The sequence below is a fragment of the Diadema setosum genome, chromosome 13, assembly GCF_964275005.1.
Source record: "Diadema setosum chromosome 13, eeDiaSeto1, whole genome shotgun sequence".
Lineage (NCBI taxonomy): Eukaryota > Metazoa > Echinodermata > Echinoidea > Diadematoida > Diadematidae > Diadema > Diadema setosum.
Window position 1 is genome coordinate 1,051,712 of NC_092697.1, and position 138,969 is coordinate 1,190,680.

Here is a 138,969-nt window from a genome sequence, read left to right on the forward strand (position 1 = left end):
TGTGTTAGGGGCCAGGCCGGGCACTTCAAAGTTCAACTTCAATTACCTTATTGTTACACAGAATGCCATTCAATCGACAAGACCTAGTCTAGGTCTAACGTTAGGTCCTAGATCTTATAGATCTAGACTAACCAGAAAGTAGAAGAACTTTATAAGCTGGTGGTGGTAACAATTCTCCTCCTATGGTCATGTGACATGTGCAGTTACTGCTTTTTTCCATGGGAAACTACCCAGAATCAAGGGTGAGTCACCGCAGTAACTACATTTTCCTAAATAACATTTAAAAAATAACGGAAACATAATTTTTTCCTAGGTAATTTTAGACAACTAGGTATGGTGCGTAATCATACCACAAAATTATTTTTGAATGTTTCTGTGTTTTTAAAGAATCTGCAAAAAACACAAAATCGCATTTATCTCAGCTCAGCAGCTATGCAGTTACTGCTTTCTTCCGTGGGGGGGGGGGGGGGGCAGAAAAAAGGCTGGCTCAACTTGGATATATCCAAGAATTCCTGTAACAAATTGTGTACAGCTTCATCACTGATCCTCTGTGTAAGTACACACATGGCTAAAGAATAGTGACTGGAGTCAACTGTCAATGATGAACATACACTTCAATGCACATAATCACTTACTGGTGCTAGGAAGTTTTCAAATATACCCCGATGTGCAGCGATTGAATTAGGCCACCCATGAATCCCTACACTACCAAGTTATTAAACTATTTCCCTGAATTGTTTTAGATATCAAACTTTTCTCTGTGAAATTGTTTCTCCATCTAGAAATGCTCTGTCTCCTTCATCATACCAGGTGGATCCTTCAGGAAATCCCTTGCAAACGCTGTGATCTCCTCTCTCCCAACAGTCCTACCCACTAACTTTGACGTCACTGAGAAGTCGTCTGCAGATGGGTAGAAGGCGGCATGCCGGTGATCATCGGCCTGAACGATGCAGAGCCGAGGGTAGACCATGAGAGATGGGCGGTACTCCTCCGTTATCTCATCTTCGTGTTCTGTGAAGATTGTTCAGGGCAAGAGTGTTAAGGAGAGGTGAAAACCTTAGTCAGTATGAGAGGAAATCACAAAATTCAAGACAAAAATGCAGATTGCATATTTTCTGAAGTTCTGTGTAGTCCATAGCAACTGACAGATGGCTTCCATTCAGTTGTTCCTATGTAATCGGTTACTGGTCCCCAATTAGTTCATTTTCTGCATGTGTAAAAGCTCTCTCCCTCTCTCTCTCTCTCTCTCTCTCTCTCTCTCTCTCTCTCTCTATATATATATATATATATATATATATATCATATATATATATAGCATATATATATATATATTATATATATAGCATATATATATATATATATATATATATATATATATATTTACCTATCTATCTAACCATCCATCTACCTATTCATCTATCTATCCATCTATTCTATTTATTTATCTATCAATTAATCTATCTATCTATCTATCTATCTATCTATCTATCTATCTATCTATCTATCTATCAGTCTATCTATCTCTTCCACCCTGTTTGTGCAAGTATGAGTCTGAGCTTTGAGTTACTGGCTGTGTTTAACTTTATATCCACGGTATACTCACCCAGGACAAATCTGGAGTAATGGACAGGGACGAATCTTGCCACCCAGCGTGGAAACTCCTCCACATCCACCCAGGTGAACACAAGGTCCTGGTAGAGATCATAGGCTGCTGATGTCAGCGCCTTGAGTGGGAGACAATGGTGTGGATTGATAGAATACATGGTAAGTATGAGATGCACATTATCCTCAGTGACATACCATAGGGCCTTAGGATCATGATATGGTCTAACTTACAGGAGTACACTGTGTCAGTACCAGCATTGCTCTCACAAGCAGACCCTATCAGAATTATACCCCCAACATAGACAGGTAGCCATCTTTAACACTTAAGTGAGTACACACATGGTAGGTAAAGCTGAATTCAAACTTTAGATCTTCTATTTCAAGGGGAGTTTCCCCTCCCCCAACCCCCATGCACACACATTATGTGGATTCAGGAAATGCACAAAAGATCAGAAAAACACTCAGTGAAAGTATGAGGGTAAAATAAGACACTCCACTCAAAAGTTATGAAAGTTTTGATTTATTCCATATGCTGCCCACTCCAGATGGGAACTCTACAATAATGCAGGTTATAATTTCTAAAAGAGAAATTCACATTTCATTTTTCTTAGATATCCAAAGAACACTTGGCCTGGCTTCTCCTGAAGGCAGGGATAATGATACTTGCCTTTTCTATCAGGTCAAGATAATGTAAACTTTATGTACAGAAAGGAAGATTTAGAACATGATTTGTAGATTTTCTTCAATTGTGTTACTAACAAAATGTGATGTGGGGAAGCTACACATAATAAAATTGGATTACACACTGCACATCTTGGGCTATATAACCTCTCTCAATCAAATGGTGTAAGTTGTGATTCATCCAGGTAACGATCAATAAAGGAACCAAAATTAAATCAATTCATGTGGACTTACTGTTTTACTTCCGAGAACGGTTTCACATCCGATCCTGGACGCTTCATCAGCTCGTCTGATTTGATGGCAGGAAAGCCCGCTGCTAATCGGCGCAGACGCACTATCGACGTTATTGTTCGAAGTCAGTCGCCGAGGAATTCTCCGGATGACAGAGCTGTACACCCGGGAGAGGTTGTGTCGCAGTCCCCCACCCTTGTTGAGGGAGGGATTTTCGGAGTTGACGTAGACGGCTTCCCGGACCCCCCTCTCAAACCACCGAGGCTCCTTATCTAAGATACGCACATCTTTGTCCTTGAAGTTATGTTTGAAGGTCTTCAGGTGGGAGAAGACGGCCGAATCGTTGCCCAATGTACCTGGTCTTCTATGTTGATATAAGCGCTTATGTAGCGGCTGCTTGGTTTCGCCAATATAGTTCTCTTGGCAACCCTCTCCTTGACACTGTATGGCATAGACCACGTTGCTTCTCTTTTCCTTCGGAACCTTATCTTTTGGATGGACCAGTTTCTGTTTTAGTGTGTGAGCCGGTTTGAAGTAGACAGGAATCCGGTAGCCTGAGAGAATCCGTTGGATTTTTTCAGAGAGTCCACTGACGTAGGGCACCGAGACACCTATCCCCCGGCGCTGTTCTGTTGGACGTGTTTCCGTATCACGATGTTGACGTTTGCGTGGGTGGATCGCTTTCTCGATGCTCCAACCGTGGTAACCACACGCTCGAAGTGCTTCCCGGAGATGTTCTTGTTCTTTCTCCTCGGCCTCGTCAGTGGAAGAAATGTAGGACGCCCTATGAAAGTCCCTCAACAAGGGTGGGGGACTGCGACACAACCTCTCCCGGGTGTACAGCTCTGTCATCCGGAGAATTCCTCGGCGACTGACTTCGAACAATAACGTCGGTAGTGCGTCTGCGCGGATTAGCAACGACGCCTTCCTGCCATCAAATCAGACGAGCTGATGAAGCGTCCAGGATCGGACGTGAAACCATTCTCGGAAGTAAAACAGTAAGTCCAGATGAATTGATTTAATTTTGGTTCCTTTATTAACCTCTCTCAATAACAATACAAACCCTTTGGATTAATAAGTATTCTGTATTCTCTCTCCCATATACCAGTCATAGATAAAATGACACAGGGTCAAAGGTCAAGAAATGATGTAGGAGCGGTTGGTATAACCTACCTGCTGAAATGGTGAGCCATCCTCCATTTGGTCTCTGTGAGCCAGGGCTATGAGGACAGGCAGGCCAGTCTTAAAGATAGAGTTCTTGTGCTTGGTGTCAAACCCCACACTTGAAGGAATAAAGCAAGGGAAGGACCATCACATCACTACAACAAATCTACATGATAGTCTGATAAAGATTGATTAATAAGAGGTTTGGAAGAACTTTGATTAATTTGAGGAGCAAGTCAGTCAAATTTATGGCAAAATTTGAAAAAAAAAGTTGACATATTTAATTTGATATGGCATCTAGACTTAGATATTAATCAGTCTTGTTGGTTGACGTGACTTCAACATCTCTTCCACAGTATTTGTCACTTACAAAAATGCATTTTCTCAAATTGAAGGAAGGCGCCAACTTCCTCTGAATTGCAGGATTGAGATTTCAATAATGAAAATTCACATATTACTGCAGTATGTCCACTCGACTCACCTGGAGTAGGCATGGAATGATGTCACAGTGAGATGAGTGACGGGAAGCCGACTGTGGTCCTCGACGAACTCTGTGATGAGGTCGGTACAAGCAGCGTGGTCATCTTCACATTTCTGACCTGACCTTAGTTTGTACCTGGGGGGGAGACGGGTGAGGGAGGGTCAATACCATCATATCATCATACTGTTTGCACTCATAATATTGTCTGTGTCACTACCCTGCGTGCATTAAATGAAAAGTTCACACATTCTGAACACATATTTTGACTGCTGAATTTCATGTCTTTAACATAAACATATCACATTATCTAAATCAACATTGGCCAATAAAGATATAACACAAAACAGGTCTGCAGAGCTGCCAACTCTCACACAATTCACGGAATTCTAAGGGGCCCTCCTTCGACACCATCGTATTGGATATATCCCCCTCCACCTTCCCTTGCAGTGTCTCACTCCAAGCCCTGACTCAGGGCTGGAAGCCCTTGGTTTGATGTTTCTGCAAATTTTCGAGAAGGAGCAAGTAAAGCACTATTTGAATAGGACTGTATCAGGGCAATTACCCCCCCCCCCCCACCCCCCGGCTAAATACTTGTCAATTCGTTAATGATACATTAGAGTAAAGATTAGGGTTAGGGTTAGGTTTTAGGGTTAGAGTTTGGGTTAGGGTAAGGATTAGGTTCAGGATAGGATTAGGGTTAGGGTCAGGGGAACGGTCTGGGTAATTGCCCTAGACCCAGCCATTGCTTTAACCCAGGTACACTTACTTATGAGGGGTGTGGAATTTGTGTATCTGAGAATCAGCCTCATCTTGCAGGGCAGCAATCAGGCTCCGCCCACTGGTGATGACCTTTGACACCACCCCATCTCGCCGCTGCATCTCGATTTTGCTGATGATCAGCGCTGTTCCTTCACTAATCCTCTGCCTGTCGGCCTGCTTGATGTTTTCTGCGTAGGCAGCGAAGCAGCGAGCCTTGCCGTAGAGACGTTCACAGGCTACCTGGAAACAGTCCAGTGGGTACCAACTCTTAGCTCCACCCACTGATCTCAGGTACTGTCCGGCTATGGTGATTGGGTAGACTGTGGCTTGAAGGATTACGTCTGTTGTCTGTGAAGATTACACAGATAGTCATGCACATATTGGCAAAGAGATTCCAAGACGTGCATGCTGACATGGTTTGTAAACAATGCTTAAATAGTTTTCACTCAACTGATGACCATCAAATGAACAGTCTAATGTCAATACATTAAATGTGACTCAATCCCAATCATAAGGTCTGTGTCAAAATGCTTATCCCATAATGTGCCAACCCGGATTCAAGGCTTTGAATAAGAGTATATCAGATTCAGAAAAATTAGGATATCAGATTCAGAAAAATTAGGAGTATTCAAATGATGTCACAGCTAGTAGCTAAACTAGGTGCAAGCTTTTAGTTCGAATGAAGTCAGACCAAAGTTTTCAATGTCAAAAGAGCCTTGATTTCATTTGTTTATTGACACTACATGCACAATTATACTGCTCAACTTCTAACCTTTCAATGTGAAAGTTTCCTTGGTTTTTTTTTCTGCCTATCATGATTGAAGTGTCAATGATATCTAGGAGGCTCCTCAAACCTTGTTCCTCTCTAACCTTTGCTATTTCTTGATGTTTTCACCATTTAAATATATTTATATAATATTGACTGGCCTCGAGGGAGATACCAGAAAATATTGCCCAAACTGAAAGAATAGTCTTTCAGTGTGGGCAATATTTATCTGGTATCTCCCTCAAGGCCAGTCAATATCATAATCATTACCTATCCCCTAGGTAAATTAAGAAAATATGTGAATACGGCTATACACTATGATATAGATCAAGCCACATTTGACTACCACATTTAACATGTTGAATAATTGAAAAATTGTTCATCAATGTATATCATTCAACTCCAACTTCAAAGATACATATGTAGTTGTAACAGGCGAACCTCAAACATCTGAATGCTTTTACACTTTATTTTTACTTCTGTTTAAATTTGGAGAGTTGTAAAACTGATGGTCACTGTGCAATTATTGAGCACAAATGGACTAGTCATTTACCCCTTTCCCGCTGCCCGTCTTGGTGAACCACCGAGAGGTTCCCCGGTGAATTCACCGGGGAACCTCTCGGTGAAAGTTTCAGTGCCGTCGTTTCACACTGATCTCGGTGAAACTTTCCCCTAGACGGGTTTTCTGCTCGCAACGTGGGTGATCTTATGTACTTGAGTTTGTTGTGCATCTGCAATTTGGTTTTTTCGATCCCATGTTCAGCAAGTTTTCGGAGGAGGGACTCGTACGCGGTGCCAGCGTCAGCCGACGTCCCGCTCAGTTCTTCGTTCACTGCTACCTCGCTACGTAATTGAAGTAACAATCTCTCTTCGTCTTTGGTCCACGCTCCAGCCATTTGCGAAATTCCCTCAAATTTCAACAGTACAAAACGTCAACGGATTTCTCCTGCACACTGTAAATCCAACACTTGACGAGAAAAGCACAAAATACGAAAAAATCAAGCAAGAGGCGGACTGTATCACTATCAGACTTTACTGGAAGAGTTAAGAGCTAGACACTAGAGGAAGACGAAGAAGGAGGAAGCATCAAAGCGATCAAGTACATTGTAAACCTATATCAGCTTTGTATACACGGCGTGCTAATTAAACAACACAATGCACAGCACGATGGAAAACAATGCTGTCGCACTGTGAACGCCACATTGCACACGAAACGACATACTATGTAGTGTCGTGTGTATGTTTACAAACACGAATTACTAGTGCCCTGTACGTGTGGATTTGGGAGGTCGAGTGCGCGCTAGCTAGCTGAAAACGTGTGCATGACCAGAAACAAGACATGACCTTTGACATAATCTGCATATTTTCCCCGGTGTTTCACCGAGACAACCTTTCACGCTGGGCGCTCTCGGTGAACCACCGGGTGATTTCCCGTTGAACTATCGATGTCTACCCAGGACGCTTCTCGGGTAAAAATTGCCCAAAATTTCATCGGTGTTTCACCTAGGCTTCCCCTAGGTTTCAACCGAGTTACCTTTCACACTGCGGGGTTCCCCGGGTGTCCCCGGGTGCCCCGGGGAAGATTTCCTCCAGCGGGAAAGGGGTAATTGTTTGACGCGTAGTGCTGCTGTAAGTGGTCAACCTTGTTTGAGTTGATTTATCAGCGTTCTTCTGCGGTGCGTGTAACCGACACCCAGCGACATCCTGGAATGTTTTCTTTTCGTGGTCGATCAGAATGTTTACATTTAAAGCAGCAAGGAGGTGGGGAGAGAGATTCCACTCTTTCTCTTCCCACCTCCCTGTGTAAAGTGAATGGCGAAAACCGGAAGATTGCACTGTTTGCACACATTGTTTTGTGTACGGTGCGGTGTGTGTAACCGACACGCAGTGACGTGGCGAAACGAATATTGACTGCTGACCTTTGACCCTCCAAAATAACAACTGCTGACCTTTAACCCTGCAAAATAACAACTGGAATTGCCTCGCAAAACTACCTCGTATAGGTAATAATCTATGATGCGTCGAGGGTAACTGTAAAGGCTCCTTGTGTTTATATTTTTTTTACCTTTTGCTCTTTCTGGATGTCTTTGTGAGATTGAATCTGGACCCTGGGCACCGCAATCTCTGCAAACCACTCCATGATCTCATGTTCCTGTCAATGGATAATACCAAGAGCAAACTGATTGTAAAATGCATTTCTTTATCATTCCACTTCCCTGTGCTCTTCCTCTTCATCCTGTTATTACTACAATTTACTACTCACAATGGGACTGCATTCTACAAGCTTGGCTCTTTAGCAGTCCCCTCCATTTCCGACTTTTTCTTTGATATGATTCAGTCACATTTTGTCCATGTATTTCTCCATCTAAAGTATGCTTATTGTCTCAATATAAACAAATGATGTGCATTCAAATCTCATTTGGATATGCAAAAGTTACATTGTACTTTACTTTGTTTATATGCAATTGTCATATTGTATACTTTCGTCGGAAATGAAATGAAATGAAAAAGAAAATATATAAATGTTTGAAGGAAAGGCTACACAAGGGGCGAAACACTTGATGATTCCCAGAGACCCGACATACCAGCAAGACTCCGTGGTAGTCCATGCGCAGTGTGTGCTGATGGTGGTCAGGGGACAGGCATCGCTCACTGCTGTGCTGACCAAACGTCCGGAAGGCTATCAGGGTGGGGAATCCCCGCACGTTGAGCCTAGCACACGTCAGCGAATCGGACGTGCAGTTGAGGATGTAGGCAGATCCACCCTCTGAGAATGATTTCAGTTGGATGTGATCATAAAATTGTGTCAGTAGGATTATGAAATGTCATGATTATAATCTACTTATGCATTTGGATTCATTAACCCAATGAGGATGAGTCCCGAGTATACTCAGGCAAGTGTCTACCGGAAATGCGTGTTGTAGCAAAATCAGTCCGTCCTCAACGGGTTAAAGGCATTGTTTTTCCCAACATGACAACCTGTTCAACAGATATTTGACCCCATATCAAACAGTACTGACATTGTCTGAACAGTTTGTAGAGTGCCAGATTTTGATGGTACATGAAAAAGGGTCTCACAACTCCAGAGTTTATTCTCTTTATTTTGTTTCAAATTCATTGCATTAATGTTTTGAATAGATTTACGAAATATAAATTCACAAATACAAGATACTTGAAATAGTAGTATATGACATCTGTTCAAATGACAGACAAAAAAAAAAAAAAAAATTGAACACTGGGAGGACTGTTTTTTTTCCTCACAAGCATAGATATATCATTCAAAACAATGAGCCACAGTTCGTTGGTATGATGCATGTTCTTTCTAATATAACACAGCAGTCTTCTGAGTACCTACCTACAGACTCAACTCCCTTGGCCACTCTCTCAAACATTGCTTGTTGCCGTCGGCAACTCCCGCATCCATCCTGGATGAAGAAGACTAGATTGGTCTTGGGTTTGTCTCTCCTCCTGGAGTTTTTCTGGGCGCTGATGAGTGCCTGCAGCTCCTCTGCCCTCATGTCACCATGAGAAAGTTCAATGACGTGTGGCCAGCTTGAGTCAGTGACTTGGGTGATGCTGCCAATTTGGGGATTGGATCGGGATGCCTGACAAAATCATACAACATGTGTGCACGCAGTCAAAACCAGCATCTTGCATTTTAAAGCTATAACCATATGTACATGAATGTGTGCAAAGGCATGTACTAAGTCTAAACAGAGATGTGAAGATCAAATTGTCAAAATTATGTTGTTTAATATATAATACTGTCTGGAGCTTTCAATAAAACATTATTTTTTTCTGGCTGAGAAGATTCCTAGCATTTGTTGCAGTCCTTGTTTCAAAATCATTCACTTAAATTCTACCTTGGATTACAATTCATCTCATGTTAAATGAAGATGAGTGCCTGCTCTCAGTACCAATCACAGATGTGCTTGATGATCTTTAATGTAGTTGCCACTCATTAACAGTACATCATGATCACGGCAGACTCTGCCTCATAGTAGTAAAGAATAACAAGATTTTGGTCAAAATATATAAAGGGCATATCAAAAAAACAAAACATGTTTACAGTGTGACATCTGAAGGAAAAGTTGGATTCCTGTATAATAAGGGGACTGGGAGATGCCGTCAGTGGTTAGAGACAGAGTAAGAGAAAGAATTCAGGCACATTTAATAAAAAATGTATCATCACTCTTCAACCTGCTAGCATTTTCTTCAAAAAAAAAATCAGAAACATGTTGTTCTACTACAAGTGTCTACTCAAGATAGAATTTGGTAATTCATTATCTTAAAAAAATCAGAAACATGTTGTTCTACTACAAGTGTCTACTTAAGATAGAATCTGGTAATTCATTATTTTTTCATTTACTCATTTTTGTGGTAAAATATATAGTTTTTATCTAGTCTTTGAAATAGACAATAACATTAACCAGTATGCTTACAAAGAGGTCTCCAGTCTGTAGCTGACTTGTACTCCTGGTGTCACTGTCAACTCCTTGATGTGCAGAAACATTCTTTCCAATACCACCACTCTTTTTCCTAGAGGATCGAGGCTTGAAAGTGGGTGGTCCCTCACTCCAATGATCTGCCCTCCCCTCGATGGAAGTGTTGACTGATGTGATACACACAGGCATCACCAGGCTGGACTCTCCCAATGAAACCTATAAAGGGGTGAATAATATCAAATGATACTTTGACTTACTTATGTTTCATGGTCATGAATTGTTGTTTTTGTTTTTGTTTTGTTTTTTCTTTTATTAATCTACATTACATTTGAAAATGTCAGATATCGAAAAAGCTTTTAGTCAGTGTGTGACAGACATTGTTCTAGACATTATCATTTACTTCTGTCATATAAGGGCAAATTCTGATTTGATGTGATGAAAAGATAGCATTACACAGTAAGTCATACATATTTGACTCTTGTTTTATTAGCCTAATTTTATCTAAATGGGAATTTAGTTTTCAGTAAACACAATGGTAATATCAAGTTTCATCACTGTAAATGCTGAAAGTACAAAAAGCTAATTTAAATTAGTCAATCTGTGAAATACAAGCTTTTTGACAAAAGCACAGACTGACTCCTGTATTTCTTACCTCCATGTCATATGAAGTACCCTGCATAGCAAAATGGAATGGTCCTCCATTTCTGTCTGTTAATGTGATGTTATTGTTTGTCAGGAACATTCCAACTGCTAGTGGGGTTGGCATCCCTTGAGGCATTGCTATTTGCTGTATGCCCTTCCCTGAAATAAATACAAGGAAAGAAATATATGAACATACAGAGCAAGAAACAAAAGCAAACTTAAAAACACTGATATTGCCATAATGTGGTCCTCCACTGGATGGCTGTGCAATGATCTCGTGAATAGAATGGTTGCTATGAGGTTGCTATATAACGGAACCAACTACCTCATGTGTGCTATACAAAACATGATGATAGTACTGTGTATCAATAATAAAATTGTTTAATATGCATGGATTTAAATCCAGAGTCAAGTGACAAATCAGGTTTAAGAATATTTTCATATCATCTTTACCAAGTTGTGCAAGTGAAATTAATGCATACTACGACAATTCACACAGACAGTGGATAAAAGCATGCAATTTGAAATATCCTGCGACAAATGTTTACAATGTACTGGTGAAAGCTGCACGGCAATTATGTTGAAACCACAATATATACTGGTACCTAACATGGACTGGTAAATATACCTATCAAAAGTTAAATTACCCATGTAAGTAAACCATATTATGAACTACATTGTAGTTTAAAGTTTTTGTATACAAAACTAACATTTGATTCACTAGCACATCTCTCATTCAGTGTCTCCATGAAAGAGAAGCTAGACCTCAAGGGTTGACAGACAATCACCCTTTGGGCTGATTTGACTGTTTGTATTTAACACAGAAAAAATCACTCACCTCTCCCTCTCTCCTGGTTTCTCCAGAAGAGGGCTGTGAAAGGCAGTCCTTTGACTTCAGGAATTCTCACCCACCTCGGAACAACTATTGGAAGAGAGAAAGTATCATCATGTTAACACATGTCAAGCAAGGTGCATGAATCAACAGGGAAAGGAAAGTTGCAATGTGATTTGAATGGCTTTGGATAATAAAGAACAAGCCATCAGAAATGTCTTTATGAATTACGTGTATTGAGTGTGAAACTTACATTACATTTCTGGCTACAGAAAACATTCTGTTTCTCAGCTGACAGCTTTTCTTTTGCAAAACTACAGCTCTGATTTTTTCTTTATTTTGCCATTTGCATTTGCTTTTTTTTTCTACCCTTATGTCATATTGTAGATCAAGAAGCTCTATGAACCTCATATTGCAATGCAACTATTTTCATCTTAAATGATGGCATCTGCTACTACTCCAACAACAACAATAATATCCCTAGTTGTAGTTGCATAGAAGCTGTTACCAAGGTGAATGCAATTATCTTAAGATGCCATTCAAGTAAAATACTTCATAAAACTGGAATTTGGCTATTCAACAAGTTCTTCAATTCCTTCTATTGGACTGCTGTGATGAAGGCATCATCTATTCCCTTCAAATTAGCTGTGTCACATTTCTCATGTCAATCACACATAGCAACTAAAGATTAAATGTAGGAAAGTGCCTTTGAGACAGTTACTGTATAAGCTGATATTTTCACGAGGGTTTAATTTTCGCGAATTTCGCGAATCACAGTTGGATCACGAATTTAACAACACGCGAAAATATCTCCATGCGCCCTGTTAATAGTGCATTAACGTAAGCGTTGGTGTCAGTTCGCCAACACAACATCTTGCGAAAATGTCTATGGCCTCGTCATTTGCGAAAATATCTGTACGCGAAAATAACAGCGTATACAGTATATAACTGTTCAAAGAGGCTACAATGCGACTTGCCCTTGAGCAAAACATACAATTGAGGATTTAAACCCCAGCAGCTAAACCAGGTGTACCATCAAGGTGGAACCCAAACTTACTGTCCTGCTCCAGCTCCACATCCACCGTGCCAAACCTGAGCATGACACCCTCCTCTTGCAAAGCCCTCATGGTGCCAAGGAACGTCTCTAGGTAGAGGACAGCATCACTGGCCCAGTGGGCATAGAAACAGATGAGGATGGGGGCACTCTCCTGATCAAATACTTCTCTTTGAAAGTTGTGCTGTGGGGGGGGGGGGAGGAGGAAGAACAAAGCCAATTTGTAAAGATGCCATATTGTTTTATCTATTATCTTATTATTATCTTATCATTTTATCATTATTTTTGTCTTATCTATATCTGTCTTATCTATTCCACCAGTATATATCAAAGTATATATCAAAGACAAATTGAGCACTACACATAAAGCTTAACAACAGTCATAGGGCATGACAGGCAGTTACCATGACATCACAGTTACCATGACATCACAGTTACCATGACATCACAGTAACCATGACATCACATGTAACATTGTTAGCATTTCCTTTGACTCCTTACGGTTGTGAAAATTAAATACTCACCACAGTCAAAGACTTGGCCTTTGATGTCTGGGCGAGTACAAAAGGCTCTACGTACTGTATCGATGCTTGGAAGTCCTCAAACCTTTGCCAGACACGCAGACGTTGATCTGAAGCAGACGGAAAAAGATTCATGAATCTTAGATGGATTATTACAGGCCTAGAAGATGCATACACAAAACTGAGGAATACAACTTCAAATGGTTGTGCAGATGTATGCTTAATATATTTTTTGACAGGGGGAAATTTTCCCGGACTGTTTTGCAGTGACTCCTGAGATATGAAGATGATTAGGAGAAAACTCTCACATCAACTTATAGTTGAGAGACACAAATTAAGATAGAACAAATCAGAAGAAAGAGGCACACACAGATACACATGGAATGTATTGATGAAAGAGTGACAAGGAGATACAAGTTATTCACATCTACAGTGGTTTACTTCTCTCTGATACTAGCCATCTTGGATCGATCTTGACTTTCATTTCATTTCATTTCATTTCATTTCATTTCATTTATTTCATTTCCAACAACATTTTCATACACAAAATAACACAACATCAATGCAATGTAGTAACAAAGAAAAATATGTGAAGTTGACAATACTACGCATCACAAAAGCAAAGTAAATAATGAAAATTGAATTGAAACTAAAGTTGCAGGAAATGGAGGAGACATGCTAAAAAGCTAAGCTTGTATTTTGCAGTCTCCTCGTGGACAAAAAGACTAAATAACATCAAAAAGCAATTGGCTAGACATAATATAAAAGGTGTACAACACATAAAGACCTATACATATAAACAAACAAACAGACGGACAAACAAACACAAGCAACCTCTCTTGTAAAGAGAAAGATAGAGAGAGATAAAGAGAAAGATAGAGAGAGAGACTTTCTTCACAAGCTCTTTCGAAATCCTTTATCTCTATTCCAATACCTGAAACAGCCTTCTGGTTATGAGTGTCTGTGGTTAGCATTTGTCTCTTTCTGTAACGGTGCCTTGTTTGACCCCTTGTATCCTCTGAGTGGAGATTGACACAGAGCAACCCATAGCATTGTACACTGTTTAAAACCCTGGCATAGAAAGGGTTAAAGGTATGCTTACAAACACATAATTATGAGCAAATCACTGAGTCATACACAATGACATCACAACATGAACCCTAGAACAACTTGACAGAAGAATTTCATGAATTTGAACATGAATCCCACCTCCTTTCCTGAGCACCAGGACTGCAGGCTCCACTCTGACACTAAACCTGTGCTTGAGGGACTCCTCCTCCTTGGATCCTGGATGCACAATAAACGGCTCAAGGTCCTCTAGATAGGTCGCCTTCAACTGAAAGTACATCATGAGCAACGAAGAAAATGAAAAAAGAAATAAATCTGGACCATGAATAAGAAATTTGATAATCGCCAGTGAATGGAAAGGTTTGCCTTGGTCAAGGAACTGTGACACTGTTTGAGCACTCCTTTTCATTTGCATATCATCCTGTGGATTAGAATCATATCTGCAGCAGTTGTAGGTCATAATGCATTAAAGGGGACAAAAATGGGATGAAATTGTGGCAGTTTCTGAGTAGACATGCACATATGACTAATGAGATCATAACTTTTGTTTAATTTGTCTCAGTTTGGTATACATTTCAGAATTTTGTCGCTTTCAACATTTCTGTTTTCATTCTACAGTGCACTCCCATTATAATGAACACGGTTATAACGAAATTTCTATATAACGAAAGAAAGCTGCTGGTCCCGAGGACTTCGTTAGAATGGGAGTCTACTGTACTACATGTTTTCATGGGGGGGGGGGGGGGGAGGAGGGCAGGGAATTCCCCTCTGTGAGTGAGATGACACACCCACCTCCAATAGCATCCACTCCACCTCATAGTGATGGGTCTCTCCAGGGAAGGCTACCACAGTCAGTCGCCTCTCATCTACAGCAGCGTCTCTGAGTTCATCGACACTGGCCTCCCGCAGTCTGTTCTGGTGCTTCTGAGCCTGTACACATCCCCATGAGCACAAGGGAAGGATAACTGCATATCAATCAATACCTGAGTGGTGCAGAGTTCAAGCAGAAACTCTGCTCAGCATGGTATTTTTGAGGTCTCATCACAATCAATATTTATGTACAATCACCATTTATACTGGATGATTTTTTTTTCAGTTTTTATTTTATGCTGACCAAAAATGTATATCACTGGACAGAAATGTACAATAATCAGATGTGAATAGCCTTCACTTCTAAGGCAAAAGAGCATTTCTAAATCATGAAATTGTTACATTATTTTGATTTTCACAAGTATGGTCACTATAGAATATATTATAGGAATATGTGTTAATGGTTACAAAATGACATTTTAAACAATGTAGTATTTTAGAAAGAAAATTTGCATAAGCATTTCTCTTCTCAGTCACAGTCTAGCAAAGCACAGATAACTCTACAATTCAGTGAGTTTTTCTACCTCCTCTGGTACAAGCTATGAGCCATCATAATTTTTAGCATCTTACCAATTGTTTGAACCAGTGCAAGAGTTTCTTCAGTTTGGGAGAACCAGTGTAGTCTTCGGGAACAGCTGTTCCTATGTAACATCTCAAAGTTGGGAGGATCTTGGGAATTTCAAAATCTCCTAAAGGCTGCTATGTGAATTGTGAAAGAACAATAAATGACTTCATAAAAGGTTGCTTAAATACATTGCAAGTCTCTAATCCTTCTATATAACTATGGCATATTGATACTACTCACACACACACTTGCTCCTTCTCCCCACCCCCACCCCCACAAACACACACACTCACACTAAAAATTGATGTCGGGCCACCAGATTTACAAAGAGTTTATCTTTTGGTGGCCTGATCAGGCACTTGAAATTCAAACTGGATTGTTATGTTTCCTTTTAATTTCAGGCCACTAAATTTCTTTTTTTGGGTCACCAAAATTTTTGGTTTCAAAGACTTTAGTGAGCCGGACAGGCCACCAGAGAAAAATATCAGCATCAAGCCCTGAATATACGTGTAGATACCTTTACTAAATATACATTAATATCTATACTTCATTTGTATACCTCTCAACATAAATGTCTCTCCCTTATCCAATATGCTATCGCAAACTCAAACAAACTCTTCAAAGAAATACTTCTAAGAATTCAGAGTGAAGACATAGTACATTTAGCAATCAATGATTTGTTTCACTGTAATTGATGCTTCCTATTTTCTATTTCATGAAAAAGCAAAAGCAAAACAACAAACAAGAACATGAGTAACTCACACTCATATTACTTTGAATATTGTACTTTGTGACCAATCATGCAAACAGAACCCTTATTTTTTAAACATAAACACAAAACATAATTCAATTAAATGTAAAATTGGTGGCTGCCAGCATCATAAATTTCATACCCACCCCATATTTTGTCAGGTAGTGGCCAAGTTTCCAAGCTCTGAATGGTTTATAGGTTGATAGCTTGCTCCAAAGCTGTGACACTTTCTCCTCCAAGACAGAATCTACAAAATACAACACAGACCAGGAGAGAGAGAGAAAAAAAAGAATGAATGAATGTAGACACAAACATACGTATGTTGTACAAGTATTATGTTTGCTGACATTCATAAACAAAATTTTTCATTGCTAACTTCATTTATTAGTATGCATGCTTTGTCTCATTAAAGATATCATATGCTCTGAAAAATTTCCAAAAAGTAAAAAGTCCAAGGACAAACTATCACTGCATAAGATGCATTGTTTCATGAGATTAGAACAACTTGATGCAGATGATGCACAAACTTCTTCTAATGACTGAATTATAAATAATTTCTTCAAGCAAACCAATGTTTAGAGTTCATCTATACTTTTTTTTTTTTGGACTGCAAAGGTAATAAAGTGTACACTTCACCTTCATTTGATCATTGCTGTTCAACATTATAAAGGTGATAGGCTCATGTCACAACTGATACCTGTACAACACCAAACTTACATCAATCTATATGGAGGTATCAAATACGTTTGTCTATTTGAGGAGCAGCATATTGTAGTCTACATCACCTGCTTCTGAAAAGACTACACAGACTGGTGAGTGTATGCTTTTCTGAAGATAATCTTGCAGTGTGTCTGATGGAAACTGTTGGAGAGAGGGTTGGGGCCCAGTCTTCTGATGGTCCTTTTGGCTGACAATGACATCTTCTTTGTGACCAGGCAATGCAGATGATGTGCTTGTCTGGTTCAAATGGGTAACTGGGCTTGAATCCAAGTCTTTCTGTGTCAGATGAGCATCTACAACCACTGAAGATGAATCCTCACAAAGGGAAACTACACACAATATACAATATAAATAATCACTCAATTTGACAGTTGATAGATTAAAAATTAATTTATATCAAATGTACAAAATGATAAATTTGAGTTTGACAAGAGACTGAATGCTCGACATGCCAACATGGCAACAATCAGTTGATGTCCCCTCTTCTTTAACAAGGGAACATCACTCATCTTTTAGCTAAAATCTAAACAGCTCACAACAGTGCAGTTTAAATACTTCATGTCAAGAGTTTTTTTTTTCATAAATTTATAGAATCTAAAGTAAAGAAATGTTGTTTTTTAGTGCGTGTGTTTTTGTTTGTTTGTTTTTTGTTTTTTTTTTAAGAACAAAATCACAGGATTCTATTATGGATGGGTGCATTCAAAACTAGTATTAAATGTGATAACCTATTTGGGATGGAAAAAAATACACAATCAATAATTCAAAAATGGTTCTGGAGAACAACTTCACTTGAATTTGAGGCAATCATGGCACGCATGCACTTTACGGCCCTATAATGTATCGGTGTGGTGCGAATGAGTAACTATACACAGCCCAGTCGCTGTACATGGTACGTCGCGACAGGGCTGTACGCGCGCGACCACCAATCACTAGGAGAGCGACGTAATCGTATCACGATAGCTTTGACTTTTGATACTTACGATCATTTTTGTCACCTCAAACTCATCGAGTATACTCTTCAATATTTACTCTACATCTGATGCTATATATATTCAAATGTACGTAATGAAACTTACCGAAATTGATCATCATATCCAGCATGTCCACACCGTACACAATCTTTCACGCCAGGCCAAGCTTAGATATCGGGTGGTCACGTGATGTGAATGCCCTTTCAAAAGGTCGCGCTGTCGACCGTGCTGCTACACTCAAGCAGCGTACGCACGGTTACTAGTATATAGCTATAAACTGTACTGGGCTTGGCGGCGGCTGGCGTCTGGTCGGGCGAGGAACATTGAGCTCCATACCACGGTTATTGTGTAGCAGACGCCAAGGTTTGTTCGACACTTTCAACGCACATGCGCTCGCTCTGGAGCACATCCGGTCACGCATGCGCATAAGTCAAGGCGCCATTTTGAATGCTGCAACGACGAAGCCCAACGGTCAGGAATTGCGCCAGAAAGTGTCATTTATTTGTTCCACGGACTTATCGCAAGTGGTCTCCATGGACCCAGTGTGGCGAACTATTCTTCTGTAATAGAAACATGCATTTAACGTGAGTAAAGTATTCTGTTTAAAGGAGAAAAGTATACATGTTCCTAAGTTTTGTAGTTGTGTTGAGGTTCCTCACTTCGAGGCTGCATGCCGTGCTCGTCAGACGCTGTTTTCGCATAGCGTAACAGTGTCTGGTCGGGCTAGCGAATGAGGTACCGAATGAGGGCCGTAAAGTGCATGATTGCCAAACTCTAATTCATAAGATCCGAAATAGACTAAGTTCTTCTAACGTATACAGGATGATCTGAGCCTGTATAGGCTACAGTGTGATGCATATGTGAGGTTCTATAAACAACACACGTTGCGTTACTAGTAAAATTAATAGTTATGACTAGACCCTATAATATGTCATGACACCAAATAGTACGAGTGGGATTAAAGTACTAAGTATCTCTAGCCTGTGTCGCAGGTATTCACGACTTTCTCCGTCACTGAAACTCTCCTTTCATACTGTGTTATCATTTCTGATCACTATGAGAGAAAGAGCTTGACTTGTTTTGATGCGACTTACCCTTTGAACAGAATAACAAGACAATCACCATGGAAACGGTTACGGAGATTTTGTAACTTCCTGTAGCAACAGACGCCATCATGATCCACAGTAGTGCTAGTAATCGATGACAATCGCATGCAACATCGATCATCATCGATCGTTTCAACGCACGCGAGAAGAAGCGAGGAACAGAGCTGAGAGACCTACGCACTGCAGAAACTGGGATTTGCTGAGAAATCAGAGAAAGATGTTCCAAACGCAAGGTGATTATAACGCATTATAACTTCATGGCATTACTCTATGTCGATTCACATGTGGATAGAGACTGGTAATTTAAACAAAAACGCTGACACTGTTTCTTCTTGCTTGTGGCAGGCATGTTTTATTAAGTCCCACGTGCTTGATACGGTGCTGCTCAGTTTAATGCGATATGTAGAAAGGCCAGGCGAAAGGAAACACAATTCATCATGTTCAATGCATGTTCAATGCATGTCAGGAACGACCGAAAGTCTCGACAGGACTAACTACTACTACTAGTAACTACTTCCGTACACTGATGATGATGATGATGTGGTAATTGTCTTGTATCAGCTTGTATCAGCTTGTTTGCGTTTGATAAGGTTAACCTCAATCATTCATTGTCAATTAATTGGTGCATGCCATAGACAATAGATAGGGCTCAGGGCCCTAAACCCCACAAAAATAAAACAAAAGTTTATTTCAGACGAGAGAGTTTTCACATCGATTCGGATTAGATCTATGTTTTAGACCTCCTACATAGAAATACAGATATGGTATTACCATATAAATTACCAGACAGCATGGTATGGTAATTCCAGACATGCACATCTCTGCTGCATTATGCACTTGTCAATGTTATGACGCACCCCACTACCCCCGGACATGGGTGCGTCATGGTCATTTTTTGACTGACCACACAGGGTTTTTGACGGACACCACAGTCACTTTTTTGACGGACAAAACGCTGCAAGTGACGAACACCACAGTCACTTTTTTGACGGACAACACGTTGAAAGTGACGCACACCTCGGTCACTTTTTTAACGGACATCCTCAGTACATTTGACGCACCCCCGTAAATACTGAAACGATTTTTGCATACGTTTTACTCAAGCAATTTCATTTTCTTTTGGTTCGTAAACATAATTTGTAAAAGTTTCGGCAAGTTTCCCTTACCATGGCCCTGTAAGCACCGTACCGTCATTCACCGTACATCACGCTGCTGCTACGATATTCCGTACAGTAGTATGTATTCTGTGCATGCAATCCATCACAATCACATGTGTGCAGATGCGCTGTGTGTGCGCGGCCATTGCTAGTCCGGTGGATGCATACTACTGCAGCGCAGGTACACACCACGCCACTGGCCACGGCATTCCCGCGAGTGAACTACATACAGCCCAGTCACTGTACGTAGAGATTCGCACAGCTAACAGCGTCGCGCGTCTGCTGGTCGGGCTATCCCGCGAGCAGAAAATGGCATGCGACAGGCAATTTCTTCTGCTGCCGCTTCTTTTACTGTCGAAAATTTGCCTTTGTTACCACAGAACATCATTTTGACGCACATTGTATGGGAATGTAAACGAACTTTCTTCGATAGCTATGTGTGTTGGTGTTGCATCGCAATATGCAATAGGCACCAAGTGTTCGACAGTGAAGGTTGAACTAAGTTGTTACATCGCTGAACAGTCCCTGGTTTGAGATTGAGTATGCATGATTTCATGGGTTTGTTGGAGGGAAAATGTAAGGAGAAAGGATGGCTTTTAAATTATTTGCTTGCCAGATTCTGGCAAGCATTTTTCCCTCTTATTCCAAAAGGCTTCCCGACTTTGATTTTCACTTGCCGCGGGAAAGCGCTCACTGTAATTTCACTCGCGGTACGTGTATCCGGTACTGGTAGCGTGCAAAACTGCGTGCAGTCTTCCATAGCCAAGTGACGCACCATGACGCACCCCTCGGTTCAAAATAGTGCATGTTATTTTCCATAGCCAAGTGACGTACCATGACGCACCCCTCGGTCAAAATTTTGACCGACAATGATGGGATTTTGACGCACCCCTCGGTCAAAAATTTGACGAACAAAGCTGGTAAAATGATGAACACCTGGGTCACAAATTTGACGGACCAAACGAGGAAATGACGCACCCATGTCCGGGGGTAGTGGAGTGAGTCATTACATTGACAAGTGCATTACTGTAAAAGTGGTTTCTTTCGCGTACAGATACTTTCGCGGTTTCCATCGTTGCCAAATTTTTCGCGTGTGTTTAAATTCGCGGTCGGCAAAAACTGTTTTATTTTGCACATGAAAACCAAAACTATAATCCAATTATTCTTTTATTTATTAAATAGAAATTAAAACTCAACTATATATGTCATTCACCCCCGTGAGTATGAGTATACAAGAGCAGTCATGTATTTTGGAACTTGAACAATGTATTAGGGATCTTTGTGTGTGGATGTTAGGCAGCAGGCTGAAACTCAATGAGGGCAAAACTGAACTTCTTTTTATTGGAACACCTAGGCAAGTGTCAAAACTGAGTCTGAATTCAATTACGATTGGAAACACTGAAGTCAAGAGTTCTATGGTTGCAAAAAACCTACAAATTGTAGGTGTCTGGTTTGACTCTCAGCTGAGCATGGAGACACACATATCCAAGACCTGCAAAGCAGCATTCTACTATCTATATAATCTTCGTCATATTCGTAAATATCTCAGTTGTACATGTATGGAAACATTGGTCCATGCCTTCATCACATGTAAACTTGATTACTGTAATGGACTGCTGTATGGGTTACCTGAATCTCAGATAAGTAAGTTACAACGTGTATAAAATGCGTGTGCCAGACTCATTTGCAACTCTTCTAAATTTTCACATGTTAGTCCACTACTTTATGAACTGCACTGGCTCCCAGTACGCCAGAGAATTAAGTTTAAGCTTCTTCTTATTACATTCAAAATTATTCATGGCTTGGCTCCCTCCTATGTCAGCGAACTTCTCACAATAAAAACAACCCAGTTTTACAGACTTCGTAGTTCAAAAGACACCATGCTCCTCAGTCATCCAGGGTGCAAGACGAAAATTACCTCAGGTGACCGTGCTTTTGTTAGTGCTACACCAAAACTCTGGAATAACCTCCCTTCCTCAATCAGACATACATCATCAATCAACAGTTTCAAAAATCTCCTTAAAACACATCTATTTCATGAAAGTTTCCCATAGTTACAGTTTAGTACATTTAATACACATAGGACTTCATAGACTAGCCTCACAGAGCGTTGTATGGGCCGAAATCGCCAAAAAAAAAGCAACAGACAAAAATGTAGAAATGCTAAACAATTCACATTTCACCTCAGATGTAAAAAAAAATGATTTTTTTATATATCACAAGTTTTTATCGCGTAAATTGTTTTGAATTGTCATGCTAGACCTTTTACTGTACAATAGGAAATTTGAGCCTCTTTTGCTGATTTTCTCTTTATCCGCTGGTAAGTTGTGTTACTGCACAGTGCAGTACGGTATCGAACCACTTTTGTCCATGGGCTTGTCTGTTTCAAATTGCAAGCATTCATAGATTTTTGTTTTGTTTTGTTTTGATGTTTACCAATAAATACAATGTGTCCTTCCCATGAAGCAAAACTGAGGTCATGTACATGTATGCTATGCCATAAGGCATATTTGCAGTAAATGAATTTAAGCCCAAAGCAAATGCTGTGATTTTACATGTCTGTTTAATATAATGTTACACCTGTATGAAGCAAGACACAATTCGACACACATCCTCCTATTCCTTTATTCCCAGTAGGCCTTCTAAATCCAAGCAAGGAGAACTCTCGTGTTGCCTGCAGGAAATGCGGCTACTCAGGTCACCTGACCTTTCAGTGCCGCAACTTTGTGCGCGTTGACCCCGAGAGGGATGTGACCCTTGACATCAGCAGTACCAGCAGTGAGGAGAGTGAGGATGATGCGACAATGCCAGCATTGCCTCCAAAGCCCAAAGGTAAAGATTCAGAGGTCAGAATGAAGAGAAAGAATAACTTTGCAGTGACTCTTGAGTCTTTTTGTTATTACTTGACCTCTGCTCCTTTTAACAAGTTCATTTACCTTGATTTACCTTGATGTTGGGCATAAAGTATACTGGACTTATTTGCCCCTCTGCATCCTCTTGAGTCTTGCTGCAAGTGTTATTTGCATTACTATTCGCATGCGTAGGGCAGGAGCATCATGGGAATTTAATATCCGGGTCATAGCAGTTGAATTTATGTTTCCATGACTTCTCAAGATTTGATTTGAAGGTGTTGATACTGCTGCTATTGATGACTTCAGGTGTTAGGCTGTTCCATAGATTAACTACTTGGTGTGAGAAATTCCTTGGCCTTACATTTGAGTTTGCGTAGGGTTTTCTGAGCTTTAAGTATGTGACCTCTTGTCCTGGAATATGTATATTGCTGGAAGAAATCTGAGCTATGCAAATCATCTAGGCCATTCAGGATTTTATACGTCTGGATCATGTCTGCTCTGTGTCTCCTAAATGACAATGTTGGGAGACCCAGTTTCCTCAGTCGTTCTGTGTAGCTCAGGTTTCTCAGGCCAGGTAGCAGCTTTGTTGCTCTTCACTGTACATTCTCCAGTTTAACAATGTCCTTCTTTAGGCATGGGAGCCAAACACTGCTGCAATATTCCAGGGATGGTTGAATGATTGATATGTATAGTTGTACTAAGCCTCTTCCATCCAGGACAGAAAAGGATCTCCTGATTAATCCCAGCAGTTGATTTGCCTTGGCATATACTCTGTCGTATTACTGTCATTGATTGCAAAACTTTCCCGTTTAAATTTCCTAGCTGAAAAGGGCTTACTTTTTTTTGAGCAAAGCTAATGCACACTTTAAGAGTACAACTTCAGCAGCCTTGTTTATACTCTCTGACTTTGTAGAGGTATGGATTGGATGAAAATAATGGCCATCAATTGTTATTTGGTGAAACTTGACTCACCAAGACTACACAAATCTATTTCCAGGAATGTGTGTGCATGGAGTTCATGTTGGGCAAGAGCCCCGAAAGTGACAGCTGTCTCCATCAGTTGTGAGCATCACACCCAATTTGTGTCTTGATGATGATGTTATCATAAAGCCAATTCACTTATTATATTTGTCCCCGCCGAACGAGTTCGAGCAGGGGACTATGAAACGGGCTCCGTACGTGTGTGTGTCCGTGTGTCCGTCCGTCCGTCCGTCCGTCCGTCCGTGTGTCCGTGTGTGCGTCCGTGTGTGATCAAAATGTTCAAAATGCTACTCCTTCGCCATTTCTAACCCGATTTTGATTCTGTTTGCTTTATATGATAGCACTACATGGGAGCTTTGAAACTTCTATACAGAATTTCAGTTGTGACCTTTGACCTTGACCTTTGACCTATATTGTACATTTTGCTTCAAAATGCTACTCCTTCGCCATTTCTAACCCGATTTCGATTCCGTTTGCTTTATGTGATGGCACTAGTTGAGGGCTTCAAAACTTCTACACAGAATTTTGACCTTTGACTTCTTTGACCTTTGACCTTGATTTTTGACCTGTATTGTACATTTTGCTACAAAATGCTACTCCTTCGCCATTTGTAACCCGATTTTGATTCCGTTTGCTTTATGTGATGGCACTAGGTGAGGGCTTCAAAACTTCTACACAGAATTTTGACCTTTGACTTCTTTGACCTTTGACCTTGATTTTTGACCTGTATTGTACATTTTCCTACCAAATGCTACTCCCTCGCCATTTCTAACCCGATTTCGATTCCGTTTGCTTTATGTGATGGCACTAGGTGAGGGCTTCAAAACTTCTACATAGAATTTTGACCTTTGACCTCTTTGACCTTTGACCTTCATCTTTTTACCTATATTGTACATTTTGCTACTGAATGCTACTTCCGGCGGGGACATATATTACGCACCGCGTAATTTCTACTTTTCCTTGTTTATGATGTAAACATTCCTTGACAGAGTCAGAGACACCTGATGTGAAGAGAAAAGACAGGGAAGAGAGGAGAAAGCATCAGAAGAAGAAGAAAAAAAGACACAAGAAGAGGTAAGGCAGATATCCATTAATCAGCAATTAAAGCAAAGCTCAAGACACAAGGCGAGTTTCCTGCACGAGAGTAATGTGGTGTGTTCAGAGTAATCTATCATCAGTTCTATGCCTTTGCTTTGTCATTCGCTGCACGTGCTGAAGTAATGGCACCAAGTGCAGAATCACAATACACCAAACATCAATGCTGGAGCAAACATGTACAGTCTGTATTTTCAAATTTTGTTACAGCTTGTCAAATTCCAGCTGAATCTGATTGTGGTTAGAATCAGTATGAGCCTGATGTTGGCACCTGCACCATCTGGATTATCAATGTGTATTGACCAGAGAAAATGGAGCTGGCTTAGTACAGAGCAGCTAGTCCATGGTTGTGCATCATCTGATGTTAGTGTCTCACATTAAACAGCCTGACTCATGCAAAGACAGCTTGGGGTGTAATGTTGCTTGTTTTGTTTTCTTGTTTTGTTTTGTTTTCAGACGAGACCGTTCCAGGTCACCACTCTCTTCGTCAGATGATGATGATGATGATGACGACAGTGGAAACTCATCTGAAGACTCTCAACACAAAAATAGGCGCAGCAAGCATCGCAAGAAGCGGAGGGAGCCCGCCGATTCTTCAGATGAAGAGAGGAGTCGTCGCCGCTACAGGCAGAAGGAAAAGAAGGCATCCCGGCGGCGCAGCAGATCAAGGGATGAAGACGCATCATCCTCGTCAGAATCTGCCGAGGAGGAACGCAGCAGCAAGCGCAAGAAGGATTCACGGCACCAGAAGAAGCACCGCAAGGAGAAGAGGAGGCACAAAGACTCAAGGAAGGCAAAGAAGAAGAGGAAAAGTAGAAAACATTCCCGGAGCAGTGACGATTCCAGCTCAGATTCTTCCAGCTGACATACTTCAAAGTAGCACTTTTCAGAATCAAACTTTACCCACGGATGAGGTCCCATTTCACCTACTGGCAGAATCTCAAGTTAAGGTTCAAGGTGCAGCTATTGGAAATTGACAGTTTGTGTGTACACTAAGTCATAATCCTTCCTGTTTTTCAACTTTGCCAGCTTACATTCACTTCATTTTCGAATATCAGGCAACGCTTGCCATGTGTCACGGTCAACAAAGTCTTTTTACAAGATGTTGCATAATCTACACATTCTCATGAATTACAATATTTCAGCCATTTATATTTGTATATGAAATAATTCTTGAGTCCATCTGTTCCTTGTAAATGCTTTTAAGTAATCTTATTACATGTACTCATTTATTTCTAGAGATTTAATGTCCTTTCAAACAGAGAAAAGGAGCAGTGGATAAAAAGATGATTAAATTTGTGTAATCTGTGAGCACATATGCCAAAGTTATCTTAGCATTTTGATTCAGTCAGAGTTCAGTGGCCTGGAGGGGGGGGGGGGGGGGGTTGTTTCATCAAGCATTTTGTCAAATATTTCTTTTTTAAGACAAATTTACCTTCAGCCAGTCAGATACAAGGATTTCCGTATCTCACAACAGTTTCATCAAGCGTTTTGTCAAATATATATTTTTTTTTTAAAGACAAATTTACCTTCAGCCAATCAATACAGTGAAACCCCGTTATAACGAGTTCGGTTATAACAAGGAACCGCTTATAACGAGGTGATCGCGTCGGTCCCGTTTTCCTTTGCGTGTAAACCTATGGCAGAACGAATCAGTTATAACGAGTTCGGTTATAACGAGATTCCGGTTATAATGAGGACAATTTCGGTGCATCATGACAAAGAAAAACATAAGCAATTTGATCGGATATAACGAGGTTCCATTTCTTGACTAAATTGCCGCTTTCAAACACGCGACAAACGAAACATTGAAAACTGAATTCACGTAATCCACGTCTTTTTCCAGTTTTGCAGAGAACCGTTCTCTCCATGTTTTCTTCTAAACCTTGCGATAAGACACAGGAATGCCTTCCGATGTTCCTACTAAATTATTAACACAATCATTCGCTTTTCTTTTTCGCGAGATACGCGTGCGTGATATCAGGTCAGATCACAGCGCATCGAGAGAAAAAAAAAAAAGATAACGCATCCAAAAACTTTCCATGTAGCGACACTTGTGGCCAAAAGTTTACAATTGGAATGCGTGTGCAACTCAGCATTATATCCTTTCCATTTGTAGTTCCGACTTCCAGTTCTTTTGCTAGTTAGCAAATATGAGTGTGGATGATTAAAGCCGAAATAATTAATGAAGTCATCGCGATCCCGCCGGCTGACAGTAGCAAAAAATAGTTGAATAACGCATGATGTTAACGTAATTAATCGGTGTTCAGAAAAAGAAACAAACGCATTTATTACTTTGAGTAGATCTGGATTTGTTTATCATAATTAAACAAATGATAAAATAAATATGAGTGTGTGTGATTAAAGCCAAAATAATTCATGAAATCATCGTGATCTCGCCAGGTGACAGTAGCGTAAAAATACTTGAATAACGCATGTTAACCTATACTTAAAGGGGAAGGCTAGTAACTGATCAGTGGGAATCAGTGGAAATGCTGGGAGATGATTGTTCCAATCCTTATGGGATTCATTCAAGAGTTCATTGTATATCTATTGTTGTGTGAAAATGATTTGCTTCAGAACGGTCTCATATTCAAGTAATGTGCAGATTAATGCTCCGTCACTGACCAGGGACGCTAACCTGGAAGCATTAAACTGCACATTACTTGAATATGAGACCATTCTGAAGCAAATCATTTTCACACAACAATAGATATACAATGAACTCTTGAATGAATCCCATAAGGATTGAAACAATCATCTCCCAGCATTTCCACTGATTCCCACTGATCAGTTACTAGCCTTCCCCTTTAATCGGTGTTCAGAAAAAGAAACAAACGTATCTATTAATCTGGATTTGTTCATTATCATTTAACAAATGATAATTTAAATACTGAAGAGTATGAGTGTGTATGATTAAAGCCGAAATAATTAATGAAATCATCGCGATCTCGCCGGGTGACAATAGCGTAATGATAGATGAATAACGCTTGTTAACCTGCGTAATCGGTGTTCGGAAAAAGAACGGATTTACAAAATGCGAAGAGATTTTCGGAAGAAAATAAAGAACGCATTTTAATCCCTTCGGGCGCAACGATAATACATTTTATAAAATTACAGCCGAAATGATTCATGAAATTATCGAATTCCCGCGGGCACCAACAGCGTAAAATACCTCGCAAGTTCACTGTAAACAACGCATGTTACTCTGAAATCATTGCGATCTCGCCAGGTGACAGTAGCGTAAAAATAGCTGAATGACGCATGTTAACCTAAATCAGAAAAAGAATCAAATACATTTATTACAATATGTAGTTTGAATAAATCTAGGTTTGTTCATTATCACAATTTTAACACTGCATTTCACAATGAAGATTTTTATTGCTTTCAGAATGGTCTGCCAGGTACAGATTTGCGTAAAAAGGATCCCAACCTTCCACATTCAATCTTGTCGCATATTTTTCAAGAACGGATGAACAAAACGCGAAGACATTTTCAGGAGAAAATATAGAACGCATTTTTAATCCCTTCGGGCGCAGCGATCACACATTCTACAAGATTACAGCCGAAATGATTCATGAAATCATCGCATTCCCTCTGTGCACCAACAGCGTAAAAATACCTCGCAAGTTATACGGTAAACAACGCCTGTATGTTACTCTATTTGCGCTGGTGCTAATAGAAAAACTTAACAAACAAGAATTACAATAAAGAAATAACTCATTTCAACCCCTACGTTTTCTTCTAATTCACAATTAATTTCCCTTTATTCTCTCAATAATAATGATCCATAATAGTGTAATAATAACGCAAAGGATGTTCTTAAGTTTCATTGATGGGTATATGATGTCGTGCTTATGTTTTTCTTCATTTTTGATGCGTACGGTTATAACGAGGTACCGGTTATAACAAGGTAATATCGCCGGTCCCAAGGACCTCGTTATAACGGGGTTTCACTGTACAAGGATTTCCGTGTCTCACAACAGTTTGTCAGAAAAGAAAGTATCAGACACAATGCTTGATGAAATGCCCCCAGGTCACTCCTCTATATCAAGTGCTTGTCAATCTGTTGTTGCAATGAAAGTTCACAATCTGAGAATATAACTTTGATATTCTTATGCAAGAGAGTGCCTGTTCCCTTTTTCTCATGACCAAAATTGTTAATTACTTGTATGTCTACATTGTGAATTGCAAGAGCTCCTGCTTTTGCCAGGACAAGTGGGAAAAGAAAAGACTGAATAAATGTACATACTGGGAGCATGCATGTCACATTCCTCATAATTTTCCAGTGACAATGAGATGGAAAGGGAATGAAAGATGGAGGAGTGGAGATGAAATATGATTGCCTGATAAATCAATATGAGATAGAGAGAGTATAAGAGAGGGGAAGAGGAAAATAAAAGAAATACAGTAAACTTTACTTCAGTCAACATGCCATGTACAGTAAGTCAACAAATAGCATAGGTTAACACAATGAAGGAGTCCTGATGTTTTTTTTTTTTAAGTGCCAACTTCAGCAAGATGTTGCCTGTAAGTAAATCTATTTAGCAAATTCCTCAATTCCATTTCATTACTTTTCTCTATGACTGCCAGCAACAGTAATAATAGCATAAAACAAGTTTGTTCTAAAAGTGGGAATTTTTACAGTGTGAAAATTTTCATGCATTTCGTGCAATATGTAACTTGCACAAAAAAAGCACACTATTTTATGTCGTGATTCTGTGGAATAAAAAATCAGGCAAAATTCATCTACCTCACCAAGTGGTATGAATTACTGGCACAAAAATTTCCACTTTTACAGTACCAGGAGAGAGTTAATGGGTGAAATGATTCATTTCAAATTCATTTTATAAGTGTGATTTTTGGAGAGAGTTGCCATATAGCTGATCATACGTATAGGTCAACTAACACATTACCAGGTTATTTTTCATTATTGTGATTTGCCTTTCACATTAAATTTCCAAAAGTACAGGACAGAAAGACCAAGGATTATTAAACTCGAAGAGTTCTTGACATCTGCTATTGGGCCTATCAATTTCCAATGATACTTTTGAACACATGTTCATGGGCAACTACATTTGAAGAGTTTGTTTGCAAAAACCGATAAGTCCATTTTTGAAGATTTTGAAGTACGGTCTCTGTCAAAGTACAAAATAATACCTTTTTAATGATATATTGGTCACTACATATAAAGGTACATTTTTGAAGTTATGGTCAAAAGAAGCAAACATTTTCTTATCATTCTCTTTATTTTTCTTGACCTTTAACCGCAAATATCTCCATTTGACAATTTTTTGCGAACAAACTCTTCATTTGTACATGTATTTGGAACTCAATATATGTACCTGTAACTCATGTGAACACTTGTAAGTCAGCGTTTTTTGAAGGTTTATGTATGTAAAATTCAATGGTCCAGTGTTTCTGAAGTGAATTTCACTGCATTAATGTATATGTATTTTTGTAAGCATACTTTTGAGAGAAGCAATCTATGAAGTAATTCCACAATGGTTGAAATGAAAGCTCTCACAACGTTGAATAGAATCACAAACCATGGTCAGCTAGCTTAGCAAAGTGTCTTACCTCATCCGAATATACCGCATTGAATACAAACGTGTGACGCCCAGCTCAAAACCCACAAAAAGTAGGTCTAAATGAATTTCCTTTCTTCTACTTTATAGTTTAAAGAGAGTAAGCTCTAAGCTTTAAAATTATAACTTGTTCAAAGTGAACAATTTTAACCGATTCAAAAAGTAATAGAAAGAAAAGAAGAGGTAGGAGGTGCAGTTTCACAGAAAATGGAGGAAAGAGGATTTAAAGATCACCATTATTCAAGTGTGCTGTGCATGTACATGTATCAATTGAAGTGAAGCACAGCCCGTCCCCCCAAAAAATATGGTCCAGAAAAACTTCTAATACAAGTCTACACTGTATGTTGATTTTGGTTTTATTTTAAGCCACCAAATTTTGACAGTTAATAGAAAAAAGATTACTCTCCCAGGTAAAACAAACTTCCAAAATTTTAATCGGTCAACCCAAATGACAAACATCTGTATTTTGGTCCATTACAGAGAATCCTAATCTGCGACATTTTGTGGGTTTTGAGCTGGGCAGTCACATATATACAGAAACATTTTATACATTACAATGTACTGCAATGTTCTTGAACACCTTTGGGCTGAATGAAAGCTTGCGTGCACACACACACACACATATGCACAAGTAGGAGTACATCTTCATATCCACCATATTCCATACTTTATTCAGAGGATACTAAAGACAAAACTAAAAAATATATCATTTTTGTAATCAGACTCTTTTCAAACCAAGTGTCGGTATTCTCACTTTCTGGCGAAACTCAAGAGGGGATCGGAAGAGATACTGACACCAATATACATATAAAGCGTGAGGTTCGCATGATTTTAAGCACGACTGTCATTTCTTCGTCATGGAGTAGCCATTTGAAATACATGCACATCAAAAGCGCAGTTGCAAGACACGAAATGAACCCATTGAGCAGCTCATATTGTGTAGTTACCTCTGGTGGCACAGTCTATACAAGAAACTGACAACAAATGTGCGATGCATCAAAGCAACAATTTTTCAAACATGAATACAATTGTACTATTAACTTGCCAAAAATAGCCACAGGAAGAAAAAATGCAACAGTTCTACTTGCTCTAACTGGTGTTAAGAGATACCGATAAGATTTAAATCATTATTCACATATTTTTACCATTTTGTCACTCAATGCCAATAATTCTGTGTGAGTGTTCACCCACTTTAAACAATATCCCATTGATATCCCGATACATGCACTGGACTCGTACTGTCACTGCCTGGTAATTTGTATACATTTTATCTCCTATGGAGACCAGGGATGACATCTCAAAGCGCTTTGTATCCAGTGGAAAAGGCGCTCTAAAAATATCAACTACATGTAATATTTAAAAAAAAAAAAATCAACTATTATTGCAGACACATAGCACACCACTTTGAAACACAGAATTTTACCACAACAAGCTATCAAGTCCAATTGTACATCTCAAAAATAAGTTAAGATGACTCCCTTTATATAACAAAGTTTATGGGACAGGCAGTTTTCTTTTATCATACCGAAACTTCATTATCGCCAAAGAGAATACTTCAAGTTTGAATGTTAATAATTATGGGACCTGGATTTTTACTTTGTTGAAATGAAATTTTATTTCAACCATGTCCGTTGTAATGGAAGTGTTCTGTAGTATGTACCATGTGTACTTTTTAACTTGTATGACTTTCACTGGATAAACAAGACAGAAGTTTTTTTGGACAACAGTTCAAACAGCAATAGAGGAGCATCACCATATACACATATATATCAATACTGGAGAGTAGTTTCCATTCATATGAAAAGTGTAATGTCTCAAGTTTACTGCCATACACGTTCACATGTGGTCACACTCGATTCTTATTGACAAGTCTCTATTTAAAACCACCTTGGGAGTGTGTCTATTTTCTCATGTCTATTTTCCTAATTTCTATTAGTTCCTTCCTTCAATGTGCATAGAGACATTAATCTATTTTTGTGATATGCGCTATACAAATACGGTTTATCATTATTATTATTATCATTATTAAGATTGTATTTCCTTTGAGAAATAGGGCGTACATTTCCATTTGGTGGTTTCAGCTGCAATGTTGAAGCTGCTATACAAATTCTGAAAAAAAAAAATATTGATAAAAATATAATGACAATCAGTAAGACTTTCACATTGAGTGCTACTACCTCCAGATGTTCCAGGTCATGATTACACACAAGACATTTACTTATGACATGAGTGAAGCCAGCAGCTAACTGGTTCAAACTACTTGTGAGATTCTGAACAAAAAAACACCCCAAAACACAAAACAGCAAAGCAAACTTTAGCATATTGATTATGCACCAGTCTGAAATTACAGGCAAGATGCATAAAGGAAAAATAAATATAATGCTTTGATGGTCCTTGAAAATGTAACCAAGTTGGATCATACCATGGAGGAGAATACACAGCATGAAACAGCAAAATCTTACAGAACTTGCCAACTTTGTCATATTTTCTGATTTGCTGTACATGCACAACACAGATTCATCTGAAGATTTTATATGCAGAGATTCTATTGAATTTTCATATGGTAATTGCACAAAGTTAAATATTTGTCCCCCCCCCCCCCAAAAAAAAAAAAAAAGAAGAGAAAAATAGTATGAACCAAGGAGTATTAGTAAAGTGGACAATAGTACTTAATTTGCACACAGAAGGATTTGACAACTTTTTAATAACTATTGGCTGTAAAAAAAGAAATGAAATAAAAAATGGGTTTCACAAGTCCTTCAGAGCACGAATGGCTCTATAAAGCGTATTCTATGCACAGTAAACATGGTTCATAGTACCATTGTTTTTGCTCTAGACGTAACTTCACAGACATGTACTTCTGTATGGCATAATTTGGAACAAGACTGAGGCATGACAATCACACAGTCAAATGATTTTATTCACCTTTCAGAGACAGAAACAGAAATTTGGTGTTCCGTCTTTAAATTGCACTGTGACTTTGCTGGTTTAGAGATATTCTGCTATAAGTCAGTGATACTAAGTATCAAAACAGAGATGAATGAATCTGGTCCAGTTATAGGGCTTCAGTATAAAAAAACGTATCTCAATCAATTTTGGACTCATAATAATTATGTTGATTTACCACATAACTTTGTAAAAAATAAACCATCAAAACAAAGTAAAAATTGCAATCATGTCTTGTTACATTGTAAGTATATCGAATCGCCTTTTGAATAATGTAAAATTATTTGATTTCTTATTGCTGTTCCACAACATCTGTCAGAAACTGCATGGCAGGCACACTACATGTCAGAGCATTTATTGCACACCATTTTGGTGTCACATTATAAAAAATGTACTATAATCATATAAGGACACGAAAGAAAAATTATTCTCAGTCATCCACATAAAGAGAGCAAATTACTTTGCATTGCCTGCAGCCTCCATTTCTGGTAATTAAATCTACAATAGACTATTGATTATCCATACAATCCATAATCTTCTAAGACTTAGGTCCACCTATGTTGCATTATGTATGTTGCATACGTGTTCCTCTAAGAATAACACATAGTTCATGATTGTTGTATAGGACGATGCCTTTGTTTCTATATCTTTCAGTGCAATGCCAATGTCTTTGTAAACAAACCGTTAGATTTTTAAGCAATTTAGTCAATTCTTTACTAATAATTCAGTGGACATTCTTTGATAAGCATTCAACTTCCATCACATCACTTAGAAAAGCAAAGCAAAACAAACACACAAAAATTCCATCTATATAAAGCACTTATAGACCACAGCCAAGATTATTTTCTGATATCCCTTTAACAAAACACAAACAGAACAAAAAACACATGAAAGGTCCCTTAAAAAGTGACGCACCATTACGTTTGCATCACTAAATCAGAATGAAGACTACTTTCCCAGATTCTCTCCCTACATGGACAAACATTATACTACATCAGCAGCTAAAATGACCAGTTGGAGCCCAAATTCATCCTACAAATTTTCATCATCCAAACACCACAAGAGATGAAAACTGTTTAAACATTCATCATGAAATGTAGCAGCCCTTGTCTGCAAAGAATTCTTTGATTACAGCTTCACTGCAGCTGGAAATACAATCCACTAGGTGGATACGATACATCAATCAATCTATAGCCATTAAAAAAAAAAAAAAAAAAAAAAAAAAAAAACTGACAGGATAGTAAATGTTGCAAGTAGTGAATGAAATGAAATCATACTTCCTTCATCATTCCTTGACCTGAAAACAGTTTGAGCTTTGATTCAGTTCCTGCCCTTGTAGTTGATGATGAATGTTATTTCCAATTGAAACAACAAGGCTGGTGGGGGTACATAACAAGAGGGCTACCATTCTGCACAGGGAATATCCTCAAGGAAAAGAACCCTACAGATCCTGAACATGCCACCTTGTATCACAGGCACACATCTGCCTAGTGACGGTGAAGACTGCCCTCCTATGTCCAAAGATAGAACAGGGGAACTCCCATCACCGAGTGAGGATGACAGAATACGATGACTGGATGAATGATAGCAGGTAGTTGTCAAGTCTTGCAGCACTATTTAACTTTCCCCTCCTTTTTCGGCCACACTATTATTTCATGTCCATGAGCATGGTGGCAGGCTGTTCAAGGTAGGATTTCCAGAGGTTGGAGAAGCGAGCCATGGTGGCCCCATCGATGACCCTGTGGTCAGCTGACCAGCTGACCGCCATGATATGGGCCTTGATCAGGTCCCCATCCGCATCAAACCTTGGTAGTGTCTGCCAGAAAACAAGGAAAAGTAGAAATTACGCGGTGCGTAATATATGTCCCCGCCGGAAGTAGCATTTAGTAGCAAAATGTACAATATAGGTAAAAAGATCAAGGTCAAAGGTCAAAGAAGTCAAAGGTCAAAATTCTATGTAGAAGTTTTGAAGCCCTCACCTAGTGCCATCACATAAAGCAAACGGAATCGAAATCGGGTTAGAAATGGCGAAGGAGTAGCATTTTGTAGCCAATGTACAATATAGGTAAAAAATCAAGGTCAAAGGTCAAAGAAGTCAAAGGACAAAATTCTGTGTAGAAGTTTTGAAGCCCTCACCTAGTGCCATCACATAAAGCAAACGGAATCGAAATCGGGTTAGAAATGGCGAAGGAGTAGCATTTAATAGCAAAATGTACAATACAGGTCAAAAATCAAGGTCAGAGGTCAAAGAAGTCAATGGTCAAAATTCTGTGTAGAAGTTTTGAAGCCCTCACCAAGTGCCATCACTTAAAGCAAACGGAATTGAAATCGGGTTACAAATGGCGAAGGAGTAGCATTTTGTAGCAAAATGTACAATTAGGTCAAAAATCAAGGTCAAAGAAGTCAAAGGTCAAAATTCTGTGTAGAAGTTTTGAAGCCCTCACCTAGTGCCATCATATAAAGCAAACGGAATCGAAATCGGGTTAGAAATGGCGAAGGAGTAGCATTTTGTAGCCAATGTACAATATAGGCAAAAAATCAAGGTCAAAGGTCAAAGAAGTCAAAGGTCAAAATTCTGTGTAGAAGTTTTGAAGCCCTCACCTAGTGCCATCATATAAAGCAAACGGAATCAAAATCGGGTTAGAAATGGCGAAGGAGTAGCATTTTGAAGCAAAATGTACAATATAGGTCAAAGGTCAAGGTCAAAGGTCACAACTGAAATTCTTTATAGAAGTTTCAAAGCTCCCATGTAGTGCTATCATATAAAGCAAACAGAATCAAAATCGGGTTAGAAATGGCGAAGGAGTAGCATTTTGAACATTTTGATCACACACGGACGCACGGACGGACGCACGGACGCACGGACGGACACACGGACGCACGGACCCACGGACGGACACACGGACACACACACGTACGGAGCCCGTTTCATAGTCCCCTGCTCGAACTCGTTCGGCGGGGACAAAAAGAGCATAATGAAAACGAGATAAACAAGAATAAAAGACTTTAAGATCTGTGAGCCTAGTTGCAAAAAAAAAGTAAAAACAAAAACACAAATACCTATCGATTGAAGTATAAACTAGAAAACTGCATTTGGAGATGTCACTATTTACATTTCTGCATGTGTCTCTAGCACTGTTCACGTAATGCATGTCTATCGTATACTTCACAACGACCTCTCAAACTTTCATGACGTCAATCCCAAATGATATGTACTTTTTTCTTGTGTAGTTTTTGTTTCATGTTTTTTTCTATATTGTATTCGCTTCTACGGGTAGATTTACCTGAACTCTGCCGATAGCTCCTATTGCTACTTGGGGAGGAAAGATAACAGGATCTGCATAGGTACCTCCAATCTGTAAGAGAGAAAAATAGAACACACTGTTGTCATTGTAGAGCAAAATGCAATGTTTCATAAGGTAGACATATTTCATGTATATGACAGATTAAAACCAGAAAGATATAGGCCCTGCTTTGTAATATATTGCAATTGTTTGCTACATCAAACATCGTGAACAATTTGAACATGGGCTTGGCGGAATTACATGTTTTGGTGACCTGCTTGTTAGATTGCGTTTGCAATCAACTGAACATGTTCGAAGCAAAGGGACTCCATTTGAAGCAATTTACCTGTCAAGAGATTTTGCAGGTTGAGTGAACAAGTATCCAGTGCTTCCACTCCTGGATTTGATTGGTCAAACAGAGTGGACAAATGCTGGTAAGGGCCAACCAAACACATCCACACACACATACACAAGTCATTCACTGGCCGACCACATCAATGTTGGAGAACTGCTAAACACACACACACACACACACACACACACACACACACACGCACATGATCAACACACATGAGACACTCAATATTATAGAATGGGTAGCAAGAATCCTGCGATTTCATTGGTCAAGAGGTATGTGATGATTTTATACTGGCTGCACACTGAGTCACAGTGGTAAACATGTTATTGCGCACTAAGCAAGGGTTTGCACACTCAGTACGAGACGCCTATTGGCTACAAATCATGCATCTATTAATTACTTGATGCATGGTTTTGAAGTACTTGATGCATGATTTTTGGGCTCTCGTCTACGGCAAGCCAAAAGGAAATGCATTCATTAAATTTGCCATCAGGTAATATGATAGAAAAATGGATTTTTGGAAAGAAAATTTCCCATTCTATAACACAGATAATGCACATGTCTTTTCGTGTGTCAGTCGGAATAATGTACATGTGGTAACTATGGAATTTAGCCTAAACCCACTCAGCTTCACCTCATGGGTTAAGCATTCCATAGTTACCTTATGCACACAATTCCGACTGACGCACTCAGACCTGTGCTTCATTTGTATAATAACTGACCACGCCTATGTTGGAGAGGGTGAATGTCCCCCCTGAAAGGTCATCTGGTCCCAGCTTGCCCTCCACCCCAAGGGCCATCAGTCTAGTCATCTCCTGGGCCACCTCAAACAGACTGAGGGCCTGTACATTCTTCACGTTGGGCACAATCAGGCCCTGTGGGGAATCCATTGCGAAGCCTATATTGTGTGCTGCCTGGAATATGCAAGGGGGAAAAGAACAGCGGACATATGAAAATAAACCACTCTTACTTATTGAGTTGATTCATGGCAGATTTGGATTCTGAAACAAGATTTGAGAGTCCGACAAGATGGTTACCTGTTGAATAAAGCCCGCCAAGTAACCTCAAAGATTATTGCCTCAGTATATCTGCATGAGTCCAGTATCCTAATCTAACACACTGCTGCCTGTGGCTCTCGTGAGCTACATGAGTAGATAGTATATTAAATTTAGTGAAGTTACAAATGATGTAAATCCTCATTTTATTTGTAATTCCATGTGATACATGGTAACAGAATATGAGAAGGAATGCTGCCATGATTGCATCAAGAGTAATTTCCTGTTACTTAACTTGCAACAGAAGATCCTTTCAAAGAAGAAAAAAAAGGAAAAAAATACTTGAAAACATGTTTTCATTCCCTCTAAGGATCATACAGGGTGTTCCAATCGCAGTCATGCTATTGCAACTAATTTTCTTGTAACTACATTACTCATACAGTGTACTTGCACTTGTAACTCTAGTTTCATTATGTTCATTACATTTGATAAAACTCATAGCTTTCATCTGAGGTACACTTTTTTTCACTCTTAAAATATTGGAAAACTGCAATTTTTCGACTGAATGTATTCTTCTTGTTCACTTGTGTCCTCTCACAAATTGATATATATCCATACCTAAAACACAAATGTGAACAGAATTTCAGAGATCCATACACTACAAGATTGTGTCTTGTACCTTGTATGTCATATTTTCACAGGCCTCATCCACACTGCAGTTCAGTTCTGGGAAGAAAGTTAAAGCCATGGAAGCTGCCTGGAGTACACAGAAATAAAATAGAATAAACAATAACAATAGGAAATGCAAACAACATTAATGTCTCAAGGTGAATCAGTCAACTAAACAGGTAAGAGATGCAGTATACAAGTTTATGACAATCTAATTGTTTTAAGGTCTGCAAACCATCCTTTTTAACTTTAAACCAACTATTTTAAACCAGAGGTGCAGTATACTATTCTACAATCATCTGTCTGTTTTGAGCAGTATGACCAAACTATACTAACCAGGGATGCAATGCACTACTGTATATGCCATATATTTAGCAAGTCTAAATTTTGCTAGTGATTAAATTTGCGATCGTGGAGTCCTGTACCGATGGGAGAAATGTATACCCATACGTCACATTCATAGCGTGATTAGAGTCAATATTTTCGTGTGCCTTTAATTTCGCAAATAGCACCTGACGCGCGAAATTCGCAAAAATAAAAACCTCGTGAAACATTCGCCGTATGCAGTATTTAAAACAATCTTTTTGTCTTGAGAATATGAGCCACTTCCAGTAACCAGGATGCAATATACAACAGTGCACTCCCATTATGACGAACACATTTATAACAAAATTCTCATTTCAGCCAAGTAAAAATTTAGGTCCCAAACACTCTACATATCTTTATATACATTACTGCGCCCCTATAATGAAATTTTGATACAAGAGAAGAAAATGGTCGGTTCTGAGGACTTTGTTATAATGGGAATGCAAAGCAATTTAACTACTTTAAAGGCGTAATTTACCATTTGCAGATGAAACAAAAACCAAGCATTAGTGCTTCAAAACAGTTATAAAATGTGAGTTAAGGATAGAAACAACCAATGTAAAAATTTGTAGGAGTATAACTGATGTTAAAGGGAAGGTAAACCCAAAGAGCAATGTGGATTGAGTGAAAGCAGCAACATTAGCAGAACACATCAGTGAAAGTTTGAGGAAAATCGGACAATCGATGCAAAAGTTATGAATTTTTAAAGTTTTGATGTTGGAACGGCTGGATGAGGAGACTACTAGAGGATATGACGTATGAGTGGACAACAATACAAAGAAAATATAAAGCAAATTCAACAAAAATTCACTTTTCTAGAATTATGAAAGAGCAATGGACCAACCGCTTTCAGAAAGCAGAGGGAATAATTGCTACCCTTAACATATGTCAATATCAAGTTGATGGAATTTGTAATTTTCATGAAAAATTGATTTTTGCAGAATTTTCTTTATATTTTCTTGGTATTGTTGTCCACTCATACGTCATAACCTCTAGTAGTCTCCTCATCCAGCGGTTCCAACACCAAAACTTTGAAAATTCATAACTTTTGCATCGACTGTCCGATTTTCTTCAAACTTTCACTGATGTGTTCTACTATTGTTGCTGCTTTCACTCAATCCACATTGCTCTTGGGGTTTATCTTCCCTTTAAGTATTGTTAAATATACAAAATGTGAACAATAGTTATAATAAAAATGTTTCCAGACTAAACTGTCTGCAGTCATGGTTTAACCCTAATCAGGCTGGGCTTTTTTGGCTATGCTATATCGGGGGGGGGCGGATTCCGCCCCCCCCCCCCCCTTCAGATCTCGCCTATGGAACGCGTGATTACGCCGAAAATCGGCACACGCGACGCCCGCGACGTATTCTATCAAAATGTATGGTTGCTTTCTCCGAAAAATTTTTCTTATATTTTATATTAATTAATTACTGTAATTTATGCATAAAATCAGTTTTGGGCTCTAAATCACTTATTAATGCTCCAATTAAGCTAATTTCTTTTTTAAAATGTTTCTTGTATCATTCTTCTGAGACATAGGATAAAAAAAAATCTGTATCAAAATTAATTTCTTATGTATTTTATTGTTCTTTTAATTTCTTATGTATTTCTTTGTTTTTTGACCTTTTGTTTTTGTTTGTTTTTTGGCCAAAATTTGTCACAGACATTTTTCGAAGCATTATTATGCTAAAATAAATTAATTTTGGCCATTCTAAGTGAAGATATGAATTTTTATGTGAATTAATTGAAAAAACACAATTTGCATTGGATTTGTACACAAAATCACGTTTTGGAGCAATTTTGGGGTTGACAAATTTTTTTCGAACGGGTGTCACGTCAAAACGGTACGCGCGGGCGCAACAATTTGGGTCTCAAAAGTTGCGCGATACTTGAAAGAAAAAAGTCATGAAACATCGCGGCGGGAGCTTATCGCGTTGCGAAGATATTGCGCGAAACGTCGAGGGGGGGATTCTGCCCCCCCCCCCAAGCCTGATTAGGGTTAATGAGAAAAACAGTGATACCTATTCATATTTTACGCTTTACTGAAAAATTTCATATGGTAGGATGTTTTGTGATACAACTGACCTACACATATGCATCAAAAGTGATATCTTAAACATTTGTTAAATCACTGCTCCAAATGGTAAACAGGACCTTTAAGGTGTACGAGCCGACTAAAAGGGAGGGCACAGACCTTGATAAAAACTGGCGTTAAGGTGAACTGGATTCCCCTTGCTGCTGCAGCTGACTTGAAGTGGTCCTTGAGGGCCACCAGCTCAGTCACGTCCACTTCGTCCTTGTAGCCAAAGTGTGGGATGGCGTTAGCCTGAATCATTGCCTTCACCATGGCCCGACGAAGGCCCTTGATGGGTTCTGTCCGGTCCTGGCCCGCAACGGGTCTGGTGGGCACCCTGGCAGGTATTGTGGGTGGCTGGGTGGCCTTTGGAGGGATGGGAGCTGTGGGCACGGGAGATGGGACCCTGGGAGGCTGAGGAGGTGGTGGTTCCAATTCTTCTGGAGCTGAAGGATAGGTATGGAAAGGCAGGAGATTTCATTCAAGGAGAGTACATCATTCAGTCCTATATCTGAATAGATACCTCTTCATTTCCATTGTTGGCTCGTAAATGATGATGCAGTCACATACAGTCCGACCTCTCAACCACTCTTATGGGATCATACATAAGATTCATTGTAGAAATTTTCGATAATTACCAAAGGATGTAGGACTAATATTTGGACAAAACGATCATAGGTTTCTAGAAGAACTAAAAATCAACAGCCTACTGCCTAAGATTGGGGATCTGAAGACTAAAACAGGTAAAGAAATACCAACACAGTAAATACTGAATCTTGAACAAAAACATACCCATTAAAATTCCAGATAAATTAAACTTCTTTTTTTTCATTTTAAAGAGGTACTGTCATCCCTTTGGTTTCTTGGAAATGCAATTTTTTTGAACCCCTTTCATTTATGCTTACACTGCATTATGGAAGGAAGAAATTACTGAAAAGATACTGTTCTTTGGAACACATTTGATTAGTTAAAATGTACAACAGTATTGTAATGGAATATATATTTACCTTCTATCCATACAGAGTAACTATAGGATTGTAATTTCAGTATATTTGTACAACTTGTTCTACTGGTGTAGTGGAAGAAATATTCATTCAGATGTGATTGTGCTAACCAATATCAAATAACATTCCCTTTAAAGGATAGTCAGTGAATATCACACCCAAGCAATTGTGACCGTGCATCACAAAACTAGCAAAAAGGTCGCACACATTGATTTTGTGTGAGGACTCAAAATAGGTGAAATGGGTCAACCTAGTCAATCTTTTATATAACAGTTTGTCATATTTTTTGAAAGAGCAATTCTTCTTTTACATTATTCCAAAGTTTGGTATCATTAAAAAAATAGGAAATTGTATTTTTAGCAGCTTTTCTAGAACTTTTTCTTTTTAACTGAATAATTTGATTAGGTGTGTCATAGTCTCCTCTTCATTTCTTGAAAACCCTTTAAACACTCATTACTTTCAACTCTAATAACTTTTGAAACAATGATGCTACCACTGCTTTAAAAGCTAGTATTTGTCATGGATAGAATGTGTTGATAGAGCATGATCAATTTCAGCTTAATCTGATAATCCCTTCATTGTTGTTGCTATGGCATTTTACATCCTGTTTTTAGTCCCATTCACTGCACAAAGCCCAGCTAGGTAAGATGAAGCGCTTGAATAGAACGGATACTTCAAAAACTCTTTTTTCAGTTCACACTTTTGCAACGTGTGCTTTCATTCCAATATTAGAAAGGTTAGAAGAGTCCATTTGAATTGAGTTACACAGTCGACCTTGCTTAAGTCGACCTTGCATAAGTCGAATAATCACTTAAGTCAAAGTTCTTTTCAAGTCCTCTTTTCTTTTATATATTCTATTGATTTTAATCCCTCATAAGTTGAATTTTCTATAAGTTGAAGCTATTTCTTCAGTCCAAATAGATTTGACTTAGGCGAGGTTGACTGTACATCATTTTAAAGCTGTAAGTCTCCTCTTTCAAAATCTGCTCTGAAATTTAAAAAAAAAAAGCATTGCCTGGCGACCATTTGTTAGTTTTGTGATGCAGGGTTACAGTAATGATCAACAAAGTTACTTAATACTCACTTCGCTTCCACTGTGGGAGTCCAGATTTGAGTTGCTCTATATGCTGCAGCACATCCCCCTTCAGAATGCGGCCATCTTTGCCTGTTCCCTGCACATCAGCCAGATTTATCTGTCCGTAGCAAAACAAGAGCATAAAACATACACTGACATTACGATGAAAACAATGCTAAACACTGAAAAATCTAACATATGGAAAGTGATACACTTGAGACGTAGAAACAAGAGAGAGATCCTTCTGATTCAAATATTCTCCGGAAACAGAAATTAATGATACCATGTATGAGCTGTGTAATTTGTGAAAACCTAAAGAGCAGCTAGATAACTACGGTCATGCATCACGAACTCTTGCATTCGCAATATCCTGCTACTGTATCGTTATCTAAACACCAAATTTTCTGTTGATGAGATTCCTCATGAATTTATGAATACTTGGCTAAGAACAGGGAAAGGAGACAGCATTGTACAAAGTATACAAAATGCATTTTTGACATGGAAGGCACATTTTTAGATGCAACATAACATTCTGCATAATCCTTAACTCGTTGAGGACGAGTCCCGAGTACACTAGGGCAGGGGTCTATGGATGGGAAATGTGTGTTGTAGCAAAATTAGCCCGTCCTCAATGGATTAATATGGTTGAAGACAAGTTGATGTTTCCCTCCTCCCTGACTCAGATTTTGTTTGTCTGTTTGTTCTGCAGATTGTTGTTTATTTATTGTTGTTTTTTTTCAGATTTTTGGTTATTTGTTGGTTGTTGTTTGTTTGTTTTTTATTTTCTCTTTTTTTGGGGGGGGGGGAGGGGGAATTAATTAAAGGGATTGCTTACTATCTCTATCGATTTGCTGACAATGACTTTTCCTCTCTTTTCTCATTACAGGCAGAATCTCCCTGCCTGCGACATAATGCACACACCATATATTCAGTGGAGTTCAATTTCTCCCAAAGTGCAAATCCCCAACAATTTCACGAGTGGTTAAATTCCAGATTGTGGTACACAGCAATAAGCAGAAGACTGTATGCCTGCCCAATGCATTCATGGTGGGATCAGAGTATATATTATCACATTTTGCTACACTGGGGTAAAGCACACAACTCACAAAATTCGCGAAAATAAAAACCCAGTGAAATACATGGCGTATACAGTACCTTGTGCTGCATGGCTAGGCGCTTCACAGCTGGGGTGCTGGGTATTCGTCCTCCGCCTGTGACTTCTGACACTCTCATAGCTTCCCCATCGCTTTCGCTGGAGTCGCTGGAAGATTCCTCCACTGTCTCACCTGACACGTTGTCCTCATGGCTCGCTGTGGCATCTTTACTCACACATATTTCAGTGAAAAAAAGGCACAAAGAACATTTTCTTGATTGAGTGTAAGATAATGCCAGCATAAGAATATGCTTTATTGTCAACTGTGACCCGTTGTTATAAAGAGGTCAGACATAACACATCTCTCTTATAACGAGTTAGTCTGCAAGTCCTAACTCCTTGTGTTTCTTTGTTTTTTGTACTCTGATATATTGAGAAACCTGATAATAACAAGGTAATTGTCATGGTTTTAGATCTTTGTTATAATCAGGTTCCCATCTGTATCACATGGACTAGCAAAAATAAGGCTATGACTGTAACCTTCAACTATAACCATTGACATTAACAAGACATTTAGTCTCAAATACCAGTTATTTGTTTAAATTTTTCCATTTGAGATGGCTGTAGAGCCCATATTAAGTTGCACTAGCTGGCCTTTCATGGGGTTTAGTCTTCAAACAGGAACAGTTATGCAATTTATCATTTATGCATCTGTCAGTGGAAGCCATAAAGATACATCTGAGTGACATGTTGTTGTTGCTTGATAAAGAAGGACCAAATGAAATAATAATTATCACTGTCTTATTCAAATTAATGATTTCTTTTTTTTTATTGTAACTGATTGAAAAATTGGAGTCAAAAGGGGCCTGAGCTTTCGATCCTAGCAGAATCTTCGTCAGAGGCAAAATGACAAACATGCAGGGAAAGCAATCACATATAAGGACTTTACACAACAAGAACAGACAGGGACAAGCTGGGTACACAGAACAAAGAAACAAAGGAGAGGGAGGTCATGGGCAAGGAGCCCAACAGGTAAAAGGAGGGGGATTAAAGCAGGAGGGTGGACAGACAATAGGCAGAGGAGAGGGGACAGACAAAAGGCAGACGGGGTCAGTGATGATCATGAGGATCAAGGAGGCAACCAATGAAGGAAAAGGATGAATAGGGAGGCAACATCAAAGAAGATAGGGAACACCAGAGGGATAAAGAAAGGGAAAGAGTGAAAAAAGCAACAGCAAGAGGAAGGGAGGGGGGGGGGGGGGGGGGCTGAGCAAACAGTGAGCCCTGAAAGGTGTACCAGGAGGAGGCAACAAGGGGAAGAAATCAAACATATCAAAGTGTATACATATACACACACAGTAATAATAATGACAATGAAATAACAGTAATGAAAAGAATATTGATAAAAGAAATAAAATAAAGCACATATGAAAAACTGGGGGAGAGAAAACTGTATACATTGTAAGTACACAAAAAGCAGGCAAGGCAAGATAAGCACAAGTATGTGTAAACAAACAAAACTGGGTGTGTGTGTGTGTATAGGTAGAAAAGGCTGTATAAAAGAGACTCGGACTAGAGGAAGGAATCAATTGGGGAAAAAGGGGTCTGCAAATGGAAAAAGGCACAAAGAAAGAACAAAATGAAATTGAAAAATGAAAAATGAAAAAGCGAATAATAATGGTGATAATAATAATAATAATAATAAAAAAAAAATATATATATATATATATATATATATATATATATATTTTTTAGAGATATAAGAGGTGGTTAGTCATTTCCCTCCTGGATGTTGAGGCCATGGGGTTGGATGGTGTGAAGTCGTCTCATCCAGAGCTTCTCTCTGCTGGTTCTGACTGTGTCTGGACGAGTGCCTAAAGATTCAATGCCCTGTAGAGTCATATCAGTGATGGAATGATCGGGTAGATTGAAATGGTGGCCCACTGGAGTGTCGAGCTTGGCTGTGTTGACAGTAGATCTATGTCCGTAGAAGCGTCTTTTGAGTGTTGTCTTGGTTTCCCCAACATACTGGATTCTACAAATTCTGCAAGTGATGAGATACACGACATTAGTGGTGGTGCAAGTGATGTTTCCCTTTGTGTGGTGAGAGAGGCCGGTAGAGTTGCTGGTGAAAGAGTCACTCTCATGGATGTGTATGCTACAAATGATGCACCTGCTGGCTGAACATTTGAATGTGCCATGCTGTAAAGGAGAAGAATTGTCAGTGAGGGAGGGTACTTCAGCACGGACGATGAGATCCTTGAGGTTGTGGGGGCGCCGGTACGCCAGGATGGGAGTATCTGGGACGGCCTGGGAGAGACGATCAGAGGTGTGAAGGATATGGTGATTATCACGAAGGATATTGTGGAGAGAGGGTAGATTGGGATGGAAAGTGGTCACGAGTGGTATTCTGTCAGTGGTGTCCTGCTTGTTGGTTTTCGGTTTGAGAACTTCAGATCTGGGGAGAGAACGAACTTTGTTGATGGCTTGTTGAACTCTCCTGGTACCGTAGCCCCTGGCTGCGAGATGTCTCTTCAGGTTCCTGGCATGGAAAGAAAACTCAGAATCCTCAGAGCAGATACGGCGAAGTCTGAGGGCTTGACTGTAAGGGATACTGGTTTTGCAGTGGCGGGGATGGCAGCTGGCTGAGTGAAGGTACTGATGGGTGTCTGTGGGTTTAGTGTAGAGAGTGGTGGTGACATGGTTAGACTCCTTTCTAACGGTGACATCGAGGAAGTTGGTCTCTTCTTGGGAGAAGTTGGAAGTGAATTTGATGGTTCTGTGGAAAGAATTGATGTGGTCAATGAAAGTATGGAGGCTTTCTTCCTCCCTGGTCCAGATGAAGAAAACGTCATCGATGTAGCGCCACCAAATCCATGGACGACAGGGCGCTGAATCTAACATCTGCTGCTCTAGCTTGGTCATGAAGAGACAGGCGAAGGAAGGAGCCATCCGGGTACCCATTGCTGTGCCAGATACCTGTAGGTAGTGCTTGTCCATGAATGTGAAGTTGTTTTTCGTCAGTACATGTGACATGAGGGATTTGATGTCAGATATGGGGGGGTTGGAATGGCCGCTGCATGTCAAAGCCTCACAGGAGGCTAGAATACCTTCATCATGGGGAATATTGGTGTAGAGAGAGGAGACGTCGAAAGTACCGATGATTGCTGTCTCGGGTATCTGGTCCTTGATGTCATCGAGCTTCCTGAGAAAGTCTGGTGTGTCATGAATGTAGGAGGGTGCGAGTGAGACAAGAGGTTTAATGTGGTGATCAACAAAGAGGGAAATGTTCTCTGTTGGGGAACCATTTCCAGAGAGGATGGGACGACCAGGATTGCCAGGTTTGTGGATCTTGGGGAGGAGATAAAATCGGGCAGGTTTGGCATTAACGGGGGAGAGAAATTTGTGAGCCTTCTTGGTGAGGTGTTCATGTTCCTTCATGTCATCGAGTGTCGACTGGATCTGTTGGGAGAAATTATCTGTGGGATCAAAGTCAAGAAGTGTGTAGTGGGAAGGATTGCGGAGATGTTTCATGGCTTCATCGATGTACTGCTGGCGGTCCATTACTACAACAGCTGATCCTTTGTCTGCGGGCTTGATGATGATGTCCGACCTGTTTTTGAGAGATGAGAGAGCCTGGCGCTCTTCCTTTGGGAGATTGTCATGTGATGCAATGTCGAGGGTATCTGCGGAGTGGACTTGAGATGAGACAGCTTCGATGTACGTTTCCAGGGAGGGAACTCTATTCTTGGGGGGAATCCATGAGCTTTTTTGATGAAAGGGCTCAGGAGCAGAAGGGGGTTCATCGAGAAAAAACTCTTTGAGGCGTAACCTGCGGTAGAAAGAAGAGAGGTCTTGGCTGAGTGCTATCTGATCGACCTTGGGTGGAGTGGGGCAAAACTTGAGACCTTTTCAGAGAAGAGACGTTTCTGCTTGAGAAAGGGGAGAAGAAGAAAGGTTAACGACAGAAGTGGAGGATACATCAGTGGATGTGGTGTGTCGCCTGAATCTGTTAGACCGTTGACGTTTCTTCGTGAAGTTGCCTATTTTCTTGTTCCTGCGAGCAGTGAGGTCAGACACATGTTTTGAGAGACAAGATTCAATTTCATCATTGTATTTGAGCCACTGGGTGTCGGTGCAGCAAGAGCGAAGTTCACTCTCCAGTCTGTCGATGTCAGCTGAAGAGGAAGTGAGAGAGGCGGTACACTGTTCGGAGAGAATGTTAATCAAGCGGATGGAAGCTCCACGTAGAGTCTGGTTCCAGCGTTTCCGTAGTTCAGGCGAGAGTGTTCCAAGAGCTGGAGTGCAGTGGAGTTGGAGGCCTGCGGGTATCATGCGGTTGAGGGAGTAGAATCTGTAATTATCCTGGTGAAATGAGAATCTGAGGGCCTTGAGCTTGGTTTTCCTCAGTTGATGAAAAAGAGATAGATGGTTAGCCATGGTAGGCAGAGGACAGAGAAGAACAATGATAGCCAAACAAGTGAAGGAGAAATACATAACCTGTCAGAATAGAGGGAAATTCAAAAAAGAAAAATTGTCCTTCATCAGTTGAGATAAGCACCGATAAGTGTTTTTGTAGTAGCCAAGATAAAAATCATGGGCATACATACTTACATGTATGCTACAACCAAGTATGTATGCCCATGATCCTTATCATGGCTAAAACTAAAGCGCTGAATATCACTCTCTTGTCATATGATGCATCACGCATCTTGTCATATGATACACAACGCGGTTATACTATGCGTGCATGGAAGCTGTGATACCACTAGTGTGTGCTTTAGTACAGTGCAGTGCAGCGGCTAGCGCGCGCTAGCTCCAGCACCAAAATAATTTCCTCTTTTTGGCACCCAGGGTACAACCTTTAAAAAAAATATAATAATAATTCAACAAAATAGCTGATTTTTATTTGGTACCCCGGGATACCATTTATGTCATATGTTGATTTACTGCTGCCACATTTCAACTTCAATTTAGTCAGGAAATTCCCTTATTAAACCCCAGTTACAAATGTTAAACTCTGCATGGATCCTAAATATTTGATACTGAGCAGTCGATTCATTCATTCAATCAACAAGTCCTGCTGTTGACTTGGACAACATCACAAGTACAGTAGATAGCAAATGCTCAATTTTAATAGGACATAAGAAAATATGTTGTTTCTGTCAGTGTTCTGTAAAGAACATTCTTTCATTTGTTTCCTTGTCTTCTCAGTTAACCATCCAAAATAATAATCACACTACAATCCTGAAATTTGAAAACTCTTGTCTACACTGTATCAAGGATATAGCTATTAATAGAGTCCACCTTGTGGATACAGTGTTCAGGCATCGATGTTGGGATTATCATAGAACAGATGAAACACATACCTCCTTCAAGCTCGATATCGACTAATGGCAGTCCAACTTTCGCAGTGTCTTCCACCTCGTAATATATTTTCTTGACTACGCCATCGTAGCGACTGGTGATTGTAACAGATGCCTTGTCACTCTGTACTTCACAGATACTGTCAAACTGGGCCACAGAGTCCCCTTCCGAGACATACCTGGCATGCAGAAGAGCAAAATGATATTTACAGCACTGAGTAAATGTGCTAACAGTATGCCTTCTTACAGGTAGTAGGTTTCAATAGAAAAAAAAAAAAAAAACGACAAATAAACAAACAATAAACTTATGAGAGTTTTGCAAAAGATGTTGGCTTCTATCCACACAGCAGATGTTTTAAAGACAGCTTGTGTACCAGTTTGTCACAAAATTAGCATGCTGTTACTAGTACCATAATTACTTGAAATCATTTCATCTTATAGGGATTGCAGAACATGAAAATGAATATTCACAGAATACTTTCACATTCCAGTTCTAAAACAGAGTTTGTGCTATACTGTATATACTTTCTTGATAACAAATGCCATCTTCAGCTCATATTCTGTTGATATTGGAACAGCTTGGCAGAGAAGGATACTACTTTCAGGTTATCCCTCTACATTTTGAAAATCTCTTATATATCAGTTTGACTTGTTCTGGTTGCAAAGACTCACTGATGCTATTTATTCACAGAGTCAAATATAAAAGATATATATATATATATATATATATATATTGTCTAGCAATCATTATCTTCTGATGAAACTCACCATTCTTTTACTACAACTTCTGCGATACCTTCTCCAATATCAGATAACTTGAATTGTACAAGCTCACCATGTAGATCTGAGGAGATACAAGAATGCAATGTGTATGCGACATGTCACATTTTGAGGAAAAAAAAAAGAAAAAAAAAACCCAAAACAAACAAAACGATGAGAATTTCATACACAGTTTTCATCACAGCATGCAAGTCTGGTTACTCAAGATGTGTGAGGTATAAGAGCATCGCTGTATTTTGTTCATGGTCCCAATGTAAACACAAATGCAAATGCAAATGCAAAATGCATCATTCTTGCCTTCAAAAGTACATGTAACCATCAGCTGTTTAATGACAATATGAATGAAAATCAAATGAATACAATGAGGACTTTGTTACATCATTACATGAGGAAAAGCAATTTTGGTAAGACCTGATACATGCAACATACATCATACATAGTCATTCCAAATATAAACTAGAAATGTCGCTATGGCGACTGATGCCTCCGCCATAATGCATGATTCTCCCAATAGGTATAGAGTACAATGTCTTCACAATGTGTGATGACAGTTTCACATAACTGGCAAAATATCGGACAGGTTTGTCAGAAATATCTTGAATGCTCACTTTCCATGAACTGGGTTTGCTATAATCGTCTATTAAGGAGTGCAGGTACACATATTTGGGGAATTGAAAATTTTTACTTGACTTCTGACCGACCTTATTATAAGTTTATGCATTGAGTATAATTTTCAAGGTATGAAGAAAGAGTGTAATTACAGTACATATATATATTTTTTTTTCATTCAAACCCGACCTTTGACCCTTAACCTTTGACCTTTGACCTTCTGGCTAGAAATTTCCAAGAGAATCTCCAATACATGTACATATATCAAATTTTAAAACTAATAATGGAATCATTGCATATACTAGTATATGAGGGAAATAGTAACATTTTTAGGAGTTGATCTTGACCTTTGACCCCTGACTATTGACCCATGACCCCTAAATTCCCTAGATAATCCCTGCCAGTCAGTACATGCATATGTACCAAGTTCCATGAAGGTACATTGAACCATTTGCAAGAAAAGTGATATTGCAACATTTTCACCTAACTTTTGACCTTATGACATGAAACTCTCTCTGGAGAATCTTTACGCAGTAGTACATGTCTACACTAAGTTTCAAGAAAATAACTACTGGCATTGCATAGATATGGGGGAAATAGCAACATTTTTAGCATTTGACCTTGACCTTTTGACCTTTGACCTCTTGCCAATGTCACTAAAATCTACTCAACTAATTGCCCCATGATACATCATCCTTGGACCGAGTTTGGTGAAAGCTGCTTCATCCAGTTTTGAGTTATCACGTAAACAGATAAATTTTAGGATTTGACCTTGATCTTTGACCTTTGACCTCTGTCCGATTTCACTGAAAAACTAATCAAGTAATTGTCCCATCATACATCATCCTCCATCAAAGTTTGGTGAAATTTTCTCCATCCAGTCTTGAGTTATCGCGTAAACGGATACAATTTCATGATTTGACCTTGACCTTTGACCTTTAACCTTTAGCCGATTTCACCTAAAATCTAATAAAATCATTGCCCCATCATACTTCATACTTGGACCAAGTTTGGTAAAATTCCAGTAAACATTACTCAAGTTATCGCGTAAACGAAAGCGGACGGACGGACAACCCGAAAACATAGTATAGTAGTAGTAGTATGGCTTTGCTTCGCGAACGAAGATTTAAGGAAGTCCACGTCTGCTGCAGGCTCGAAAGTGACTGATGAGTCCAATGCGGGACAGGCAGGCACGGTTGCAGCGGTTGCACGGGAAAGTCGGTTGGTTGATGTTGGGTGTTGGGTTTTTCCTCTGTTGTCTTTTTCTGTTGAGTCGGGCCCTGCGATCATCCTCGAAGGCGGCTGTTGCTCGTCGAACAGTAAGGCGCCAAGATGTGCGATCAGAGGCGATAGCAGCCCACCGTCGGTGATCGATGTTGCAGGTGCTCAAGGTTTTTTTCAAGCAGTCCTTGTATCTCTTCCTGGGTCCACCTCTGTCTCGGTGTCCAGAAGAGAGCTCACCGTACAGCATGACCTTCGGAAGGCGATGGTCGTCCATTCTCGAGACATGACCAGCCCAGCGCAGTTGAGTTTTCATCAGTGTGGCTTCGATGCTAGTAGTCTCTGCCAGCTCAAGAACTTTGATGTTGGTGATAAAGTCATTCCAGTGGATGTTTAGGATGAAGCGGAGACATCGCTGGTGGAAGCGCTCAAGAAGGCGTAGGTGATGCCGGTAGAGGGCCCATGACTCGGATCCGTACAGGAGAGTTGGTAAGACAACGGCTCTGTACACGCTGATCTTTGTCTGCTTTTTCAGGTGGTTGTTTTTCCAGACTCTGTCGTGCAGTCTACCAAAGGCGCTGCTTGCCTTAGCAAGTCTGTTGTCAATTTCTTTGTCGACTCTTGCGTTTGATGTGATGGTGCTGCCGAGATAAGTAAATTGATCAACTGTTTTGAGTTCTGTTTGCCCTATGGTGATGTGGGGGGACTGGTAATCCTGTCGAGGAGCCGGCTGATGAAGAACCTCGGTTTTCTTCAGGCTTACTTCAAGGCCAAATGCTTTAGCAGTAACTGCGAAGCAGGACGTTAAGCGCTGGAGAGCAGACTCTGAATGAGCAACAAGAGCGGCATCATCTGCGAAGAGTAGCTCACGGACGAGTAGCTCATGCGTCTTGGTGTGAGCTTGCAGACGTCTCAGATTAAATAGACTGCCATCTGTGCGGTACCGGATGTAAACAGCATCTTCGTTATTGAACTCTTCCATGGCTTGTTTGAGCATCATACTGAAGAAGATGGTAAACAGGGTCGGTGCAAGAACACAACCTTGCTTTACACCGTTGTCAATTGGGAAGGGTTCGGAGAAATCACTGTTATACCTAACCCGGCCTTGCTGGTTTTCATGCAGTTGGATGATCATATTGAGGAACTTCGGGGGACAACCAAGGCGCTCCAGAATTTGCCAGAGTCCTTTCCTACTCACTGTGTCAAAGGCTTTGGTTAGGTCAACAAAGGTAATGTAAAGTCCCTTGTTTTGTTCCTTGCACTTTTCCTGAAGCTGTCTGAGGGCAAAGACCATGTCAACAGTTCCTCTGTTTGCGCGAAAACCACACTGAGATTCTGGGAGAACACTTTCTGCGACACTAGGCGTTAGTCTATTGAGAAGAATTCGAGCAAGGATTTTTCCCGCAATGGAAAGCAGCGTGATTCCTCTGTAGTTGGTGCACTCTGATTTCTCTCCTCTGTTTTTGTACAGGGTGATGATAATTGCATCCCGAAGATCTTGAGGTAGTTGGCCTTGGTTCCAGCAAAGCGTGAAGAACTCGTGAAGCTTGATGTGTAGGGCTTTTCCACCAGTCTTCCATACCTCTGGGGGAATTCCATCCACACCTGCTGCTTTGCCGATTTTCATTTGTTCAATCGCTTTAAGTGTCTCCTCGAGGGTAGGGAGTTCATCCAGCTCAGGTTTAAAGAGCTGTTGGGGAATCTGGAGCAGGGCAGATTCTTGTACTATGCGGTTGGCACTGAAGAGCGACTGAAGGTGCTCTGACCATCGGGTGAGGATGGAGGTCTTGTCGTTGAGGAGAACTTCGCCGTCTGCGCTACGAAGAGGACTTTGAACTTTGTGTGAGGGACCATAGACACTCTTCAGTGCCTCATAAAAACCCTTCAGGTCGCCAGTGTCGGCACAAAGTTGAGTTTGTTTGGCAAGGTTTGTCCACCACTCATTCTTGATCTCTCGAAGTTTGCGCTGGAGGTGACTGCATGCAAGACGGAAGGCACTTTTTTTCGCTGGACAGGATGGATTCGTGAGATGAGCCTGGTGGGCAGATCGCTTCTTAGCAAGTAGCTTTTTGATCTCCTGATTGCTTTCGTCAAACCAATCCTTGTTCTTCCTGGAGGAGAGTCCCAATACCTCTTTGGAGGATTGTTGTATGGCTGATTTCATCCTAGCCCAAAAGACTTCAGGAGAAATGTCCTTGAATTGGTTTTCATCTTCAAGCCTTGTTTGGAGATTCGTCTGAAAATTACATCTCACTTCAGCTGACTGCAGGTAAGCAACATTGAATTTCTTCTGATGGGCCCCTCTGCATTTCAGCTTAGGCTTGAAATGAAGGTTTAACTTGCAGCGAACAAGCCGATGATCAGTGTGGCATTCAGCACTGGGCATAACTCTGGTGTGAAACACGTCACGTTGGTCTCTCCTGCGAACCAGAATGTAGTCCAATAGATGCCAGTGCTTGGACCGGGGGTGCATCCAGGTAGTCTTTAAACTGTCCCTCTGCTGGAAAAGGGTGTTTGTGATGACTAGTTGTTGTTCTGTGCAGAACTCCAGCAGGAGGCGTCCGTTGTCGTTGCACTTTCCGACGCCATGTTTACCAAGGATTCCTGACCAGGTTTCTGAGTCTTTCCCAACGCGAGCGTTGAAGTCACCAAGGATGACAACCTTGTCGTCTTCCCGAACTTGTTGGGAGAAGGTGCGCAAATCAGTGTAGAACTTATCCTTTTCGGCTGGTTCCGCCTGAAGGGTTGGGGCATAGACACTGAACAGAGTGATATATTGACCGTTGCGAAGGGAGAGACGCATGGACATAATCCGGTCAGAGTGGCCTGTAGGAAGGTTTTCGAGCCTGGAGGCGATGCAATTCTTGATCATAAAACCAACTCCTGATAGACGTCGTTCACACCGAGGTTTCCCAGACCAGTAGAGTGTGTAGCCCGCACCATGTTCTTGGAGATTACCTTCATCTGCAAGGCGGACTTCGCTGAGAGCAGCTATGTCTATGTCAAGTCTGGAGAGCTCATGAGCGATGAGGGCGGACCGCCGTTCAGGTCTGTGGCCGTCCGTGTCCAACATTGTTCTAACGTTCCAACATGCTAACTTCAGTTTGTGTACACCTTTTGAAGGAGGTGTGACCTTTTTGTTCTGTTTTGTTCGACCGCTTGGAAGATGCCCGTTGGCCGCGGTTAACCAACTAGGTCAGAGGAGACGAGCTTTGGTTAGGCCACCTTTTCTAGGCCCCTCTCCATGCGGAGCAAGCAGTGCTATCCCTAAAAAGGGCTGCTTGGTCGTTCAAGGTGCTGCCGAATGATGCTGTCGTCTCCAGGTCAGCATTAAGCGACCAATATCCTGAACCGCCTGCATGTAGGATTGGAGCTGCGGCTGCCAGTGACATCTTTCACCTGCCGTTTTCGCCCCTTTCCCATCGCTGCAGGACTTTAAGGGGGAGGAGGACGTGGACATGTCCTCGGGCCTGCGCAAAGGAGCTTTTAAGTGGAGTGCAGTGTGCGCAGTACTGACCCCACTCTTTACACCCAAGGTTCGTGTGCTGTAGCCAAGCAAGCTAGGACGTAGCAGCGAGGTTCTTGAGTCGTAGGTTTTACATCGAAGTGTCCTTCTCGTATGCAGGTTGCTTAACTGGGCTGAAGAGGCCTGCCTCCCCTGATATATGGATTATAGCTGTAACTTTCGACCGCTGTCCACAGAATATGGAGTGGCGCGCCCTGAAGAGTCTAACAACTATTGGTCGTTGAATCCGACTTGGTCTCTTTCACTATGGCCGTTGGCTGCCTGGCAGCTCATCCGCCCATAATTAACCAAGCAGATAATTAACCAAGCAAAGATAGAAAATAATAGAGAGGAGGATAAAAGTCAAAGGAATAACATTTTCATTTGGCACCGTATAAACTTTACTCAGTGACGATTTTATACTTGTACAGTATAATACATTTGATTTTGTATTACACTTCACAGCTTGTATTTCTTACAAAATGTTTAATAATATCAGTAGACAGATGTATGCCTTGTACTGCCACACTTAAAATTATTGCTAAGAACAAAGTTTGTACTACGTTATACGTACCGTACCAGATGAGGAGCAACTTATTATGTGTGTGATGTCATGAGCGTAAGCAATACAGGGCGCCTGCTAATCAGCGTTTATTTCTAATTGAGGAGATCAATGTTAAGATGTCACAATAGATTGCATTCATTACGTAGAAATTTGTGCATCTCTATTCAACGTATTTTAATTTAATTCCTACTTAATATCGTTGAACGCAACGTTCAAAGTACTTATCCAATAAATAACTGAACAGAAACGAGTTAGAACCCGGACAGAAAAAGAAGACAAAATAAGAGAGTGAAAGGAATAGAAGAAGTAAGAGTTAACCTGTCTACTCCTGTACCGCAGTACAGGGTTACGCCTTTCCCGTCAACAAGAGGGTGAAAAACCCTCCCGTTGACACCGGTGAAGTCTTGGCCTTTCGAAAACATAATGCCTCCGGCACCACTTCGTGGCGGAGGCATAACAAAAGAAGTGACTTTAAAGGACAATGGGAGGGGTGGTACTAAAGCCTTCAATGTAGAAATGTGGGTTTGAACTTGTTTTACATGGCCACTAGGGAAGATCTTTACTGCTTATCAGCAAGCTGCTTTGGGACTGATGGCTTATGCCCCCTCCAAAGGACTATTCAATGAGGATTAAATGCCCTTCCTAAGAGGCAAAACCACTGCTTCCAGAGAACTTGAACCAGGGACCTCATGACTGAGGGTCTGTAGTCTTATCCATTGGGCCACAATGGCTCTAAAAAAAATTCTCCACAAAATTATATGCACATCCACAAAATCTGAAATAAATAAAATGAACAAACAGATGGATATAGATGGATATACAGAAACTATGTAAATGTCTGATAAATACATATAGTACTTTTATAAATACATAAAATCTATACATAAATTAGTAAAATGAAATGATATGCAAGTAATACTTGCAAGAACGTAATAGTATACTTTACTCACTAGGTGATGTTGAAACAAGGCGAACACCATTCAAGTGAGAATGAAGCTTCAGGGGTCTTGTAGACAGACTGCCCTTGAGATGCACACTTGGGCCAACATTGGTTCCACTGTTCTGCCCCCTATGGCACTGGCGGCTCAGGTAAACAGATGATGCCCGGCACCTCAGCGATTTCTGTGATGTCGGAAACATAAATGAATAAGATCATCCTCAATTGGAAATGTACTGAACATACTACACAGCTGCATGCCTCAGCATTGCATTGTCCGTTTATCTGGGCAAGCCAGAAGTCACATCAGATGGACAGGATAGAGTAACTAGTACCATTCTATACTTAGTTGATTTTGATAGAAATCAAGAGAACAGAATGCTACAGATTTAAATAAAATCACACATGGAATAAGCGAGGCAAAGAATTTTGAAATTTTGTGTGTTTTCACAAGACACTGATGTTGGCCGCAACCAAATACTGTACGTAAATGAGATGAGATGATGATGTCACAAATGATGTCACTGTCTCACAAGTCTCCTCCTGATGTGCACACACATCTTCAATTCATTTCCTTTCTTCTGTGAAATTAGAAAGACTGTGTCCTTCACATAAAATTATTGGAGTGCTGTAAATTTTCTGCAACCACTGGTACATTTTAAAGGAGACACAAGCTGTACTTGGCACTGCATTATCAACCAAAGACATGATTTTCATAATTTTCATGAAGGAGGATTGTGAGGCATCTGTATGATGGTAATGATGTCATCCCATGATGTCATCCCATCACCTCATGACTCATTCAATATGAACATAATGTGTTCGCAACAATATCGCTGTCTTGTGAAAAAAAGAAAAGAAAAACAAAACCTTACATCAATTTCTGATCAGGTAACTTGTTCTTCCACGACCTCCCATTCTGATGAATCTTTCTATCACATTTTCTCTTTTTCTTTTTTCATTTGACTCTATTCTTAAGTCAACTTGAACTAGATGGTCTACATTGCAGATGCGAAATAGAATTAGAAAAGTCTGTCCTCAGATTATTTCCTCTGCCCCATGGCATGGAAGGAGGTTATGTTTCCATCGGCATTTGTTTTTTGTTTTTCTGTCTGTGTGCAAAATAACTCCCAAGTTTATTGGCACTATCGGCATGATTGGCTAAAATCTGTTTACAACTTTTTGGCATTATCGCGAAATAGTCCACCACTCCATTCACTGCCATTCATTTCGTCATAGCCAGGGACTTCTTTCAATCTCCATAGACTTTGCACATAGTGGAGACGCACACGCAGAACGAGAGGGGACCGATATCACGATTTGCCCAACCATGCCAGCTTTTTGAGTTATTTTGCAAAAAGACAGAAAAACAAACAAACCATTGCTGATGAAGACATAAACCTCCTGGCTCCTATCCTTCCTTGGCGGAGGTACTAAATTAATGGCACTGCCATTTATTGGCATTAGCAGGTGTTCACAAATGCAAAAACAGAAAAACAAAGGTTGAATTAAGCTTCCTTCTTTATAATTATAAACCAAACCAAAAATAAGAATGCTCTAGGTCGGTCTAGACCAGACCCCTCTATTCTCATGGTCGGACATCCGGGTATTTTGCGTGTCACGGGGTCATGGATAGCGGTGGAGTGAAAACAAACAGTCGCGTGAGCCTGGAGTGGTAACGCTGTACGTGTTTTCTGCCGGGGCGCCCCGCGAGCATAGCGTTAGCGCAAGCTGTACTACTGTAGCTGTGCGGGCAGCAGGATTAGGCCCTAAGCCTACCCTAAATTAGGCCCTACCCTAACCTACTACAGTACTAACATTAGGCCTATAGACCTACCTGAAGTTTCTATGAGGTACTAAGTATGCGTAGATATCGGGGTAGGGCCTACTCAAAGAGGTTCTACTGCACATCTGGCCATTTCGTCGGGTCGTTGGCCAGGCGATTTCATACGGGCACAGGTCCAGTCCGACTGCCTTCAACTTGGCAAAATACCGGGACCGATCGATCGACAGGATCCAGATTATTAGAATATTGCTGGCAAGACATGATGCATGTATCTCGTGAATGATGGCACGAATGACAAAATGAATAATGAAAAACAGTCCCCATGTCTGCGTAGAGTTGCACATAAGTTATACGCGTCGCGTCACACATGCACAGCATGCAGTATGCGCATTTGCAGGCTTAGCGCATGCAGCTGTTTGTTTTCACTCCAGTCAACCGGAAGTGACGTGTAGCCGACCGCAAGAATATCCCTTATAAAAAAAAACCATGGTTTTACAACCGTAACTATGGTATAACCATGGTTATGGACGGTTTTACAATGGATCGATGGTAGTCCATGATTTTCAATTCATATCCATGGTAAATGTGTGGCGAAAGTGTGGTAATACCATTGTTAAAATACCATAGTTATGATAACATGATAAAACTTTCATTTTACGACGGTTTTAAAACCATGGTGAAAAAATCATTGTTATACCACAGTTTTAAGAAATTAAAAAAACAATGGTGAGAAAACCACGACAAAACCATCGTTCTACTTTGGTAAAAATAACATAATAATATAACAATGGTTGTAACCATGGTTTCACAATAGTATAAAAACAATGGTTAGGAAACCATGGTGTAACTCTCGTTCTACCAAGGTTGAAAACCATCGTTATTAAACCATGATTTCATCATGGTTTTATGATAGTGTAAAAAAGATAGTACAAAACCATGATTTTAACCATGGTATTATGATAGCACAAAAACACTAGTTATAATACCATGGTTAAACTTTCGTTTTACAAAGGTTAAAAATGATGGGTATTAACCATGATATTAACCATGGTTTTATCATAGTCAAAAAATGATGGTTATATAACCATGGCTCTAACAGTGGTTTAATGAAAGTGTTTTAAAACCATGGTTAAAAAATCATCGTTATACCACAGTTTTAAGAAATTAAAAAAACAATGGTGAGAAAACCACAACAAGACTATCGTTCTACTTTGGTAAAAATAACATAATAATATAACAATGGTTGTAACCATGGTTTCACAATAGTATAAAAAAAATGGTTAGGAAACCATGGTGTAACTCTCGTTCTACTAAGGTTGAAAACCATCGTTATTAAACCATGATTTCATCATGGTTTTATGATAGTGTAAAAAAGATAATAATAAAACCATGATTTTAACCATGGTATTATGATAGCACAAAAACACTAGTTATAATACCATGGTTAAACTTTCGTTTTACGAAGGTTAAAAATGATGGGTATTAACCATGATATTAACCATGGTTTTATCATAGTTAAAAAATGATGGTTATATAACCATGGCTCTAACAGTGGTTTAATGAAAGTGTTTTAAAACCATGGTTAAAAAATCATCGTTATACCACAGTTTTAAGAAATTAAAAAAACAATGGTGAGAAAACCACAAGACGACTATCGTTCTACTTTGGTAAAAATAACATTAATATTATAACAATGGTTGTAACCATGGTTTCACAATAGTATAAAAACAATGGTTAGGAAACCATGGTGTAACTCTCGTTCTACTAAGGTTGAAAACCATCGTTATAAAGCCATGATTTCATTATGGTTTTATGATAGTGTAAAAACAATAGTTATAAAACCATGATTTTAACCGTGGTTTTATGATAGCACAAAAACACTAGTTATAAAAAAAAAACTTTCGTTTTACAAAGGTTGAAAACGATGGCTATTAACCATGATTATATTAACCATGGTTTTATCATAGTTATTAAAAAAAAAAATGATGGTTAGGCTATATAACCATGACTTTAACAGTGGTTTAACAAAAGTGTGAAAACAACGGTTTTAAACAATCGTTCAAATTCCATTTTAGCAAGGAAAACGATGGTCATAGCTACACCAGGATTTGAACCATGGTTTTATCATAGTGTGATGTGCAAAGGATGGTTATGAAACATTGATTGGTTCTACGAACCGTGGTTTCATGATAGTGAAGAGGCGGTTAAAAAGCCATGATTTTCACCATGGTTGTATGATAGCTCATAAGAACAGTGGTTATAAAACCGTGGTTTAACTTTTGTTTACCCACGGTTGAAAAAGTGGTTATTTTAACAATGGTTTCAACCGTGGTTTCCATGCTGATCAGATATAGAGTGCAGAAAAACCATGATATTCTAGAATTTCTAACCATGGAACCTGGGTATGATAGCATAAGAACAGTGGTTATTAAACCATGGTTAACTTTTTGTTTTACCAAAGTTTAAACCATGTGCACTATGATTATTGAATGATGTCGATCACAAAAATCAATATGAAAACTCTTAATTTGATGGCCGCAATGCCAATGCAAGTCATGACGGACATTCATCTAACGCAACCACCCGCACCCGTTTGGCTTCAACAGGATTATGTAAACAAACAGTAGTCTTACCATTGCAAACAAAAAGCTGCTTCACTTGGTTGATTTACAGCATTCCTAAAATGCAACATCTATTCACTACGGAATAAAGCACGTAAAAAACCTTAAATGAGATTACATACTCGTGAAAAAATAAAAAAAGGTAGTAACTCATTGCCGCCCGTTCGTTCCCCGTAGCTTTGACATGTACACACAACAATAGAAAACTATATGAATGCAATCGGCGTGTAATTGTGTACGATGAATGGGAGATCCGGGTTGTTGATATGAGGCTCGTTCGTACCAAAGATCACAACAAAAATATATTTCAAAATATATGGAGCACAAAAAATATTGACACATTGAAAAAAGATTAATTTGCAATACAAAAAGTTGTAAACATATATTTTATATTCAAAACCAAAAATTTAATGATTACAAGTTTTCTTGATAATAATGTAACGTAAGAGGTCATGTGCGTGTTGTTGTTGTCGCTGATTGAACCTTACGTGTCCGCGATTGAACCGTTAGTCCGCGACCGCGCTCAAAAACCACACACACGGCTACGATTGATGTTCATCATTTCAAACGCTCTTTCGTGATGATCTCTGACCGGAGTCAAACATCTCGACGTACGAACCATCTGATATTTTCAGAAATGGCTAGCAAACGGCCCCTAAGAAAAAGAGGAACTGCTCCTTTGGGATTCTTCGAGGAAGGTTGGTCAACGTAACTTTTAATACATTATTAGTAGACCTAATCTTAGCTAAAATAATTACCAGCGAGATTTGCATTGAATTGTCCCGACCGACCCGGGGCCGGCAGCGGCCCTGCCCCTGCTGTGCAAATTTCGCATGATCGTATCAAGTGGGGATAACCAGTCCAGTAGACTGTTCTGTATCTGAAAGTGTGACTGAGTCAGTGAGTGTGAGAGTATGACATGAGAGCTCAAGAGTTTGGAATGAGTTGTTCTAACTCAGCTACTGTATTGTACTGAACTGTTAGTGTTACTGTGTCACGTAAATTCTACAAGTTATCTACGGTAACTAGATTCTATACACAACCCAGTCGCTGTAGACAGTGTAGATCTAACCCTGTTATAGTGGTAGTATGGTTGGGGCACCACCTATCGGCAGGGCACCTTCCCATTGGCACCCTGCGTATCATGGCTGTTTGCGTATAGAACGAAAAGGTACGCGCGGGATTAAGTGTCATGAGCTATAAAAACAATGAAATCGAGGAAACGAAAATCAAACTCAAACAAACCAAGCTAGAAATTACACATCCGCTCAGTAACGACGCATGGCTGTGAAATTCACGTGTATACCTATGGCCTGTGAAATTCACGTGTATTACCTATGCTGTGAAATTCACGTGTATACCTATGGAGGTTAGGGGGTGCCGATCGCAAGGTTCCCTTAATTTAGCTGCACGAAGAAAATGAAACGCACGCGCTAAAATTGCGCTATTTTAAAACGGAGATTCATAATCAATGAGACGGTCACGACATTCAAAACTGCAGTATTTATGGCATATTTGAGGTAAGAATTAGGCGGATTTGTGTTATATTTTTAGAATAAACGAGCTACAGATCCTTAGGGTGGCGATACGTGGTACCCCCAACCCTACTAGTAGCGACAGGCTATAATTTATTTGCACAGCGTACTCTAACAGCGTCTGGTCGGGCTAACAAGACGGTAGTCGGTAGTTCTAACAGTTAGGCGTAATCCCTAACAATGTTAGTAGGCATAGGCCTACCTCATATTGGGTGGTGATATCAGGTTCGGTGCAAGCTACATCAACAACACTATTTTCTGCTAACTCTGTTAGGACTTCTAGTGGTAACTGCTCCAGTGAATCAAGAGTATCAGTAGAAGCTACGCTAAGACACAAGGGCTTACTCCTGCGAACTAGTACGCTCATGGGCGAAATACGGACGCCATTCCGCCATTGAAAGCAACAGACCGATAGATTGATTAGAGGGCGTACTGTATATTTCGCGATCATGATATCAGTGCCGTATCACTGGGTCCTCGTATTTCTGTCTCCCTTTCATTTTTCCCCTTTTTAGGGGGCATACAGGGGAAGATATGTACGATATGTACCGATGTACATGTATGTACTTAGAATCTTGTTTTGTCGTAAAGAAGTATCATTCCTGTCTAACCATGAAATGTATTTGAAAAAAATGTTATTTACTTTCCAATCGCAATCTGCAGGCCCACAAAGTTTGAGCTGAAGTAGGTAGACCAAACTACACTACAGTGCACTCCCGTTATAACGAACACGGGTATAACGAAATTTCGTTATAACGAAGTAAATCTTCTGGTCCCAAAATAATCACCATAAAAGTCTATGGTAAAAAATTCGCTTATAACGAACACGGTTATAGCAAAATTTCCGTTATAACGAAGTCTTTTCCGAGCGCCATAGACAAAGAAAAACAAAAGAAATGTGCTCCGTTATAACGAAATGCGAATTGCTTTCGAAAATTTGTAGCGGAACAAGCATTTATAGCTTCTCTGCATGGATGAACGCTTCACACCACTGTGTGTTCGCTCTTTGTGTCATGCACAGTTTCTGAGGGGAACTTGCGTTTATTATTGTGATACAGTTATCCCATCACATTTCACATAGCTTTCCATCAGTGTATGATGAGTATTCAGCAAACAGAATATGATATATACACGTGGTTTTCTTGTTTTCGTTATATATTGTATTTGTTCGGTTATAACGAAATTTCGTTATAACGAAAGAAAACTGCCGGTCCCGAGCATTTCGTTATAACGGGAGTGCACTGTATGTTTCGGGAGGGAGAGAGAAAGAGATAGGTGGCGTTTGTCAGCTCAAACACAAACTTGCTGAGGGACTACTGATAAAAAAGTAATTACATTACTTCAATTTTTTTTTTTACATATTGACAGAAAATATACTTTTTGTGATATTTTGAGGTCTGAAATGCAATTCTACCGCTGTGTGCTTCCTTTTAAAATGAAGAAAATGAAAGGAAGGTAGGGTTTGCTCCATAGGCTCACGTGTTTAAGAAGCTTGCGGTATTATTACTAAATTGGCTGCCATTGGGCTCCATGTTGGGCTCCCGCTCCATGCCGTACTACACCCGTTTGCGTGCGAAGTCGTGAGAGTACGCCCTCTTAGCTTCTATACTCTTTGATTGTGTCTCAGCACTAACTTAAGCGCTGGCAGCCACTGGCACTGGCGATAAAACTGAAGTGAACTTGAAGTCCGTAGGTGCTGGTAGGATGACCTCAAAAATATGTCATAAATTTCTGGTTGCTGGTGCTGGGCAAACTTGTGAAAGATTCGTCTGTCCGAAGGAGGAGTCTTTTTTTTTTTTTTTTTGACGTTACTTATGGCTCTCTACCTCCGGACTATGTCTATAGGAGGGGATCCGTAAAGCCAGATGCAGTCTCTGCTCTGTGGAACATATCCCCGTCGACGAGATACAGACCAATCTTTCGGTCAAGTGCTGGGCTTGGTGTTGAAATCAAAGAATGTCGTCTGCTGAACCTAGCTCCGCCATTTCGTAGTGTAAGAGTTAGGCCTGTAGCATGTACATTCTATGCTAATGCAATGGTCACCCACGCCACGAAACGTAGGCCCTACACGAGCATGTGGCTTCATAAATCTGAGCCTGGAAGCATAAAATTAAATATTAAGTTGTGTTTTGAAGAATGGTTGAAATTTGGGGCATTTTAGTCTGTCTTCCTCACTTTGTGTCTAAAAACTAAGCAGTCCTGCATCTTTTAATATTCGAGTGTAATCATGCGCCATCACTTTTCGTCGTGCGATTCTCACGGACCTTGCGATGCTGCGATTTCCAACACCTATTGCTGGGGATCAATAACTTTGATAAGTATCGCTTAGTTAATCCGACCGTCGGTGTTGGAGCTCAGTTTAAGTCAGTCATTTGGGAGCTAGCACTAGCACTGATCTTGAAATCTCCCAATGGCAAAGGATGCTGTATTTTGTAATTTGTATGTTATACCAGTATATCATTCACCTAACGGATTGTTGTGTGATTTTTCTGGCTAACCTTATTTTTCTTCTCTCAATCATTAATAGGTGTATTATTGTTATGTCGTGTTTTTTTTTTTCCTCATCAGAATCAAAGATTGACTGTGCAAGTGGCTGATGTGAGAAGGTGTTTCCATAGAAGACTTGCAGTCCATAGAAGACTTGAGGTCCATCCATGACCATTGATCGTGCTGTCCACTAGCTTGCTCCTTTCATGGGAACAAGTACATGATACACATGCAGCGCTGATTTACATCAATATGTGTACATGGCATCCTCCTGGCTGAATTCTGGTGCAAAGAAGTGGATCATCTGATGTCATGTTTTTTCCCGTTTGACCATGTCATCAAGGAGAAGGTATTCCTTTTTCTTTGTTTCTTTATTTCAACCCAGTATGGTTCATTAGGAATTTGAGCGTATCGCTGTAACATACCCAAATTCTTGTGCAACATCCTCAAAAACCAGCAGCATGCTATGCGACATTGTAGAATATTTGGGAGTCTTTTATTCCAGCAGTCATTTGGGAGCTAGCACAAGCACCAAACTTTAAATCATCCAATGCTGTATTTTGTATGTTACATAATTTTCCTGTGTGATTTTTCTGCCTAACCTTATTTCACTTCTCTCAATCATCACTATTATCGTTATGTTGTGTTATTTTTTTTCCTCATCAGAATCAATGATTGATTGTGCCAGTGGCTGACACGAGAAGGTTTCTCCATAGAAGACTTGAAGTCCACCCACGACCATCGATCAGGCTGTCCCCTAGCTAGCTCCTTTCATGGGTACAAGTACATGCAGTGCTGATACGTGTATGGCATCCTCCTGGCTGAATTCTGGTGCAGAGAAGTCCATCTACTGATGTCATACTTTCTCCCGCTTTTCCATGTCATCAAGGGTAAGATACTCCTCTTTCTTACTTTGTTTCTTTCTTTTTTTCAACCCATTATTAGTGTGGTTCATGAGGAATTTGAGCATTACACTGCAGCATACCCAAATTCTTGTGCAACATTCTCAAATACATTGTACCAGCAGCATGCTATGCAGCATCCTAAAATATTGGCAACCTGCTTAAAATAGAATGTGATCAATTTTTGAAAAAACATCAAATTACTCTAGGCAATTTGTGCACAATACATGATATGGAATGTTGAACATAATGGCTTCACCTGTATGTGGCACTTAGGGGTTAAAATGATTGTAAAAGTACACTGTATTTTAAACAGTATCTCTCCAGCACATTAGAGTGATGAAATGATGGCTAGGTGTACCACATCAATCTAATCCCATTCTTCTTATGTTTTTTGCAAGGTAGCTATTCTGTGCAAGAATTTTGTGTGTTGAGTATTTGAAGTAGAGTTTAACACGTACTACATGTTATTATTATTTTAAAAAAAATAATAGCGTATGAATAAATTCTCAGTTCGTTGCAGGAGTGATCTTCCCCAAGAAAATTCTCACGGCTCACGGTTGCAAAAGAAGGACATCTCAAGGCTCCACAACGACAAAGGGCACACTAACCAAGCTATATCAAGACCTAGTTCCTGCGAAGCCTCATCCAGAAGTTGCACCAAAGCTTACTGCTGGATAGTCTTGGACAGTAGAAGTACAAGGACAGTTTTCAAAGCATGTGAAGTGTGCATGTATGCTCTCATGTCAGGACTGTTGGTTGCTAGATAATTTTTTTTTTTTTTTTTTTTTTGATGCTGTTTTGTTCTGTTGTCCAGTGCTCCTGGTGTCACTTAAGTCCAAATTTGCATTAACTATACAAAGCTACAAATGATCATGTACATCAAACATGCACTAAATATATGTACACTGTATTTAATTATCCAACTAATTCTTTGCAGGTGATATTGTTATAGTTTTAAATCATGTGACTGGCAATAAGCCATACCTACGTACAGTCAAGATGCTGCTCATGAAGCAATAAAAAGCTACTTTTCAATCGTAACAGCAAAGTGAGCAAATGTGCATTCTTATGTCTTATTTGTTGACTGAGGTTCAGTAAGAGTACATTTTCTTCATTGATTTGTTTACATAAACCTACAGTTTTGCAACTGGAAATAATGTGATATTTGTATGATACTTTGACTTCTCACACCCAGCTGCTGAAAAATAACTTTTGAATGTATAATCATAATTGACTGTTTCTACCCTTGTGTACTTTCTTATTTTAAAGGTGCCTAGACCCGGTAGTTGCTGCAGCGCTTTTAGATGAGAGTGCCGATCACCATTAGCATTGATACAAAGACTGCCGAAATTGAGCTGTCGTCAACGGTAAAGCGCGTAGGTGTTGCTAGGTAATGTTGCCTTCATTGTCTTCTCTGCGTGTCAGACAGTCCGTAGAATTTGAATGCCAGGGTGCATGCTTCTTTGTTTGACTTCAGAGAAAAAAATATTAAAGCTGTCATCATCAGCAGTGGATTGGACTTCTTCGGACTCATGGAAATGGGTCAAAGCGTAAGCGCTAACGATAAAGAGGAGTCGATAGCATAGGTCTCTCAAGGAAGCTTGTGCCGTGCGCCGTGTACGCTAACGATAAAGAGGAGTCGATAGCATAGGTCTCGCAAGGAAGCTTGTGCCGTGCGCCGTGTACGCAAGCAAACCACCGGGTCTATGTGCCTTTAAATGCTAATAACAGTACAGTCAACTCCAGTCAGTCAGTTTTGACTGAAAAAGCGCATCAAATTGGGCAATGTTTGACTTCTGCATGTTCAGAGGAATACACATGACTAGGCCATGAAAATTGGGACTTATTGGTTTCCTCAATTTGGCCATAGTGTATTCGATATACATGTATGTTTTGGGGAGAGCTTTGGCGGTGTGAAAGTCAATGCTGGTAAGAGCATCGACCTACTCGTTGCTACATATAGCTTCTTTTATTAAACAGTGAATCAATTAACACTTACAATCTGCACCCATCCACCAACACACACATGGAAGTCAGTTTTTAAATACAGCTGTACATATTTTTTAGACTATAGCTAGAAGGAAAATAATAGAGAATTGGTTTTCTCCTGTTTCAGAGTCCAGGTTCATATACATGTTTACAAATGTACTGTATCACAATACATTTGTATAGGAATTGTAAGAATTATTATTCTGCTCCAGGTAATTTACTGAAAATATTTTTATTTCATCACTTTATGTGAAGACTCTACTGTGCTATTTATTGATCATTATTCATCAAATAGCAAAGCAATTGTGGAAAAATATATTTCTCCAACCAATTTTCCCCATGGTTTCTCAAAGTACTTGTGAAATACAACTGTAGTTAAAAATACATTTTTCTGCGATATTGCACTGTGGTTAAATAGTGGGTTTACTATGTACAATGGATCATGGTTGTATCGTGATTTGGGTTGTAATTCTGTGGTTTGGCAGCTGTAAAACCATGTTTTCATCTTTTCCTAACCAAACTTTCACCTTTACCTAACCATGGTTTTACACTTCCTTAACCATGGTTTCACTTCTTCGTAACCATGGTTTGGGCACGGTAGAAACACAAGTTAGTGACCATGGTAAAACCACAGTAATGTCATGGTAAGTGCGTTCCAATTTACCACCTTTAAACCATGGTTACCATGGTTAACCCATGCTAAACCTATGGTTTAACCATGGCTACCATGGTTTAACCATAGTGCACCATTGTTTAAATATAGTTAAACTATGGTTAAACACTAGTGCACCATGGTTTGACCATAATTAAACCATATTGCACTATGGTTAAACCATAAGTTTGCCATGGTTTCATCTTTTCTTAACCATAGTTTCACCATTTCCTAACCATGGTTTTACACTTCCTTTACCATGGTTTCACTTTTTCGTAACCATGGTTTTGGCTTGGTAGAAACACAGTAGTGACCATGGTAATACCACAGTAATGTCATGGTAAGTGCGTTCCAATTTACCACCTTTAAACCATGGTTACCATGGTTAACCCATGCTAAACCTATGGTTTAACCATGGCTACCATGGTTTAACCATAGTGCACCATTGTTTAAATATAGTTAAACTATGGTTAAACACTAGTGCACCATGGTTTGACCATAATTAAACCATATTGCACTATGGTTAAACCATAAGTTTGCCATGGTTTCATCTTTTCCTAACCATAGTTTCACCATTTCCTAACCATGGTTTCACACTTCCTTAACCATGGTTTTACTTTTTCTTAACCATGGTTTTGGTACTGTAGAACCACAGTAGTGACCATGGTAATACCACAGTAATGTCATGGTAAGTGCGTTCCAATTTACCACCTTTAAACCATGATTACCATGGTTAACCCATGCTAAACCTATGGTTTAACCGTAGATACCATGGTTTAACCATAGTGCACTATTGTTTAACTATTGTTAAACTATGGTTAGACACTAGTGCACCATGGTTTGACCATAATTAAACCATATTGCACTATGGTTAAACCATGGATGGATCCAATGTAAAACCATGGTTATGCCTCATAGTCAAACCATGGTATTTTTTTACAAGGGATGGCCCATTAGGTACTGTAAAAGTGGATATTTTCCAACGACCAATTTTTCGCGCTTGGCCAGGTAAGAAGAGTTTCGCGTATTTTTAATTGGCGGAATCAAGACATCATGCACAGGAACATATGGCAAGCAAAAATATCTTATTCATATTTGTTTTTGCGCTAGGCCTAGTTTCTGGTTGCGCGAAATGCGCGAAAATTTCAACACCGCAAAAATTTCCACTTTTACAGTATCTAATATGGGAACAGTTGGAGGAGTAGAAAATTTGTCATTAGATGGAAACTACCTGTCAATTACTAAAATTAGTAACGTTAGAGGCATAGCCATACCCATAGAGGGAAAGAAAAACAGAAAATGAAAGTATGAAACACGACTCTCTTTTCCTTCGACATCCCTGGACCAGTGTGGACCCGAGCTCCCGAGCTCCTAACCCCGTCGCGGGGCGCTGTAACACAGTAACGGTACGTATTTGTCCGTATGGGGTCGCTGCTGCGGTTACCGAGCTCCCAGCGCAAGCAAGCAAAGCCAAAGTAGAACCTAGGCTCTAACGATAGTTATAATTGTTAGTCCTAGCTAAATAAATTAATATAATTTAGACCCTACTAGCATGACTAGTGAGTAGGCCTAACGTTAGTGATAACAATTACACAGTTTATGATTTGACCGGCTGGTGACGAGGAGCCGAGCGAGCGCGAGCGAACGCGAGCATGCATACTGTAGTTTTACACGTGATACTGTATCTATAGCGCACAGCCCGCAGCGGCTCATGACTGTCTACGTAGACTGTCGTAGGAAAAAGAGGTACCGGTACCCGAAAGTGCTATTATGGAGGCGAGTTTAATCTAATTTCACTTTACTGAACACACTTTCGCTTCTACCACACCTCTCACATCCTTCAACGAAAGCTGATCGATAAGTGTAATTACCTGAAAACCCGAAGAAACAAGTTCAAAGTTCAACAAGTTCCTAGGTCTCACGAATCGCATGTAGCTCGCCATCTTCCCGGATGTGCTAGTTGGGGGCTCGTCACAACTATGGTGCCGTGGAGAATTGCGAGTATCATCATTTCATTGCTAAGTCAAAGAGGTGCTAAATACAAGTTCAGTTGTTATTTTTGTTGTTGTTATTTGAATTTATTTGGCGTTTATCATTCCTCGAGGAATATTTACGACGTATGACGTACAAGAAAATTGTCATTCAAGCATTTTTTTTTAAGTTGAAAGTCAATTTCTGTGTCATCTGTCATCAATGAACAACACTGAATTGAGGTAAAAATTAGTGTACATGTACTAAGAATGTTAATAATGAATACCAGCACCTGCAGTAGTACATTGATTTTATACTTATATCAAATATCAATTAATGCTGGGCTCAACACTGGTATTTTTTTTCTCTGTTAAAAATCATTGAATTTGAAATGTTGGTGGCTTGAAAAAAAGGTGTGTAGTGACACTTCATAAAAGGAAACATGAAAAACTCACAGCCAAAGGAGCATTTTCAAAAGTGGTGGGGCAGGGGGGGGGGGGGGGCACTTCCGGGTTTCATGAGCTAACAAAACAAAATAATAATAATAATAATAATAATAATAATAATAATAATAATAATAATAATAATAATAAATGAAATAAATTAATAATCGACATTTGAATGGGATTTATGAGAAATTTAATCAATTTAATCAGTATAATTTGCTTATAATGACTTGACACTTTAAACTTTTTCTTGCTCTCTCTTGTCAATGTCCGGCAGGACAAATAGGCACCACACATGCATTTCTTCTTTCCCCCTCATGTTCCCATGCTCTCTTTGTAAATACCCCCCCCCCCCCCAACTCCTATCAAGTATCATTTAAACTATTTGCAAGCATATAGATTGTGTGCACGGGGGTTGCAACGATTTTCAAGCTTTAAGCTTATGTTGCAATTCCTTTGCGTGTTCATTACCTTGAATAATGTAGCTCTCTTAGTGGAGTTGTATACTATCCTGTAACTGCTTCTTATCAATGTATTATATTCTGTCTTGGCTATATGAGATGTACTTGCATACATTTGTATGCATTCCTATTTTGTGAACACGCATGAAATCTTGAATAAATAAATAAAAAAAAATAATAATAATCTTGGTTGCTGTTCAGGCCACCAAAATATGCGTTTTGAGAGTTTGGTGGCTTGACATCGTCTTTTAGTCCAGGCCATTGGTAATGTTGAGCCCTTAATTATGTAAAGTGTATTGCCATTTTTCTTTTATCACTCATTTGCATAAATTATCAAATATATATGAAGAGTTTGTTTGCAAAAACCGATAAGTCCATTTTTGAAGATTTTGAAGTACGGTCTCTGTCATAAAGTACAAAATAATACCTTTTAAATGATATATTGGTCACTACATATAAAGGTACATTTTTGAAGTTATGGTCAAAAGAAGCAAAAATTTTCTTATTATTCTCTTTATTTTTCTTGACCTTTAATGGTAAATATCTCCATTTGACAAATATGGACTTATCGGTTTTTGCAATCAAACTCTTCATATATAAAATAGATATGATTACACAACATAAAATTTAATGTGACATATAACAGAAAAGTACAAATTATCATAATGGTATATTTTACCTCATTCTTCTCAGCATGCCCCATGTTCCATGTTCCATGTAAATGTGCCCCTTTAGCTTGTGATTGATCTGACTGGAATAACTGTAGGCCCCTATGTGTCTGAATTTAATTGAATTCTTGCAGTTATATATTCATTCATTATTTTCATTATGGCCTATGCCATATCACATTTAACCCATTGTTATTATTATTGTCATTATTTTGTCTGCATCAGGTGAGAAGAAGAGTGTTGGGGTGTGTTGTGCTTACAGACTTTCAGCTAGAAATGCCTTGGGCCACAATGTATACAAGAACACACACACACACATACGCCTCCCCCCTCCATATACATACACTGTATATGTGTATACAGTACCGGTATAATACATGTATGTATATAATGTGTGTGTATCATTATACGTGTATACATACACAGATCATAAAAATGTAAACATATATATATATATATATATATATATATATATATATATATATGAAGAGTTTGTTTGCAAAAACCGATAAGTCCATTTTTGAAGATTTTGAAGTACGGTCTCTGTCATAAAGTACAAAATAATACCTTTTAAATGATATATTGGTCACTACATATAAAGGTACATTTTTGAAGTTATGGTCAAAAGAAGCAAAAATTTTCTTATTATTCTCTTTATTTTTCTTGACCTTTAATGGTAAATATCTCCATTTGACAAATATGGACTTATCGGTTTTTGCAATCAAACTCTTCATATATAAAATAGATATGATTACACAACATAAAATTTAATGTGACATATAACAGAAAAGTACAAATTATCATAATGGTATATTTTACCTCATTCTTCTCAGCATGCCCCATGTTCCATGTTCCATGTAAATGTGCCCCTTTAGCTTGTGATTGATCTGACTGGAATAACTGTAGGCCCCTATGTGTCTGAATTTAATTGAATTCTTGCAGTTATATATTCATTCATTATTTTCATTATGGCCTATGCCATATCACATTTAACCCATTGTTATTATTATTGTCATTATTTTGTCTGCATCAGGTGAGAAGAAGAGTGTTGGGGTGTGTTGTGCTTACAGACTTTCAGCTAGAAATGCCTTGGGCCACAATGTATACAAGAACACACACACACACATACGCCTCCCCCCTCCATATACATACACTGTATATGTGTATACAGTACCGGTATAATACATGTATGTATATAATGTGTGTGTATCATTATACGTGTATACATACACAGATCATAAAAATGTAAACATATATATATATATATATATATATATATATATATATATATGAAGAGTTTGTTTGCAAAAACCGATAAGTCCATTTTTGAAGATTTTGAAGTACGGTCTCTGTCATAAAGTACAAAATAATACCTTTTAAATGATATATTGGTCACTACATATAAAGGTACATTTTTGAAGTTATGATCAAAAGAAGCAAAATTTTTCTTATTATTCTCTTTATTTTTCTTGACCTTTAATCGCAATTATCTCCATTTGACAAATATGGACTTATCGGTTTTTGCAATCAAACTCTTCATATATAAAATAGATATGATTACACAACATAAAATTTAATGTGACATATAACAGAAAAGTACAAATTATCATAATGGTATATTTTACCTCATTCTTCTCAGCATGCCCCATGTTCCATGTTCCATGTAAATGTGCCCCTTTAGCTTGTGATTGATCTGACTGGAATAACTGTATGTATCTGAATTCAACTGAATTCTTGCAGTTATATATTCATTCATTATTTTCATTATGGCCTAGGCCATATCACATTTAACCCATTGTTATTATTATTGTCATTATTTTGTCTGCATCAGGTGAGAAGAAGAGTGTTGGGGTGTGTTGTGCTTACAGACTTTCAGCTAGAAATGCCTTGGGCCACAATGTATACACACATACACCTCCCCCTCCACATACATACACTGAATATGTGTATACATAATACGTGTATGTATATAATGTGCGTGTATCATATACGTGTCTACATACACAGATCATAAAAATATAAACATATATATGAAGAGTTTGTTCGCAAAAACCGATGTCCATATTTGCCAAATGGAGATATTTGCGATTAAAGGTCAAGAAAAATAAAGAGAACAATAAGAAAAATTTTGCTTCTTTTGATCAGAACTTCAAAAATGTACCTTTATATGTAGTGACCAAAATATATTTAAAAGGTATTATTTTGTACTTTATTTCAGAGTTTGTTTGCAAAAACCGATAAGTCCATTTTTGAAGATTTTGAAGTACGATCTCTGTCATTAAGTACAAAATAATACTTTTTTAATGATATATTGGTCACTACATATTGATGTATATTTTTTAAGTTATGGTCAAAAGAAGCAAAAAAAATTCTTATTATTCTTTTTATTTTTCTTGAACTTTAATCGCAAATATCTCCATTTCGCAAATATGAACTTATCGGTTTTTGCAAACAAACTCTTCATATATATATATATATATATATATATATATATATATACTGTATAATCTAATACATATATATATATATACATTATTCATATAGTAATTACAAAAAATCTAATGAAAATTTCATACAAACACTAGTTTCATTCAAACTACTATGCTGTATCTAAAAAAAAAAAGAATAAAAGATTCTTTATTACCACAGTAGTACATGTATGTGAAAACTTTGCTATACCATTGAAGAGGAAAAAATAACCCTCCATTTAAATCAGAAAGAGTACTGTAAAAGTGGAAATATTTTGCAGTGTTGAAATCTTTTGCGCACTTCGAAACCAGCACAAAAATAAAAGCACGCAAATATTTTTGCTTGCCATATGTTCCAGTAGTTGATGTCTGGATTACGCAGAATTAAAAACATGAGAAACTCTTCTTACCCAGCCAAGCACGAAAATTAGTCGTGTGAAAGTATCCACTTTTACAATAAGCTAAGCTTGACCTACCATGTAGGTCAGAAGTCATCACCCATGAAGCAAGGAAAAACACACACATCAGTCTGATTTGATAAAAATGTATGACAATCATACAAATTTATTTTGAAGTCACATCAAAATACATGTATACTTTTTACAAACACAGATTTATCAACTAAATGCACTGCAAAATAACTATCAGTCAACATATCTAAAGACAATGGCTGACAACAAAAGAGAACATAAATGCAGTCAGACATGCCAGTGTTTTACACTGTGTACAGCCGTGTTGTGCGCTACAAAGGCAAACTTGTTTGATTCAATAGTTACACAGCACAGAAAAACTCACATGTATGATATTAATTTCTAAATAAGATTGGCAGTTATGAAACAGTACAAAATTAATTCATGATACTCCTTTAACAATTACTAAAAAGAAAACATAAAAAATGACTTCTATTTGTCATGGTAGGATGGGATTGTTTTGCCAAACTGTAGTACTATTAAAGGATCATGATTAACAACTCTTGAAATACAATAAAATGAAAAATTACAAGTATTTAAAACTTTTGGCACTTTTAACAAGAACAAATGTTAACAAAATAGAGAATGATCCTGAGAAATATTAAAGGGAACTCAAACCCAAAGAGCAATGTGGATTGAGTGAAAGCAGCAACATTAGTATAACACATCAGTGAAAGTTTGAGGAAAATCGGACAATCAATGCAAAAAAAAAATATGAAGAGAATTCCACAAAAATTCACTTTTCTAGCATAATGAAAAAGCACTTGACTCACCACTTTCAGAAAGCAGGGGGAATAATTGCTACCCTTAACATATGTCAGTATCAAGTCGATGGAATGTGTAATTTTCATGAAAAATGATTTCTTTTTTTCCTTTTTTTTTAAATCCCTTTATATTTTCTTTATAAAATGATTTCTTTTTTTCCTTTTTTTTTAAATCCCTTTATATTTTCTTTATATTGTTGTCCACACAGATGTCATAACCTCTGGTAGTCTCCTCATCCAGCAGTTCCAACACCAAAACTTTAAAAATTCATAACTTTTGCATCGACTGCCCGATTTTCCTCAAACTTCAACTGATATGTTCTACTAATGTTGCTGCTTTCACTCAATCCACATTGCTCTTTGGGTTTGGGTTCCCTTTATGTGGATAAAGTACAGAGGATTAAAAATGTAGATGATACAAATGCCTTATCCAAAACAAAGCATATCGAGCGACAAAAAGGTCGAAATGAAAATCTCACTTTGAAGACAGCATAATCAATGTTTAAGACAAATCTATTGCTGTGTATTGCACATTGATCAAATCACTTCAAAAGCTGCATCATTTTGGGTTGTCTTGCTTCATGGTTGATTGCTTTACACAAACAATACATTGGACTCCCGTTATAACAAAGTCCTCCTGACCAGCAGTTTTTTTTTTTTGTTACATTGAAATTTCCTCATAACCGCACAAATAAACAAAAGAAATGCATAGAGTGGTTAATGTTGCGGCCTAAATTTTTACTTCGTTGTAACCGGAATTTCGTTATAACGGGAGTGCACTGTTTGCGCTCATATTTATTGATCAGCAGTGTAACCTGTGTAAGCTCCAAAATAATCGACAACTTTCTCCAGAGTACGTGACAACAATGGGGGCCTCTGTTGGATCTTAAGATGAGGCCATTCTACAGCTACAACAGAGAAGAAAGGAGAGTGTCGTGTTCGACAATCGTTCCCCTCATACGCTGAGCTCATCCAGAATAATGAAAGAAGAGCAGTTGCAGAAATGACTGATGGATCAGCGACTATCGAGATACTTGGTAGTTTGTCTTCTAATGCCCTGCAAGTCAACACAAGCACTAATACAATGTACAGGGTTCCCAGCATTTCAAGAAAACAAAATTCCCTGATTTCTCCCTGATTTTCCCCTGATGAAGTCTCAAAATTCCATGATAATTATTTCAACTAATTTCCAGTTTCACATGTTTTCTACGTTGTAGCAGTGAACTTTTTGCAGTATAAAACAACGTAATGTAAAACTAATTTAGTACTACAGTACAGTATTAGACAGGCATGTTGTTTTGATATGCAACAAAATATATCTGACTGACTACTTTCGCTTTTTGGGTCAATCAAAATTTTCCCTGATTTAAAGGTAGGGGATACCTTTTACAGACCTCCCAAAATGCAGCAAAACATTAAATATGAACCTCAGGGGACTTGTCTAGGCCACTGCTGAGAAATTTGGAAGTCAACAGTTTATCTACAATTTGAATAATGCACAAAACTCAACTACTCAGTAGTTCTGTGTGTCAGCCACACTTAAACCTTTTTGTTGCAGTCTTCTGTATTTTTTATCTATAAACACAAATCTACAAGTATAAGAGCTGATGTAATAATATATAGAGTGTGTGGCAAGAATGTATATAGAAATGTTTGTAAGTTTTGATGAACTTTCTTCACAAAATATACATGATGGACACACATGCAATGCATGGGTCTGCAAAGGTAGCCTAGTAATGTACTGGAATTTACGGTGAGCCCCGAAAAAAATTCAATTCAAAATCTAACGGTCAATAAAAATGTACTAAATGTTACCTTCCACTTTCAATACTTTATGGGAGTTTCTAAAATGATACTCTCTTCAACATACCACTGTATTTATACAACTCTTCATTTGAAGCATGCAAATGGGATTCCCTACCTTTAAGGCATTTATATCAAATTTCCTGACTTTTCCCTGACTGGAAAAAAAGTAAAATAATTTTCCCTGATTTCCTTGATGGGCTGGGAACCCTGTACTAGTAATCTGAAGAGGATTGAGGGGAAAGCAATTGTTATTTCATCGCAAGCCACATCATCATCTTCATCCGCTGAACCCGAGATTTTATCCAACGTAACGCTTTGATTCCTGTAAGTTTGTATTGATTGACATTCATACGTCATTTATAAGGGTCCCTGAATAGTATGTGGCAGCAGCAACTTTTGTTATTACATTTCGAGATAAATTTATCTCAGTAGGGTGGACCTGGGACAGGCCCAAAGAGACCCTCTTGCCACAGAGTGCATAAAATTACACACAGCTCATGTGATGGTCAATTTTGATAAAGCTCAGTAGACTCCAATTAAAACAAAGTCCTCAGGACTGGCAGTTTTCTTTCGTTATATCAAAATTTTGTTATTACCGAACAAATGACAATAAAAGACATGGAGAAGATAATGTTGGGGCTGAATTTTTACTTCGTTGTATTCAACCAGAATTTTGTTATAACAGTGTTCGTTATAACAGGAGTGCATTGTATCATAAATTTAGCTGTGAATGTATTTCATTTGGGTTACAAGAGGTTGAGATGGAATATAAAGGACAAATGCAGAGTTATGCTGGGATGACATAATACAAGAGTAGATATGTTATATTGCTATATCCTTATTTTTTATATTTTTATTTTTACATGTATTTTTCTGCAGAAGCTTTTACGTGTAGACAGTGTATGATACAGTCATGGAAAGTAAGTAAGTCATTCAGAGAGGTCAAGCTCATCATTTATGCACTGAAGTGCTTTATGTATGCTACATGCAGTTCATATAGATTTTGATGCTACATGCAGTTCATATAGATTTTGATGCTACATGCAGTTCATATAGATTTTGATGCTACATGCAGTTCATATAGATTTTGATGCTGATGAAAATGATGTAATCCAGCAGTTATCATTACTGAGAATGTTAGAAATTATTGTTTCTGGAACACATGCACATCATGTGTTTTCATTTTCATTTTTAGAGCAGAAATATTCTAATGTTTCTTGCAGTTCATAGGTTCAAGAGGCCTGAAAGAAGCTGTAATAGAATATGACTGCAGTCAATATAAGAAATTAAATATATTGAAGGACAAGTCCACATTTATAGACACGTGGATTGAGTGAAGGCAACAATATTAGTAGAACACATCAGTGAAAGTTTGGGGAAAATCGGCAGATCCGTTCAAAACTCATGAAAATTTTAAGTATCTGCGCAGTCACTGCTAGATGAGAAGACTACCACAGTGTATGATGTCACATGCGTATGATATATAGAAAATAAAAAAGAATTTCACAAAACATTACTTTTTGAATAAAATGCACATTTCTGTGACTTGTAACAGATGTATGCTTATGGTAATATTATTCCCCTTCTCTTCTGAAAGAGAGAAGTCGAGTGTTCTTTTGTTACGCGAGATAAGTAAAAATATGTTGACTTATCTTTATACTTTCTTTATGTCGTTGTACACATGTGACATCATAAGCTATAGTAGTCTTCTCATCCTAGTCTTCTCATCCAGTCGTGACTGAGCAAAAACTTCAAAAATTCATAACTTTTGAACGGATTGTCCGATTTTCCTCAAGCTCACACTGATGTACGTTTAACTAATATTGCTGCATTCACATAACCTACATGTTTATAAAGGTGAATTTGTCCTCTAAATGATTTATGATTGTCAGACTTATTAGAACAAAGGTGACATTCATACAGAAGTACGAGTACATATTCAAAATTACAAAGCTGTGTAAATCAGCAAAACTTATAATTGTGTATGGTTTGTTTCACTACAGGTTGAACCGTCATCTTCAACGCTGTCTTCATTTTGACAAGACATGGTACCAGTGCAAGAAGGTCACTTATGCGTTTACTGTAAAACCAGAAATTTTCACAGGCACTTTCATTTCACAAATTTCATGAGAGCCAAGATTCACAAACTTAAAATGCATGTGAATATTCTTGTCCACAGTAAATGCATTGAATGCCAGTAGCAATTCGCGAAAATTTCATGCCATGAAAAAGGCTGGATCGGCTCCAATTCACAAAAATTTCATGCCGCAAAAATATCTTGCTCTACAGCACCAGGTAGTCATCAGCCGTAGCTTGGGTAAAGTGTCTTTCAATTTGTCAGTAATGATGAACAGTTCATGGAGGCTTCACACCACATCATTGATTACAACGATCTCAAATTCCTTCTAATCCAGCTCAAGATGACATCTACGGCTGCTTGTTTACTTAAACCTCTCAAACCATGCCAAGCTGTCCTCCGTTTTTGCTGGAAGAGAAAATATAAAACATTATCCATGAGAAAGAAGGTGGCCAACATTGCTTAATGTTTAAAGAAGTGGTATCGTGTGAAGCAGCAACAAATGATTATACATGTACAGTAAACAATTCTTTGTAAGTTACGTGATTCTAAACTTGTGAAATACCTGTATCTCTGCAAGCAACATAGCTGCATGAACGTGTGAGCATGTCATTAACTGCCCTTTTAGAAATTTGGGTAGATTCTTTCTAGATGAAAAAAAACAAACAACCATTTCATATAGAATGACAAGAACAACATGTCAACATTTTATACAGCATCAAATTCATACTCTCATTCATGCGTAATGACAGCTATTATGAAAAGAATTCCATAAAAACATTCAGCTTCTGATATTTCAAAACATATGAGTTTTGATTAGAAAATTCCCTCTACTGTTGCATAGTTCACTATATGCATAATTCTTTTTCTTTGTCAATATTTGTTTCATGTTAGTCAAGGACATGTGCTAACAAGAGTCATAAAAGACATGTCATACTTCATGCTACAATTTGTCATTCGCCACCAACAAGCTAGGATAAGGTTGTTGATAGCAAATCCACGAAAAAACAAAAACAAAACAGAAACAAACATAAAAGTTAAATGCTGTGACTGTACCAAACTTTCATTGTGTAAGGTCCATTCCAAAATGTGACTGCCAAGCTCAAAAACAATGAAAAGTCACCAATTAGGATTCTCTGTTACAGACTATGCCATTGGGTTGACCGACTCAAGTTTATGAAGTTTGTCTTTGTACCCAAGAGAGTAATCTTTGCTTCATTCACTGTCAAAATTTGGCAGCTTAAAACAAAACTGAAATCGATGTACTAGCATTTTTTTCTGGACGATAGCTTCACTGGAAAACACTGTACTTTTGCATGGTACACCTCAGTGGCCCAGATGTTCAAAGCCCCTTTCCTCCCTTTTCTTTATGAAAAGGCACATTCTAATCCTCTATTACTTCAGTTAATTTTTGAATTGGTTCTAAAGGCTAATTCAATGGTAACAATCAAAATACAATTTTCAAGCTTAGAGCATACCTGGTACTCTTTTTAACTTTGCAGAGAAGTATGAATTCATTTTGGCTTACTTTCCATGGGGTTTGAGCTGGATTGTCACAAATGGAGTCCAAAGAATAGAACATGAATAAGTTAACTTTAATGGCAATATAATTTTCTGAGCCTTTTGCAAACACTAACCTGTTGTGGGAATGTACTCGGCTCCTATCCAGCCATCGTACCCTGTGCCCTCCAACACATCAAAGATATAGTCATAGTCTATTTCACCCTTCAGACTGGGCTCATTTCTTCCTGGTGCCTGGGACACCTGGATGTGACCTTGATGAGAAAAACAAAGAGAGAGAAATAAGAACAATCTCAAATGGCACACAGACTATGACTGCAGTGTGATGCTTATGTACCCCTATAATACTCAAAATCACAGGGAGGCCAACTTCAGTATATCAGACTACATACTAAAACACATTACACACACACACACATACAAAACATTCTGAAGGTAAAAAAAAAAAAAAAATATGTGCAAATGGCGGTGTGATACATGTATCATAGCAAATGAATTAATGTTTTGGAAATATCATATTTTCCATTTAAAAAATCAAATCTTCTTCTTTCAGATGATGAGAAAAACATATTTTAACCAAGGACTCTTAAAATAAAGTAGTTGGTAGTTCTGTAATCACGCTAAACAGGTATCAGTTGTAGCAGTCAGGACTGATTTAGAGTCAGATGATTACCAGACCACATTCTGCAAGTTCAAAATTTGCGTAAAATGAATTCAAATACTCACCTACAAAAGGCATGACCTCCTTGATAATTCTGGTCAGGTCTCCATGAACCAGCTGGACGTGAAAAATATCCTGAAGACAAAACATATGATGCAGGTTCAAAAGTTGCAGCTAATCTCAGCTAACCTCATCATTATGACTAGTCCCTGCCAACTTGTCTATTATAGTCTTAAATATCATTGGTGGAAAAATGAGCGAAGAAAATGGGATTCCAATCCCATTTTCTTTGCTTATTTTTCAACTAATGAATTAATTTCATTTCTGGTAAGTTTCTTTCTGTTTGCGTTTGTTACATAGTCTTAATTTCTGTAATTACAATAATTCTGTTCATTCTGACTTTTTAAAAGTGGTATGAACATCTGCTCCGACAAATTGATATCCCTTGCACTGCAAGCATAGCAACTGATATTTTTTGCCAGTGCTGCTACAGTGTATAAGAAGGTGGATGTGTCTTCTTAAAGAAATGATAACCAAAACTGAATACATACAGATCTTGTAAACCTCTACAGAACTAGATACTCCTTGATCCATCTTTGCTTTGCCTGGTGTTGGGTCTTTGTGTGTGTGTGTGTGTGTGTGTGTGTTTGCAAACTGAGTGCTTTTCTGCCTTTGTTTCTGAAATATGGAATGTAGCAATCAAGCAAAATTAGTGTATGATGGAAATAGAATAATTAGGCTAAGAACCAGAACCAACTTCATCAAATTCAAACAACTGTTGCAATCGATGGAAAACTGCGAGGATAAATTACAATAAAACTGATCCAACTGTTGTCAACTCACCAACTGCAACTTCAGGTTGTCGCTGTTCACTCTTTTGATGATCTCTACAGCTGTAATGGCACAAAGATCAAGACGTCAGTCAGCACTGTTGTATATGCTATGCAATTTACTAGGACTACTACTTGTTGCTCAAGCTGTAGCTTGATTTACATCTGACACGAGATTGCCGCCTTTCAGAGTATGCAGAGCGAAATGTTCAAACACAAAAATGAATGGAACATTCCTAAAATATTTTTGATAGCCTTCTTCCTCTGTATCTCCAATAACAACAACAACACACAAATCAGAGCAAAGACCAAATAGAATTCCATTTGGCCTGATGATAAGAAAATAGTAGCCATTGGACTAAATACCAGCCCTACATTATCGCAAGCTCAAACATCAATGATGTATGAAAGTTATGGTTTTGAGCTGCTGTACACTGCGGTACATGAAAAAGACTCATCTAAGATTGCGTAAAGCTGCATTAACAAATTTGTTGTTTATCTTTGTGTCACTGTCCCTCATTTTGAACAATGCAGTATGACCACATTGCTTCACAAAATAGGAGCATAAAGGATTTTTCACAAGATGGGGCCCGTCAAAAGTTAACTCTTTTAACTTTTCAAGATATTTCATTAGCAATTAACCCTATCTAGCCCGGAGCATTGCTAAAGCCCCTCCCCCCTACATTTTTCGGGATAACTTTGCAATAGATGCAAAAGATCTTGCCTTGAAATTTTAATACTTTTTTTCCATCACATCTGCTGCATAATTTGAGACCCTATTTGCAATGATTGGGCGTAAGGTTGCAAAGTTATTTTTTGAGTTGTAGTCTTAGAACTATACTCTTTCTTATCAGACTAACTTATAACTGGACTGGAATTCCTCTTAAGGGTGCAATGGTTATAGGTGCTTGTTTTCACATACAATTACGCCACAGAGAAAGGATGAGAGAGGTGCGAGGCCTACCTTGATCTTGTCTGGTAAGGAAGTAGCCTGGGATGGTGTATCTGTCATTGATTGGCTCTATGACTGCCATGATTCCTTCCTATAAAAGAGAACAGATATTACTTGGTCAAAGTGAGATTTCTTCCAAAATGTATGTGAGTACATTTGCCATTTAACAATCATTTGTTTTCAAATACTGGGTGGAGACCTCTCTATACTGCAAAACTCCAATGTTTGAGTGCATTTGAATTTCGCAAGAGCCAAGATTCACCAAAGTTCTTGTCTACACTATAATATGCATCAAATGCCAGTGACAAATTGCAAAAATTTCATGCCACAAAAATATCTTGCTTTACAGTAACTTTATGCATTTCAGTGATTAGAGTAGGGCTTTGTAACATCATTGAAGTTTGCCAAATTTACGCACTTTTCTCTTATTCCCTGTTACATTATTCTTATATTATGATTATCTGACTATCAAAACTTATATTAATTGAGAAAACAAGATTTGAACATTACTTGTACTAATTCAATTTACGGCTGATTTCAGTAGTCTATTGTATTTTAAAACTGCTCATCTGAGCTGATAGATGGAGATACCATCAAAAAGGAAATTTGAAGACGATGATAGGTAAGTGGTAACAAATGAGACTACACAAATCAAACATGAAAGAGATACAAATTCAGCAAAGGAACAGAGGATGACCAAAAAAAAAAAAAGGCATAAATAACCACAACCTTTTTAAATCTCTCTGCTGCATACTTGAGATTCTCAACAAGAGTGTCCTCCATCTTCTTGAGCAAGGCTGACCTTTCACCTTCCTCATGGGGCGGGATCTTCCCAGACATTACATGCATTCTGAAAACAAACAAACAAACAAACAGACAGACAAACACTAACAAGTATAATATATCAAGATTTTATAGGAATGAGAATTCACTGCGAATTTAATGTATACACTGATATATTACCTTACAATTATTATCAACAACAGAACTATATGTGTAACCTCATGCAAATTATGAGGCAGACACTACGTCCTCTTTCACAATTTCTTTCACTAAAAAAAAAATAATACCATGGCAAGCAAAAACAATATATATTTAGAACTTGCCTTTCAGCATGTATCAATATCATTATACCAATGTCAAATATTCAAATTCTTTCAGTCTGCCTACAGCAACTCTATTTCATCATATGACACAATGTTACATTGTGTACATACTAAACTGAGACTAGGAACAGCAGTTCCCTGTCATTCATCAAACAAGGGGTCAAGTTATTTTCAGCTTGAGTAAACAATACATTTATAAGAATAATGGGGGAAATAAATAATTAGCTACAATGTATGTAAAGCTGACTTGGGCTGGAAGGCTTTATTTTGATTTAATCTGATCTGATCTACCACAAACAGCTTGGAATACTCCGTAAATCAGGAAAATGATGTCAATTCCAATGCTCTAGTTTTTTTTTGTGTGTGTTTTTTTTTGTTTTTTTTTTGTTTGTTTGGGGGGGGGGGGTCATAAGCAAACCACTGAAGGTAAAGCATGATATGTATCCTACCGTTTGCAAGCAAGTGCCTTGCAGTAGCTTATGGAAAGCTCCAGCGTTTCCTGGAATTCTTCCTCTCTGCCAGGGAGGGCTGCTATCCCACGCTCACCAGCCGTAATGTCTCCTGAGGGAACGATCAGATTGAGGCATTGTCACTCTCTACCTTGGATTGCCTCGGAGGGAGGCAAAGGTTAATCAAAGTTGTCATAATGTCAGGTTCTATTGAGAACAAATACAGATTTCAGATACAAATTTCAGAATGTGTGTTTCTTGGTATGAGATGAGCACTTCATATACTTTCAAAAATGATATAATAAGTAATGTGACCAAAGGTTACATAATGAGAGAATATGTGTAAGATATTGCATATAAGATTTACATTTCCAGAGAAAGGAAACCGAGACTTGAACAGACTGTTCATAAATATGTAATCAAGACTATTAAGGGTGAACTACAAATTTTGTATCACACAGTACACTTTTCTTCCATTTGTTACTGATTGGTATATGTTCATGGTTCTATTCTTCCCCTGCCTTCTGATGCAGTCAAGTAAATATGCTTCAATGAATGAATGCAGTCAAGTGCTCTTTCGTTGTGCCTGAGAAAGTAAAATAAAATTCTGTGTCAATTTTCTTCATATCGACCATTCCACTACTATGACACTAATGATCACTAACTAGTGCAGCCGTTGCTGTATCCAGTTCAGACATACATGACACTGACAGCACACAGACCTAACCACAGGTACAACTTATCAAAACTCACAACTTATTGTGCTGTGCTTTACTAGTATTTCTGCATTCAATGAATTCACATGTACATTGTAGGGGTATAATTTCATTTTGGGGCCACTTCAAAGGGGTAATTCAGTAGAAGACATCAGACTCAGGGGCAGCTAGAATCATTAGTGCCAGGGAAACATCCCAGCAGCCCTGGCCCAGTAGAGAGGAGGCTGAAAATTTTGGATTAGGTTAGTGCTTTATACTTAAAGCCCTTTTATACCTAGTGAACTCCCTCAGGGCATTTCATGAAGGGTTTTGTCAGATATTTTTCTTCTGACAAACTTTGTTTATATATAAAGCTACTCAAATCCTTGCATCTGATTGGCCGAGAGCATATCTTGTCAGAAAAAATATTTGACAAAACACTTCATGAAATGCTCCCCTGGGCACTGTTTCATGAAAGTTGTCAGCCCTGACAAGCTGTTTAAAATTAAGTCTCTGACAATTTCAGTAAAATCCTTGGATGGGGTTTTGAGTGGTGGAGAAGCTCAAGCCTTTACAGTGGACTCCTGTTATAACGAAGTCCTCGGGACCGGCAGTTTTCTTTCGTTGTATCAAAATTTCCTTATAACCGAACAATTAAACAATAAAAAAGCACAGAGTGAATAAAGTTGCGACACAAATTTTCACTTTTTTCAACATCTGGCTTCCTCTCATCAACAAACAATCAAACAGCAACAATGACAACAACAACACACTCTCTCCACAGCACATTCCCCCCTCTACTTCTTCCTCTCATAACTCTTCCCCCACCTCTTCACAACAGCGCCCACGACGTCAACCGCGCCTTCCACTCACGACCACACCTATCGCTGGTTCCAGAAGACGCCCTCACCGACACAATTCATTCACACCACCGGCGTCCACCCCATCTACTAACCCGGACTCCAATCTCCGGCCACGACCTACTAACAGCCAAGTTAGCCCTCACAGATGTACTCCGCCACTAACACACTCCAAGAACAAGAGAACGCATCAACGACCACAACACTCCACCAACAGCCGACGCTCAGCCCGCCTGCGAGCCCGCCTCGACCGACCTCTTCCATCTAGGTCCGCATTCTCCATATATAGCCCGCCTCCCCTCAGATCACGCTTCACTTCTGACGAAGGACAGTCAACCTGCCCGAAACGTCAAGTTCCTCGGTTCTCCTAGTTATTCTTATAACTAGACTTCTTGTTCTACTTTCACTAGCTGTGTACCTTTACTCAGTGTTTCAATTCTCTTTTCTCTCTCTCTCTCTCTCTCTTACACTTTTGTCTGTTTCTACACTACTTATCTTTTCTTTTCTTTCTGTTCTGTTCTCTTCTTTCTTCTTTTCTTTTTATTTCTTCCTTCCATACAACCCAACGGTCCTTTTCAGGACCACTAGTTTTAATTTACACATTTCTTTACAGGTTATTTCTCTTGTCTTCTCTCCTCAGGTCTACACTTTAACCTTATTTTAATTTCTCATTTTTGCATTTCTCCCACAGGAACCTTTTCAGGATTTAACTGTCATCAATTTCCTCTCCATTTATTTTTCTTTTCCGCAGCAGCATTTAATTCTAGGATCTACACTAGCTCCCTCTAATTCACGTCTTGAATTTCAATTTGTTCTTTTCTTCTTCTTTTCATTGCCCCCCCCCCCTCTCTCTCTCTCCCTTCTCTCCGCATATTCTCACCTCTCCTCTACTTACCCCTCCTTATTTCTGTTAATCGTCCTTTCTCCATTCATTTGCATTCCATAGCCACACTGTTCGCTGACTTCGTTCTCCTCTTGGTTTCATGAATCTTCACTGCTCTCCCCTATCTCCATGATTCTCCAACATTCAACTCCTTCCTCTTCCTCTTCCCTTCTATTTCATCTTTCCCCTTCTAACGATGTCCGAACATCTTACTTGATTCTCACACTATTCTTCCTTACCACTCTCTGTGTTCCTTTCTCTACTGTCTCCAGTAGTGCAACTTCAACTTCCAGCCCATTACTGTCTCCCACTCTTCACTTTTTGCCCTCCTCACAACCTCCATATGTCGCTTCCCTCTTCGTTTCTCCTCTTTCTAAGCTCTTCTTCCAAACTACGATCCGGTTAAGGACTACATACACATGGTGTCACCGCAAATCTTTCTTCCAAATTTTCACTTTGTTGTAACCAGAATTTCGTTATAACTGTGTTCGTTATAGCGCGAGTACACTGTACTAGTCTGATTACTAATCCATTCTCAAATTCTTTTCCTTCAATGGTTGCCCCCATGCTATGATCCTCAGGATCATCACTGACCCTCCTCTGCCTTTTGTCTGTCTGCCCTCCTGCTCTAATCCCCCTCCCTTTACCTGTTGGGCTCCTTGCCTGTGACCTCCCACCCTCTCCTTTGTTTTCTTTGTTCTGTGTACCCAGCCCGTCCCTGACTGTTCTTGTTGTGTGAACTCCTTATACAGTCTGTATGTGATTGCTTTCCCTGCCTGTTTGTCATTTTGCCTCTGATGAAGATTCTGCTAGGATCGAAAGCTCAGGCCCCTTTTGACTCCATTTTACTCCATTGGCTCGCCTTTATTGGATAAGCAGTTTTCAGCAGCTTTTTTTGCTCTAGCTACTAGGTCAGTGTTCTAATCCATTCTGGTAAATATCAAAGCCTGCAACTTGTGCAAGCTATCTATCATAACAGTCACAGTACTGTACATAGACGTCTAGTGGCAGATCCAGAGCAGAGGGGGTGCATGCGTGCCCCTCTTTATGACTTTATATTTTGTTAAAACAAGAGAAATAAAAAGAAAAATGGAGGGAGTATGCCCCCTTTAATTCCGTAAAAGGCGCCTCCCCTTAGGCTTTAAGGCGTACAGAATTCTTGGAACCGCCCCTGGTGGTATACTTGGGTGACCCGCACCTCGTCATAGTTAATGTTTGCGCATATTTGAATCACATTTCACCACTGAAATTCTTTGAAATCCAACTCACATACAGGAAAAATGCTGAAAATTCCAATGGAACCACAATTTCACTGATCGATATCGAAAATTTGCTGCTATCGTGGTCAAACGCGAACGATGCGAAAAAGTTGCGCGCTAAGGAAGGGGCCCGCAACTCGTCACCCGCGCTCCCATAGACAAAGCACGTAAAAGACGTGTGCGGGTGACCGTGATGCTCCCATAGACATACACGTAAAAGATGCGTGCGGGGACAGTGGCGATACTTACAACACGTATTCCGATTAAATTTCAGATTTTCGCGAAAAATTGTTTGGTTTTCACCACAATTTGCTTGGTTGTGGTAGCCCTGCCAAGTTTCAAGCTTACTGAACACAGTCCCGGGCATAAATTTTTGTTTAGTGCGCTTAAAACAATTTTAAGCGGGGTGACGGTATTCGGGCCCCTGACGAGGTGCGGGCACCTCGCTATACATACACACGTCACCACACCCATCCCACTAGCACTAGCCTAAAACTAGACTAGTTCTAGATTTAATCTAATTCCCAGTCTAACGTTAGCCATTGACATTAAGCTGCCATCGCCTATCTAACAGTCGGGATTTAAAAGGCCTTGTAAAGTCCCCTTACGTTACACTATCAAGTAATACAACTTAACTGTCTGTAGTGTAGATCTCTTAGAACCTATATCTTCAACTCCAAGGTTCAAGGTCAGGGCTAATATTTTTCATGAAAAGATAAGAGTCCTTCAACATCAGGTAAAACTATTCTAAACAAGGATTGTGTAAAATCATCACCGGGGTGGCTTGACATCAGCACATGCTCAACTCCTGCCTCCTCCCGAGCGGCGGCGATCTCTTCCATCGACCGGTCGTACGGCATCACACACTCCACTGCCACAAAGCCGGCCCTTTTTGCAGCTGCATATCGGTCGGCAAACAAGGGAATTTCCGTGAACATTTTGTGGATGTTCGCTGCAAATTTCAGCGGCATTGTCGCTGCGATTTATAGGCTCTGTTGACAAAATGTCAGTATGTAAAAGTTTGAAGCGCTACCCCACCAGACAAAATTCAGTCACAAATTTGAGGCCAAAGGGAGGAGGTGCCTGGGTCCTAATAAGGCATGAGTTGAATCGATCGAATGCTTTATCCTACGACAGAGCGAGTTAATAGATAGAGTTGCGACACTGGGGTACAAAGGTCACGTCAAATAGTTCCCCCTGGTCGTCGATGTCGACTAATTATTTCTACAGGGTTTTCACATAGGCGCGCAGTACCATACGGACCCAGCGGCAGTGTGAGATGCATTGTTGCTTGCGACGGGAGTGTGACTTGTTGAGAAAAATGTCGTGTTTTTACGGCAATCATGTAAACTTAATGAAGTAGAGAAAGGAGTACTTACTGTCGAGGTCAAGGAAACGGATGCAAACAACCTGAAAGGATGAAATATTTTCAGAGTTGTTTTAACGCTCCTGGCTGATGTTGATGGGCTCACGTCAAAGTGTAAGGACGGAGTTATCATGTAGTCCCACTCCTTTACAATTGTTGTTGTAATTCAAAATCCCGGGGTGTGGGTCTTTACTGTTGTTATGACGATGAGGGGAAGCTATTTTGCACTCTCGCGCAAAACCCATGCGCGGAGCGCGTAACTCTACTTTGCGCGAGCCACGGAGCAAAATAACAATAAATGCATTGTTTGCGTCATAATAGGGTACGCGGTTTTCTAAAGTCTTATCGACATCATACGACCAGGGGGAACTATTTTTAGGGATTGACCAATCAGCGCGAACTTCCGGTGTCGCAACTCTATCTATCAACCCGCTCGCGTATTTTTTATTTACACGCAAGCCTGTGGCTTTTCGCAATTTAATTCAATGAAACCGCTTGTGATGTGTCTACGCTTACTCCGCTCAGGTTGCGAAGAGTTCTGTGGGTTACTTTATATACTTGTACAGTGCCTCCGCTCGCGCCGATTCGATTCGTACACGTGCATCAGTGAGTGTGTGAAAGTTTTGCTTGCCGTGGTAGACCTGCATCCAACAAGTCCATGTATACGTACATTGTACTATGTAAACGAGTGAGAGTGCGAAAAACAAGACAATACAAAACAAAAAATTTGAAAGTTATGGAATAGGCTGGTACATGTGCATGTACATGTATCAGAGAGTTCTGAAATAACATGATCGCATAATCTAATGACACCTGAATGGAATGAAATACATTGGAAAATCATGCTTGTCATTTTTCTCATTTTTTTTTCTCATAATACATTATATCAAAAGTAATGTATTTGTCTTTCAGACCCCCCTCACTCTCTTATTTCCAAAACGTCTCTCTTCTCCGTCTCTCCATACATCATAGTATTTGTTCCAAATACAAGCTCTCTCCTATCTCTCTTGACTCCCTCTCATATCACATGATTTCTGTTTCTAAGACCCCTTCTATATATAAATATACATTGTATGTACATGTATTTATGTTATTTCTCAGACCCCAACCCCCCTCTGTTATATCTGTTGCTATAATAAAGGCCCTACATCTATCTTCATACTGATGGTATATTATTTTGTTTCTCAAACCTGCCCCGCTCTTTCCTTCATACTAGTTTCAAAGACTCACTCTGCATATTCATTTTCCGACCTCTCTCGGACCCCCTCCTTTTTCAAATTCATGACTCGTGTATTCCTTGCTCGATCACTGCTTGAATTAGCCTATATATATCATACAATTTATTTGTTTCTCATACTCTCTCTGTCCCTCCCCCTTCTCTCTTTCAATGATTCTTAAACTTTACAATGTTTGTTTACAAGACCACTTTCTACTCTCTATATACATTGATCAGTTTGCCTAGAAACATGTACAGTCGCTACAGTCACATGTATGAAGGAAAATTACACCACTATTGCATGAAGTCATTATGCACTTTATTCACTTCTTTATATTCAAGCACTTTTTTTTCATGAAGGTACAGATGTATAGTCCAAGAAGTACTGTAATACAAACTAGAAGTATCACCTAATGTGATTAATATATACCCCCAACTAGACACTGAGGCAGTTAGCTCAACTAGCAATGATTACTTTGTATGCTTTTCCTGGAAAAAAAAAATGCCATGACAATGTATTATTGAATAAAATTAACAGTACAGTAATGTGTTATTTTGCTCACTCACAATAATGTGCCATATCTCAAGTCATGTGCTCAAAACCTGAGTGAGTAAAGTAAATAAATCAGCAATTTCTATGATTTTCATGAAAATAATGTTACCATGGCAACACAATGTTTGACATTAAGAAAAAAATGAAGTTTGCAAAACTATAGCTGTCACATGTGCCAAATTTCAAGTCAGATGCTCAAAAGCTGAGGGAGTTAGGTGAATTCACAATTGAATATATGATTTTCTTTCAAAATATGCTGTCACCATGTTAGAGCTCACTAATGTCAACAATAATCGACCGCTAATGTCATAACAACCACTAATGTGGTTGTCGCATCTTCAAGCTATATGCTTATTTGACGACAGTCTTCTGAATTTACACTCCCAATGCATGTGCCATAATTCAGTCAGATCATTTGATTTTCTTTATTCCGTGTGGTTCCCAATCGATGTGTTCTCTTAGTCTTTTCTTTAATCTGTACACGTATATCTCAGTTTTATATTCGGATGTACACACTGCATGTTCCATTGTCTCGTAAACAAAAAGAAATGACTGTACTTCATTTTTATAATATCATGATCGATGCAGAACATTCTTCATAAATTCATTTGAATTTGGATCGTGCAATATCATAACAACCTCTAATGTCATAACACGTCGACGACAAAATGTCGTAATGACCACTAATGTCATAACATGTCGACGACAAATGTCAAAATCGGATTAACAATAAATGTCATAAAACGTCGACGACTAATGTCAAAATTCCCATTTTTGCTGCAAATGTCACAACACGTCGACCACAAATGTCAACATTTCAAAATTACTGCAAATGTCTTAACGCGTCACAGGGGAGAATCCAGGAATTCCGTAAAGGGGAAGCGCCTTATACAAAAGTAACCCCTCCTTCATTTTCTTTCTCTTTTTTTTTCTTTTAAACAAAAGAAATTAAACGAAAAAAATAAGGGGGATGGGTTGCGCCAGCCTTTTATTTTGAAAGGTGTCTCCCCTTTACGGAATTCCTGGATCCGCCCCTGAAATGCAAGCAATGAGTTTTGACAATTGTGGATGATGCAATCGCGAATCGAGAGGGAGCGCATCCCCCTCTGGTGCCCCTTATATTCTTGTTAAAACAACAGAAGTAAAAAATAAAAAAAAAATGGGGGCGGGGGGGGGGGTACGCCAGCTTGTGCTTTTGTAGAGGGGCGGCGCGGCGCCCCCCTCCGTCTCTTATATTTTTGTTATAACAAAAAGAAATAAAATGAAATAAAATGAAGCTGGTTGCGCCAGCTTTTGATTTTGTATAAGGCGCCTCGCCTTTATGGAATTCCTGGATCTTCCCCTGTGACACGTTATGACATTTGCAGTAAATTTGGAAATTTTGATATTTCTGGTCGAGGTGTTATGACATTTGTGGTTAATCCGATTTTGACATTTGTGGTCAACGCAATCGCGGATCGAGAGGGGGCGCTTCCCTCTCTTGTGCCCCCTCTCTATATTTGTTAAAACAACAGAAATAAAAAGAAGAAAGGGGGGGGGGGTTCACGCCAGTCTTTGATTTTGTAAAGGCGGCACGCCGCCTTTACGGAATTCCTGGATCCTCCCCTATGACGCGTTATGACATTTGCAGTAAATTTGAAAAATTTGACATTTGTGGTCGACGAGTTATGACATTTTGTGATTAATTCGATTTTAAATTTTGTCGTCGACGTGTTATGACATTAGTGTTATGGCCATTATGACATTTGTCGTCGACGTGTTATGATGATATTATAGTGGTTGTTATGACATTACACGATCCAGATTCAAATGAATTTATTAAGAATTTTCTGCATCGATCATGATATTACAAAAATGAAATACAGTCATTTCTTTTTGTTTACAAGAGAATGAAACATGCAGTGTGTACATCCGAATCTAGTCTTGAAGTTATTAAATGTGGCGTCCCTCAGGGAAGTATATTAGGACCTTTACTTTTCATCATATTACATAAATGATTTTTGTAGATCATCCGACATACTTTCTTTTATACGTTTTGCCGATGATTCAAATATTTTCTTCTCCCACCAAAATCCAATCACTCTACTGTTAATTCCGAATTAAAACAAGGAAAAGTAGAAATTACGCGGTGCGTAATATATGTCCCCGCCGGAAGTAGCATTTTGTAGCAAAATGTGCAATATAGGTAAAAAATCAAGGTCAAAGGTCAAAGAAGTCAAAGGTCAAAATTCTGTGTAAAAGTTTTGAAGCCCTCACCTAGTGCCATCACATAAAGCAAACGGAATCGAAATCGGGTTAGAAAGGGCGAAGGAGTGGCATTTTGTAGCAAAATGTACAATATAGGTCAAAAATCAAGGTCAAAGGTCAAAGAAGGCAAAGGTCAAAATTCTGTGTAGAAGTTTTGAAGCCCTCACCTAGTGCCATCACATGAAGCAAACGGAATCGAAATCGGGTTAGAAATGGCGAAGGAGTAGCATTTTGTAGCAAAATGTACAATATAGGTCAAAAATCAAGGTCAAAGGTCAAAGAAGGCAAAGGTCAAAATTCTGTGTAGAAGTTTTGAAGCCCTCACCTAGTGCCATCACATAAAGCAAACGGAATCGAAATCGGGTTAGAAATGGCGAAGGAGTAGCATTTTGTAGCAAAATGTACATTATAGGTCAAAGGTCAAGGTCAAAGGTCACAACTGAAATTCTGTGTAGAAGTTTCAAAGCTCCAATGTAGTGTTATCATATAAAGCAAACAGAATCAAAATTGGCTCATAAATGACAGAGAAGTAGCAAATTTAACATTTTGATCACACACGGACGCACACACGGACGGACGGACGGACGGACGGACGGACGGACACACACACGTACGGAGCCCGTTTCATAGTCCCCTGTTCGAACTCGTTCGGCGGGGACAAAAAGTGACTCAATGGATAAGAGCCAACAAATTATTACTGAATCTTCAGAAAACTAACTATATGTTATTCAATAAGTCTATATAGAAGTTTTACCCACAGATATCATCTTTGATGACATTCACTTAGAGCGTGTATCTCATATAAAGTTTCTCGGTATTACAGTGGACGATAAACTTTCGTGGAAGCCTCATATTATAAATATTAGTAAAATAATTTCGCGTAATATTGGTATTATTAATAGACTTAAATCTCATATCCCGTTGTCTTCTTTGCTGACGTTGTATTTTTCATTAATATTGCCTTATTTAAATTATGGAATCTTAGCATGGGGTATAGTGCCCATCAAACTTTATTAGATAGATTATTGTTATTACAAAAAAAGGCACTTCGTATTATTTGTGGCGTTTCTCCACGTTCCCATGCAGATCCATTATTTGTTAGATATACGATTTAAAAAATCAAAGATTTGTTTTTTCTTACAGCTGGGTCAGTTTACGTTTAATTATAACACAAATGCACTTTCCAGCATTTTTGATTCAATGTTTCCCCGAAATCAATATTTTCATAATTATCCCACCAGGCGATCAAATGAGTTTCATTTACCCCTTCTGAGAACATTATTGGCTCAAAATACATTTATATACACTGGCCATAGATTTTGGAATTCTTTAAGTTGTGATATAAAAAATTCTTTATCTTTGAATTCGTTTCAGCGTAAGTTAAAATATTTTTTGTTGAACTCATATATTAAGATATATACGATTCATTACTTAGCTGGTCTTTACAGCCTAAGGGTTCATCGTCAATCATTGATTTCATCATTGTGTATTTTTTTTACATTATCTTATTTGTATACACTTTGCTCGGCTGACTGAGCTGAAACACCTCAATTCCCTCTTACGATCCCGATGTTTATCATAGCGTGTTGGCTTTTCCTTTCATTTCCTTTTTCTTTCTCTCCTTCCTTTCCATTATTCTTTTGTTTTTTATTACTGTCATGGTATACCCTACTGTAAAGTCATGTAATGTCGTTGTGTTTCTATTGTCTTGTCTATTGTCCTGTCTTGTTCTCTCCTGTCTTTGTAAAAAAAAAAAAAAAAAAAAAAAAAGTTTAATGTATTCACAAGAATCCTTTGAGTGGTTCACAATTTACAAGCATGCTTTTCAGTGAACCTCTCAGTTCTTTCTTTTTTCCCCTCTAAACATAACTTTGTATTCTGCCGGTGTGCATGTATAATTTCCTATTTGTTAATCATTATCTACCATGTAAAGTCGAATACATGCCTATGTTATATCTTCTGATTCATTTCGTGTTATGTTTGACGAAAAAGAAAGAAGGAATGAAATAAATGAAATGAAAATGAAATGAAATGAATATAAAATTGAGATATATCGACAGATTAAAGAAAAGAGTATAATGAGAGAACGCGTCGATCGGGAACCACTCGGAATAAAGAAAATCACTGACTGAATTAACGGAGTGTACGAAATGCAGAAGACTGTCGTCAAGTAAGCATATAGCTTGAAGATACGGCAGTCACATTAGTGGTTGTTATGACTCTACTGGTCGATTATTGTTGACATTAGTGGGCTCTACACATGGTGACAGCACATTTTGGATGAAAATCTTATGCAATGATATTGTGAATTCACCTAACTCCCTCGGATTTTGAGCATTTGACTTGAAATTTGGCACATGACCACGTGACAGCTATGACATATAGTTGTGCAAACTTCATTTTTTCTTAATGTCAAACATTGTGTTGACATGGTAACAGTATTCTTAATGAAAATCATAGAAATTGCTGATTTACTGACTTTACTCACTCAAGTTTTGAGCACTTGACTTGAGATATGGAACATGTGACTATCAGTGAGCATAGTAACGCATTTTTGTTAATTTTATTCAATGTTGAACAATACATTGTCATAGTATTTTTTTTTTTAAAGAAAAGCATATATACAAAGCGATCATTGCCTGTTGAGCTAACTGCCTCAGTGTTTAGTTTTGGGGATATTAATCACATTGAGTGATAGTTCTAGTTTGTATCACAATACTTCTTGGATATTGGAGGATCCGATTACATCTGTAGTATACCTTCATGAAAAAAAGTGCTTGAACATAAAGAAGTGAATAAAGTGCATAATGACTTCATGCAACAGTGGTGACATTTTCCTAGATAACATGTGACTGTACATGTTTCTAGACAAACTGATCAATGTAGAGAGTAATAAGTGGTCTTGTAAACAAACATTGTAAAGTTTAAGAATCAGAAAGAGAGAATGGGAGAGACAGAGAGAGTATGAAAAACAAATAAATTGTATGATATATATAGGCTAATTCAAGCAGTGATCGAGCAAGGAATACACGAGTCATGAATTTGAAAAAGGGAGGGGTCCGAGAGAGGTCGGAAAATGAATATGCAGAGTGAGTCTTTGAAACTAGTATGAAGAAAAGAGCGGGGCAGGTTTGAGAAACAAAAGAATATACCATCAGTATGAAGATAGATTTGGGGGCCTTTAATAGCAACAGATATAACAGGGGGTTGGGGTCTGAGAAATAAAGTTAATACATGTACATACAATGTATATATAGAGGGGGTCTTAGAAACAGAAATCATGTGATATGAGAGGGAGTCAAGAGAGATAGAGAGAGCTTGTATTTGGAACAAATACTATGATGTATGGAGAGACGGGAGATGAGAGACGTTTTGGAAAGAAGAGAGTGAGGGGGGTCTGAAAGACAAATACAGTACTTTTGATACAATGTATTAATTTTAAAATGAGAAAAAAGGCAAACATTTTCCAATGTATATATGATGTTTGTTCCATTCAGGTGTCATTAGATTTAAGCGATCGTGTTATTTCACAACTCTCTGATACATGTACATGCATATGTACCAGCTGTAGCCTATTCCATAACTTTCAACTACTCTCCCTTCAAGCTTTCCATCCATGCTCTGCTTCTCCACTCCTTTTCCCTTCAATCGTTCCTGTCAATATCTAAATTATCAATCAACGGAGATGGAAAAAGTGCAGTTACATTTTTACATTCTGTTAGATTACTCGTCATGTGTAGGCCTATTGTGTCGTTATGCGTTTCAATATCGGGGGGGGGGGGGGGGTGGATTGGCTTCACCTTCAGTCCCCCCCCCCCCCACATATCAGTAAACGCAAACGTGTATAGGCCTACAATTTACAAAGGCGAAAAATGACCATCTAAATGTAATTCTTTGGGAGTATGCTCAGCGCCCCTACCATCCCTTTAAAAATCACTCCAACCTGTATATATATATGAATATAAATGAATATATATATATATATATATATATAATATTCGGTCAGTGTAGCCTATTATATACACCCCCATCATACACCAATAATTGGTCTTCCATGGAATGTACCCTCATTTGATGAGATATCACAGAATATTCATTGCTTTTTTTATCTCTTTCCTTTTGATTCTCTCTCTCTCCCCCTCTCCTCCTGGTCAGATTTTTTGTTTTGTATTGTTTTCTTTTTCGCACTCTCACTCGTTTACATACGTACATGGGTGTACTTGGATGCAGCAGGTCTACCCACAGAACTCTTACACTTCTGTGAGGTCTACCACGGCGAGCAAAACTTTCACAGCGCGTACACACACTCACTGATGAACGTGTACGAATCGCGAGCGGAGGGTTCAGTGCTCACAGAACTCTTCGCAACCAACAACCCTAGTGGAGTAAGCATAGACGCATCACGAGCGGTTTCATTGAATTAGATCGCGAAAAGCCACAGGCTTGCGTGTAAATAAAAAATACGCCGCCGGCGCTCTGTCCTACGATGTCAAGCGCCACCTACGGCGGCGTAGTTGTACGGCGGTCTGATTCCGTAGTAACGTGACGCGCATTCTTGATCAGCGAATTCACTGGAGTTGTGGCCTGCAAAGGACAGCACAAGGCAAATTTCAACAATAGGCCTACTTCCAATATATTTGATCTCAAGTCATGTTTGACGTTGCATTAGCTGAAGCTGGAGCTCAAGTTCCTCTTGCGACTTCCAGTGATGAAAACTTCCCTCCCGAAAATATCATCGATGGGTAAGGACCGGCAACATCAAGTTTCACAGTCCGACTTATTTATTATCATGTTTGTTATTGAATATTGGGCAACCCTCTAGGCCTACTGCACTGGAGAACAATTTTTAATTACTAACTTTAGATCTGGTAATACTAGATCTAACGTTAGATCTAGGTTCTAATATTAACGTTACAGCCCCATGGGCTCTCCAGCCTCTAGACAAAGTTCAGCTTAATTATGGTTCTGTTCTACCTTTCTTCTTGAGTTCTTTTCCTTCTTTCTTTCTTTCTTTCCTTCTTTTCATCTTCTTTTTCTTTTCACTCTTCTTCCAGTGGTGGATGGGGGGGGGCAGAGCTACCAAGTCTCAAGCATTTAGGGTCCGTCTCATGATCTCACGCATGGTACCCACTGTTCTCACGCATCGGAATCATAGCTCGAAGGATTAAAGTGATAGTTGCAATTGAAGGTATAAATTTATTTCCCTTTTGTCTTTCAGAGTAAGTAAAAAAATAGTCACTTGGTCTTACTCTTGAGTAGGCACCAGATCGCACCAATAGACCTTATGCATATGACGTCACACGGTCTTACTAACTGATGGGCGCCCTCCCTCAGAGGGCAAGCGATGCGTTGCTAGAGCGTGCTTTTACACGCGAGGCAATGGGCATTTACACACAACATCGGTGTTTCTTTTACTGTCTTTTCTATTGCATGTAATCTACAGCCCTAGATCGGGAAATTCACGCTTGTTTAGCAAAATCGACATTTGATGTATGCATTGCACTCACCAGGTTAATGATATATCCTACATTTTGGCACAATTTTCATGAAAAAAGATGCAACTACCAGCGGTCGTAACAGCTCATCAACCTACGAATCCGTTAGCCAATCACATGCGAGGTAGATTTCTACGTGTTTTTTACTAAAACACGTACCTCGCATGTGATTGGCTAATGAAATTCAAAATGGCGACATACATTCAGCGAACGGCGATGTTGCGCTATGGATACAAATTTCTGCGATATAACCTAGGAATTCTGTAGTTACTGTGAGTATTTCGATTGCACAATGTGAGAAAATTACCCAAATATTGCTGCATAATGTGTCATGTCATGTCAAACTTGTTTGATGGTAAAAAAAACCTGCCACTAGCTTGGGGACTGGCGGCGAGTGAGGCGATCGCCGCTAGCGCGCATAGGAAAAGCACGTAACTAGCTGCACGCCTCTGCGATGTCAAGGACTTCGCTTGCCCTCTAAGATGGCGTCGCGAGAGGTTGTCAAGCGAGTGATGACGTCAATGCATAAGGTCTATAAGAGCTACAAATTGAGAAAGCTCCCTCCAAAATGGACAGGGCGCATGTGCCCCTTTTGTAAAGGCGCCCCAGCCCCCCTGTCTTCTTCTTCTCCTCCTCCTCCTCCTCTTAATCTTTTTTGACTTTCTTTGGTCTTATACTCTTATTAACAATAACAATAACATGGTACTGTAAAAGTGGATATTTTCACGCGACTAATTTTTCGCGCTTGGCCGGATAAGAACAGAACAGTTTCGCATGTTTTTAATTCCGCGGAATCAAGACGTCAACAGCTGGAACATATGGCACACAAAAATGTTCGCGTGCTTTTATTTTCGCGCTAGCTTCTGGTTGCGCGAAATGCGCAAAAATTTCAACACCGCAAAAATTTCCACTTTTACAATAGTTGTCTATGGAGTAGAATCTAGATGGTCTAACTGATACATGATACAGGCCACCATGAGGTGTATATCACTAGCATGCTGCTGCTGCCTGCTGGTGTGGTGTCATGTGAAGTACAGGGATGTGAAGTGCATCTAGCCTGACCAGACGCTGTGCAAGGCATCTCTGGATCTGGATCTGGTATAAAGTCTGGTCTCCGGTGTAAAGCTTCCCTGGTAGGTGAGATGTGTGACTGTGGAACATGCAGCATCTGGAGTGGCCTCTGCAAATAAGGGTGTAGAAGATTGGATGTGATGTCTATAGTATAAACGTCAACAAGCTTTCTTATTTTGTTGGACTATTGTTCATAAGCAACCAACTGGGCAGTTGTGTTAGTGCGCAGATGTTTTGTATCTTTTGTATATCATGCCAGCAAACTCACTTTGCAGTATATCCCGGACAACCCCACTTACAGCATTTTGTTACCATTCAGTGTATGTTCTTTGTATGATTTGATTATTTTCAGAAAACTGGAGACATTTTGGGCGACTACTGGACTGTTTCCCCAGGAGTTTATCATATCATTCACCACCATGATTTGTATGGATCAGATCAAGATAAACTGTTATCAAGGTACCTTTGCACTTGCACTTGAATATGCCAGCAATTTTTTTAAAATTTATTTATTTATTTATTTATTTTTTATTTTTTATTTTTTTTTTTTGGGGGGGGGTATGCCAGCTTTAAAAGCAGTGAGGGCGTCGAAGAATCAGATTAAGTGAGCTGTTAGTGTATTGGAGTTGGACCCCAGCCATCTGTGTTCCATCCAATTATTAAAGTTTAGTGTAGGCTTTGGATGGCTCTAATGAAGTGGATTAAAAATAAAGTGGTAAAATGTGTGGAGTGAAATGCCACAGCTCTTTCACAAGATAAGAACTATGTACAATAGTAGATAGTGTGTGTGTGCAGCTTCTAGCAGAAATTAAAGAAAATGTCCTACAACACATTGCATGTCTGTCAGCATGCATAGGGCTCTTCAGTAGAGGCTGTAAACTGTGGTCTGTAGATTTTTAGATGTGGGTGCTAGTAAAAAAGAGAAGAGACTCTCTTCAGAACTAATAAATGCAGTTCAAATGCTAAGTCAAGAGAGTAAACAAGATGTGCATTCATCCCCCATCAGTAGATATGTAAATTTTGCACATTTAGTCAGTTACATGTATATTGTTTAGGATGGCTGTTTGGTAGTATAAACCTGAACTATTTGTTGCTAATTGTCATATTAAATGTTGAGGGGCTTGCAAAGTAGTATGTTGTACAAAGGCAAAAATAGCTTCCACAGTACCAAAAGATTTCTGTTCATGTGGTACGGTAGTATAGCAATTCTGATGACAGAGATTAAAACCAAAATTAATGAACTACTTATGTATTTTTCAACAGTGACTACTTTGTCATTGCTTTTCTTCATAAGATACATCCTTGGTTTTCATCGTGCTGCGTGTCATATTCCTGAACTAGTAGCATGGATATTGGATAATGAGGTGCATGTATCTTTAACATATCCTACTGTGCTACCGTTTCCTGATTCAGCAACTTCCTCACTACTAATCATGATATATTATTAGTTCTCACTTATTATTTCATTCCCATTTGGTGATCCTTCCATTCCTTCCTACTGATCAAGTATCCCACTGGTCATTCTACAACTTTTAGCCAATCTGGTTAGCACCTTCCAATGGTTATGATGTTCTTTGTACATATGGTACAATTTTTTTTTTTTTTAAGGAAGAAGAAAGAAATCATCACCATGTGAGTAAAATTTTGTAATCGTTTCGTGACCATTTCTCCTCCAGTGAAGCGGCTTTCAATCGAGCGCAGTGTCTCAAATGAACCTACAGACTTTGAAGCAATGACTGAGAAGGATCTGAGCCCATCCGATGCTTCACTACAAATGGAGGAATTTCAAGTAGGTGTTTCTGTGCGATGCAGATTTCAAAGGAAATGTCCCTCAAAACAACAACAACAAAGATGTCCAGCATTTATTGAATCATCATAGTGAAAACAGAACAACAGTTTGTGACAATTAGAGCAAAATTGACTTGTATCAAGGAGTCACATATATGTCAACACCAGTAAATCTTTGGTAGAAACTGTATTGTCTCTTGTGAATACTGGTATGCATATCATATAACTATTCATCTGATGTTTGTTCATATTTTGCATTTTGCAAGTTCACCAATTCAGTGGATTTAGACAATTGAACAACACCATGCAAAATATTGCCTGCAGCAACCATGGATGCTATGGATAATATCTCCAAGGTGGAAAATTGCTACCTACACTTCATGGAAAGAGATAACATTTATTTCCAATATCTCATTGCTCTGCATTTGATCCCACATTTACCACTCATGAAATTGAGTTACAGTTCTTGTTGTGCAAAATAGTCTTTCCACATGGTATATTCTTTGGTCTGGAGCATGCATCTTTGTTTCTTGTCACAACATCTCATTCACTTTATATGACAAAAACTGAAAACTTACTTTTCTTGACTGTGACTGGACAAAAAGGCCTCATCTGTCAAGGAGTATGTGTAAGATGGCTCAGATTCAATCTTGTATGGAGTTGTGGACAAATCCTGTTCCCCAACTTAAATAAGAAATTGGCAGTGTTTCATATGGAGGACAAGTATCAGGTATGACACAAGCAATCTACATGTTACATTTTGAGATGCTCCTCAGAAAAAAACTGTACAAGTTGGCCTGCTGGCACTGAAATGTTTATAACTTACTTTAAATGACATGCATAAGAAAGTTAATATCAATGTCATGTCCAAACACTCCAGAGCATATTTGGGAAAGAATACTAATCATTTACTTTTACACATAAAGTGTTAAGTTCCATCAACCACCATATATTCCTGTAAGTATGATTCTCTAGATTTTACATGTAATCTAGTGTATTATAGATATTTTGTTTTTTACACCGATGTGACATGTTCGAATGTGAATTTGTTTGTGTTTTTTTTCCCCATTTTTTTTTCATTCTTTGCAGGGTGAAAAGGCCAGTGCCAAACATCTCAAGTTTATCATCAAATCTGGCTACGACCACTTCGTTTCAGTACATAAAGTCAGTGTGAGCGGAATGGCAGTAAGAGAGCAAACTCTAGCATCATGAAAACACTTTCTATTGACTGCTATTTAATGTAAAGAAGATTGTAAATTTATGTACATGCCGAATATTTTCTGAATCAATTTTATTTACTGTTGTGTATGTCTACAATTTAGATTTAATTTGTGTGTATAGAGCATATTATGTTGAGGTCAGACCATTTTGCTCCATGCATGCACATTGTACAGTGTGAATACTGCCAGGTTCTCAAGTTACATCTTTTAGGAGATAGATGGTGAGTGATGAGTCATTGACAAACATAGAGTTTACTTTAATTCATCTGACATGTTCAGATGGAGGTTGTGTCTTGGAATGGAACAAAAGTTGATGAAAGCAAGCAGAGTATGTATGTTGTATCGATCCATAGGGAAAAGGATGAGGGAATTCATTTGCTAGATGTTACAAACAAGAGATGATCATAAGTGTAAATCTGGAATGTTCTCAGAGCTAAATTCTTGATTTAGCAACCCCCCCCCCCCCCTCTCTCTCTCTCTCTTTCTGGAGGAACATGTAGATTACTAGTAGAGGGTGATGCAGTGTGTTTGTGTCACACTTGTTGTAAGCTGCCATAAATAAGTACCTTGTTTGGGGGAGGGGGTGTAACAAAAGAGGAACACAGCAGACAGAGAATGCTTTTAATCCGGCCAATCTTATCTGAAAATTGGTCTCAGATAAGAATCAGTTACTGGTATATTGTTGAGTTGTAGGTCTTTGGTGTGCATGTGCAGTGCAAGGAGATGTAGATGTTATATGAAGAATATGGAGACATGACTGATAATAATTTCATGCAGGCACTGTGTATGTGAGTAATCAGCTTCATGGAGGATATTCCTTCCTTGTCACTATATAATTTCAGTTAGTTCGTAGTTACCTGTTGATGTGACATACTGAGTTTGCTTGAAAGAAAAGGAAGAAATTGTTACTGTGCTGCCTGGAAAAGATATATACAAAACAATATTTATCTGCATCCTGCTACTCGCTGTAGGTAGTCCCATGTTTACACATCTGTGGGATATCTGTGTAATAGCCTTTATAAGTCGGGTACCTAAGGGGGGGTCACCGTGCACCCCCCCAGGACTCCTCGAAACTTACATTTTCAGGATCCTCATGACATACCAAAACATAATCAAGATGTTAACAGGAACGAAAAGTGGCTGTTCTAGGTGAAATTTAATGTATTCTATTGTTTTTCATAATTTCTTATGTATTTCTTTTTTTTTCAACTTTTTCAACTTTTGTTTTTTCTTTGTTTTTCTATTGGAAATTGTCACTGATCACTTTTCTACCATAATTAGCACAAAACTAATCAATGAAAGTGATTGATTGTAAAAATAATCAGGTTTCATGACTTTCAGGACAGAGCACCTGTTTTCCATAGGAAATGTACACAAAAGCACAAAATTGTGCCCGTTTTGGGACGACATTCCGTTACAAAAATGGGCGTGACTTCACAAAAGTATGCGGGGAAGTTGCAAATTTGCGGGTCTCAAAAGTTGCGTGAGACTTGAACAAAACAAAGTCAAGTAAGTTTTGAGGAGTCCTGGGGGGTGCATGGTGACCCACCCCCCCCCCCCCCCTTAGGTACCCTACTATGTAGGCCCTACATGTAGGCACATATATATTACATACATACATAAGGACGGGGGGGGGGGGGATCCGCCACCCCCCCCCCTCAAAGTTTCGCGCTATAAATCTGTCGCGAGGCTTCTTGACTTTGTTTGGTCAAGTCTCGCACAACTTTTGAGACCAAATTTGCAACATCCGCGTATACTTTTGCGAAGTCACGCCCATTATTGTAACGGTATGTCTCCCCAAAACGGGCACAATTTTGTGATTTTGTGTACATTTCCTATGGAAAACAGGTGCTCTGTTATGAAAGTCATGAAAACCCGATTATTTTTACAATTAATCACTTTCATTGATTAGTTTTGTGCTAATTATGGTAGAAAAGTGGTCAGTGACAATTTCCAATAGAAAAACAAAGAAAAAACAAAAGTTGAAAAAGTTGAAAAACAAAGAAATACATAAGAAATTATGAAAAACAATAGAATACATTAAATTTCACCTAGAACAGCCACTTTTCGTTCCTGTTAACATCTTAATTATGTTTTGGTATGTCATTAGGATCCTGAAAATGTAAGTTTCGAGGAGTCTGGGGGGGGGGTGCACGGTGACCCCCCCCCCCCCCCCCTTAGGTACTCAAGTATTATGGAATTGACACATTGCAACAAAATCACAGAGACAGACCAAAGTGTGGCATTCATGCATGGACGTCGTAATAGCATTCAGTACATGGGTAAACATGCATATATGCATAAGCTATGAGATTAAATACTCTGGAAGATTTATTTGTACACTGTATTACTGACCAATGTTTTGGCCGTACGACCATGTTAAAGGTACTGTTTACCATTGGGAGCAGTGATTTAAAATATGTTCAAGTTATCACATTTGTTGCATATGTGTAGGTAATTTGTATCACAAAACATCCTACCATATAACGATTTTGCAATAAAGCCTAAAATATAAGGAGATATCATTACTTTTCTCAATAAATCATAACTGTAGATGGTTTATTCTAGAAACAATTTTATCATAACTTTTGTTCTTATTTTGTTTATTTAGTGATAATGAACATTGATTACACTGGTTAACATTTAAATTCACTGATTGTTTCACATTTTAAAACTATTTTGAAGCACTAAAGCTGAATTTTTGTTTTATCTGCAAATAGTAAACAATGCCTTTAACCGAGACTGTCTTTTCTCTCATGATGCAATGCTGTATGTGACCAGTGATGATCTGCTGCTAACTTTGTGCTCCCGCAGAAGTCTTATGAACTCTATTGTACTTGAGTTTTTGAAGTGAAATACTGCAATTATTCTTGCAAATGTTACAGAAATGTTATAAATATGTGTAAAATAAACTTGTGTAGCTGCTAATCCAGTTTGGAAAAAAAAAACTTTTTATTTGGTGTTGATGCTTTTGTTTTATATAATACATATATATATATATATATGTAAATATATATATATATATATATATATATATATATATATATATGTATATATATATATATATATATATATATATATGTAGCCCACCTCTCGCTCATTCGCACTCGTAGACCTTAGATGGAGAGAGAGAGATGGCAGACTTCTTGTGGTGAAAAGCAAGTCTTGAATCTTTTATTCCGTTAATGACCAAATGAATACTCAAATGATGAAACACAAAACAACTTATAAACAAAATCATGTACGACAATTACGGCTCTATGTCAGCACACCGTGTTTACACAACATCTGCTTAGTGCAACCAGCCTGTAATTACGAATGATAACTGCTCACTCTGTGTGAAACAAAATAACATATGTGATATACTCTCTTATTTGTCTGCCTACCCTATCCCCAGCTGTAAACAACTAAATTGATACACCCTTCTTGATTTAGCTGTAAAGCGGTTACTCATTAGGTATATGCCTTATAACACAATCTCTCACTGATCCCTTTCCTATCTCTATTACTGATTACATCCCATAGAGCTGTGCGATAGGTAAGAATGCAGTTCTATGTTACATCTATATCAATGCCTATAACTCATTGGTGCTACAAATAAACAAATCATAATTAGTCATAAAATTACAACTCACTCAATCTAACTTCAACATTATTCCAATCAATTTATCCTGCCAACTCATTATGTAACTAATTAAAAAAATGTTTGTTCTTTTGTCTAAACCATTCTGTTCCAAAACAAATAAAAATCCATATGGAAATAGCCCTTAAACTTATTCCTTCTCACTTCAAAACAATTCGATGACTCAAATGACTGGATTCTTTCAGGCTACATATAATAACACTGACATTTGTTGTAAATTTCTACTACCAATCTGCACTGACTGGTTCTTTTCTAACTTGTCTTCCTGAACTAAAATAAAATAAAACACCTCCTCTCTTTTCCCCAGCACTCTTCGAGATGGCTCCTCAAAAGGAGGAGATAAACTCTCTCACTTTCCCAAGTGGTGTCCAAAACTTAAAACAAGGACTTGTTTAGGCAGGGGGAAGAAAGTAGCAAGCTATCTACACTGCCGAGGTACAGAGTTATCTCAACCTTGGCGAGAGGCAGGAGAGGAGTGACCACATCACATCAACATCCGACCACAGGGCTGGAGCGAGAACCACTGGCTCGCTGGTGTGCATACCGGTGGTTTTCACTCCGGCAGTGGGAGGAGTATTCACACTCTAATTCTAGTTCCGTCTCCCCCATCACACTTGTATACCTAATAATAACCCTACTTGTTTCTGCTGACACCTATAACACACAACTCAATTTCATTAGCGAAAATACAATCGTGTATTATCATATACTGTAACACTTCAAAACTTAAAAAGGAGTATCTAACTTAGAATTGTGTGAGACAGTCATCTATTACTCATCCCTCAACCTGGATTGTCAAATTATGGCACACGGTATCTACACTACACACAATTATAACATTCAACACCAGTCTCAACATATTCCCTCGAGGGACATTCCCCATACGCTGTCTCATGTGGTGTATTAGTCTTCCCGTGTGAAAGTACCCCTAGCCCATCAAACTGTTATCTTTTCCACTGCGTATCTTGCTTTGGAGACCACTGAGGTTTCTTTGTCTTGATGGAGTCTGTTAGAATGAAGTGTACAAACTGACTGACTTTTTTTCACTGCAGTGTCTAATTCTACAGTCTTATATGCCCTGACATTGCAATGCACATTGAGCCACATTATTACATTAGCCACATGCATACCATCCCTACATACACATACACACATAACAACTCGCAATATTTTCTAGAACAATTATTGAACAGGCCCACATTATATACCTTCATGTACGCCTCACATGAGTACTGCAATTTTTTAATGACAATATACAACACTACACTCTGTAGTTTTAGTTTTACTGAGTTATAGGATAATTTGTGAAACGTATTTGATAACTGACATAATTATCCCGTTTCCTTCGTCAGTTTACAGAGTACAATATAACAAAGGACATTATTTTCATGAGACAATCGCAAGACATGTAAAGCTTAACTGACCAAGTGGTCCATTTTTAAGGCAATTAATCTACTGGCTATTCACAATGAAACCATATTGTTAATGGCCAACTCGGCTGCATTTATCGAATTTGTAGAATTTCTCAGGCTTGCCATTTATGTCTCAACTTTTGTAACCTGCGTAGAGTGCTCTCTTGGAATCCATTCTTTTGTATACCTTCAATAGCATCTACTCAGGATAAAATGTCTACTTCTGATGATATTAGTTGCTCACTATTCAAATCTGTACCAAATAATTGTAGCAAATATACCATAAAATGTTTGAACTCACCTTAGATGGAGAGAGAGAGATGGCAGACTTCTTGTGGTGAAAAGCAAGTCTTGAATGCTTTCACCCCGCAGAGGAGATAACAACCCCAAAGAAAGTGTTGGACTCTTCCATTCGAAGATGGGGTGCCAGGGTCAATCTCTGGAGGGGTTACCTCTTGCTAATATTTTAGCAATATGTGGGCTTGCCCACATATATATATATATATATATATATATATATATATATATATATATATATATATATATATATATCATGTATATATGGCGAGAGAGAGATGAATAGAAGAGATTGTAATGCATTATTAGCATCCAACAACTATAACACACACACACACACACAGAGGCACATATGTAATTTACGTACATATATGATATAATTAGAGAAAGAGAAAGCATGACTATTTCATATATCCTTTTGTATTGTCTACAATCATGTGTATACATGCGACATCCATTGCCTATTATTTAGGTCAGCTTTGATCATGTGTAATTCAGTGTAGAAGTTCCATTCCATTTGGAGTTCAACCATGAAGGTGCGCTTTTTAACCAGTGTGAACTTGGCCAATTCATATTCCCTTCGTCATCTGCGATGGGCGTTTGCAACCTTGACCTACAAAGAAACAAATAGGAAATTCTACCATGCATATGATATGTAGTTATGTACATAGAGATGAATGGGCTAATGGGTCAGCGCCTGGTAGTGTCTGAGCACAAATGTAAATAATAGAGAGTGACATCCAATAGGCATGAGCGACCACCTAATGACGCGACACGCCCATCGTCTGTAGTCTTACCCTTCTAGACACAGTTTTAGATAAATATGGAAACACATTGAGTTACAAAATATCTATTACAGTATCGAACAGTGAAAAATACTGTGACCCAGTTGTGGCATTGGAAGCTGTAATTACGCACTCGGCGTGTAAAATTGTGGGGGATAATTATGATACAGCGAAGACAAGGGCCTACGTAGATCACAACGCTTTTATGCCTCGATCACTTCTTTCATGAGGGTGTGGCACCCTTATGGGAGCATTAGCTACATAATCACCTCCCTGAGTTAATCAAGACTCGCCAGTGAATCTTGTGTGAAGATATCAGCCTTGAATACGTCAGTTCAATAAATTGGTGGGATGACAACGAAGTTTGGCATTGTGATCGAATTTGTCGTCTGGTTTTGCTTTCATTAATTTTGATTTTTTTTTTTTTGCCATGATTTTTTTAATCACTTTCCTGAATTCAAAGTTGTGTGCATGAGTATTATGTATCCGGTAATCGCTGTGCTAAAATTTTGGCAAATTCTCATTACTGTATGAATATATTGCATATAGGCCTACTTATGGCGAGATTTTTTTCTTGTTATTTTGTGATCTTTACGATGCTCCTTTGTCACATGCGCAAATGATAATTTCTATTTATTTTTGAAAGTGTAAAGAAAGCATATGCTTCCCCAGAAAGAAGAAAACGCTGAAACATCTCCCCTTTTCCCTTCTGAAACATCCTCTCCTCCGGGCTGGTATAATGGGGGGGGGGGGGGGTTCAGAGGGTTCTGCCGATGACCCCACCCCCGTGTTTCCTCCTTGGTCTTGCTCGGTATACGATGTGTAAAATAACGGAATTGAACATAAACTTGAACCAAAAAGGTCCAATTTTTGTAATTCTGACCCCCCCTTTCGTGTCCGAGAAGAGAAGAAGTGAGAGAAGACAAGATCCGAGATCTCGTTTTCTTGACCTCTTTGATAATATACGAAAAGGCAAGTTATGAGTTTTCGTCTTATTATTATTGAATGGTTATTCCAATATTGATCATCAAACTTCGCAGCCGAATGGCTGAATTGCGTCTGATTTACAAAGATAAAAGTCCAGTGAGACAAAACGTGTTACATATAAAATACACCAAGGAGGTATGATACCTCCTTAAATACACTAAAAAAAAAAATAGAATCATTAAGAAAAATCACCTATGCATCAAAAGTGGCAATACATGAAATCTCATTAAAAAGAAAGACGGAGTTGTATGAAAAAGGCGAGAAATCGGGATCCGAGTTTCATCATCTCGACCTTAGAATATGTGATCCGAGACATCAAGAAGATAAAATCTTTTTCATTGCCTTCGATCCAAGAGGTCGAAGAGATGAGGAATCGGATCGTAACTCACCTTCTCACCTTCTCGTGCTACAAAAAGTAAAATAGACGAGTCGAAGTCTCATATAAAATTTACTTCACGTGGCATGTCTTCATCACCAGGGAGAGATCCAGGAATTTTAAAGGGGGGGGGAGGGAGGGTGCCCCCTCCCCCCCCCCCCACGGTATAAGGGAGATTTTAGATTTGATATTTATGTTGGTCATCATGCGATTTCATGCATGTACTTTTGGTAAATAAAAAACACACGCACACACACTGTTGATCTGATAATCTTAGAGCCCACATGTAAACCTAGGTGCCCCTATTAGTTTATTGCTTTACCTAATCTCTCCACATGTGTATAATAGCCATGATTAGATGTGCATTATTTATTTTGTATGTCTCTGTGCAAAACGCTGTATTTATAGGGCGGTGAGTTGGCTCAGTCGGTAGCGCGTCTGCATCATGATCCTAAGGACCCGGGTTCGAACCCGAGTCTGGACTGAACAATGTGTGTAATCACAGGGGCCGCGGAAGCGGGGGGGGGGGGGGGGGGGGCTGGCGGGGCTGCAGCCCCCCCCCCCCCCACACACACACAAACACTTTTGGTTCGTCAAAATAATTACAACACTCATGAATTTCAATTCCCAAAGATTCCGCCTTTAGATTCTTCCCGTCTAAGCGGGGGGGGGGGGGGGGGGGGGTCTTGACCTTGCCTCCCTCGGTCCCGCAGCCCCCCCCCCCCCCCACACTGAAAAACGTTCCGCGGCCCCTGAATCATACCGTCCCCCGACGAGCAAGAGTCAAAACACTCTGACCCTCGGGTAGGACATAAAATGGAGGACCCGTGTATGAGAGAGTCACAACTCATGCACGTAAAAGATCCCGCTTCATTCATTCATCGCAAAGAGCAGCGTGTGGTCCCACCTCACATCCAAATGGAAACCAACATTTAAAAGGGGCGAGCGACAGCGTTTTAAAAATTTTGTATTCACTCCTTTTCTTGCTGTATCTAGCACATCATCTGTTGGATTCAGCTGGATAAAACCTTTTCTTTTTAAGAGTGCATGGAAAATCAGCTTAGCGTAGCTGAATATGGGCTATCCAGCCATCTTCTCAGATGGAAACGAACAATTAAAAAACTAAAATGGATGAGAAACTCTCAGGCTTCAGTTGTCATACCAGCCGAAACTATGACTGTGATGAATACAATGTACCCTAATTATCTTCTCATTATATGCAGCTCATTATCAAGATTATGTTAATGACATTGACAACGAAATTGATGGATGCGACAGTTTTATGTGATCTTCATTGTGGATTATGTAGGATGCGTATATTTTTATCTTAGATTACAGTACCCAGTTACCGCTCACGACAAACACATAGGTTGATTCATGTTTTGCACCTGTATACACTGATGCTTGAATATTCAAGCGTGTAGTCAACCATCAAAACAGACACACACACGCATAAAGACGACCGGATCATAATCTCGCCGGCCGAAATATCGATCCAAATATATTCAGTCATATTTGAGCAAGGACGGATGTGAAACAGAAGTGCATGCACGCGAGGCTAATTTCACGTGTTAAGTTCCATTCTATGGCTATGATCGCCTTATTCAAATGAGAAGTATAATAAAACGATTTTAGTGGTTTTTATGCACCAATGCATAGTCATAAAACGCGGCCGTGCACATTCTATTAGGAAAAATAAAATCGATGTCAAGTGATGTCGAAGCCACCAAATCATGTTATTTGAATACAAAATATAACATCATACAGTGTACGACTATAATGACATGATGTATATTCCACAAACGATTTCTCCGAAAATTGTGACAAAATGCTCCGCAACAAACAAAATAATTTGCTCCGCCGACAAAATTACTCAACATTTGCGGCACTTTATTGCTTCTTCGCTATTTATATCAGGGCTTATGCTTGACTTTCTGAAGCTGCATATGCATAGACCAACAAAAACAAAACAGAAAAACAGCTGCCCCAAACTCTCTGGTTCAGATACCCATAGCATTATCAAAATTTGTTGGTTACGTATCTTATCTTACATGAGAACATTATTGTGAAAGTTAAGAGAAAGAGAGGGGAAGGAGAGATGAAAAATGGGAAGTGAGTGTACCCTCTTCAATATTTTGTCTAATATGGTGAATGGGTATCTAAGTGATATCTCAGCAATCTCTCTACAGGGAATCTATGTGAATTGTTTTTTTTTTTTTTTTTTTTGGCAGTATATACTGTATTATACTGTTTCTCTCTTTGCCAAAAATAATTAATGTTTCATTAAAACAAAACAAATTAATGTTCTTCCCGAATTGTATTACTCTACACTTGTCTGGTGTGCAAAAAAGGTAAAAATGTTTTCCACCAAAAATGCACATTTTCAGCCCTCAGCATACTGCAATGCTTCTGTTTACATTAAAGGGATGGTACAGTATTGGTGGAGATGAGAACTGAGCTTTTAAGTTTTTGCGAGATACCAAGAAAACACTTATGAAATAGTACAGAGCATACCATTTTAAGAGGAATTCAAAGTTTATTTGATGAAAATCAGGTTTGGAATGACGGAAGCATCCAAAAACAAAGTAAAACTAAGCGATCGTAATAAAATGTGGGTCCCAAACTAAATTAGAATCGCTCTATTTTGGTTATCTCAGCCATTTCAAAACCAATTTTCATCCTAACATTGAATTCCTCATGGAATTACATGCTCTTTCATTTTCCCTAAGAGGTTTTTCATTATCTCGCCAAAAAATGTTAGAAACCTGAAATTAGGTCTCGACCAAAACTATACGATCCCTTTAAGGTTGGCATCCCTGCAATGATAATTATATAAGACACCAATTTTGTGCCACCAATGCTAGGCCTCAATATATGCCGCAAATATAGGCAATATATAGGCATGCATCGGTATCAAGTCTGCGAATAGGAGACTATTCTTGCTCAAACCTTTTATTCCGCTAGCAATATAAAGGGCCCACTCAAGAGAATGTAAACAAGAAATCTCAGTATACTGAGTCTTCTCCACTGGTCTTGTCATTCCCATAACATTGCTGTCCATACCACCCGATTGCCTTCTCATTGATGGTTGTGAGCGATTCCTGTTCATTATATTCCCTGGACGGATCAAACTATAAACGGCAAACGATAATATTGTGCTATACTTGGTCAAGGGACAATCAAGGTAAAAATCGATTTCTGTCGGTTTGTCTTCTCGTTTTTATTATGAGCTTTCAGTCTTGATTAGAAAGTGTGAGTTGTGTCTCGTCTTTACATCCTCCCATAGCGAAGACCATCATGCACTCTCGGCGGAAATGCAGTGATAGTTTCCAACGTACATTATACTTTCGAACATAAGCATGCCATTTGGTATGATGATTGTGTAATCCTAGACGCTGGATGTATTGATGTGGCTGAAGAAAATAAGATTTGAGGTTTGAACGGACGGATGTAGAGGTATTGCATGCAATGTCATTTTTTATCATCAATATTGCTGTCGCGATGAGAAAAAGAATGTATGCAGCCGATCTAATTAACTGATAATAAACGGCTCTTCTTTTGTCGTGCTCTCAAAAGTCCTGTTTGCAGCAGTGTTTTCAAGAGTGAGTATTTATATAGGCCCGAATTTTACGTATAGGCGCCCGTATTTTTGTAGACCCGTATTCCAATCCCCAAGCCTACGGCATTGATTGATTCGAGTATTGGTGTGTTGAGATTTTTGTAAGGAAAGAAATTTCGTTGATCGCAATCAGCATATTCCAGAGATCAATGGTTGTTAAAGGGATGGAAGTTGAGGTGAGGATTGGGTTTTTAACTTTTTTTGCAGTATACCCAATGCTAGAAACTATATACTTATGAAACAGTACAGATCATAATTATTCTAAGAGGAATTCATAGTTTATTCAATGAAAATCTGTTTTGGAATGGCTGAGACATACAAAAACAAAGTTTTTGTATGGCTGAGACATACAAAACAAAGCGATCGCAATAAAAGGTGGGTCCCACCTTTTATTAGGATTGCTCTGTTTTGGATATTTTAGTCCGGCATTTCAAAATCAATTTTCATCAAATAAACGTTGAATTCCTCTTGGAATTACATGCTCTTTCGGATTTTAAATCTCATCATCTCACCAAAACATAGAAACCCCTTGTTAGGTCTCAACCAAAACTATACGATCCCTTCAAATTTGAAAAGACGTACGAAATAGCGAGAGTGATGGATAAATGGAAGCAAAAATTGGTCATATACATTGATATAAGTTTAAAAGTTGCGATTCTTTTGGAACCAGCGTTTGAAATGCACCGTGACCATACCTAAAAAGAAAATGTTTGCTGGGCTTTTATAGGTCCTACGTGTATAGGCCTAAATCTATTATCCGTTGAGGAAAGGCTATAATTCGACCGTGACCTTAGTACGTGGCAATACTTCTTTTTACACAATACATACATTATTCGCATCTCAAGAGTACATTGTAACTTGATCCGATGGTAATTCAAATTTTATTGATGAACACGGGAGAGAACATGTATACTTAATTGTCACTATATCACACACATGATTCTACAATTCATTCTTATACCGGACCGCTGTGAGACTTTAGCTTTGGAACGGAAAATGCATAACAAAAAAATAATAAAAGAACAGGCGGGCTCATCTTATGTGTCACATTGGTAATTTTTATAGTGACTTAGGAATTCCAGTCGAGGATTGCTAAAGTATAACATCCCGACATTTGCCTCCATGAAATAGATAATGATAGAGAAAACAATGAATCAAAGACGTCGCAGGTGTAGGCCCTATGTTCTCATGCATCTATGGGGTCTCAAGAGTTCAATTATTGTTAACTTTTTTTTTTTTTTTTTTTTTTTACATTTGGGTTGTCTGTAAATATTTGTCCTTTTGGTTGTTTGTTTGTTTATTTGTTTGTTTGTTTTTGCTCTCTTTTCAATGAAATACGCTTCGTTTGTAGTGGGAAAAACGATGAGAGAGATTCGAGGTTGTTATTAAAAAAGCCATTTTTTTTTTTTTTTTTATAAATCGAATTATGAGGAGAGGGTCTAACACATTATTATCCCTGATCCCATCTAGCGTGATCGAATTATCGATGTGGATATACGGATCGAAAACATCCCATCTAGCGTGATATCGTGACACAAGCACAACTCCAATTTTACCAGCCATAAAATGGCATATTGTCCAGTCCACTGCTGCCTGCACGTATAAAATCATCACAAATTGATTTATGACACCCTGATGATACAGGCCGGTGTAACCAAAGAGGTTCTATATGTGAACCTCTTTGGGTGTAACTTACCGACAAGTAGGCCTACTGAGTACAATTTTTCAAACACTACTAGTATCACAATGTAACAGTATCTACGTGAGTGAACACACATAAAGCGCGGTGGTGTACCAACAAGTACCTCTGCATATGTCTGCAGTAATATAATTTGAGTCAGTGCGCGTTTACCTCCGAGCTCCTCAACACACACGATGCTACTACTTTCATGCTACTTTTTGATAACTTAACAACGCGGCGGTCAAACTCTATCTGGTGCTGCTCCAAGCGTTACGTAAGTTCAAATACAATATTATAGAAATAGATCTTGACTCAACGCGAAATCTATCATAAAAAATGTTTTCTTGTACTGGAATTGGTGCTTCTTCATTCAGCAGTTATTAGATTATATTTCATGCTCTGAAATGGTTAAAAAACCAAGTTTATGTTGGTAGTAATGATTGCATCACGGAATGTTGTATACCTAGTGAGCTCCACCGGCGAGGACTCAATGGGCCTGCGGCCAGGGCGGGCAGGCTCAGCAGCTAGCGCTCCGTGCTCCGTTGCCGAGCTGCTGAAGCGGTCCACGCCCGCGCCCGCAACCACTGCTCGTGCGTAGCGGTTTGGTTTACTTCATTTTTACTAGCATGTCAGTAGGATTAGATTTAACTTATCAGAATATTCTAGAAAGTGAGATCTTTTAGACCAAGTGATAATAATATGGGACATGAATGAAAAAAGATCTTGATACTGAATGGATTTAGGCTTACCCTCTCTGAAATGTTGAGGGGAAAAAAAGGTTAGGCTTAGGGCATCCTACTTGAAAAGTACAGCATACCTCAAGCAACACGAGGAGTGCTAGCTTCACAGATGGCCCAGATTTACTGAATTTGTTTGTTATCCCCAAATATGTACTGATTGGTCACATTTGTTTCAGTGGTAAACTACAAGTAGGGCCAACAAGTACACTAATTATTAATTCAATTTAACTCTTCCTTCTCTTTCTCTCTCTCTCTCTCTCTCCTTTCTCACTTCCCTGTTCTTCCAAAGCAAGGCACACATGGTGTGCAGGCTACTAACTTGATGCTCTGTATTTTATAGGACTAATTCATCCCTTACATGCACTTACTGTAAATTGAGGAATGTTCGCTTGCATTTTAATATCACGAGAGCCAAGATTCGCGAAATTAAAATGCATGCGAAGGCTCTTGTCTGCACTATCTATGCATTGAATGCTAGAGGCATGGCACTTTGTGAACATTTCATGCCGTGAAAAAGGCTGTTGGCACCAATTCATGAAATGAAAATGCCACTAAAATTTAATGTTTTATAGTATGCATTTGTCATGCATTCCATATTCAGTGTTCAGTTGATATAAACTCACATTTTTTCTTTAATTCTTTGCCTCATGTCTCCTTTATCTTAATTTTGCCTAATTTTCTGGCTTTAAAGTAACGTTAATAAAAATGTTTGAAAGTGTGCAATATACAAATTTGAATACCAACTAAAAAATCTACTATGAATGTGGACATTTCTGCACTAGTGAGTTTTCATGCTTGGATGAGTAAGATACTGTAAATCTGGCCTGTTTTGAATTGTTGGATCTGAATGTGAAGTAATATCACATAACAGTGACAAGCAAAAAGTCTGCATGCTTCTATTTTCACACCAGTTTCATGTTACCCGAATGGCGGTATAAAATGCACAAAAATTTCTATCCTGCAAAAGTGTCAACTCTTGACAGTGCAATGGTTGTACTCCATAAAGCCTGATTTTATGAATGCTTGAATTGTGATTAAGAACAAGAGTGAGGTAATTAGAAAAATTAAAAGTTTAGATGGAGTTACAGTGTAGGTTGTAATACTTTCCCACTCTACACTCAAGATGACAATTATTATAGAGCATTTTTATGATAGGAGGCAATGTACATAGTGTATTAATGACTTATTTAGCCTATATCAGTCAACTTGTGAAATTTGCAGAATTAACAACACAACATTATGGCAATCGCAGCATTGGTTCAAGCTGTCCAGAAGAAGCTAATTCTGAAAGCAAAAATTTTGTATGTTAGGTGAGATACAACTTACAATGCATAGGATGTTGGCTGGAATAGCAAAGTTATGAGTCCATATTTCAGATCATGCCTTTGTTTCAAAATAGATGCTCTGCACAAATTGAGCACCTCCTGTGGTTCTGTCACTTTATGTTAAGAGTAGATGTACAATATATGTGCTGTAGAGTTATGTTAAAACTTTCTGTTAAAAAAAAAGAAAAAAGGTTGCCTTGTTCACTCAGTAAACAAGGCAACACATTTACCGGGTACTGCATGACACATCTTCCTGAAAAATAATCCACAAAACACCACACAGTGCAAGTATGGGAACTGCACAGGGAAAGTCCCACATTGGATGTAATTGGAAATGCGTCTTTAGGCGTAGTGGAGATTTTATGGGAATGTATGGCTTTCACTCAAACCGCATATCTTATCTGACGTAAGGTCCCTTGGCAGAACAGGATGTGCACTCTCCGATCCAGAACTTCTGGTACAAGTATAAACATAGGGATTGTGTTCTCCTTTTTCCTACATGTGCATTTGTAGCTTGAGCTGTTGAGTACAGAAATGAGCAGAAAGATGAATGTGTGCACATCACATTCATGTCAGGATCAGAGTTAATATTTTTGTGTAATGTTAAATTTGCTATTAGCACCCAACATGAAAAATCTTGAAAAATTGCATGGCATTCTACATGAGTAATTATGTGCATTAAAAGAAAGATGGCCATTTCCATCTCGTGTATTCACATTCTAATTACGATAATTCACAGATGTAACAAAATGCAAATAATCACCATACACATAACCATTATGAACAAAATTCTTGTTCTACTTCATACCAGTAACCAAGGAGGTATGTCCGATCCCTCCTTGCAGTAAGAAATGTACCGGTATACTTTAAAACATGGAATGTTCATGTGCATTTTCATTTCGCGAGCACCAAGATTTGCAAAATTGAAATGCATGCGAAAGTTTTTGTCTACACTATATGCATTGAATGCCAGTGACAGCAAATTTCATGCTGCAAAAAAGGCCGTCGGCTCCGATTCATGAAAAAAATTCATGCCGCGAACATATCATGCTTTACAGTACTATAGTTTAATACCTAAAAGTGTCTGCAACAACTTTCAGCAGCTGATAAATGTTAATTCAGCCATTCCACACCCACAAAGTATATTATGGTCAAATACTGGATTCCAACATGTAGGACCTAGGAATAATTGTGGAAGATTTCAGTAATAAGTGCCAATGATAATTATTTTAAGAAGATGACTGCTGTTCGGGTCAGATTGTCGTGTCACATTGCATAGTGTTGGAAGAATCTGATGTGCACAAGCACCTCCCTGGCACAAGCAAACAAATTTGACATAATGTTTGTTGGGGAAAATTATGGAAACTCATGCACTGAAAGTGGTTTTGGTGTGCAAACTGGCATCATACAAAAAGGGAGTGATTGTGAATGCAGTGGTACGGTACGAGATATTTGCATGATGGCAGATATTGTAGTATTTGAATAAACTTAACATTAGAGTAATAGGAAATCATCATATTCACTAATGACTGAAAAATGCTCATTCACCTCTCATGCTTTCTTTAAGGCCAAGTAAAAAAAGATAGTAGTTTCTCGTCCGGGTTTTTTGAGCAAGGCGATGAGGGAGGTCCTTACCATTTGATATCTTACTATTTTTTCGAGGCCGTCAAAATGAAAGTAATATGTGTTTCTCGTCCGGTAATTCTGAGAAAGGTAACGAGAGAGGGCTTTACTATTTCTATATCCAATTTATGAAATGAAATATCACTCTGGTAGCTGTGTTATGAGAGACCAGGTCCCAAGTGTATGTCTTGCCTGCACTCTGTGCATTTTCAAACAAATAGATTATGTACCATACTTGAAATGAAACTTCATGCTTGCAGAAATACATTTGCTTTTTCTTTCCACTACAGATGTCAAGGGAAAATGACCATCTTAATACTGGTATTTAGTGTTGTAATGGCATTTGTGATACCAGTGTACTTGCAATTCTGATGTATTGTGCTATTATAAAAATGAAACAGGTATAAACATGTCTATCAACAAAGAATGTACGACTGAAATAAATTCCATGAAATTCAAAACACTGCTTTATTCATCATTGGTGTTTGTGACTTTTTGTGTCCACACAGCTGGTATGTATAGACTGCATTTCTTCACAGTACAATTGTAGCACATTCAACTGGAAACTGGCTTGTACAATTGCAGATGGATGTCAAAATGATACTGATATGGCATTATAGCATTAAATATTTAAAGATGTTTCTTCATAAGTTCTAATTAAAAGACATTTGATAATCACTCATCATTTGGATGATGAATGATTGTATACTACACTATACTACTCACGGCCGTGTCCGTGAATTTACATCGTAAAGAAAAGTATCCCGCAGAAATACGAGACAAACCAGAATCCATGGAAAAGTTATTTATTTTGTAGATACACCCATTTGATAATTCTACATTTGCTGGAAAAGCGCATTCATTTTCTCTTCAAAATAAAACAATACATCGCCGTCAGATGCAACGTTACAGAGCAGAGTGTACAGGCTTCTACACATTCGAATGTGTTCATGCGTGCGTGCAGACAGCTGATCGACAGACCCTGCTGGACAACTAGCTACAGACACGCACACTTAGCCAATACGGTGCGGCACGGCCACTGCACCGGCACCGTACCTTCCGACACTGCCCACACATGCACATAGTCACAATGACATGAAAATGTATACAAACTCGTTACAATCCTCACAAGCATTTGTACAGTACAATTCATCCGCTTGAAATATGAGAAACGGGGAAAAGTACATGTACGAACGATGCGCAAAATATGCGTGGAATATCAGCGACTGATCGCAAAAATGTTGCCGCTATCGCGTTCACGACGTACCGAGTGCGCTGTACATCACAGCTAGCCCAGGCCCGCCCGCGCCCATCCAAACTACAGTTGGACTGCGTTGTGGGTCATTCCTTCTTGCCGAGCTCGCAGTGTGAAATGCATGCGTTAAATCATACGCACTACAGAAGCTACAGCTGTACTACAGCTATATAAGTAGAGGACGCAAGGCGTAATTAGAAATGAGACATCACGACTGTGAATTGTCATTTTTTTTCGGCGGCCGAAAAAATAGTAAATATCAAAAAAGTCGATGCGGCAACTGGAAATCGATGCGGGCGGGGAGCGGGCTGGGACGAGAATTATGAATTTCTTGGTATTTTCAGCGCCATTTTGAAAATAGTAAATAGTAAAAAAATCGATGCGGCGGCCAAAATCGATGCGCGCGAGGACGAGAAACTGGTTTCTTTTTTTACTTGGCCTAAAGTTCTCTTCTTTTTTTTTCTTTTATATTGAATGTGTTACATTCGTATAAAATGGAAGAAAGTGGAATATAGCTTTGATAGATTAATGTTTAAGTCCATTCCCACTATGGGTTACAGCTCGTTATTCCGAAGGTTCGTTATTCCGAAGGTTCATTGTTCCGAATTTCATTTTCGGATTGAGGAATCTTCGGAATAACGAACCTTCGGAATAATGCCACAAATGTTCGGATTAACAAACCCTTTTTCATTTTCGGATTAACGAACCTTTAGGTATAGGGAAATTGTGTGTTTCGGATTAACGACCCTTCGGAATAACGAACCTTCGGAATAGCGAACTTTCGGAATAACGAACAGCACCCGTAAAATGACTACTTGTTACTGTAAAGCAAGATATCTTTGCGGCATGAAATTTGTGTGAATTGGAGATGATGACCTTTTCAGGGCATGAAACTTATGTGAATTGCCACCAGCATTAGATCAATGTATCAGGGCCTATACAGTCAACCTTGCCTATAGACAAATCTATTTGGACTGAAGAAATACTGAGTAGCTTCGACTTTAGAGAAAGTTTGACTTATAATTGATTTAAATCAATAGAATATTTCTTTGTATGCGAGGTCGACTTTAGCAAGGTTGACCGTAATGGTAAAGACAAGAACTTTCAAATGTTTTTCAGGAATCATGGCTCTTGCGAAATTAAAATACACAATGCCGACATTTCTGGTTTTACCGCATACACTGACATATACACACAGGCACGCAGGAATCCAACCTGAGTTCACTCACAGGCTCTGCAATGTCAGATACCAGGGAGGTGAGACCCTGATTGAGTGATTTTACTCTTCCTCCTCACCAACCCTACAAACCACCAGTTGATTGTTCAACACCTGAGCATTATTGCTTTGTCATTCAAAGGACAGTATCAGTCAGGAATTCTTGATTGTCATGCTGTCCTTGGTTGTAAAGCTATATAAACATCGGCACCTTGCCTGCACACACACACACACACACACACACACAAGCTTGATGACATTCAGGTGTGAGCGTCATAAATTCTATGGTTGTAATCAATTTGCACCTGTTAATGTCATCGTCTTGACATACTTGATTAATACATGACACCTTTCTGTACATTCTCAACAAAAAGGACCTTTACATGCCCTTTTGGCTCAATGTCTCCTGGCATTTGTCTTAGACCCCGTTTATAGTGCGGGGCTGGGCCGCGGCTGGGCCACGGGCGAGCCCGCCTTCATTTCACTGTAAACGCGCAAAAGGCCAAATGCAGGGCCGAAATTGGCCGCGCATTTGGCCATGCTCTGGAGGTGGACTTTTCTCAGTGGAAACGCAAACTGGGCCAAATGCGTGGCCAATGAAGTCTGGCTTCCCGACCCTCTGCCCATACTATTTCGCTATTCAGGATATTAACCCCCTGGCGAAGGCCTTTGCCCAAGCAGCGACTTCATCGCCACAGAATCCAGTTGGCAAAGGGTCTGAAAACCAGACTATGCCAAATTGCGTTTGTTTACAAGCAGAGCGCCACTACGACAAAATATTGAAAGGTTTGAATTAAAAGCACGGCTGAGCCCGGCAGTGTAAACGGACAAAATTGCGGGCCCGCAATTGAGGCTGGGCTTGGCCGCGGCTCGGCCGTGGCTTGGCCCAATCCCGCACTGTAACGGGGTCATACTTACTACTATCCTTAAAGGGACTGTACAGTGATTACTGGTTGAGATGAGGATTCAGGTTTATAAATATTTTTTTTTGGGTGACAAACCTCTTATGAAATAAGAAAGAGCATGTCATTTCAAGAAGGATTCAATGCTTATTTGATGAAAATTGGCCTTGAAATGGCTGAGATATCCAAAAATTCGATCCTAATAAAATTGACAGACCAAGACTTTTGTTAGGACACTCTGTTTTTCCTTGTTTTTAGAAATCCCAGTCATTTCAAAACTGATTTTCATCAAAGAAACTTTTGATTCCCCTTAGAATTGTACATATTGTATGCTGCAGTAGTGGCTTGTTTAGTAGTGGGCATTCAGTTTTGTGTGTTTTATACAAGCCAATATTACATGTTCATCAAGTCCCTGTGTTACTAGTGAATGTACACTGTAGTATACCCCAGGACTGGTACAACTGCACTTGTAACTTTCATAGTCGGCAGTTTGAGAAAGTTTCATGCCGAAAATAAGGCTGTTGGCTCCAATATGCGAGTTTCATACCGCATACATTTCATGCTGTGAATGTTTTTGGTTTTACAGAGGATGTTGTACTATTAAAGTAGTTTACAGTAACGGGCGTGTTTAATTATTTGTGTATAAATTGACCACAAAAAGCTTTGTATATGCAGGGAGGTGGGATCTTTGCATATTTCCCAGAGAGAAATTGACCAGTCGACACTAATTTTTAATTGAAGTGAGTCATGACAGCACTGACTTCCTGTAATGAGGGACAATAGACGTAACCTTATTTCAGGTAGGAGTTGTACCTTGCTCTCTCTCTCTCTCTATACTTTGACCAAGAACTCTTTGCTGTGAACACGGCTGAGTTTGCTCAGTACCTGACCGTACTTGTCACAACTTACACACAAACTGTAATCATCGTGAGTGGCAGTCATGATATGTGCAAATAATAAGTTATTTGTACTGCAAATATCAGATTGCAAGTACTTTTATGTCCATGTGTTTACATTCCAACCATTTAGCCATCGCCCAAAAAACTGAGCAATGTATCTGACTTCAATCAACAAATGTGCATGGACCCAAATTCACCTCTGAAATCAAACGGTTATTAAATTAATAGACACTTCACCTTGTACCATTTTGGACTTCACTGCACCCCAACACAAGCAATCAACGAAACATGATTTACTGAGTTGTTGTGTTGTACCAGTAGGTGTCTGGGCAAAGTCACATGGCAACCATGAACCTCAGCATGCCGTCATCACACAGCCTTACAATTGAACCTCACCGACGGATCATAGCGTCATTTATGCCCAGTGCTCCATGAAAAGTTTCCACCTTCAATGGGGTGTTGCTCGGAAAGAAGTACCCTGCTACTCAGTTTTGCTTCACAGCGAGGTACAATTATTATATGGGCGTGACCAACAGTTGTACTGAGTACCGGTACTCTGTGGATGCACTAATAAGAACTTTTACTGATTTGTTTGCTTGACACTCTTCATCCAAACTAGGGTTTCATTTCTTGTTCAGTGGGATTGATTGACGTCATTATATCCTCTTGGACAAAATATGGTCTCTTTAGCAGTAAATAAGCATTTTAACGATCTGTCTCTTGTTTTTGTGTCAACTTCTGACTCGGTGCTGTAGTCCAATTTTATTCTCAATCATGGAAGTAACCCTGTCATTTTGCTGATGACTGCAGGGAATAATTTTCCAACTTGGGAGTTGATTTTCAATTTCAGCTAGTGAATGATATTTTCAATGTCATCCTGAGCACCTCTGTGGAAGAAAACTGCCAAGGGCTTTCAGATCACAGCACACCTTCAAAGTTGATATAATGCAATTACTGACATAGTTTTCTGGAAAACAACACTGACGCACCGAGTGCCCCCTGACTGCCTCTATCTGTGTTGATACTTGTAGGAATTCTTTGTCTCCTAAAAGAGTTTTGTGGTTTCATTGACATTTCCTTGTTCAGGTAATGAGCAACATACATCTCACAGGGAATTTTATCTTGCATGTTGATTCAGGGAGGATACTGTGTGTACACTAGTACATCTTATCATCTTAGAGCAGGTTGTTTATTTCATGCAGCCAATGACTTCTCTATTTTCATGACTTGACCAATTCTCCTCCCCCCTTCCTCCTTTTTTTATTTTTTCAGATTTCCAGAGGTGATGCATTTAGAATATTGACCAGACAATTAATTCAATTGGTGCACAAACTTGCATACAAGTAGCTGCACAATTATACATGTAGTTTGGAGGCTAATACTCTTCCCAGGTACATGTACGATGTAAATTGTAGGCACTGCCCAGTATGAAACTGATTGTAGTATTCAAAAGTGGTTTGATAATGCAATGCAGGGCTTTAACATGCAACTTGTACATGTATCATTGTTGTCATTATTGCCATGTTTGATATAATTGCATTCATCATTGATTGTGTTGAGCGTATATCAACAATACCGTTCTTTCATTGTTCATGGAAATGGGGGAAAATGCATTCTTGCTCTATACTGTCATTCAGTAATCGATTTAATCAAGATGAGACACTGCGAAGGCTGCACATGGCATTTTCCTGCAGTGAGAACTAGTTCCTATTCACTCGGTTCACTACCAAGGTTATTTCTGTGTTTGTGCTGAATATGGCAGCCTCTGCTTTATTTGTCTGCCTCCTGACCTGATACGCTGTTTTTTATTCAAAGAATCGGTACATTTTTGTTAATAACTACTGAAGTGTAGATCAAACGTTATAAAGCTTTGCCCATGTGGATTCCCTGATAAAATACCATTGTTTCTTGTTTCCTCTATACAGTTTAGGGCCTACTAGTGTACATGTACTTGTATTTAGTTCCTTTTATGTACCTGTCCTTCTGTGTATTTGGATGAACACTGCATTCCTTGTTATATGCTACATTTGAAAAGATTGCCATATTTTGATTGCAGGCTTGCTATTGCTATCAGCCAGAATTAGGTCAGCCATCGTGTGCAGAAATTTGTATTTTCTTTCTTTTTTTTCTTTTTTTTTTTTTTTAAATAGAGACACATATTTTTGATGAATGGTAAGAATGAAATGCTGAGTCTGATTTGTGAATCAGCACTTTTTGGGCTCTTCCCCCCCCCCCCCATCCATATAACTATTCATCAGTATTTTGTGTTTTCACCCCCATGGTTTGTTGAGTCCCCTCGGTCACCACTGTGATTATTTTGTCAATGCTAAAAGTAGGGCGTGGTTTGCGGACAATTGCTATTGCCAACGGTATTGCTGTGGCTGATTTGCCTATTGTCCTCCACAGCTGTGCATTAAAACTGCATAATAGTGAGATTCACAGATACGTGAATTAGCAGGATACAAATCTTGAGATTGGCATCATGATCGCATTCTCAAGATTTTTGCAGGTGGGGACACAAATATACCACCATTTAGCACGATCGGCATCGCGATGTACATTGTACATGTAAATCTCAAGAAACCCTGCGCTTATTTCTGAATTAGTGCGCTAAATTGCCCTGCGTTGACCGTATGAACGCTGGAGCAAGTAATCTGCAGATTTCATATCCCACCATTCAAAGCGCACAGTAGGCCCGTTCACAAACAACGAAAATCGAAATTTCAATCGCGATCCAAATTTCGATTTTTTTTTCGACCGTTCATACACAGGGAAAAATCGCACTTCGCAGCAAGGAAAGAACGATCAGTGGCCAAACTGCGCATGCGCGAATCTTGCATGACCGAAGACTGACCCCGCCGCAGTCCCAATAGAGTTTCGCACGCGCTACGAACGATGGGATTAAAAATACCGATTTCCGAATCTCGATCGCGCTCACACACACGACGCTTGGCAAAATAATCGCGATTATTCTGAAAAATCGCACTAATAGTGCGAGTTGGATCGCGATAAGGATCGCGGTAATTAGTGAAATTTTTCTGTCCACACTGGAAAAAATTTCGAAATTTTGATCGCGATAAGAAAATCGATTTTTAAATCGCACTTTTTCCCTTGTGTGTGAACGGGCCTAGTATCACAATAGTGTGTGCACCACAAAGAGGTCCTGAACCTCTTTGCCGTGCCACAATATTATTGCATGCATCATGCCACTGTGATGTGCAAGAACAAAACGGCAAAGAGAAGCACAGGAAATGAAGTGCACTGTGCCCCAATTTAGCAGATTTCATGTATATGTGCAGATTTGTTGGCAAATTATCGTGATCGACAAGTAGCGGGATATTTCTGTCCATGTGAACAGTGGCAAAAAAAAAAACTCTTGAGATGTGGAGCACCATTGTTATCCCGCTATTTCTGAATGTGTGAACACTTACAAAAAAAAATTTCTTGAGATTTGAACTGTGATCATGATCCCACTATTATGTAAGTGTGAATGCAGCTAATGTCCTGAAACACATTGGAGCAGGGAATCTCCATTTGTTCAGAATCTACATGGTCTTAATTTTCATAGTTCATATTTGAACCATGCAGACAGTGGAATAAAGTTGATTATGCGTGATGTGCAGGATGCCATTACGCAGAATAGGAAAAAAAAAAAAACTCAATCATTGTGTGCAGTGTCTGTGGTTACTGTAGCACATGTTTATGGCATACATATGTTCATGTCTACTGTTTTTTTGGTGTTGAAATCTTTGTGATATCACATCCATATCTTGAATTGATATCACAGTGCAGCTAATATCACTGTTTCTCTTCAAACACATGAAACTGTGAAGTTCTGTAATTTTTTTCCTCTTTCTTACTAAAGCGTCTGTCATTTTTGTTACAGTGAAAATTAAACAGAATTGGCTGTCATTTGCCGACATTCATGCAGCCTGTACAGCAGTGTTGTATTTACAATTATTCTTATCCCCCCCCCCCCTTTCATGGATGGCAAGCAATCATTTTTATTGAATTCATTTCAAGTAATGTACATGTACTTCATGGGTTAATGCCCTCTCAAGCCACTGAAGGAAAAAACGTGAGAAAATTCAAATCTTCATGTTTTTGATTGTTATTTTTTAATGGCACAACATGACAGAAGCTGTGACTCTGTTACATACTCATTAAAGGACTGCATAATTTGATGTGTGTGCAGTGTATGAATTTCTAGATCTTTGGAAGAGGACCCCCCACCCATCATGCAGCCACATAAAAGGCACCAAAGAATACCAGATTTCAAGCATCACTTACTTTTTCAGTGCCTGTTTTCAGTCTTTTTTCCACCCAGCGTTAACTCGATGGCACAAGTTGAATTTATAGGCAAAAAAGGGTTTACAGTTCCTGCTTTACATGGCAACCTGTGTGAATATGAATCAATACTGCTAGCATGTGTTCAGAATTTAGGGTGCATAATGTTACACACCCATAGAAGCAGAACAGTGACTTGTTTTACCATCAAATGCATAGCCAGGGCTGCACACTAACCCATTTTTTTTTCCCCTACTGGTCTGGCCTGTCCCTGTCAGGACCAGTAGGTACCCAGTTTTTCCATTTTTACTGGTCCTGTTCTTTTTTTTTTTTTTAAACTGGCCCTGACGATGTTATTTTCATTTTTTACTGGTAATATTGGACCAGTAACTGAATTTGGCATTTCCTGTAAAGTTACTGACCAGACAGTGATTTTCATTGGTCTGGGACCATCAGACCAGTGCCAGTATTAAGCGTTAGCATAGCAGTGTTTGAATTGAAAGGATTAGCCTTTATTTGCACACAGTGGGAGTCGGAGATTAAGGGAGGATAATGCAGAGTAATTCAGTACACATCAAATTGTCCCATTCATTGGCAAGATGTTACATTTAACTAAAAAATTTGAACAGCATAGAAATGTTGAGTGAACGTTCAGGTGACTATACTGGGGATGATTGTAAAAAGGATGGAAAGCTACAAGAATTCAATTACAAGCCATTTCAATTCCCCATTTGGTATCTAGTGCTATCTGCATTTGTATGTTTCTGCATGTTGTCATTATACCCCCGCCAAACGAAGTTTGAAGGGGGTATATAGGAATCAGCGGACGGTCGGGCGGTCGGTCGGGCGGTCGGGCGGTCGGTCCGTTGCAAATCTTGCGTCGCGAACTACTTCCTCAGTTTTCAACCGATTCCCATAAAACTTGGCACAGATGTGTGCCTTGGGTTGTAGATGTGCAAGACGTATTTTTTGACAGTACCCAAAAGTACGTTGCCATGGTAACGGCATATTATGGGCAAAAATGGGTACAAATCTTGCGTCGCGAACTCCTCCCACAGTTTTTGATCAATTTTTATGAAATTAGGTACAGATGTTCATCTGAATATGTTAATGTGCAAGACACATATTTCCGCAGTGGCAAAAAGTGCGTTGCCATGGTAACGGCATGTTATTGGTAAAATATAGGGCAAAATGCTTCATGGCAAAACTGCTTCATCAGTGTTCTTCCAATTCTCATGGAATTCATACTGAATGTTTGTCTTAGGATATAGGTCAGCTTGACACATTTCTTGACAGTGACAAAAAGTATGTTGCCATGGTAACAGCTCACATATTATGAGCCAAAATGATGGAAAATTTTGTGTTGCAAACTACTTCCTCAGTTTTTGCCCAATTTCCATGAAACTTGGTACAGATGTGTGCCTTTGGTTGTAGATGTGCAAGACGCATTTTTCGACAGTACCCGAAAGTACGTTGCCATGGTAACGGCATATTAATGGCAGAAGATCAAGGAAAGATCTTGCGGATTTAACTACTTACTCAGTTTTTTGACCAAAGCTTATGAAATGTTGTTTTGACCAAAGCTTATGAAATGTTGTTTGGCGGGGGTATAACCAGTCGCTGTAGCGACATTTCTAGTTTTACACTGCGTTCAGACGATCCCCCGCTTCGCAGAATGTCTCGTTTGCCAGGACTTTCTCTGGCAATCCCATCATGTGAACGCTCAGTGGGACATTCCCCACTCCCCCGGCAAGCTTTTCGAGTCCGGCAACAAAATTCTGGCAGGGGACTGACCTTGATCTCTCGCGCAGCTGTTTTTCCTCAGAAGTGCGCATGCTTGAAATGTGGTGGCGAAGTAGGCAATCAGGCGCTGTACACGTTGCTATTGTAAAAAATTGCAATCGCGTGCCCTACAGCGCCACATGCGGTGACCTAACACACAGCTGAAACCACCAGCCATGATTTTGTTCCCCTTTCAGCGGGGGATTTCAATGCACATGTGGACAGTCGACTGTAAAACTCTCCAAACTGCCCTCGCAAAGCGGGGGATCGTCTGAACATAGGATTAGAATCATTCTTATCTTTTATTATTCACACAATCACACTTAAAATTTGTGTGTTGATTGTTGCTAGAATTGTACTAGACTCTGTTGTGCTACAATCTCTTATAGTTGCATTCACACTGATGCATTAGCAGGATAATGATTTGTGAGCCAAATACCTTTTTTTTTTTTGTGCCTGTTCAGATGGACAGAAATATCCTGCTAGTTGCCAATTGCGATAATTTGTCGACCGAACTGGGCATGCCAAAAATTCTACTCGTGACCCTTGCCCTTTTGCTGATGCATTGTTGTGATTTATGTTTTGAATGATAGGATTAAAAAACAACAACAAAAACCTGGAGGTTTTCCGCTCCAGCGTTCACATACTTTGAAAGCAGTGGGAATTTCTGTGCTCTTTTTCAAATTAACATAATTAAAAAAAAAAAAAAAAAACCCTGGAGGTTTTCGGCTCCAGCGTTCACATACTTCCAGCGGTGGGAATTACTGTGCTCTTTTTCAAATTATCATGATAATTCCAAAATAAGTGCAAGATTTTGTGGAATTTGGATCATGATACCGATTATACTATACATGTTTACATCCACAAAGGCACAAATCTTGCGAGTTGGATAGTGATGCAAATCTTGAGATTTCAAGACTTTTTCTTTCGAGATACATACGCTATAATTTCTGTCTTTGTGAATGCCACTTTGGGGTGATATCAGCCATTGGTGTTGTCGTTATCTAGTGCTATTTCAAGGCATTGATATTGTCCTGAATGCTTGGAGTGATAACTGACAATACTCCTGCTCTTGCCTCCTGTAGTGCAGTTCCGTATCCAGCAGTTTCTTAGTAAGAACTTTAATTCCTTCATTAGTGAGACATTCAGAGGCTAAATCCAGATGTGGCAAGAAGAGGCAGTCTTTGTGCAGGTATCCGTGCCAGAGTGCCTGATAATTAGGGAACAGGGGAAGAGGCCTCAAAGTGACGATGATTCAAATAGTTTGGACATTTCAGACAGCCCCAAGTTTTGTTTGCTTATGAACCCTTCTTCTAATTATAAGCATTATGGATTATTTTGACCCCCGGCGTGAACTGCCAACACCATTCCCATACAACAGCTGTGTCACAGCCCACGTCTGTCAGTTACACCATGGACCTATCGTTGTACTGTAGATCCATGAATACACACAGGCAAAAGTGCGGATGTACATTATGCACACACCATAGACATTGTACATTGTATGTATAGTGAGCTGATAGTGCAGGGTTTGGAGAGTGGAGGTAAAAGTTCAATATCCCGTCTCTGGACATTTTCTTGCCTATCAAGAAACGTTATTGTAATGCTGAATTACAAACACGATTGCGATTACAATTCAAATCATTGTTCGTTCGCACCACAGAGGGAGGCTTCACGGATTCTGTGCTTTTTAATTTCACAACGAGGAGGGATCGAGGTTTGTCTTCTTTGCAAATTTCCATCAATTACTTGTGAGCTGTAAGTACATGTACATTGTAGTATGCACTTTGACTGCAAGTGCGAGCATTTGAAGAGTGTGATCTTTCTGCAGAAGTGGTTGAAAGTTCGCCATAAGCTCCGCCCAAAAAATACAATTTGAAATCAATTACATTCTTGTGGCTGTTTCGCTCTGCAAGTTTTGATAGAATTGTGGACAACACAATTCTGATTTCTAGTGAAACTACATTGTAGATTGGAAAAAACCTTCATACTCTAATTTGAAACCAATTAGAATTATGATTCAAATCGCCCTCTGCAATTCCAGTTTGCATTCACATTGCAAGAATGCTTAATTTGAAACACACTTCTTAAAGTGGTTTATTATTACAGTCGTGTTTCAAATTAAAGGGATGGTACAGTAGTGGTGGAAATGAGAATTGGGCTTTTAACTTTTTGCGAGATACCAAGAAAACACTTATTAAATAGTACAGAACATACCATTTTAAGAGGGATTCAAAGTTTATTTGATGAAAATCGGGTTTGGAATGACTGAAACATCCAAAAACAAAGTAAAACAAAGCGATGGTAATAGAGTGTGGGTCCCACACTTACAGCTGTATTAGAGTCGCTCTGTTTTGGATATCTCAGCCATTTCAAAACCAATTTTCATCAAATAAACGTTGAATTCCTCATGGAATTACATGCTCTTTCATATTTCATAAGAGGTTTCTTATTATCTCACCAAAAATATTAAAAACCTGAAATTAGGTCTCAACCAAAACTATAGGATACCTTTAAGTACTCTCAATACCAGTGAAAGTAAGGTCCTATCTCTTCCCCTCCCCTCTGATAGCAGGTGGGAAATTCTCTACATGGATGCAATGATGAACTTGCCTTGCAAGCTTGATCAACTTTAATAAAGAATTCACTTCATAAAGGACACAACATGGTCCATTAGAGATCCAGCAGTGCCCTCTGGCGCAAGCCTCTGTAGAATATAGAATCGCCCATCAGCAAATAATGTGCATCAAAGCATACTATGCTCACCAGTAACATTCAACTCTAGTAGAGATTCTTTTGCCTTAGCAAGTGCTTTCTTACACAGAGATTTTTAGTTTGTGTGTTGATTATTGCTATGATTATTCTATTACAGTGCACTAATAATTTTCATAACTAAACCAGTTTCATAGATTTTAACATCCAATCATGCAACTATTGACAGCACTCACTAGGTTACACATGGAAGAGATTGCACTACTGTCAATATTCTGCATATTTGCAGATCTTCTTTGATATAAAATGCCTTCTCATCATTCGTTATTAAACACATACAATGCAGGGGCGGATCCAGGAATTCCGTAAAGGGGAGGCACCTTTACAAAATTAAAGGGGGGGGGGGTGCTGGCACCCCCTATTTTTTTCTTTTTATTTCTTTTGTTTTAACCAAAAATAAAGAGGGGGCCTGGTGTCGCGAGCGGCAGCATTCGCGAAATTAAAATGCATATGAAAGTTCTTGCTTACACAATATGCATTGGCTGCCAGTGGTAAGTCGCGAAAATTTCATGCTGTGAGAAATGCTGTCTGCTCCAATTCGCGAAATTTTCATGCTGCGAATATAATCGTGGTTACAGTATATGGAGGTGTCATGATTAAATGGTGGTGACTGTTTATGTGCCAGGTTTGGATCCTTGATGTGAACTTGATTTGACAGCTGTGAAGGACAAAATTTTAGCTGTGCCATAACCTAGCTTACAGAAAAACGTGGGTAGGTTTTCATTTCCCCAAGTAGAATTCTGGCAGGATATCATATCAGATTTTATTATTCAGTTGTGGTTGTTATGTTTTGATCTTATTGCTGACTTCCCTTATGACAAGGTCACTGGTTTGTGTTTCTGTTTTATTTCTTTCTACAACTTGTTCTCCCTCTCTATGTCTGATAGTGTCTGTCTGTTTGTCTCCATTCTCTCTGATCAATCTCGTACACACACATGAACATTGCACAGATGTTCAAAGTACAGTGAAGGGTTCAAGTGTCGTACCTTGCTGTACCTTTGCTGTCCTCAAGGTGGCTGTAATAGACATACACTGTAGTACAGTATTCATCGCATAATTGGGACAGGTTGGGAGTAGCAAACACGGCCCCTTTAAGTGGGGTGCCGGATTTCGCGATGAGCACTCACCATACACTAGTGGCATACGACATGTACATTATGTAGTGCGCACACACACACACACACACACACACACATGCATACTGACGTACTGTACATGTACATGAATACACAACCACGCTACCCCTCGGCCGCGACCCTCTAGCTGTCCCTGCATTCTCGCAATGATGTAGAGTAATCGCAACCGGGTTCTTCTTCTGTCACCTCTCTTCGAACACAAAATATGTGGATTAAAAGCTAGCACTTTCTTTAACATTTGTAGAATTCTTGGACACGTAGGGCGTTCTGTATAAATACATATCCACAACCATGGGAAATGATTACCCAGAACTGATGTGGGAACGTCAATGAAAAGACCTTCAATCATTCAATCATCACGGCTTGATTGTTTACTTGCCGTGATCACTGCACTGTACATGTGTTGTAGCGATCTGGCTCGCCATATATACACATGTACAGAAAAGCGAAGGCGGGCAGCGAGCTGAAATGTATGTGTACTGGATGGACGGAGGTCAAAACACACCAGTCCGAAGCTTGCTTTGTAAGTTTGATGTAAACGACAACTGATAGGGAATCTTTGAAATATTGTGGTATTTTGGTAGATTTTTTGTGTAAAATATCAACAAAATCAAAGATTGCTTGAAGAAAAATTGTCCCGTTTATCAGAGGTCCCCGCCCGATTATCCAGTGAAAATAACGTGCATTGGAAATGTTTCTGGGAAGCGTATGTCATTTAAGCGAGGTTCCCGATTATCAGATGCCCGATTATGCGATGAATACTGTACCAGTACTGTAAAACAAAAAAACAAACAGAAGCCATATTCACACAAAGGCATCCCTGATTTTTGCATCATGATGAAAAAATGAATTTTATTTGCCACCATTCACACATAGATAAAAAAAAAAAACACTCTTGGCTGCAAATGAAGAGCTTTACATACAACCCTGTATTGCATACTGTAGACCTTGTGTGACAAGTTGCATTATGGGATTTAAGAAATGCTCAGTACTTTTAAAATCAATAAAAAAAACCCACCAAAACCAAAGCAATTGTGTAGACAAACGCTCTTGCAAGCATTTTAGTTCCTTAGCTCCTTGCAAAATTCTTGAAAGTGTTTATGCTCGCAAACTTTGTGGTTTTACACTATGGCCTATATTTTGCAAGTCACAATTTGTGAGACAGTTTTTTGAGTGATTAGGTTTGCAGTTGAAAACTACTGTCAGCAGATTGAGAAATAAGTACAGTGGGTGATTTCAAGTTCGGTGCTAGTGCTAGTGCTAGTGCTAGCCCCCCAAAACAGCGTTAAATCGAGCTCCAACACCGACAGTCAGATTAACGAGGCGATACCGATCAAAATTATTGATCACCAGCACTAAGGTGTTGGAATCACAGCACAGCGAGCTCCGCGGGAATTGCGCAACGAAAAAAGTGATGGTTCATAGTTAAAGTCAAATATAAAAAGATGTAGCCAAAACTGCTTAGTTTTAGACACATAACGAGGAAGACTGATTCAAATGCCACAAATTTTATCCCTTCTTTGAAACACAATTATCTTTATTTTGCTCCCAGGCTCAGATTTTTGTGGCCATGTCTGTAGTGTTCGTGTTCGTGTTCTTTACGTGGGCAACCATTGCATTAGCATATACTTTGCACATAAAACGTGCATCTCTTATGGAAGTAAATACGGGTCTCGCACGGCAAAGCTAACACCAGCACTGAACTTGAAAGGAAGAAAATGATAATCCCTAGGGGCTAGTGTTAGTCAATAGGGAAAAAACACATAAATCGCCAACACAGACTGCGCGCGGAGCTCGGTTCAGCAGACGACATTCAACACCGAGCCCAGCACCAGCAACCGGAAATACGTCATAATTTTGAGGTCAACTCCCAACACCGACGTGATTTCAAGTTCTGTTTTATCACCGGTGCTAGTGCTGAGATAGCACTAGCACTAGCACTAGCACTAGCACTGAACTTGAAATCACCCAGTGTGTATTTATTATCTTTGATCGGGAAGTAAAGTCACAGCAATTTCAATCTTTGAAATTGTTATGTATCATCTTTTACTTGCAATTGATGTGAGGTACATCAATGTAATATTGTGGCATGTTCATTTGACATTATCAGTCAAAGTAGAACCTGAGCAAAATAAATGACGTATGCAGTGGCGGTGCTTGACTCAATGTACCAGACCACTTGTTATGACTGAACAATACAGTGCATAGAGCTCCCTTACGGTGCTTTTGTCGTAAATTTCTATTATTCTTTTGTGCACAAGGTGATCGCACACATTTGTAATCACAATCTCCGGGTGTGTGCAAATCACTGGGTGGAACACAGTCCTTTGTGCATTAGGAATTTTGGCTTGCAATTACACTGTATACATGATGTCTTCAAATTTTCCTGCATTCTTTTACTCACAAAGGATATACTGTGAAAACTATTAGGCTTTACATTGTATGTGTGGTTCCCCACCAGTCAGTCTAGCAGTGGCTGACATTGTGTGCATTCAGTCATCTGAAAAGCGAAATGGAGGCCATTCACAGCAGTGAGAAACATAAAGAAGTCATGCTTTTGAATTTTGTCAATGTCCTACATAAAATGAAACATAGAAAGCAGCTTCCAACACCCAAAAAGATCATTTATGCCCATTCACAGCACTACTGCTCTTGTGTTGTATTTTGTCATATTCTCCTGGAAATAAAAGAGCATGTTTATGCATAAATTCCAACCCTATAGAAAACAAAAATGAAGGCTTTTGCTATGGCTAACTTAGTATTGCCTTATGATAGAGGTTACCACTTGTGCTTTGTAGAAGTGGGCAGGCTCCAACACTACTGGGAGCTTTTATATATATATATATATTTTTTTTTTTTTTTCATTATGTGTGTGCATAGGCGGGCCAGTCTTCAAATTCTTTTTGTATATTAAAAAATGATTTTGCATCATTGTTTTATTCATTTTGTTAACACATTCAAAGTGATCGTGTACATTTCAGTTTGTAGTATATGGAATCAGAAAGAGATGTCCTTGGGGGAAATTTTTTTTTCTTTTTTTTTTAATGCTTGGATGTTACCCATGCTCCAAGAAAGGCAGAAATAATTTGTTAATATTTATTTTTCGATCGAGACTTCATCTCAGGCATACCTTCTTGTTGCACTAGTGTCACTATCAAGTGGATTTTGTTTCACAAACACTACACTTTGAGTCAGCTGATGC

The 138,969-nt window shown here is 39.0% G+C and overlaps 5 protein-coding genes, 1 long non-coding RNA gene and 1 pseudogene across 7 annotated transcripts; 3 read left to right on the forward strand and 4 right to left on the reverse strand.

Moving 5' to 3' along the window:
* Positions 1-777: 777 nt before the first annotated feature.
* On the reverse strand, positions 778-19,300 carry LOC140237045 (uncharacterized). The gene is made up of 19 exons (XM_072316986.1): positions 19,221-19,300; positions 17,221-17,484; positions 16,582-16,682; positions 15,690-15,815; positions 15,042-15,179; positions 14,391-14,517; positions 13,185-13,291; positions 12,664-12,844; positions 11,613-11,696; positions 10,785-10,933; positions 10,130-10,348; positions 9,043-9,292; positions 8,273-8,454; positions 7,753-7,839; positions 4,929-5,269; positions 4,163-4,297; positions 3,691-3,799; positions 1,604-1,724; positions 778-1,011 (listed from the first exon to the last, which is right to left on the reverse strand). Exons 1-19 carry the CDS (start codon positions 19,297-19,299, stop codon positions 779-781), a joined length of 3,033 nt encoding a protein of 1,010 aa, XP_072173087.1. The 5' UTR covers position 19,300; the 3' UTR covers position 778.
* A 104-nt stretch (positions 19,301-19,404) lies between these two features.
* On the forward strand, positions 19,405-26,690 carry LOC140236996 (uncharacterized). Its single transcript, XM_072316943.1, has 4 exons — positions 19,405-19,465; positions 23,027-23,235; positions 25,235-25,296; positions 25,774-26,690. Exons 1-4 carry the CDS (start codon positions 19,450-19,452, stop codon positions 26,180-26,182), a joined length of 696 nt encoding a protein of 231 aa, XP_072173044.1. The 5' UTR covers positions 19,405-19,449; the 3' UTR covers positions 26,183-26,690.
* Positions 26,691-35,060: 8,370 nt separating this feature from the next.
* On the reverse strand, positions 35,061-71,669 carry LOC140236811 (lipoamide acyltransferase component of branched-chain alpha-keto acid dehydrogenase complex, mitochondrial-like). Its single transcript, XM_072316744.1, has 11 exons — positions 71,599-71,669; positions 57,766-57,937; positions 50,904-50,979; positions 50,139-50,314; positions 44,832-44,995; positions 43,686-43,794; positions 41,718-42,043; positions 39,168-39,245; positions 38,216-38,407; positions 37,136-37,207; positions 35,061-35,667 (listed from the first exon to the last, which is right to left on the reverse strand). The coding sequence occupies exons 1-11, from the start codon at positions 71,656-71,658 to the stop codon at positions 35,500-35,502; spliced, it is 1,593 nt and encodes a 530-aa protein (XP_072172845.1). The 5' UTR covers positions 71,659-71,669; the 3' UTR covers positions 35,061-35,499.
* On the reverse strand, positions 46,540-48,641 carry LOC140237014 (uncharacterized; annotated as a pseudogene).
* Positions 62,712-68,119, forward strand: LOC140237114 (uncharacterized). Its single transcript, XR_011901818.1, has 4 exons — positions 62,712-62,857; positions 66,263-66,530; positions 66,848-67,071; positions 67,597-68,119. It is a non-coding gene; the product is annotated as an uncharacterized lncRNA (long non-coding RNA).
* An 8,899-nt stretch (positions 71,670-80,568) lies between the features above and the next one.
* On the reverse strand, positions 80,569-91,133 carry LOC140237006 (putative hydroxypyruvate isomerase). The gene is made up of 8 exons (XM_072316953.1): positions 90,850-91,133; positions 86,378-86,489; positions 85,552-85,672; positions 84,835-84,913; positions 83,884-83,933; positions 83,106-83,175; positions 82,496-82,633; positions 80,569-81,266 (listed from the first exon to the last, which is right to left on the reverse strand). The coding sequence occupies exons 1-8, from the start codon at positions 91,043-91,045 to the stop codon at positions 81,223-81,225; spliced, it is 810 nt and encodes a 269-aa protein (XP_072173054.1). The 5' UTR covers positions 91,046-91,133; the 3' UTR covers positions 80,569-81,222.
* Positions 91,134-100,000: 8,867 nt separating this feature from the next.
* On the forward strand, positions 100,001-106,639 carry LOC140236866 (intraflagellar transport protein 25 homolog). 2 transcript variants are annotated; one of them, XM_072316807.1, is made up of 4 exons: positions 100,001-100,198; positions 102,375-102,481; positions 103,699-103,811; positions 104,900-106,639. In XM_072316807.1, exons 1-4 carry the CDS (start codon positions 100,107-100,109, stop codon positions 105,020-105,022), a joined length of 435 nt encoding a protein of 144 aa, XP_072172908.1. In that variant the 5' UTR covers positions 100,001-100,106; the 3' UTR covers positions 105,023-106,639. The 2 variants fall into 2 exon arrangements, with proteins under 2 accessions (XP_072172908.1, XP_072172909.1); XM_072316808.1 differs by having other exon boundaries at positions 100,112-100,226.
* The last annotated feature ends 32,330 nt before the right edge of the window (positions 106,640-138,969 follow it).

Coding starts and splice junctions, on each gene's coding strand:
- LOC140236996 (XM_072316943.1), top strand. Junction 23,236..25,234: donor CCAAAGGTAAAGATTCAGAG/GTCAGAATGAAG, acceptor CCTGATGTGAAG/AGAAAAGACAGGGAAGAGAG. Junction 25,297..25,773: donor AAAAAAAGACACAAGAAGAG/GTAAGGCAGATA, acceptor TTTTGTTTTCAG/ACGAGACCGTTCCAGGTCAC.
- LOC140237045 (XM_072316986.1), bottom strand. CDS start 19,299: ATGGCGTCTGTTGCTACAGGAAGTTACAAAATCTCCGTAACCGTTTCC. Junction 17,485..19,220: donor CTTGTTATTCTGTTCAAAGG/GTAAGTCGCATC, acceptor TATTGTGTGTAG/TTTCCCTTTGTGAGGATTCA. Junction 1,012..1,603: donor TTACTCCAGATTTGTCCTGG/GTGAGTATACCG, acceptor CAATCTTCACAG/AACACGAAGATGAGATAACG.
- LOC140236811 (XM_072316744.1), bottom strand. CDS start 71,658: ATGCGATTCGTGAGACCTAGGAACTTGTTGAACTTTGAACTTGTTTCT. Junction 57,938..71,598: donor TTGTTTCTTCGGGTTTTCAG/GTAATTACACTT, acceptor CCGACATCACAG/AAATCGCTGAGGTGCCGGGC. Junction 42,044..43,685: donor ACTCCCACAGTGGAAGCGAA/GTGAGTATTAAG, acceptor CCTATCCTTCAG/CTCCAGAAGAATTGGAACCA.
- LOC140236866 (XM_072316807.1), top strand. CDS start 100,107: ATGTTTGACGTTGCATTAGCTGAAGCTGGAGCTCAAGTTCCTCTTGCG. Junction 102,482..103,698: donor CAAGATAAACTGTTATCAAG/GTACCTTTGCAC, acceptor TTTCTCCTCCAG/TGAAGCGGCTTTCAATCGAG. Junction 103,812..104,899: donor TACAAATGGAGGAATTTCAA/GTAGGTGTTTCT, acceptor CATTCTTTGCAG/GGTGAAAAGGCCAGTGCCAA.
- LOC140237006 (XM_072316953.1), bottom strand. CDS start 91,045: ATGCCGCTGAAATTTGCAGCGAACATCCACAAAATGTTCACGGAAATT. Junction 83,176..83,883: donor ACAACCTGAAGTTGCAGTTG/GTGAGTTGACAA, acceptor TTTTGTCTTCAG/GATATTTTTCACGTCCAGCT. Junction 81,267..82,495: donor CGAGTACATTCCCACAACAG/GTTAGTGTTTGC, acceptor TTTCTCTTCCAG/CAAAAACGGAGGACAGCTTG.